The 142,644-nt window shown below is 49.4% G+C and overlaps 4 protein-coding genes and 1 pseudogene across 6 annotated transcripts; 2 read left to right on the forward strand and 3 right to left on the reverse strand.

Moving 5' to 3' along the window:
• Nucleotides 1-5,301: 5,301 nt before the first annotated feature.
• Nucleotides 5,302-39,822, reverse strand: entpd4 (ectonucleoside triphosphate diphosphohydrolase 4). Of its 2 annotated transcripts, none has more exons than XM_072553943.1 (13): nt 39,665-39,822; nt 34,488-34,588; nt 33,073-33,267; nt 31,275-31,480; nt 24,515-24,665; nt 22,122-22,225; nt 19,538-19,597; nt 18,669-18,799; nt 15,223-15,389; nt 13,095-13,419; nt 11,803-11,888; nt 7,097-7,258; nt 5,302-6,147 (listed from the first exon to the last, which is right to left on the reverse strand). In XM_072553943.1, the coding sequence occupies exons 2-13, from the start codon at nt 34,493-34,495 to the stop codon at nt 5,937-5,939; spliced, it is 1,806 nt and encodes a 601-aa protein (XP_072410044.1). In that variant the 5' UTR covers nt 34,496-34,588; nt 39,665-39,822; the 3' UTR covers nt 5,302-5,936. The 2 variants fall into 2 exon arrangements, with proteins under 2 accessions (XP_072410044.1, XP_072410043.1); XM_072553942.1 differs by having other exon boundaries at nt 18,645-18,799.
• Nucleotides 39,823-43,661: 3,839 nt separating this feature from the next.
• LOC140459556 (R3H and coiled-coil domain-containing protein 1-like) lies at nt 43,662-81,549 on the reverse strand. The gene is made up of 11 exons (XM_072553802.1): nt 81,522-81,549; nt 77,460-77,486; nt 74,942-75,068; nt 66,738-66,875; nt 55,186-56,104; nt 53,770-53,948; nt 52,358-52,428; nt 51,470-51,565; nt 49,937-50,077; nt 46,640-46,683; nt 43,662-43,835 (listed from the first exon to the last, which is right to left on the reverse strand). Exons 1-11 carry the CDS (start codon nt 81,547-81,549, stop codon nt 43,815-43,817), a joined length of 1,791 nt encoding a protein of 596 aa, XP_072409903.1. The 3' UTR covers nt 43,662-43,814.
• A 3,895-nt stretch (nt 81,550-85,444) lies between these two features.
• On the forward strand, nt 85,445-92,381 carry LOC140459636 (8-oxo-dGDP phosphatase NUDT18-like; annotated as a pseudogene).
• Nucleotides 92,382-99,920: 7,539 nt separating this feature from the next.
• On the reverse strand, nt 99,921-127,887 carry rassf2a (Ras association domain family member 2a). Of its 2 annotated transcripts, none has more exons than XM_072553946.1 (11): nt 127,777-127,887; nt 122,498-122,574; nt 115,010-115,085; nt 113,293-113,444; nt 112,646-112,740; nt 111,584-111,738; nt 109,777-109,878; nt 107,567-107,618; nt 106,550-106,671; nt 102,537-102,634; nt 99,921-102,055 (listed from the first exon to the last, which is right to left on the reverse strand). In XM_072553946.1, the coding sequence occupies exons 2-11, from the start codon at nt 122,557-122,559 to the stop codon at nt 101,986-101,988; spliced, it is 984 nt and encodes a 327-aa protein (XP_072410047.1). In that variant the 5' UTR covers nt 122,560-122,574; nt 127,777-127,887; the 3' UTR covers nt 99,921-101,985. The 2 variants fall into 2 exon arrangements, with proteins under 2 accessions (XP_072410047.1, XP_072410045.1); XM_072553944.1 differs by having other exon boundaries at nt 122,498-122,571; nt 127,777-127,882.
• Nucleotides 127,888-134,620: 6,733 nt separating this feature from the next.
• On the forward strand, nt 134,621-142,064 carry LOC140459557 (uncharacterized). The gene is made up of 6 exons (XM_072553803.1): nt 134,621-135,007; nt 135,910-135,991; nt 138,188-138,299; nt 138,412-138,490; nt 139,352-139,527; nt 141,318-142,064. The coding sequence occupies exons 1-6, from the start codon at nt 135,005-135,007 to the stop codon at nt 141,439-141,441; spliced, it is 576 nt and encodes a 191-aa protein (XP_072409904.1). The 5' UTR covers nt 134,621-135,004; the 3' UTR covers nt 141,442-142,064.
• Nucleotides 142,065-142,644: the final 580 nt, after the last annotated feature.

The raw sequence follows: 142,644 nt of genomic DNA on the forward strand, positions 1-142,644 counted from the left end.
GAAATTAACCTTGGTGCCAAGCCACATTTGGTGATATTCAGTCAGATGGCTTTGGCCACAGAAGGAGGGTTTAAAGATGTGTGTTAAAGCAGCAAAAGGGGAGGTGCAAAGAAGGATGGAATTTCAGAACTTGTGCCTTCACAATGCCAGCAGTGGTGCACCAACTGAAAGCAGGTATATTCAATAGGCAGGGACTTAAGCGACAGAGGCATGTGCGAGAAAGGACACAGATAATGAGGGATGAGACCGAGACAAATTTAAAAACACAGTACCAGATGAACAGGGATTGGTGTGCATTGGGCCATGGGTGACAAGAGTTTTGGAAAGATGAGAAATATCCAGTAATGCATGAAAATGCTTTCAAATCTCAGAAAACACAATGCTGTTGTACTTGGCTTGGTGCTCATTTTGCATTGACAGAAAATATGATGGCTTCACATTTTCCACTCTGGAACTGGCAGGGTCACAGACACTGATGTTTCCAGAGCAAGCTGTCCTAGCTCAGCCAGACAGAGGAACTGTGAAAAAGAAAAACATTCACCCAGAGCTCCAAGCTCACAGGTTCAAAGCCCAGCACAGGGATACTGACAGACGCAAAGAGAATGCAGCACCACAGCTTAGCAATGAGATGCCAAACTATTCATGTATGTAAAGAAGATCAGGGTTGGATTTATCCATGACTATCTGAAATGAATAACAGCCTTCCAAGTGGAAACATGTTCTCTCCATCTTGCTGACTGACCTTCAGAGGTTTCAGCTTCCCCACGTTCCCTTTGCTATCCTGATACCAAACACTGACAGACAAGTCAATCGTCCTGGAAGAAATCCCATCCTGCTTCCCAATACAAATCATTATGTCAGCGCTGCGCTCATCACAACTGCGAGGGGACAATTCTCACTTTGTCTCCCCATTCAGATCACAATGCCAGAAAAAAACAGCAAGCAGTCCCTACTCTCACAGCACCTTCCAAATCCAACTCCACCACCACCTATTAAAATAGGAAGTGCCGGAGACACCCAGCAGGTCTGACAACACCCGCACAGAGAGAAACAGGGTTCATGGTTCAAATCCGGTGTGACACTTCTTCAAAGAGTCTTCTTCCTCTGAAGGATGTTCAATTTGGAAGATTTACTCTGCTTCCCACTCTCTGTGGACCTTCTGAGTTTCTCCGGCACTAAACAATCATAGAGATGTACAGCACAGAAACAGACCCTTTGGTCCAACTCGTCCATGCCAAACAGTTATCCTCACCTACTCTAGTCCCATTTGACTTGCTGATTTTATTTCAGATTTCCAGCATCTGCCATCTTTTGCTGTTTGCTTTTGCATCCTGTGGGATAACAGAAGCAACTGCAGGGGAAAGACCAACACTGTTAAGTTCACCTCCAAATCACACACCATCCCGAGTTCATAGAATTCCTATTGTGTGGATATTCCTATCACATTCACACCACCCCTATGAAGAGCATCCCATCCAGACCCAGCACCCGACCTGACCCCTGCATTTCCCAAGGCCAATCCACATCACGTGCACATCCCTGGACACTATGGGGAATTTCCTGTGGCTAGTCCACCTCACCCACAAACTGAAGCTTCTGGGAGGAAACCCACACAGGCACGGGCAGCATGTGCAAACTCCACACAGACAGTTGCCCGATTCTGTATTCAAACCAGAGTCCCTGGCGCTGTGAGGCAGCAGTGCTTACCACTGTACTGATACAACTAGTTCAGAGCTCGACTTGCGAGTGGACTGGTCTTTCCTTCCTGACTGCTGGGTCAAAACCCGAAGCCCACATCCTTGCAGTCCTGTAGGTGTACCTACACCTACACAGACTGTAGGACTTCAAGAAAGCAGCTCACCCCATCACCTTCCCTTGTGATCATTCCCTTACTGGTCTTGTCAGGGACACTCACATCCCATGATTAACTTAAAAGAAAACACACAGCAGAGTGCATCTGGACGACCCTGATAGACAAGATCCTCCCCCCCCCATCACCCTGACAAACCGCCTTGTTGCTGTGTTATTTTACAATGACTTGGCTGTGAAGGATTTGGCGATCCACAAATATGCAAGCAGAACAAGTATGGAATAACCAGATGCAACAGTGAAGCATGAAAGCTGTCACGTAGCAACCTCTCGCAGAAGCACCAGCTCAAGCACAAACCCAGGCCTATAAAAGTTGCACATAAAATGGGCTGGAGATACATAAGATGATGACAGCTATCTTGGAGTCAGCTTCAGAAACTGCGAGTTTGAACAATGTCCAATTCTTCACTGAGCCAAAGAATGACTCCAAATTCTTTTTCTTAAAACAGAAAATGAAAAATAAATAGTGCTGAGCAGACAGAGTACAGACAGCGAAATGCCACAGTGCAATTGCTGGAAAGTGACAAAATACTAATTGCTGCACTTGAGTAGGTGCAAAATGGCACATAACGTTTTGGTTGGAAGCAGCATGGATAGATTTCACATCATTCAGATTGGGAACTTCATTTTTGCTTTGCAAATACTTCCTCCCTTCTCCTGTGCCTCATTCCCCTGGCCAATTGCCTGAGCTTGCGATTAAAGTACGAGAGTTTTATTGTGGCAGTGCTCATGACCTTAAACTGGTCCCAAGTGCTTCACAGCCTGCAGCCTAACTATCAAGCACCCTCACTGGGGGAGCAATCAATTTGCACACAGCAAGCTCACAGGAGCGCACGCAAACATAAGCGGGCAGATGATTTGCTTTGGTTGTCAAGAGATGCAAGGGGCTGGTGTGGGCTCGGTGGCACTACCGTGAGACTTTACACCAGAAGCTCTTGGCTTCAAACAGCAAGAGCTGGAGAAACGCAGGTCTGACAGCATCTGTGGAGAAAGAAACAGCATTAATGTGTCCAGTCGGGTATAATTCTTCCTCAGAACAGACTCTCACAACACTCTCAGTGCAGTGCTGAGGTAGCACTGTGCTGTCGGATGTTAGAACAATGAAACATATCCAACCAAGAGGGCAGAGGGGATATTAAGGACCCTGCCCATCTCAACATTTTCTCATCAACCCGTTCAGAGATGTTATTACACCCCTCTAGAACATGTGGGGCTTGAACCTGGGCCTCCTGGCTCAGAGGGAGGGACACTACTACAACACCATAAGGACCCTCAGCTAAGTGCACCTCCCTGATACCCTCAGGCGGTGATCCAAGGCCTGAATCTGCTGAGCCTCCAAAATCGCACAGGGTTGTTACACAAGATCGGGAATTTTCAGACATAAACTCACAGGCTCTGCGGCTCTAATTCAAAGAAGAAAAACCAATAGTACCTGCATTAACAGTCAGGCAGGGGCACAACAGCAGGTACAGCTTTCAATGCCATTATTCACGGGCAAGAACCAGAATGACCCACTGTCTCCCTCCTACAGAGTTAGCCCTTGTTACCCCTCACTGAGACACTGATGGGATCTTTGGATGGGGAATTCATTGCTGCAATATTGCAAGCCACTGAGCTGCTCTTGTAGCCACTGTACTGATACAACTAGTTCAGATGAGAGCTTCTGGTCAATGGGTACCCCCCCAAGGATGCTGACAGTGGGGGATTCAGTGCTGGTGATGCCAGCAGATGATGGTGATGTGGACTTGCCATTTTGGGACGCGGCCACTGTCCCAAAGCACTTGAATTACTTGAATATTACTTGCTACTAGTCAGCTCAAACCATATTGTCCAAGCATTTCTGCATCAGGGGGCAGACTGCTTCAGCGTCAGGGTGGTCTTAAAGTAGTCCTGAATGTAATCAGATAACCTCCCCACTTCCCACCCTTGATGAAGATGGGGAGAGATGAAGCAGCTGAAGATGGTTAGGCTGAGGACACTAACCTGAGGAAGAGCTGCAGCGAAGGCCTTGAGCTGAGATGACTGACCTCCAACAACCATGACCACCTTCCTGTGTGCTCGGGGAAAATCCAGGCCACAGCCCCGTCATCTCTACCAAGGGTATGTGAAGCAGGCAGGTCTGAAATGCTTACTCCGAGGCAGAATAGGCATTGAACCTCGGAGACAGTTGCTGTGGTTACAAACACACGTCCATGCGTATTTGTGGTCAGGGGGCTATGGATAGGGCTGATCAAAGCTCCCATGGCCTTTCCATGTGGGAGGAAACTAGAGCATCTGGCAGAAACCCACACAGACACGGGGAGAATGTGCATCGTCGATACAGACAGTCAGGCGTAAGTGAAGACTGCAGATGCTGGAGATCAGAGTTGGCAGTGTGGTGCTGGAAAAGCACAGCAGGTCAGGCTGCATCCGAGGAAAAGGAGAATCAACGTTTCGGGCAAAAGCCCTTCATCAGAATATAGACACTCACCCGAGGTGGAATCAAACCCAGCTCTCTGGTGCTGTGAAGTAGCATTGTAAACCACTGAGCCACCGTGCCATCTAAGAGAGGTAAACAGGACAAAATGCAAACCATTCAACACCCTGCAATTAAAGAACACCTCCATCGTAATAAAACATGTCAAAATGCTTTACCGGAGAGCTCACAAACAACATTTGAGACCAAGTCACTATGCAAGTATTCAGGCAGGTAACTAAAGGTTTCAGTCTACATGGTAGGTTTGAACAAGTTTCTTGAAGGAAAGGAGGAAGAGAGAGAGAGAGTGAGAGTGAGACAGACAGACAGACAGACAGAGATAGTGAAAGACAGCAAGTGTGAGAGAGAAAGTGAGAGATAAAGACATAGAGAGTGTGAGAGAGACATAGAGAGATAGTGAGAGTGAGTGAGACAGGCAGAAAGAGAGTGGTTGCAGACGCTCGAGCCCATGCAGGTGAAGACACAGCCATTGGGGTAAGCTGAAGAGGTCAGAGAGACAAGAATGCAGAGACCTTGGAGTATCCGGAGGCTGGAGGACATTACAGTGTGACAGGAGGAGTGATACCACATAGCAATTTGATAATAAGGATGAGAGCTTTAAAGATGAGGTTCCCCATCAGTGAGGGGTGCCAATGCAGGTCAGCAAGCCATCAGATAATCGTTCAGTGGGATTTTGTCCAAGTTTGGGTGGATGCAGAGGTGTTCTGAATGAGGTCATACTTATGGAAAAGGCCAGTCAGCAGAGCACTGGAATAAGTGAATCTCCAGGCAGTAAAGGCTGGGCTGAGGGATTCAGCAGCAGATGAGTAAAGAGATGGGTTTGGATCGAGAGGTTTAACTAAGTGGTTTCGGTGATGCAGAGAATATTCACCATCATCCTTATAACTCATGTAGTTCCATAGAAGCTGAACAAGTCAATTTTCGCACTGACAATATACAATGACAAAGACAAAACGCATTTTATAAATACATTTATTGTAAGACATATCACCAATTTCAACATAACATCTCCACTTATTGCAGCTGTAAATAAATATAATTTGGAGTTTCTGATTGTCAAAATCAGCCCAGCAGCTCTTGTACCCCAATGCATTTCTACTCGGCTCCCCATTGACCCTCTTCCTCTTGGCCCCTGCAGTCATTCAGACAACACCCAGTTCAAATTTCACAAGCTTTTCTCCCAGAGTTGCCAGACAATTCGGACTGAAAGCTCTTCGTGTCACCCATGTGAATGACTGCAGCTCTTCGGTTTTTGAGGTTGTTTCTCTGAAATGAGAAGATGGAGTTTCCTGGCTTTTCTCGAGCAGGGTCATGCAATTTCCAACCCCAGCACTCGAGTACTGCACTGCAGCTTGGAGAATCAGCTTTGCCTATGCTTCTGCCACATGCGCAGTGTCCAAAACAAGAACACCTCAGGTGGGTGTTCGTGATGTGAACAAACGTCAGCCTGCACCCCTTTCCTTTTCCACCACCCACCGTCTGCTTGCTGCCCTTCCTGGTTTTGGTTTTCGAAGATTGCACTTGGCCCCACCGCTCCAAGTGGTAGCCCAGCCCATTCCCCCCACCCCACCCCGGCCCGGATCACCAGCTTTCAGGCAACGTCTGGCATCGGAGGGAGGCCGGCTTCCCCTTTCCGCCCATGGTGTTGCGTCCTGCGGTGGATCCGCCTCAGTCGCAGCAGGTAGAGGAGGATGGACAGGAGGACAACCAGGAAACAGCCAAAAAATACATAGTGGTTGTTGACGAAGGAGGAGCCCCTCCAGTGTGCGTGGTTCCCTTTGAAGTTGTCCAGTGGAATGTCCCTGTTGGCATGAAGGCAAATAGCGTGAGAATGCCAGCCAGTGCAACACCATCAAGCAGGGGAGCAGACAGGGCCTTGGGGAGAGGCTGCTGCAGCGTCTAAAGGCCCATGTCACACTCCCGGTTTGTAGGGTCTTGGTTGGGAAGGGTTGAGCAAGAGGTCCTCAATTAAATGGGGACAGAGACCTTCTGGCTTGTCAATTTCAAAGATGGTAGCGCCCCTGCACTGACAGGAAGAACTTCCCCAACTTCAGGACAAGCCCAAAGTGCTGTGCAGCCAATGAGGTACTTCTGAAGAGTAGTCACTATGGCGACTATTCGCATATACAACAAAGGCCCACAAACAGCAAGTTGGTCACGCTCAGGTAATTCTCCTGCATCCTGACACTGCTGAAGGAACAGGACTCTGGACAGTGGGGAAGAACTTCAGACAGTGCCGTGACCATCCGACAGGGGAAAGCAGGGCCTGTTTGGATTCACATCTCAGCCCAAAGATGGCACGAGTGCTCACTCTGTCCTCAGCCAGCACTGGATGTTTTAAATGAGACTTCATCCTCAAAGTCTGAAGACTGGGTTTTGACTCTGCGGCGGGTCGGTTCCCCACTGGGGTCACGGCTGATTGGCCAGCCAACCAGACCAGGAGGAAAACAATACCTTCACTTGGAGGCCTGGCATTTGGGAAAAGGCTGGGGTGCACCCCAAGAGCTGCTTGGGGTGCAAACAGATCACATCAGAAGGGGCTGGCTTTAAAATCTACACAGATTCAATTCTCATCTTTTAACTTCCTTAGTGCAAGAGCAGATAATCAGAACGACAATAAAGGAAGGTCAGTCCGAGCTCAGTGTGGAATTGTGACGGGGAAGACATGCCATCATATTATACCCATGGCTTTGATAGAAACACAGCTATTACAGGCAGGACGTAGATGGGCGAATTGGCTATCAGTCTCACCTCAGGGGTAAATACCGTGTCCTGTAGAGAATTGCCCCCAGTGTCCACTGAACCTCCTTGTCATAAACCAGCTGAGCAGTTTTCAAGTTGGTGTAGTTGACGGGGAAGGAAAATCCGCTGTGCAGAACCTCATACATCCAGGCGGACTTAAAACACTGATACCTAGAGCAAACAACAGCATTTTCACACAGGGAAGGAGGACACAAGCATCAGCTCAGAATGTCAGCCAGGCTGTACTGCGCTTTTCCAGCTCTGATCTCCAGCATCTGCAGTCCTCACTTTCTCCTGTACTACTTCATACAAAGGCAAGTGGAAATCAGCAACTCGACCTCCCCATCCATTCAAGGGGTTCACTCAAACCTTCAAGACTGTGACTGATATTTGGTGAATTCAAGCCAAGTGAAAAAGGTAGGGAAACGGAGCTGATGTGAAACGTTGTGATATATTTTTATTTGGAGTCTTGGATACAGAATTAGCAATAAATGGGACCTCAGTGTTCAGCTCCATGAAGATCTGATCTGCTTTTTTAACCATAAAGCCATTTCAGACAGTGAACTAAAGACAAAAGTCATGTTACTGCAGATCAGCGTCTCAACAAGTGACCTTGTGAAATAGTTCCTGCTTCTTGCTGACCTGAGTTTTGGAGGCCTATAGAAACTCAGGTGACTGGGGCAATATGCAGGTTCAGTCCAGAAGCCAAGAGCCTCACCTACACAAGGGCAGGTGAGTTTGTGGCAGTCTCCACAGCAAGAGGGTTGGAAAGAAGTGCCAAGCTGTTTGAGCAAGTCAAGTCAACGGGGCTGGGAAAGCCCTTAGCTTTTCTGAGGGTTCAGTCAGTGAGTTCGCCTGGGTGTCTCAGGGAAACGGAATCACATCTAGTGTACATGCAGAACGTCACTGAGAGGAAATGCTTGCCATCTCATCAGCTGTAGTGAAAACAGGAGTGATCCTTCACTGAAATGAGATTTTGTCAAGGATCTTGCTGGGAAAAGGACTGGATCTCTTTGGTGTTCATGCTAAGCTCCTCCTACCGTGAGAAATTTCTGTTACATCGTGAACAGTTATTGACAAACCACTGAGGTAACCAAGTTGCAAAAATTAAACTTATGGTCCAGCAAGCTGGGTTTCACACAAGATCTGGCTCATTCAGAAAGCTCATAACTGGGATCACAACAAAATCAAGAACAACCATGACTTAACTGAAGTATGGAAGGGGCGCACAGCCCCAAGATACATTCCACTATTCCTGAAGGGATCATCTTCACCTGGAACTCATTCGTTACCTCCAATGGTAAACAGAAAAACGGCAGCAAGGGAATTGATGGCCAACTGGCAAGCACATTAGGCAGAGTTGAGTGTGTGGTGCTGGAAAAGCACAGCAGGTCAGGCAGCATCCGAGGAGCTGGAGAATCGACATTTTGGGCCAGGGCCCTTCATCAGGACTGAGGCTTTTTAGCCGATGGGGTGGAGAGATACATGAGAGGTGGGTGGGCCTGGGTTGGAAGGGGGTGGGGGTGCAGGAGGTAGCTGAGAGTGCAATTGGTGGACAGAGGTGGGGGTAATGGTGATAGGTTGGAGAGGAGGGTGGAGCGGATTAGATGTGAAGGAAGATGAACAGGTCATGAGGGCGGTGCCAAGTAGGAAGGTTGGAACTAGAATAAGATGGGGGGGTGGCGGGGTGGAAATAAGGAAACTGGTGAAATCCACATTGATGCAGTGTGGTTGGAGGGTCTCAAGGCAAAAGATGAGGCGTTCATCCTCTAGGCATTGCATGGTGTGGCGATGGAGGAGGCCCAGGACCTACATGTTCTTGACAGAGTGGAAGGGGGAGTTGAAATGTTTGGCCATAGGGCGATGGGGTTGGTTTGTGCAGTTGTCCCGGAAATGTTCTCTGAAGCACTCTGAAAGCAACCAACCCCACTGCCCCATGGTTGAACACTTCAATTCCCCCTCCCAGTCCGCCAAGGACATGCAGGTCCTGGGCCTCCTCCATTGCCACACCCTCACCACCCAACGCCTGGAGGAAGAACACCTTATCTTCCACCTTCAACCAGTTTCACCAGTTTCCTCATTTCCCCTCCCCCTGACCTTCTCCCAGTTCCAACCTTCCATCTCAGCACTGCCCTCATGACCTGTCCATCTTCCTTCCTACCTATCCACTCCACCCTCCTCTCCAACCTATCACCAATACCCACACCTCAGTCTATCTGTCGCACTCTTAGCTACCATTCCCCCCCCCCACCCCAGTCCCAACCCGCTCTCATTTATCTTTCCACACCCTTGGCTCACAAGCCTCAGTCCTGATGAAGGACTCTTGCCTGAAACGTCAATTTTCCTTCTCCTCAGATGCTGCCTGATGTGCTGTGCATTTCCAGCACCACACTCTCGACTCTGATCTCCAGCCTCTGCAGTCCTCACTTCCTCCAAGTAAATTAGGCATCCAAATGTTGATAATCACCAACACGAACAAACCAACACACCCCAACGATTTTCAACATCATTACCTTCTTTGAATGGCCCCCCTGTCGAAATCAGGCCACTTTCATCATTCCTTCCCTGCCCAACCAGCCACAGTGTGTTTTATCTACAAGAAGCACCCACCAATTATCCTTCAACTCGTCCATAACCTCAACCCTTTCTTTCCTCCATCAAGGTTTTCGTCATCTGATGTTCCCTGCACTCATCAAGGCTTCAGCCTGTGCAAGCTGTTTCTCCATCTCAAGCCTTCACACCCACACCAAATGCCCTCTTAGCCTTTACAGAGAACATTCAGAGCTAATGCATACTGTCCACACATTGGCAATCTTTGTGAATTTCAGTGAACTGTATCATTACACTGGCAAAGCCTAAGAACTCATTGGTGTAAAGATTCACTTGTCAGCACAAAGTTCATATTTGGGAGATGGACAGGGAGGCAGATGTATAGAGACACCACCATATGTGAAGATCCCTCCAAGTCACCCACCATCCCTAATTGTAGCAAAAGCACCATGCCTTGACTGTTACTGGACCAAAATCCTGCAAATCCCTCCTCAGAGCACTTGTGGTTATACCCACACCACATGGACTACAGAAGCAGCTCACTATCACGGTCTGAACAGTAACAGTCAACCAGCTTCAGACTTGGCAGAGAAGTCTCATGAGTAATTTAACCAATGTACATGGATTTTAGTAAGGCATTTGATAAGGTTCCCCATGGTAGGCTTATGCGGAAAGTCAGGAGGCATGGGATAGAGGGAAATTTGGCCAATTGGATAGAAAACTGGCTAACCGGTCGAAGGCAGAGAGTGGTGGTAGATGGTAAATATTCAGCCTGGAGCCCAGTTACAAGTGGAGTTCCGCAGGGATCAGTTCTGGGTCCTCTGCTGTTTGTAATTTTTATTATTGACTTAGATGAGGGAGTCGAAGGCTGGGTCAGTAAATTTGCAGATGATACGAAGATAGGTGGAGTTGTGGACAGTGAGGAGGGCTGTTGTCGGCTGCAGAGGGACTTAGATATGATGCAGAGCTGGGCTAAGGAGTGGCAGATGGAGTTCAACCCTGCCAAGTGTGAGGTTGTCCATTTTGGAAGAACAAATAAGAATGCGGAATACAGGGTTAATGGTAGGGTTCTTAGTCAGGTGGAGGAACAGAGGGATCTTGGGGTCTATGTACATAGATCTTTGAAGGTTGCCACTCAGGTGGATAGAGTTTGTAAGAAGGACTATGGAGTATTATCGTTCATTAGCAGAGGGATTGAATTCAAGAGTCGTGAAGTGATGTTGCAGCTGTACAGGACTTTGGTTAGGCCACAGTTGGAGTACTGTGTGCAGTTCTGGTCGCCTCACTTTAGGAAAGATGTGGAAGCTTTGGAGAGGGTGCAGAGAAGATTTACCAGGATGTTGCCTGAAATGGAGAGTAGGTCGTACGAGGATAGGTTGAGAGTTCTCGGCCTTTTCTCGTTGGAACGGCGAAGGATGAGGGGTGACTTGATAGAGGTTTATAAGATGATCAGAGGAATAGATAGAGTAGACAGTCAGAAACTTTTTCCCCGGGTACAACAGAGTGTTACAAGGGGACATAAATTTAAGGTGAAGGGTGGAAGGTATAGGGGAGATGTCAGGGATGGGTTCTTTACCCAGAGAGTGGTGGGGGCATGGAATGTGCTGCCCGTGGGAGTGGTAGAGTCAGAATCATTGGTGACCTTTAAGCGGCATTTGGATAGGTACATGGATGGGTGCTTAATCTAGGTTAGAAGTTCGGCACAACATCGTGGGCCGAAGGGCCTGTTCTGTGCTGTATTGTTCTATGTTCTATGTTCTATGAAACTGCCACAGAAATGTTTAGAGTGAAACTGGTTCCCGTTCTCAATGCATTTGGTGCAGAGATTGGACAACAAGGGTAAACTGAAACCCTGGAACAGCACTTCCTAACCTAGAGATGATCAAATTCATTACATCTTGATCGTCTGGCTGAAGACTGATGTAAAGAACAGATGTGATGATTGACCATTCTGCCCTCCTGTCTCATTCCACCACAAGTCAGGTTGCTCACCATTCTCTTGGTTGGACAGTCAACAGTCAATTGGTAGGAGCCGTGTCAGTTGACAAATGGAACAGTAAGGGGCTTGTGCACAAGGGAGATCGTCTGTAAGCACTCAGGAAAAGTGCCACCCTGGATGAGTTTGACATGCAGCCACTTCATGATCATAGAGGACATATACTTACTTGAGTCTGTGGAGGTCCGCATGCCTGGAGTACAAGCCCCGCTCAAAACGGTCCTTCAGAACTGCCCACTTGGTTACACAATAATCCTGCAGAGTCAACACAACCTTATATAGTGCAGCACAGTCCAGGCCATTCAGTCTATCTTGTCTGTGCAGGACTCCCCAAGAGCAAGCCAGTTTGTCCCACTGCACTGCCCAGTCTCACTGATTCTTTCTCTTCATCAAGTTTTTAATCATATGATGGTCCCTCCACTTATCGAACTTCAGCTACTGAAAACAGTTTCTCCATCTAAACCCTTCATCCCTACATCCTTTTGGGGCAGCACGGGTGGCTCAATGGTTAGCATTACAGTCTCACAGCGCCAGAGACCTGGGTTCAATTCCAGCCTCGGGTGACTGTCTGTGTGGAGTTTGCACATTCTCCCTGTGTCTGCATGGGTTTCCTCCAGGTGCTCCAGTTTCCTCCCACAATCCAAAAAGGTGCATGTTGGGCGAGTTGACCATACTAAATTACCCATAGTGTTCAGGGATGTGTAGCTTAGGTGCATTAGTCAGGGGGGAATGGGTCTGAGTGGGTTACTCTTCGGAGGGTGTCAGTGTGGACTGGTTGGGCCAAAGGACCTGTTTCCACACTGTAGGGAATCTAGTCTAATCTACACCAAATGCCTTCTCACCTTCTTGATTCTGTCCAGACATGTGCAAGGTTTGTGGATCTCAGTGAACTGGATCATTACAATGGCAAAGTCTTGGACTTGCTTGACAAAAACATTCACTTGGCAGTGGGAAGCTCACATCTGGGAGTGACACTGAACCCAAGTGACCAGTGGACACAACCTTCCAAAATCACGAGCTAGTCAGTGTGGAACTGAACAGATCTGTGGGGATGTTATTCACGGGCCTGTACTATCCCAGCTGCTCCTGATGAACTTAACTCAGAGCAAGGGTCTGAGCCCTGCTCCACAAAGCTCAAGTTAAACACTCTTCACAGAGGATGGTGGTTAACAGTCTGACGCATTTCCAATGGACATCAATCGGCTCACAACGTGGCCCATTCAAGACAGATACATGACGATTGGGGGACAGTTCATGAGGGGGGTGACAGGCATCACCCTTTGCTCCACATCAAGCAGGAGTGAAGGCTTCGACACAACCCTCCATGAGCTACTACAGCCAGTGTGGGGATCGAATCAGTGCGATCACACTGCACACCACTCTGGCCAATGTCCCCAGCACTCTCTGACTGAGCAATAAACCACAGAGCTCACATTTGTAAAACAAGATACAGCTCAGTACCTTAGCAGCCTTAGTGAATTTAGCAACATCGTAGTCACCACCCATGCGCAAGACATCTTCAGTGCAGTAATAGAATTCGGAGAAACCGTAAAATTCACTGTTCAAATAGTCTACCGGAGGCTGGTACACCCCATTGAGCGATGTTGAAGTCTCATTGGTTTTGTTTAAGAATGGACGAATGATTTGCCGACACCAATCAAAATCTCCCAGTCCTCGCAAATACAGAGTGCGTCCGCCTTGATGAATTTCATCCTTGCTGTCAGCTGGCAAACAGGGATCCAGGTATGGGATTTCTTCTGTCAGGCCAGTCTTCTGGCCCAGTAACCTGCAGGAGAGACACGACACGTGACTTTCTAACCCTCTCATGATTGTATCTTTGCCGTCAGCTCGGCCAAAGCTTCCAGCTCTTTCTGAACCCTCATTTCATGGGATACTCGCATGGGCCAGTGCTTGGTTTGTAATCCAATATGTAATGAGTCACACCAGCTGTACCAGTGAAATCATGCCCCCCTCACTTACCCTCTTCTCAGACTTGCTGTCAAAACGGAGATCACCAAACTGGGTGACAAACAACAAGGTGGCCCTCTCACAAGATCAGGGAGTGGGCAACTGCATGGCACACCCAGTTTAGATTAGATTAGATTCCCTACAGTGTGGAAACAGGCCCTTCAGCCCAACCAGTCCACACCGACCCTCCGAAAAGTAACCCACCCAGACCCATTTCCCTCTGACTAATGCACCTAACACTATGAGCAATTTCCCATAGCCAATCCACCCTAACCTGCACATCTTTGGACTGTGGGAGGAAACCGGAGCATCCGGAGGAAACCCACGCAGACACGGGGAGAATGCCTGTGTGGAGTTTGCACAGTCACCCAAGGCTGGAATCCGAAGCTGGGACTTTGGCGCTATGAGGCAGCAGTGCTAACCACTGAGCCACTGTGCTGCCCTTTAATGTGGATAAATGTGAGCTTATCTGCTTGGGTAGCGATGACAGAAAAATGGACTCTTACCTGAGTGTCAATGGATTGGGAAAGGGGAGGTGCAAGGAGACATGGGTGTCCTTGTATTCGAGTGACTAAAACTCAGCACGCAGCAGAAAGAAAATGGTACAGAAACAAAAGAATTGCTAGCTAAACTCAGCAAGTCTGGTAGCAACCTTGGGAAGAAAGCAGAGTTAAAGCTCTGAGTCCAGTGACTCTTCATCAAATGGTATATTAGCCTTCATAGTGAGAGGATTCTCATCTTCCTGCAGTTGTACAGGGCCTTACTGAGACTGTGTATAATTTTGGTCCCCTTACCTGAGGAAGACTGTTTGAACAGAATAAAGGATTGCTTCTTGCGATGGCAGGACTGAGGAATGAAGACAGACTGGATCAGATGGGAAAAAACTTCACTGGGGCTTGGAAGAAGCCTATACTTGACAGGATAAGAACGGGAATGATGTTCCTGATGTGTGGGGAGTACAGAGCCAAGGATCACAATCTAAGGTTACGAGGGCAGGCCACTGAGAGTGGTGAGCCGATGGAATTCTTTGCCACAGAAAGTGGTTGTGGTTAAAACATGAACTGTTTTTGAGAAGCAGCTTGATGTGTGTCTTCTGGCTAAAGGGATCAAAGGGTGTTGGGAGGAAGTGGGAATAAGGCTCAGAGTTGGATGATCAGCCGTGATCATCCTGAATGTCACAGCAGGCTGGAAGGGCCGACTCCAGCTCTTCACCATGTCTCGAAGCAGTGCCTTAAACACCAGAGCTCCGGTCTCACAATCCAAACTCAAGACTTGATGTACGGGTCACATCACACACGATGGTCTAGTGTTTCAGACACACAGGCATAGGAGTGGCAGTGCAAAAATAGGCCACTTGGCCCGACTGGCCGTGCTATCATTCTGTTGGTTATGTGGCTGCAAAGCACACTAGGGTAGCCTGATCTTAACTAAGATGCTATATAAATCCAAACTTTATTCTCTCTTCACAGGATGAGAATGGGTTCAGCTGGAAGGAAGCCTGGTGGAAAATGGAGCACAGGTCTGGAGAAGTGACTGGCCTATTTCCATGCTGGAAAATGGGAGGCGATTCTCAGTCGTTTCAAATGAAAAGTCAAACCTTGCCCACATGTGGCTCAAGTACCTGTTGGTCAGCGTGATCTTGTGGACAATGTGCTCCTCATAGCGCTTTCTAGCAGCGTTCCCACCGAAGCCCAGGAAGGTGGTGACATAGACACGGTATATGTGCTCCGTGTGATGGGCATCACAGCCCAGGTTGAACTCTGCCAGCAGGTTCTTGGCCAACTCTTCCTGCACAAAAGGAACCAAGTTCATTGATAAAGCTTCCAAGATCTGCTGTCCATCACAAGCTGTGTTCAGGACAGTTACAGCACAAACACAACATTCAATCAGCAAACAGCAGGCGACAGGTTTTAAGCAGGAATTCAGCCAAGCAGCTCTTTCCTGGAGCAGGAGGAATTACACAGCAGATAAAATGTTCAAGGACGAATTAAAACTCTGATGAATTTCATTTGAGGTAATGAAAATGAGACAAATTTCACTTGAGCAAGATCCTGTAGCAACATCATAATTTTTTTCTTCCTGAAGCCTCCAGTGCAAATATCCTGCATATATAACCTGCTAGGAATGTGCACCAATAGTGGCATGATGGACACTACAGTTTATCTCTGTCAGCAACGACATTTAAAGATTCAGAAAGGAACAAAGGAGGAGGAAATAGGGTGTCAAGTCTGTGAGGGGAAGAGAATGAAAGATTGGACCAAGTGGGAGACAAGGAAGACAAGGAATTTTAAATCCCAGAGATGGAACAGTTTTAACTTGCTGCTTCTGCACCCAGAATGGTTGTCTGTCATCTGCCGTTACAAGCATATTGTCATTAACAAGGTCCTTGCACTTCTCGTCATGAGCCCTAACGTTCTGAGATAGGCTGACAGGGCAATTAATCCACAAACCCAGCAAGTCTTCAAAACTGACAGGACATTTGAGGATGACATTCCATTAAATGAAGAAAAGGGATTAATTGAAAAACTTAATGACAAAGGCATAAAGCACAGAAACAGACATTTCGGTTCAACCAGCCTAAGCCAACCATAATCCCAAACTAAGCTAGTCCCACTTGCCTGCACCTGCCCCATATCACTCCAAACATTTCCAATTCACGGACTTACCTCAATGTCTTTTAAATGTTCTAACTGTACCCACATCCACACTGACCTTTCCGATACCCATAATTATATTATAAACCCCTACAAGGTCAACTCTCAATCTCCAATGTTCCAGCGAAGAAAAATCCCAGCTTCTCCAAATAACTCTAATCCTCCAATTCTGACAATATCCTGGGAAATCTCTTCTGAACTCTACCCAGCTTACTAATATCTTCCGATAACAGAATTGGACACAATACAGATGGTTCTGCTATAATACGTGTTTCTTCAGCGTGAATTGGCTCTAATGCGATTGAAGAATTTAGACTTACTTGGAGAATGCAAACCTTCCTGACGTTTACTGGTTGTAACACCATCCCAGCCCCATTAGTTTAAATGGTATGGCAATTGTACGATTTTCTGATAATGCGAGATTGCACAACAACAGAACGATCATGTTATATCAGAACTGACTGTAGTCCAGAACAGGTCTCACCAATGCCCTGTACAACATTCCAGCTCTCATACTCAAAGGTTTGAGCAATGAAAGCAAGTGTGCTAGACACCTTCTTCACCACTCAATCCATACATGACATAGACTTACAGTCATAGAGATGTACAGCAAGGAAACAGACCCTTCGGTCCAACCTGTCCATGCTGACCAGATATCCCAACCCAATCGATTCCCACCTGCCAGCACCCAGCCCACATCCCTCCAAACCCTTCCTATTCATATACCCATCCAGATGCCTCTTAAATGTTGCAACTGTACCAACCTCCACCACATCCTCTGGCAGCTCATTCCATACACGTACCACCCTCTGCGTGAAAAAGTTGCCCCTTAGGTCTCTTTAATGTCATTCCCCTCTCACCCTGAACCTATACCATCTGGTTCTGGACTCCCCGACCCCAGGGAAAAGACTTTGTCTATTTACCCTATCCATGCCCCTCATGATTTTATAAACCTCTATAAGGTCACCCTTCAGCCTCCGACACTGTAGGGATTACAGCCCTTGAGAGAACGCTCTAGGTTTACAGCTCATGGTGCTATGTCTTTGTTCCCTTATGCAGCCAATTTGGGCATTAAAAAGTGTGCCTGCTTTATAAGTCACTTCCAAGGGGATTAAAGAACGTATCAGGCCCACAGCATTTGGGCAGGGGGCTTCGCATGGTTTGAAAACAGAGCTTCCAACAGAGACTATTCCAAGTTCGCTTAAACAAAAGCCACTGGCCTCTCTTATTCATCAGTGAACGATTTTTCCTTCCACTTGTGAGTTTGCAGAGAGCAACTGGGTCTCATGGGTTAGCTCATGAAGAGAGATTCCACAAAGTGGCCTTGCATTTCTCACAACCTCCACCATCTGAAAAGAACTGATAAAGGAACGTGAGAGAATCTGTTTCAACGAGTGGATGGGTTACAGTCGGACAAAAAGGACAGAACATTCATCGCAGAGTCAAGCAATTTTGAAGAGAAGTTAATTGACATTCCTGATGCTAAACTTGAAACTCGACTTCAGAAAGAGCAGATGCCAGCTCAATGAGTCAACTTCCTCCCTGGTGGATTGCTCAAGCAATCATTCTTCCTGCGTGAGTTGAGACAGGGAATGCTTCAGGATTATGAACCATGTCAGGGATTATTGCATCACTGGGAAACATTTTTTTTTGCATGCACAAGTGCTGGTTCATGCCTCACTCTGGCTCCCTGCTTGAAGCTGAAGCCCACTGTGCTGCCCCACTTCAAGCAGCAGAATGGGAACTCAATGCCTCCCATTCACACCCAGTGGGCTGATACACTCTCAGCTTGGATGGCTCCGTGGGGCCTTGTAATGTTCAAGTTTGGCTCACTCGGCAGCTTCACGCTTGACAACCCGTCATGTTTGGCCTCTGTCTTCCACACTGCTTTCAAACACACATATGTGCACGCACGCACACACCCACCCACCCACCCACAGACACAGGCTCATGTTAACGTTTCCATTCCATTCTCCACTTCCAGCCCCTGAGCTGCAGCCAGCTCCCTTCCTGACAGTTTACTGGGATCAGCTGGAAAGGGCTTCTCATCAAAAACTCATTCATCATTGATACTGTCTCAAGGAAGGCTTTCTGCTGCTGAGTACATTGAAAACAAATCAGCTACTGCAAAAGGACATTGCATCAGAGGGATCAATTAACTTCGAGACGGCAAAGCGCTCACTTCAAGGATGAGAGCGCAGGCAACAAAAGACAACAAGGAGCGAGGGCATGTCAGTTTCCAGAGAGCAGGAACTTACTGCATGAAATCGACACTCAGGAACTCCCATGCAAGGGACCCAATGACCAGGCTAAATGTTACAGAACATGGATTATAAAGGATAAAGCTCAAAATCAAAGACAAACCAAAAAAAGAAGGACAGATAATAACCTGCTGTGAAGAGGCAAAGCTTACAGTTTTGGGAACTTCATAGGCTATCTGAGTAGATACCCCTCCCATGTCCAGGACACCAGTTGTCCTCTTCCGGACAACAGCTGCCTGAGTCTCCGTACCAGGAACCTTGACTTCCACAACCGAGTCCTCACCTGTGCAAATTCATCAGAGGAAAACACGTTAGTTGCATACATTTGCTGTTTACACCTCTTTACAAACTTGGCATCCACTGTCCAATTCGAAAACCAACGGCTGGATTATACCCAGATCTCCAGTGAATTGCAGGAGCAGTTTTCTTGCAGCCAGCAGGCTAACACCACGATAAAGACCAGCACACTGCACTGCCTCTCAACCAGAAGGTGGTGCACTCAAGTCCTGCTCCATAGACTCAGGTCCAGGACCACGGGCAACACTCCAAGTGCAGTACTCGAGGGGTACTACATGGTCCAAAGAGCCATTTTCAAAAAGATCTTCAAGAGAAATCATGTCTGTTCTCTCAGGCTGAAGTAAACGATTCTGGAGCAGCTTTTGAAAGGGCACCAAGGGAGAAGCTCTCCTTGCTCTGGCTGTTCTTTATCTCTCAAACAACAAATATAAAATGGTAATAGACACATTGTTGGTGCTGGCTGTATAAACTGGCACAGATACCCATGCATCAAACATGCTCAGCAATGGGTCCAGCCCTATTCTGCGAAAACGTCATCCCCATTGTCAGATGAGTCACTGCATCCTATTGTTCAAAAGGTCAGTCAAAGATTAAATTATTAATTGTGACGTTACAGCCACAACAGCATTGTTTCACGTACATGTGAAACAGACCCCAGTTAGGAAGGTGTTAAAACATATCAGGTGGATCCCACTCTTTACAAAGCACAGATGCAAAGTTTTACCATTGCTGATGTGGTCAAATCGTCCCAGGACAAAGTTGATTCCAATCCAAGCGTAAACTCCTGAAATCATGGAAATAAAAGAAATCTCAGATTACTGCGTCAGGTTTACAAACTGCAATTATGAAAGAGAAAACCTTTACTGCTGCAATAAGTCAGTGCTAGTTATTTGGGACTGTGCGTTTTATGAAATCATTATAGAGCGAGTGCTGCTCACAGGAGGAGAGTTATCTGAAACAATTAAGAAAGTGCGTTTCTACATGTTGTTTTCAATTTGAAAACCACCAGCTGTTGGTTCCGTAAGATAAGAACTAGAGACAGCAGAAGATCATTCAGCCCCTAAGGTCTGCTCCACCATTTAATACAATCACAACTGATCTCAGCCTCAACTCCATCGTCCTTCCTGCACCCCCCAAGAACCCTTTCACCCGTTATTAATTAAAAATCTGTCCACTCCCCCACTTCTGAAATCTATTCAGTGCACATTCTTTGATGGCCTGTCACATATTTTTAAAACTATGTTGGTCACTTTGAGCATTAATTGACATGTGTCAAAAGGTTAAGAATAATGTTTTCCAAACTTCAAAATGGAGCTCATAACTCCGTGACTGCATCAGAGTATCATGAGCAGGCAATACTGCACTTGTTTTTGAAAACTCATTTTGTCTCTTTGTGCAATCAATCCACTTGCACTCCAAGTATTCTGTGTTCTTCCATGGGGGTTAGAGAGCCACTTTCAAGGCTGGCATTTATTTGCTCTTCCCAATTGTGCTTGAACTGACTGGTACACATGGCTATTTCAGAGGGCAGTTAAGAGTCACATGCAGACCTGATGAGAAAACTGTGGCAGATTTCCTTCCCTGAAAGGACATGAGTGAACCAGATGGGCCTTTCCAACAAATAACAATGGGTATATGGCCAACACTCCGCTGGGATTTTAATTGCAATTAAAATTTCACCATCTACTAGATTAGGATTCAAACACATGTCCCCACGATCTTAGCCCAGGGCTCTGGGATTACCAGAGTACTGGTTGCACAGCACTGACCATTACACCAATGACTGCCCATTGCATGCACTGCCAAATGATTAATCCCTGTGTTATGGACGAGCTCAAATCCCCACAAAATATAAGATGATGATAGACAAGACCGCAACTTCTATTTATTTTAAAGGTAAATCTAAGGCACTGTATTCCAGATGCAATTCAATTGGTCAAACTTCTCAACTTTTAAGCAAAACAGACTTTATTTTTACAGCACAGTTAAAATACAGACAAAACAAATAGAAAAGAAAGGAGATGGCTTATCTATAACTCTATCAAAATGCTGAAATAAATAGTAGCTATATTCATTCCTACTAATTACTGTTCCAATATGGTAACATCCCATAAACACACTCTTGGCAAAGACAAATTCAGGAAAACAGACTGTCTCACATGCAATTCTCGCAGCAGGAAGAGAACCCCAGGTTTTAGCTGCTGTAGTTTCAAGACACCAGCAACTGCAGAAATCCTGGTTCTGTGGGAGCTTGATCCCACCCATTCCGGCTGCTTCCATTGTTCCAACTTGATAAAAAAAACCCAAAGCCTCACAAGCTGTTTACATTATTGGCTATCAGCAGACCAGTTTCCATCTTTGTCTCCAACTTTATTCACAGAAAAACCAGGTCAAAGTACAACTCTTAAAGCAACAGCATCACCACACTGATAAATTAAGGAATCTTCGTGATGTAAAAAGGTTGTCCGATAAAAAGACCGACACTCTGAAATGGTGCCCAATTGTGTTGGCATATTTCACATTTGGTGATGGGTGAATTAACTTGAACAGAAGTTACGATAATAAAAAGCTTGCCAAAACAGGCTCAATTTCAAACTGTCCCAAAGCTTAAGCTCCGTCCAACCAAACCTCAGGCACCAAATCTCAGACCGTTTGGGTGTGTGAGTTACAAACAAACATTCACCTTGTCTTGATGCACAGGTATCATGGTCAAACAGGCCCAGGAGCTTCAACTTGCTTTATCAGACCACATTCTGTGCCAGACCGATTCTGACTGCACAGTGGCAAATGCAGGCTACTCAATAACATGATTAAGTATCATTAAGTATCTTAAGTATCAGAATGCTGTTGGAGTGAGTAATTCTCCCAGACCTGGAGAGCACAATGCTTTAAAGTCTGCAATTGACGACATGTACACATTACCAAACTATCCTCTACTCAGGGAATTTTACAAGTGGAACAATTCTGCTTCAACTAGAAGACTTTGTTGTGCTTTTGGTCATAAACTCTATTTGCTTCGTTCGCCTGACTCAATTTAAACAGGATCTACTTCCTGAGTCAATGGACTATCTGCTTGGATAGTACACATGTTCAATACACATCTTCTAATGACACAGTAACGTCCCATAGCATATCCTGTGTGAATAACACACTGGACTGAATAAAATGGAACAAGCTGACTGCTACTGCTGCAGACTCCCCTGTTAACATTTCACCAAATGTCTCGTGCATTTGCTCAACAATTCACTTCAAGCCTCAGAACTGCTCGCCCAATCTCCCCAACAGTACTGTCATTGCTGAGTACATACCTTCTTGCTTGCCTGAAATGACTTCTGCATGTGAGTCTGCGAAGAGGAAATCAAAGTTCAGTGGAATATCTGTCCGGAGATCTTCAAGGATGGCATTTTGCTGGCTGAAAGAGCAAAATTAACTGTGGTCAACACTTGGAAAGACACTGTGTGCAACAACCACCAGAGTATGCTCTCTAATCCCCTTTCTTGAAGTGACTCAGGTGAGGCAATGTTTTGATGGGCCTCTGTTGAACATGTCTCTGTGATTAATCACTCAGTGATCTCCTGACAGTCAGGGTGTGACAGTTGAGGCTAGGTTTCTGCTGAACAGACTTCTGAAGGGGAAAATGTCCAACAGGCACCGCCAGAGCACACCTCAAAGTGGATTTCTTTTGCCACCAACCCAGCAGGAGTAATGGAGACCTCGTGTGCTGTCTCCACCATGACCCAAACTGAAATCAGCTAACTCACTGCACACCCAACACTGTGGGAAACTGCGCATGTCCTGTCGACAAAAGTCAGGGCAAACTCCTCTCAGCCAATCCCTGCCCAATCAGTCTGGGGTCCATCACAAGGAAGTACTAGAAGGGATCACTGACAGTGCTGTCTCGAGGCACCTGCAAAGGAATAAGCTGCTCACTGATGCACAGTTTGGGTTCCACAAGAGCCATCGAGCTCCTGACCTCATCACGGTCTTGGTTGGAATATGGATAAAAGAGCTGAACTCCAGAGGTGATGGTAATGCAGCATCTGACTGTGGCGGCAAGGTACCTGAGCAAAATTGGAGTCGATGGGTGTTGGAGGCAAGCTCTCGATCGGCTGGAATCACAACTAGCACAAGGGAAAATGGTCTTGGCTGCTGGAGGTCAATCAGTTCAGTTTCAAGGTATCTCTGCAGAACTTCTGCCGGGGTGTGCCCTTGGCCCAGCAACCTTCAGCAGCTTCGTTCACAATGACTCAGGTACTGAAGCAGTCTATATCTAAATGCAACAAGACCTGGACAGTAGCCAGGCATGGGATGATAAGTGCTATGTAACATTTGTGTCACACAATTGCTGGGCAATGTCCATCTCCAACAAGAAAGAATCTAAACACCTTTCCTTGACATTCAATGGCATGACCATCACTGAATCCCTTATGATCAACATCCTGGGGGTGAGGTGGTGGTCATTGACCACAAACTGAATTGGAGTAGTCATATGAATACAGTGGCTGCAAGACCAGGTCAGGGGGTTGGCACACTGCAACACGTAATTCACCTCCTGTCTGTCCAATACCTGTGCACCATCTACAAGACACAAGTCAGGAGTGTGATGAATATTCTCCATTTACCTGGATAGGTGCAGTCCAACGACACTCAAGAAGCTGACTTGATTGAGGAATGAAGGTCAAGGGCAGGAAGAACGTTTTTCACCCAGACAGTATCCTAGAGCTCACTGCCTGGCAAGGTGGTACAAGTGGGAACCACCATAACGTTTAACCAGAACTATTTAAATTAATATTTAGTGGGCCATAGTATACAAGGCGACAGACCAAGTACATGAAAAAAGGACCTCAGTAGATTGGTGCTTGATGACCAATATAAACATAATAGGCTGAAGGGCTTTTCTGTGCTGAGGAAACTCGAGGTCCCTTGAACACAATCGCTGACGTGGTTAGCACCCCATCACCACCAACACATGGCAGCTCCGGTATGTAACATCAAGATGCAATGTAGTCAATCATCAAGGTTGCTCTGACAACACCTTCTAAACCCACAAGGTCGACCACATGGAAGGACAAGGACAACAGAAACATGGGAAACCCCACCAGCTGCAAGCCCCCTACAAGCCACATGTCACCCTGCCTTGGAATAATACAGGTCATTCTGCTGTATCACCACAGTTGCGTTCCTCTGCAACCTCAGGCTATAGAAACTCGCGCTGTGGGAAACTGCTAGAGAAATCGTACTGGAGAAAATCACACTATGGAAAACCCGATATAACCATTCAGCAGAAAGTTTATGTTATGCAAAAAACATCCACAATTCACCAATCATGTTTTGGCCAATTCACACTGACGAAATGTGCGTTATAGAAGAACCGGCTGTATTGCCGTTGCTTTAGTGTCACTCAGTCAAAATCCTGGAATTACCTCCCGAGGAGCACCATGTCCATATTCAGACAATGCCTGACATGGTTAAAGGCAGCAGCTCAATGCCATTTCCTTAAAAACAACTCGGGGTGGGTCATAAATGCTGTCCCTCACAGAGACATTTGCTTCCCAATTCTGCTCTGTTACACATCTTGCTAGAGTATCAAACCAGTGCAGCAGAGGGAATGGGCCAAAGTCCCTGAGTATGGGGGAGGTTGAGGGGCTCTGGGTGCGTAAGGAGCTGAGTTTTTTTTAATGAAATAACAGAAAACCATTACTTTTCAGGTAAAACCCTCATCCCAGCCGTACACAGGATATAAAGAGGAGTCTCTCGGTGCTTCGCGTGAGGAATGTGATCTGCTGCAAAATTCAGAAGGGGTGCCAGGTAATCACTGGATTTCTCCGGTGTGGCTGCCAGCTCTGAAATTCCTGTGGAAAAAAGAAACACAACAAGAGACAATGAAGCAAAACGATTCCTTCCAAAGCAATAAATTGAGCACAGGACATGTGCTGTCATTAGAGCACTCACTGCAAGTGTTGCTATAATCCTGCTCCCTCGCTCCAGCTCAATGGCTGTCACATGACCAATTTGCATCAGTGGACCTGGACTCTTGTTAAAAGATATGACCACATCCAGGTGGACTGGTGAGTACATGATGCAGGTGGAATTTTCAAATAAAGATGAACACTGATGTTGCATCAGAGTATAATTCTCAGTCGACTGAGATCTTGTAGCCGGGAGAAATCTGACACGGGATAGTCAACACCAATACGCCAGGAACATGATTTTAACACTTCTCAGTTTGTGACTGATGACCATGCACTGTGCTCTATCAGTCCACAATGATTCAGTGCTCGGGAAAGAACGAAGGCATGAATTGCGATGAAAGTGCTGCTAAATACCCAACTTTCATGGAGGGAAAGTACAGTTAAAAGTTTGGTCCAGTGAACCCTTCCTCAGAACTGATGGTAGCCAGGAAAAGGTGTTTTTTTTTCAATGCAGAAGACAGGAAGGGATACGGAGTAAGTGATAGATGGGGATAGAACCCAAAGAGGGAACAGTTGGACAAAGGAGTGGATAACGGTCAGCTTAGGAGGGTGAATAGCTGCTAATGGGGACTATGAGTGCTTACCAATGGGTTGTGTGTAATAGCAGACCATGTGATAACAGGGCCTGGTGTGTGGGGGTTAGGATAAGGACATGGGAGAAGGTGCTTCAAGCCCTAAAATAGTTGAACTCGGTATTGAGTCCAAAAGCTCTAGCATCCCCAAACAGAAAAGAAGGTGTTGTTCTTCCAGCTTGCACTGAGCTGTGCTGGAGCACTACAGCAAGCCTGAGACAGAGATGTTGGCCAGGGAACAGGGTGCTGTGTTAAAGTGGTTGGCAACTGGACAGAGTATAGGTGTTCTGCAAAGTGGTCACCTAGTGTTACAACATGGGGTAAACTCTCCTTCTTAATTTAAAACCAGTGACACAGCAAAGATTTACCCTGTTCAGTAATCTGTGAAAATTCGAGAGGCCAAGAACTAGTTAAAGGAAAAATTAACAACCTAATTTCTTAAAGTATAATAGAGAATAACAAACTAACAACTATTTTTAAGTCCTTCCTCCAACCTGTCTTTTACCTTCCCTTCAATAATACTAGTCCGATAAAATTCCCAATTATGATTTCCAAAACCAAACTTCTAATCTCAAAACCAGGCAGCTTTCGTTTTCTCTGTAATCCTGTCTTCTTTTCTTCTCCTTAGGGCTTTCAGCTTCAGAGGTTACTGATCAATAATGGTACTTTTAAGAGAGCTATTTTTCAGGTAGTCTTTTTACATAGAACATAGAACATAGAACAATACAGCACAGAACAGGCCCTTCGGCCCACGATGTTGTGCCAAACTTCTAACCTAGATTAAGCACCCATCCATGTACCTATCCAAATGCCGCTTAAAGGTCGCCAATGATTCTGACTCTACCACTCCCACAGGCAGCGCATTCCATGCCCCCACCACTCTCTGGGTAAAGAACCCACCCCTGACATCTCCCCTATACCTTCCACCCTTCACCTTAAATTTATGTCCCCTTGTAACACTCTGTTGTACCCGGGGAAAAAGTTTCTGACTGTCTACTCTATCTATTCCTCTGATCATCTTATAAACCTCTATCAAGTCACCCCTCATCCTTCGCCGTTCCAACGAGAAAAGGCCGAGAACTCTCAACCTATCCTCGTACGACCTACTCTCCATTCCAGGCAACATCCTGGTAAATCTTCTCTGCACCCTCTCCAAAGCTTCCACATCTTTCCTAAAGTGAGGCGACCAGAACTGCACACAGTACTCCAACTGTGGCCTAACCAAAGTCCTGTACAGCTGCAACATCACTTCACGACTCTTGAATTCAATCCCTCTGTTAATGAACGATAATACTCCATAGGCCTTCTTACAAACTCTATCCACCTGAGTGGCAACCTTCAAAGATCTATGTACATAGACCCCAAGATCCCTCTGTTCCTCCACCTGACTAAGAACCCTACCATTAACCCTGTATTCCGCATTCTTATTTGTTCTTCCAAAATGGACAACCTCACACTTGGCAGGGTTGAACTCCATCTGCCACTCCTCAGCCCAGCTCTGCATCATATCTAAGTCCCTCTGCAGCCGACAACAGCCCTCCTCACTGTCCACAACTCCACCTATCTTCGTATCGTCTGCAAATTTACTGACCCACCCTTCGACTCCCTCATCTAAGTCAATAATAAAAATTACAAACAGCAGAGGACCCAGAACTGATCCCTGCGGAACTCCACTTGTAACTGGGCTCCAGGCTGAATATTTACCATCTACCACCACTCTCTGCCTTCGACCGGTTAGCCAGTTTTCTATCCAATTGGCCAAATTTCCCTCTATCCCATGCCTCCTGACTTTCCGCATAAGCCTACTATGGGGAACCTTATCAAATGCCTTACTAAAATCCATGTACACTACATCCACTGCTCTACCCTCATCCACATGCTTGGTCACCTCCTCGAAGAATTCAATAAGACTTGTAAGGCAAGACCTTCACAAATCCGTGCTGGCTGTCCCTAATCAAGCAGTGTCTTTCCAGATACTCGTAAATCCTATCCCTCAGTACCCTTTCCATTACTTTGCCTACCACAGAAGTAAGACTAACTGGCCTGTAATTCCCGGGGTTATCCCTATTCCCTTTTTTGAACAGGGGCACAACATTCGCTACTCTCCAGTCCCCTGGTACCACCCCCGTTGCCAATGAAGACGAGAAGATCATTGCCAACGGTACTGCAATTTCCTCTCTTGCTTCCCACATAATCCTAGGATATATCCCGTCAGGCCCGGGGGACTTGTCTATCCGCAAGTTGTTCAAAATGTCCAACACATCTTCCTTCCTAACAGGTATCTCTTCTAGCTTAACAGTCCGTTTCACACTCTCCTCTTCAACAATACGGTCCCTCTCGTTCGTAAATACTGAAGAGAAGTACTTGTTCAAGACCTCTCCTATCTCTTCCGACTCAATACACAATCTTCCACTACTGTCCTTGATCGGACCTACCCTCGTTCTCGTCATTCTCAGGTTTCTCACATACACATAGAATGCCTTGGGGTTATCCTTGATCCTATCCGCCAAGGACTTTTCATGCCCTCTCTTAGCTCTCCTAATCCCTTTCTTCAGGTCCCTTCTGGCTATCCTGTATCCCTCCACTGCTCTGTCTGAACCTTGTTTCCTCAACCTTATGTAAGCCTCCTTCTTCCTCTTTACTAGACATTCAACCTCCCTCGTCAACCAAGGCTCCCTCACACGACCATTTCTTTCCTGCCTGATAGGTACATACATATCAAGGACACGTCGTATCTGCTCCTTGAAAAAGTTCCACATTTCCACCACATCCTTCCCTGACAGCCTATGCTCCCAACGTATGCTCCTCAAATCCTGTCTTACAGCATCGTAATTTCCCTTCCCCCAATTGTCAAATCTTCCTTGTTGTGCGCACCTATCTCTCTCCATAACCAAGGTGAAAGTCACAGAATTGTGGTCACCATCACCAAAATGTTCACCCACTAACAAGCCCACCACTTGTCCCGGTTCATTACCGAGTACCAAATCCAATATGGCCTCCCCTCTGGTTGGACATTCTACATACTGCGTTAGAAATGCTTCCTGGACACACTGCACAAACACCGCCCCATCCAATCTACTTGATCTAAAGAGCTTCCAATCGATATTTGGGAAGTTGAAGTCGCCCATGACTACGACCCTGTGGCTTCTGCACCTTTCCAAAATCTGTTTCCCAATCTGTTTCTCCACATCTCTGCTGCTATTGGGGGGCCTATAATAAACACCCAACAAGGTGACTGCACCTTTCCTATTTCTGACTTCAGCCCATACTACCTCCAGAGGCAGATCCCCCTCAAACTTCCTTTCTGCAGCCGTTATACCATTTCTAATTAGCAATGCCACACCCCCTCCTTTTTTACCACCCTCCCTAATCTTACTGAAACATCTGTAACCAGGAACCTCCAACAGCCATTCCTGTCCCTCATCTATCCACGTTTCCGTGATGGCCACAACATCGTAGTCCCAGGTACCGATCCACGCCTTAAGTTCACCCACCTTATTTCTGATACTCCTTGCGTTGAAGTATACGCACTTGAGCCCATCTCTGTGTCCGCAAGTAGTCCCTGTCAGTGCTACCTTCTCCACAGCCTCCCTACAGTCTTGGGCATCCTGACACACAGCTAGCTTACGTGCTGGACTACAAGTCCGGATCCCATCCCCCTGCCAAATTAGTTTAAACCCCCCCGAAGAGTGCTCCCACTCCCACTCCCACTGCCCAACTACATGCCGGTAGTTGGGCAGTTCTCCTCTCAACTGTTCAATTTTCTCAAAGCATTGGCTTTTAAGATTGTCAAAAGACTAAATTCAAACTGGATTGGAGTTTGGTATTTTTCGGGGTATAATTTAAACCGAGTGGCCTAACTCGAATCTGTGTTGCTGTTTCCAGGCAACCAGCTAATTTAGCTTTCGACCAAGTGTTACATTGTTACCTTATTGAGAACACTTGGTGCTGTCAGGTAGCTCTACCAGAGTTTAACTCTCTTAAAAGGTACAGTACACCCACATCTTCATAACACCTCGCTTACATTTTGTTTCCCCCTGTACAGGAAACCACATGGTGATAGAACTGCCTGAGCTTTTCATGCAATTTCAGATTTCCAGCATTCCCAGTTCTTTTGGATTTTTGTTTCACCTAAGTTTCATGCGATTGACAGCCCATTTCAGGCCATGTTCTTTTAGAATACTAGAAAGCAGAGTTTTCTTTGCAGACATCACAGCTCTCAATACCCACTGATAGTGACTTTGAAACACAGCCGAGTTTCACAACAGCAAACACACCATTCAATCTGTTGGTGCTTCGACTCCACACCAAATCATTCCCCTTGATTTGGGACATGTCACCCGTCCATTTTCGTATCTTTCTATTCCTTTCAACCTCCAATGTTTATCTAACTTTCTCTTAAATGAATCAATGTTCAATTAGTGCTAGTCACCCACTGAAATGGTACTAAGTTTCACATTCTGACCAACAGAGAGTACAAGAGAAAACTAGTCAGAAGTATAAAAAAAGTTGGAAAGATTTTCTGTACAAAGAACCCGTTGTGTGCATAAATATTTGTAATACACAGACATAAGTTCTGATTCTTTACAAAGCCAGGCTGGAGAATTAATAATTAAGGAACTGGCAGATGTATTGAAGAGGTGTTTTGTACCAGTCTCGGATACAAGTAACATCCCAGTAGTAGCTATAAATCAGCAAGTCAAACAGAGGGAGGAACTCTGGAAATTCACAATTTCCAGGGATGTGGTGCTGCAAATTGTTGGCACTGTGAGCTGACAAATACCCGAGTCCTAATGGACTTCATTCTGAAATCTTAAAAGGAGGGGGCGAATGAGATAGCTGCTCTGTTGGTTTTAATTTTCCAATGGAAATGATGAAGAAGCAGTCTCTGGAGTGAGCCTGGGAGTTATGCTGCCATTCTGTGTTACACTCAGAATGCAGAACCCACTCCATGGTGGCAGTGACTGAGCTGATGGAAAGTGAAGCACCAGCCAACAGCAGGAGTTGAGGCAAGGCAAAGAACAGCACAACAGAATACCCCATACTGTCCCTCAGTACTATGGCTGGGATAGGGCTCAACTTCTCTATAGTCCCTACAAACAAATCATCTGCCAATATTCACGCAAACAATATTCACTGCAAAACCCCAGCAGAAATCAACACATCTAACAGAGAAAAAGGGGTCATCTAAGTGCCTTACGCTTGGACAGTCTGACTGTTATTTAACATACAGAATGCTCCTGTCTCTCTCTCGCCTTTCCTACATGCTTGCTGAAAACAAAAACTCTTTGAACCAGACAGGAGGTTGCCTTCAGCTCAATCTGCCTGTGCTGTTGCTCTGAACATTTCCTACCTTTTGTTCGCCTCGCTGTACCTTCCTCGTCCTGAATTACCTTTCCAACATCCTTTTAACAAAAACGATGGAATTGGCTTCCCCTGCCTATTTGGGTGAAACATTCCAGATAGGAACAACGCTGATCCCAAAACATTCTCATCTCCCCTTGAGACTCTTGTCAGTGATTTTACGTTTCTGATATCATCCAATTGAAGCAATCGCTTCCACCTACTCCACCATAACAGTGGACCATTTAAAACAGTGTACAGGTAGTTCTTCTGTAACACAATGGTTGTGTTCTTACGCAACCCCACATTATCGAAAAATCGTGCCTCAGAAACATCGTTTAAAGTGTTGCCAACACATCTTAAACGTTTGAGCTTTACAAACAATGCCCCCGCTTTGTCAACTGCGTTCCAGAAAATTTATGTTAATGAAATGCACGTTATAGCAGAACGACCTGTACAAGATTTTAAGTCGATCCAGATGTGGATGAGACACCCAATGTATTTTCCTTTGCTGAAAGAAAGGGCCCTCAGTTTAAACGAGTTGGTGACAACACCTATTCTCACAGTGATTAACCTGGTTTGATCTTCATCACGACAGGTTGCCTGTTCCTGCCCCTCATCTGTTTGATATCCAGCAGATCGTGTGGATTGCCATTGTGCCTTGGCCAACAGTACACAAAGAGTCTCGAGCCACTGCTTCCACAGTCTATCACGATGCCGTAGTTTAAATAAGGGTTCTTAATATCGGTAGCTTCCATGTCCAACAATTTGGTAAAATACCTGTGAGGAGGAGGACAAGAAGGAAGAAGGTGAAACAGCACAAAGTACTTGCATTTGCCTTTAACACAGGTGACTCTTCAAGATGCTTTGCCGTTCTATTCCAAGTCAAAAGGTGACAGTCATCTATGGGAAGGGATATTAAGGCTGGTGATAAAATGTCTAGTCAAATACCTTGCATTCAGGAACACGGTAAAACTAGAAAGTGGTTACCAATTTGAAAAGTTGCTGAAGGCAGAAACAAAGGCAGCTGAAGGAGTTGCGACCAACAGTGGAGTAATTGAAGCTGGAGATGGTGAGAGTTAAGAGAATCACAGAGATCTCAGAAGGATGACAGGCTGGAAAAAGATGCAGAGATAGTGAAGAGTCTGTGGTCACCATGCTACAGGAAGGACGTGGAGGCCTTAGAGAAAGGGCAAAGAGATTTACCTGGATTGGAGAGTATTAGCTATCAGGAAAGGTCGGACAAACCTGGATTTCTTTTGCTAGAGCATTGGAGCTGAGGGGCGACCTAACCAAAAGTATATAAAATGATGAAATGCATGGATAGGGGAAATAGTCAAGAGTCTTTTTCCCAGGATGGAAATGTCAAATACTAGGGGGCACAGATTTCAGGAAACAAGGGAAAAATTTCAAGGAGATGTGCAAGGAAAGTTTTGTTTTACACAGAGGGTAGTTGGTGCCTGGAATATGCTGCCAGGGAGGTGGCAGAAGCAGAGACAATAGCAAAGTCTAAGAGGCACTTAGACAACCACATGTACATGAAGGGAATAGAGGGATGTGTACCATGTGCAGCCAGATGGGATTACTTTAGAACAGCATAATGGCCACACAGACATGATGGGCCGAAGAGCCTGTTCCTGTGCTCTCCTGTCCCAGGTTCTATGTGACTGGGGACCATTGAAGTACTTGTGACCAGAGGTTACAAAAGTACAGTTCAGGAGCTCAGGTTACATTGAATAAATTCCAACCACATGTCTCATGGGAGCACTAGCGGTAAAAATGAAATCAGGAGAAATTCTCGAGTTCCAAAGAGTAAGCTGCCGTTTCCTTTCCCAAGCGTATCCTTGCATTTCTCCACCATCCTGGGTACGAACCGTTCTCTTGAATTCAGAAACAAATGTTACCGAGAAGGAGGAGCAATTTCATTTTTGCCATCAACTTGAGAAAAACACATGTTGCTGCACAACCCCCTCTTGTGTACTCGAGCAGCTGGCATGCTGGGCTCAAGTCTCGGTTTACAATAATGAATAAACTGCAGCTGTACTTCTTGGCTATATACTGTGCTTTGCAATAGCCTGAGGTTGAGTCAGGTGCTACAGTAATGAAAATCTAACTTACATTCAAGATTAGGTTTAAAGTCTTGGAGATGGACCTGGAAGGGGTCATCGTTGGAAAGTGTAAGAGGTGAATGCAGGGGAAGGAATGATGGTGGAACGGGATTTCCAGCGTTCAAAGGACCTGTTTTCGAGCTGGACAGTATTCACAGAGTGCTGACAGTTTTGGATCTACAACTAAAAAAGCTCACTGAAGCAAGTTCAGACGTTCGGCAATGCTCACCGACGCAGAGACAGAATCAACACCTCATACATTACCTATCTCCTTTGTCCTGGTATAACCGCCCCCATCCATTCTTATCCAAAACGAGCAGAACATACAGTAAAGTTAAGATGACAACAACCAACGCGAGAGCTGTCAACTGACGGAAAGTGGTGTTGAATGGACGTGGGCAGGTGAAAGCAGAGAAGCTGAAATGCCACGAAGCCGGGAATAAACAAGAGATGTAGAACCTAATGAAGAGAAAAGTCCTTGGTCAAAAAAATGTCACAATACTTCAACAGAGATCACAACCTGGCAAAACTGCTACTTTTCCACATGGGAATTAATCTCAGTTTGCAATTTCAAAACTGGCTCTTCAGTTCACTCCATACCAATGAGCAATTTCAGGACTATCATCCGAGAGTTTACTGACGGAGCAGATTCATGTATTTTATCTTGCAAGGTTATACAGAAATCAATATTGCTTATCAGCTGCCTGCCCTCAAAGCTCCGACACAGAAGGCTGCAGCTTCAAGAGCCAAACCAATTAAGGCAGACATGCAGTGATCAGGAGGTGCTGCACTATTACAGGAGATGTCTTTCAGATCAGAGGGTAAACGGGGGCTCCCATTCAGGCAAAGATCATAGAATCCCGACAGCTTGGAAGCAAGACATTCAGCTCATTGAGTCCACACCAACTCTCTGAAAAGCATCACACTCAAAACAAACACCTATCCCTGTAACCCTGCATTTCCCATAGGTAACCCACCTAGCCTGCACATCCCTGGACACTATGGGGCAGTTTAGCATGGCCAATCCACCTAAGCTGGGAGGAATTTGGAGCACCTGGAGGAAATCCATGCAGATAGTCACCCGAGGGTGGAATCAAACCCGGGTCCCAGACGCTGTGAGGCAGCAGTGCTAACCATTGAGCCATCGTGCCCACCCCAGACCATGTCCCGGCAAACAGTCCTCTCTTAACCAAGATCACAAAAGCTGATGATCTGCTCATGACCCATCACGTTGTAGTTTGTGATAAGTTGCTGCATGTAAATGGGTTGCTACTGCTTCTGCTGTTCCTACACTGTAAATTCACTCATTCAATGTTTGCATTCATTCACTTTTTCATTACAAAACCTTCAGTGGCTGGAGGACATTCGGAGATGGTCAAGGGTATGTGCAAAAGCTAGTCTTTATTTCTCAATGTACTCTGACCACCATTATTCCTGCCGCAAACTGCCTCGTATGAGGATCTCTTTGACTTTCCAGAATTTTGATTGAAATTCAAACATGCTCCACCAGCAAGAGCAAAATAAGAACCAAGGCACAGTCCTGAGCAAATGAAATGTGACCATCCTGACAGCTGAAGCTGATCGATATAAGCAGAGGTGTCTGGAGTACAGCAAGATTTCCCATTCCCACCAACCGTTTGGACATACTGCAGAGTTACTGCCCACAACCTGGGACTTACCTTCCCATGGCAAAAGGAGGGGAAGAAGCAATGATCAGCTGTCAACAAATCCAAGTTGGGTCAAGCACAGCATACAGTTCTCCCCGGGAGGAATTGAAGTCCTGAAGCAGTGAAGATAAAAGCGAGGTGGGTTAGCAGGCAATACTCCTCTGCCTTACAACTATTCTGTACCACTTTCACACAGGTTCCCAAAATACTCACATCAACTGGAGTGAGCACAATCTGGGTGTGAGGGTCACAGAAAGCTGCCCCAGCTCTCCAGCAAACTGTACTAACCAAGTTACTCTGTTCTCACGCTGTCCAGGGTTGAACAATCCAGTATCATTGTGGTAACAAATGAAGTCCATCGAACCATCCATTTCATGCTCGCTCTCTACACAGGAATCAAATCATTTCAATTGCTTTCAGTCTGCAAGTTTACTTCCCTCAAGTGTTCATCTAATTATTCTCTAATTTGTTCCTGTCTCCACTTCCACCATACATCAAGTTCCACATGACCGGTGGATGCTTAAAAATCTTCTTCCTCACATCTTGCCACAATCTCTTCCCTAAATCCTTAAAGCAGCACCACCAGCTCGAAGGAGCGGCTTTTGTCTAACCTGTCATAATCTTGTATATTTCTGTTAAATCTCCCCTCAACCTTGTTTGCTCCAAGCAGAACAACCCCAGCTTCTCCAATATAACCATGTAGCTAATGTCCCCCAGCTAATCAATCTCCTCTTCATTGATCATTCTGATCAATCTCCTCTTCAGGAGCCTCACATCTTCCCAAAATATGCCAATCAGAATCTCACTCTCTGCAGCCATAACACTGTATTCTCTGCTCTGTTCTATTCCCCTCATGCACTCCATAACCTATGACCTGCCTGCTACTGCATGCAAAACAAAACCTTTCACAGTACCTCGTGACATGTGACAATAATATATCAAAACAAATCATTTTCCAGCACTCTCATGCTTCAAAAGCTCATCAAAAGATTTGATGAACATTGTGATGGTTCCCACTTCTACCACTGTTTGAGGCAGTGAATTCCAGGTACCCCACCACACTCTGGTTGAAGCATGTTTTCCTTACATCCCTTCCATGAAGGGGAAAGGCGTCTTCCTATTGATAGCCTTCAACTGCATGCACCTCAAGCAGGTCCCCTCCCTCAGTCTTCTCTCTTCTGAGGAGAGGTCCAGACAGTCATTCTTGGTCACTGAATTGCTCCAGCACAGGGTAACATCCTGGTAAATCTCCACTGCACCCTCTCTCATAAAGTCCTTGCTGTACTGTGGTGACCAGAACTGCACACGTCACTTCAACTGTGACCAAACTAACATTAACAACTGCACTGCTGAAACCTCTCTCATCTTGTTTTCAATGAGTGACCTGTTAGGTTCTTTCCCTGCGGTTTCACATACGAGATGCAATTCGCACACACCAACTTGTGCAAACAGTTAAACTTTAATAAAGTTTGTACAAGCTGGGTGACCCCTTTGAGCCTCTTTGCAGGTGTTTGAGGTTGAGTCAAAAGAGGCCCGGAATAAAGAAAACACATCCCCTTGATACAGGTCAGTCGGTCATGCTCACAGATACTCTGGCCACTCCCCCACAGTCACATGTTACCCCAGGTACAATGGTAGGATGAGAACATCCTCAGAGGTAATGTAAATGTATATGCCCTATATACATTCCTGGGGAATCATTATGCAGACGATTTCCTGACTCAGTGATTCCCCAAGACAATGCAGGTGCGACATACCAAGCTTCGAGGGATGGTTATGAAAGCATTTCTGAATGGGAGGCACTGAACAATAGTTTAATCTGATAATAGTAGGGGGAGTAGCAGCAAATGACTGTCTAACTGGAGTGGGAATCATTTGCATTCTTGCCTGACTGTCGTCCCTACCCACTTCCAGAATGTTCACTCAGTGCAATTTAACCCTTTAATATTACATTAATATCCAGAGAGATGTTTCCATTTAATCTTTTAACATCACAGACCAATGAAGGCCAGTATCTCATCCACCTGATAAAGAATCTTATCCGTTTATCTTGTTGCCTTCAAGGATCTCTGGATGTGAACACCAAGGTCCCTCTGATCTTCTGTAATTCCTTGAATCTGACTTTTCATTGCCTTCTGAGCCGTCCCAAAATGCAGCAACTCTCACTTTTCAAGATTAAGTTCCATTTTCCACTGTTCAGCCTGTCCATATCATCCCACTGTCAAAGGTCTGCCCCCTCACTGCTTACCACACCACTAATTCTCGTGTCAACTGTGAACTAACTGACCATACTTTCCACATCCACATTGCAGTCATTAATGCACAATGCAGACAGCAAGAGACAGGATGGAAACCCTGCAGCACATCAGCAGCCACTGGGCTTTCCCCTCTACTCCCAACACCTACTCACAGTGTGCTCCCTCACCTTGCTCGTACTCTCAGAACTGCAACCCCTCTGCACTTCAACAGGGAAAGACAGATAAACTATTTCTGCTGATTGAAAATTCTAGAACCAGGAGGCAACAGATGAAGAATTAGGGCCAGGCCATTCAGGAGAGATGTTCAGAAGTAAGTTGATACATATAGGGGTTCCTGTAGTATAGCTATAGTGTCTCTATCCCTGACCCAGGGACCTGGGTACGAGTCCCACCTGCTCCAGAAGTGTGGAATAACATCTTTGAACAGGTTGACCTGCAGAAAAAACAAATACACACAAAGAGGTGTGGAGGTGTACCTCCAATGGTGGTGGCTGCTGGATTCAGTTGTGAAGTTTGAATCGGAGACAGATATTTTCATTTAAACTATTTTTCTGAGCAGATACATTATTACATGTACGTGCAGCCGGTGGGACTTGAACCAGGGCCTCTCGGTCCGGAGCAGAGACATGACTGTCATAAGAGGGTACAGTGTTTGGTTTTAAAACTGCATCACCACCCGGACTCTTCTTTCTTTTCGGGAAGTTTAGGGGAGAAGAGCAAGGAAATGTTTTCACACAGAGGGTGATGGGTGCCTGGAATGCACTGCCAGTGGTGGTGTTGGAAGCGGGCACATTAGCAAGATATAAGGCGTATCTTGACAGACACATCAATGGGAGGCGAACAGAAGGATAGAAGGTCCAGATCAGCATGAGACTCAGCACAGGCTTCGTGGGTCAAAGGGCCCCATTCCTGTGCTGTACTGAATTATATTGTATTGTCCCACTGCACCACAAGAGGGCACAGCATTAACACTAACTTAAATGAATCTGAAAACGATGCTATCCTGAGCTAGTTGCCCCAAAGGAGGCAGCTGTGTCGCATCATGACATAGTTTTTACTGTCCTCCTGAACTTTTGTACTTCAGTACATGTGACAATAAAAATCTGAATCAAAAACAGAAATTTTAATGTTTTTTAATCAAGGGACATGGACCAAGACAGGCATATGGAATTCAGTCACAAATCAGCTTGAGGGGCTGTATAACCTACTCCTGTTGTTTCTCTACAAAATCAGAATTTGCTGAAAAAGCTCAGCAGATCTGGCAGCATCAGTGGACAGATGTCAGCACTAACATTTTGGCTTGAGCAACCCTTCCTCAAAACCAACAGGAGCAAAGAAAACGTTGGATTATACGCAGAAGATAGGGCAGGAGGTAAGGAGTGACCGTTAGTTGGGGATAGAGCCCAAAAGAACAATCTGGCTTCCTATGTTCCCTTCCCCTAAACCCCGCCCCTGCCAAGAACTACCCAAGGTCTTGTCCCCAGGGTGAGGGAGTCCAAACCTGGAGGTCATAGGCTTAAGATGACAGGAGAAAAATTTGAAAGAGACTTGAGGGGCAACTTTTTCATGCAGAGGGTGATATTTGTACGGAATGAGCTGCCAGAGGAAGTGGTGAAACCTAACACACTTACAGTCAAAAGACATCTGGATGGTATATGAATAGGGTGGGTTTAGAGGGATATGGGCCAAATACTAGCAAGTAAGACTAGATTTATCCAGTGCATTTGGTCAACGTGGATGAGTTGGACCAAAGGGTCTGCTTCCTTGCTGTACATCTCAATTACTCCACAAGCAGGTTTTCTATAACGTGATCACTGCGTTCTTGTGCAACCCTGCACAAGAAGGCATTATAGAAGGATCACGCTTTATAAAGAGAGAGTTTGAAATGTTGGCGATGCAATCATATTACAGGCCACACATTTCAAATGTTCGTGCTTTAAAAACAGTGCCCCCAATTCGTCAATCATGTTACTGCCAAATTGTGTTGCAAAACGCACATTTATAGCAGAAGGACCTGTTTATCCAATTTGGAGGGATGCAGATTTGGAGATGTGCTGCTCATGCACCAGCTCCTTTTGCCTTGCGCATTACCTGCTAGGACCTTGCCGACATTGGTCAGAGCATCAAGAATAGGAGTAGGGAGGTCATGTGGCAGCTGTACAGGACATTGGTTAGGCCCCTTTTCGAATACTGTGTGCAATTCTGGTCTCCCTCCCATTGGAAGGATATTATGAAACTCAAAAGAGTTCAGAAAAGATTGACAAGGATGTTGCCAGGGTTGGAGAGTTTGAGCTATCGGGAGACGCTGAACAGGCTGGGGCTATTTTCCATTGTGCGTTAGAGGTTGATTGAGGTCTATAAAATCATGAGGGGCATGGATAGGGTAAATATACAAGGTGGTTGGGAGGGGGAGTCCAAAACTGGAGGGCATAGGTTTAGGGTGAGAGGGGCAAGATTTAAAAGAGACCTAAGGGGCAACTTTTTCACGCAGAGGGTGGTACGTGTGTGGAATGAGCTGCCAGAGGATGTGGTGGAGGCTGGTAAAATTGCAACATTTAAAAGACATCTGGATGGGTATATGAATAGGAAGGGTTTGGAGGAATTTGGGCCAAATGCTGGCAAATGGGACGAGATTAATTTAGGATGTCTCGACCAAAGCCTTTGTTTCCATGCTGCCCAGCTCTCTGACTCTTTCTCTCTGAGCCCACTTACCTGGGAATGCACTGTCACACCTGTCACCTGCTAGACCCGCCCACTGGCTCCCAGGCCAGCTGCCGCCAGCCGATTGGATGTCGGCGGCCGTCAATCATTCACAACCGCCCACCACGTCACACCCGAAGACGCATGCGCGCTGAGAGAAAGCTGCTGATGACGGGCCGTCCGTTAAACCCCGAGATCGCCATTTCCCGTTTTTCTAAAATCGGCGCTTACCCGTTCATATTTCTTGCTCGTTTGAACTGAAGCTACGACGCAAAGAGAAATGACAGGGAGAAAGAGTTTAAAAAAAAACGAAAAGCCGCCGGCTGGGAAACGCAGCCACCATCGCCACCTCTGTCCCGTCACCGCGGCAACTGTCATCCTTTCCGGCACTTTACGACACTGATGTCTTTTGTGGGGGCAAGAGTGCGCATGCGCTCCGCCGTAGCCTGTGGCCTGCTGGGTAGTGTAGTCCCTTTGCTTCTTCCAGCTTGGACTCACTGCTTGTCATGGTTGACCATTCTCAAACATTCCTGTTCTCCAGCTTTATTTATCAGAGAGATATACAGCAGAAAAACAGAGCCTTTGGTCCAACTCATCTATCCCAAATTAATCTAGTACCATTTACCAGCATTTGGCCCCTATCCCTCTAAACCCTTTCTGTTTATATTCCCATTCTGATGCCTTTTAAATGTTGGAATTGTAGCAGCCTCCACTATCTCCTTTGGCAGTTTATTCCATACATGCACTTCCCTCTGCATAAGGTTTCCCCTCCCTCCCTAAACCTAAACCTGCCTGGACTGGAGGGCATGTCTTATGAAGATAGGTTGAGGAAGCGAGGGTTTTTCTCATTGAAGTGAAGAAGGATGAGAGGTGACTTGATAGAGGTGTACAAGATGATCAGAGGTATGGATAGAGTGGATAGCCAGCCATTTCTCCCATGGCGGAAATATATTTCACACATGGGCATCATTTTAAGGAATTTGGAGGAGGGTTTCAGGGAAATGACAGAGGTCAGTTCTTTACACCGAGGGTGGTGGGTGTGTGGAATGCGCTGCCAACAGTGGTAGTAGAGTCAAATATGTTTGGGACATTTCAGTGACTCTTGCTTAGGCACATGGAACATAGTGCAATGAACAGTAAGTAGGTAGTCTGATTTTAGGATAGAATGCTAGCACAACAACGAGGGCCAAAGGGCCTGTACCATGCTGTACTTTTCTATATTCTATGCCCTCTAGTTCTGGACTCTCCCACCCCAAGGAAAAGACCTTGTCTATTTACCTTATCCATGACCTTCATGATTTTATCAACCTTTAAAAGGTCACCTCTCAACCTCTGAAGCACCAGGGAATAAAACCCCAACTTATTCAGTCTCTGCCTGCAGCACAAACCCTCTAATCTGAACAATAGCCTTGTAAATCTTTTCTGAACCCTTTTATATTTAACAATATCTTCCTCATATCTACATTGGTTATGGACCAGACCAAATTCCCTCAAAATATTTTAAGAAAATTGTCCAGACCCTAACTATTTCTTATTTTTACAAAGGCTGAGTGTGTGGTGTTGTGTTCCAGATACAATTTGATTGGTCAAATGAATAGACTTCCAGCGAAACACCCTTCATTCTTACCCTTTAGTTAAAATACAAACAAAACAAATTCTATTAGAAAACTTAACAGATTAAGAGATTATTTGACTACTAACCAGCAACTGTTCCAATCTCACAACATACCACAAATACACCCTTAGCAAAGGCAAATTCAGAAAAATAAACTGTCTCACATGCAATTCTGGCAGCAGGAAGAGAACCCCAGCTTTTAGCCATAACAGAGGGAGGAATAAGAACTTCCTCAACCAGCTTCAAGACCCCAGTAACTGTTCCTGAAGATTAAATTAAAAATCCTGGTGCAGTGGTAGCTTGACCTCTCCAACCCCGAATCAGGCTGCTTCTATTAATATTTTTTTTAAATTCCCCACACTACCATTGTACCCAAAGGGAGCCCAGCAGTAGTGCTTATGTTTTCTCCAAGTCATCCATTGCTGTGTGCATCTGTCTTGTGACACAGTAAAAAGACACCATTGTGCAAAAACTTTAATTCAGTATTTTCAGTCACCACAAAAACACCCATGTGGTTCGTGAAACATGAACAAGCAAAGCCTGATTAGGACAAATGTTTGAGTCAAAAATGTGAAGGGGAGGGGGAATGCAAGGAGAGAAGTGGGGAGGAACTAAATCAAAACAGATAAATGGGGAAATAAAGCACTCCATCCCCCATGAAGCCCCTCTCTCCATAAAAGCAGTGAGAGAATTGGTCAGGCTCCTTCTATTGTTCTAACTTTAAAATAAAATCAAGACTCACCCCAAGCTGCTTACTTAATTGGCTTGAACAGACTGCTCGTCCATCTGTCCCAACTTTTCTTCATTAAAAAAAAATAACAAAATACACCTCAAAAAGCCATTATATTTCTGAGGATATCTTTATGCCTGACTTTGTGACTTTCTCCACCTCATACACAGACTCCAGTCTCGGCCCTGCTTCTCTGGATGCCCCCTTGAACGTGAAACCCTGTCTGCAGCATCCCCAAGGATTAAACAATTTGACATGGAGTCATACAACTGGGAAGGAAGAAATGAGCTACCTTCTGAGTTAAGGACCGAAGGGACAGGCAGGCAGGCCACAGTAACGGTCAAGTCGGTGAGAGACATTTCGTATTGTTATCAGCACCTCAGGTCTGTGGCCATGAAAATAAAACTAAAAAGTGCAGCCACTGAAGGTCTCAAACATAATCAGAAAGGGCTGGAGAAACTCAGCAGGTCACCCAGCGTCTGTGAAGAGAAAGAGAAAAAGCACAGTGATCCTTCAGAACGCTGGTCTGAAGAAGGGTCACTGGATTCCAAATGTGAACTCTGTTTCTGTCTCCACAGATGCTCTTAAACGTGATAATATTTGGGCAACTGTGTCCGAGTGCTCACATTTCCTCCCACAGTCCAACGATCCGCAGGTTAGGTGGATTGACCATGCTCGATTGTGCATACTGTCCAGGGATATGAAAGCTAAGTGGATGAGGCATGGTAACTGCTGGGTTACAGGGAAACGGATATGTCTGGATGGGATGCTGTTCAGAGGGTCAGTGTGGACTTGATGCAATGAATGGCCTGCTTCCATACTGTCGGCATTCCATGATTCTCCAGCCTTTTCTGTCTTAGTTCTATGTGCACAGTGGCCGCCTAGTACCCAGCAGTTCTAAACAACAGTGACATTTCAGTATTCCTGATACGCTGACTGGAGCTTGTTTGAATACATGCTCAGAACAGGCAAAGTCTCACGGAATGATGGGCTCAGTCCCTCCCTGACTGAGTTTGTGTCACTCACTGGCCCTCTTGCCTCCAAAGGGCTGAGATATGAAAAAGTAAATCCCTGGCCTTAAACTGCCTTCACAACTGCCCTGAGGTTGTGAAAGCTCCAGAAGAAATGCAAATCATTTATCTGATGCGGCCGTTTGACTTGGCATAAGACTCCTACAGTGCCCTTGCAGCATCTGGGAGATTTTAACATCATGGGTAGCTCAATCTGTGTTTGGAACCACGTTGCTGGAGCCCAGGGTGAAATGGATGAAGACAATCCCTGAGGATTAATTTCCCCTCCCCATTTCAGTGCTGACTCAAGCTGATATTTTAGCAGCACAGCACTCACTCCAGACAATGTGCCAAAGGGGAACTGGTTTGCATGTTCATGGACAAGCCCAAGATGAGGCCATTTGGCCCATCGTACCTGCACCTAGCTGTATGCTAGAGTGGAAACTCATTTTCTCTCCTGCAAATTTCTTATTCTGATGCTGTCTCTGAGCCTACAAACCTAAACAGAGTCTGGCAATATCAGACAGCTTCTCAGGCAGTGTTTTGCTGTCATGACTCCAGACTTTTGGGGGCAACTGTCTTCAGCATTTCAAAACGTCTCTGCAACATAGCCTTAGTGAGAAATTAATACAATCTACTTTCTCCTGAGGGCTGTGTTTCACAGAGTCAGCAGCAGCGAGCTGACCTCAAAGAACTGTCCACCAACTGAGGGAAAAACAACACACAGGTGTGAAAGGGGCACACGGTGCTCAGTCCGAGCTTAGCTTGCGATCCGAGTGGGGGTTAGGACCCGCCGTCTGGGAATCCCTTTCCGAGACATGAGTGCAGGATTAGCAGAAAATGGAGGAAAAAAACCAGGCAGAATGCATCAACGTGACTCCAGGCTACAGGTAGCTTTAATGCTGCATCAAAGTGCACAGGTCTCTTTTACAAAGGGGTTGGCAGTCTGTCTGCTGTGAACCCACAGTCTGTGTCACCTTTGCCAGGCCGGGGGGGGGGGGATTCTTCAGTTCCTCTGTCTGACGGTCATTCCCGAACAGCGGAATCCTGCAATTCCAGAACACAATGGACAAAGTCAAGTGAGTCACACTGGCTCATCAAATTCTGTTTCCGCATCAGCAAAATACAGAGGAGTGGGACAGGACTGAGCAATGCTGCCCACCTCTCCAGCTTATAGCCATGTGTGGCCTATCACTTCTCTCGCGTTCAGATGGTCGAGGGGTTCAAGTCCCACTCCTGAGGCTTGCACACCCCAGTCTCGGCTGGCGCTGGCACTGCCACTGCAGTCCTGATGGAGGGCAAGACCTGCCCAAAGGCCTGGCAATGGGCTGAGGCATGAAACAGAGGCCCAGTCAGCCTCATCAGATGGACACTCACATCACCGTGGTGCAACCATAGAAAGGGTTCTCCCAGATTTGCTGGCCAGCCTTTGTCCTTCAATAAAAGAGACAGAAAGAAACAAGATGATTTGGTCATGGCTGCTTGTGGGAGCTTCCTGTGCACAAATTGTCCCTAGTACCAACCTCACAACATGGACTCCACTCCGAGTGAATCGGCTGGAGGTGTCTTGCATTCCTGAAAAGCACATGTTAAGCCCTTGCTACTGTTTCTTTCCATTTTTATCCCTCATCCAACATCCGTTAGAACATAGCATCCACTCATTTTTTTTTTTCCTCTGCTGTTGTGGGATCTTGCTGTGCACAAATCTGAGCGTAACAGGCCAATACAAAGTATTCTCCCAATCTGAAAAAATATCCATCGGAAAACCAGGCAGCATGGACAAGTTAGGCTGAAGGGCCTGTTTCCATGCTGCAAACCTCCTGAAGAAGGGTTAGGCCCGAAACATTGACTGTCCTGCTCCTCGGATGCTGCCTGACCTGCCGTGCTTTTCCAACGCCACATGTGACCAACTCTGACTCTCTAGCATCCCACAGTCCTCACTTTCTCCCAGTAAACCTCTTAGGAGTCAATGCTACCCTCCTTTGCTTCCTGTCACTGAGCCAAGTTGCTATCTAGATTCAAATTCAGAAGTCTGAATGCAAAGAGACGTGGGAGTTCCAGTCCAGGATTATCTCAAGGTAAACTTGTAGGTTGAGTCAGTAGTTAGGAAGGCAATTGTAATGCTGGCATTTATTTGGAGAGGACTTGAATTTAAAAGCAGGATGTACTTCTGAGGCTCAGTAAGGCTCTGGTCAGACCACATTTGGAGGATTGTGTGCAGTTTTGGGCCCCATATCTCAGGAAGGATGGACTGGCCCTGGAGCTTGTTCAGAGGAAAATGGTCCCAGGAATGAAAAGCTTAATATATAAGGAATGTTTGAGGACTCTGGGTCTATACTCGATGGTGTTTAGAAGGATGAGGGGGGGGATCTGATTGAAACTTACAGAATACGGAATGGCCTGGAGAGGGTGGATGTTGGGAAGGTGAGACTAGGACCCGAGGGTACAGTCTTAGAGTAAAGGGAAGACCTTTCAGAATGGAGATAAGGAGAAACTTCTTCAGCCAGAGAGTGGGGAATCTGTGGAATTCTCTGCCACGGAAGGCTGTGGGGGCCAGGTCATTGAGTATATTTAAAACTGAGATCGATAGGTTCTTGAATAACAAGGGGATCAAGCTTTTTGGGGAGAAAGGAGGAGAATGGGGTGAGAAACTTATCAGCCATGATTGAATGGCGGAGCAGACGCGATGGGCTGAATGGCCTAATTGCTGCTCCAATGTCTATGGGCCTCAGTGCTGCTCATTTTTGGAATATTGCCCCAGTCTGCCTTCTGATTCTTCCTGCCAAAGTGCATGACCTCACACTTCCCAAAATTAAACTCTAGGTGCCAAGTTTTTAACCCCCCCGACAAGGTATCATTAACCCCTTGCCGATTCCTACTGCCCTCCCATGTATTTTTGTATCAGGGACACATTACACTCTGCTCATCCTCCAATTCATGAATATAGACAGTGAATAGCTGGTGCTCGAACTTATCCTTGTAGCACTTTCCTCACTCTTCCAGTTGATAATCCCAATTTTCTGCCTGCTCACCAATCCTCACTCCATCCTCTTGCATTACCCCCAATAGTGTGAGCTCCTGTCTTCTGCAATGACCCTTTTTCTGACTGCTTACTGAAGGCATTCTGGACATCCAACTACACCACATCGACCACCTCCCCTTTGTCAATGCTGCTTCTCTTGTATTGAAAGAACTCCAGCAAATTTGACAAAGATGAGTTCCCTTCCACAGAATGTCCTGCTCTCGAAATTGGCGACAGCATTTCCCAATGACAGATGTGAGGCTAAGTGGCCTATTGTTTCCTGCTTGCCGTCTCCCTTCCCTCTTGAACAGGAGCATCACATGGACCACATCCCAGTCTGCTGGAACCCTGCCAGAATCCAGTCAGTTCTGGAATATTTCGGCAAAGCCTCCAAACCCACTTCCTTCAGCACTCTTGGATACAGGCTAAAAGGCAACCGAACAGCCTATGATCCCAGTAGATTCTCAGTAGATTTGTTTTTCTCTTATCTTAAGGATGCAAATGATGGACTACATTATAAAGACCAATGCAAAACATGGGTTCAAATTACCTGTGACTTCCCCATTCCCAATCTTGCTCTTGGCTGTTTATGTTAGGATCTATTCTCATACATATATAGTTTTGGGTTTTTTCCCTTCTGAATCATAAACCTGTGTTCTTTGTTAGCACATCAGCAGCCACATGTAAACATCTTTAGTCACCACCTATCACAATAAGAAAACTGCAGAAATGAAACAGATTGTCTATGAAGGCAGGTTTCACTCTGGGAGTGGGCAGAGTCCAGTATTACCACCAGCTGGGGTTACAAGAACAGCGTGGAAATACATACCACTGTGTCAACAGTACCGTCTTCAGGCTCCTTGTCTGGCTCAACTGAAAGAACAAAGTGGAAAGACAGAGTGAGAAACAGACTCATTGGTAAGGTCTGCCAAAATACCTACTGGTACTCACACATGCCAAAGACCCAGAACATTCATCAAGCCTCATACACTGGACATCCCAAAGTGCTCCACAGCCAATGAAGTGCTTCCCAAATTTGGCAGGAGAAAGTGAGGACTGCAGATGCTGGAGATCAGAGCTTAAAAATGTGTTGCTGGAAAAGCGCAGCAGGTCAGGCAGCATCAAAGGAGCAGGAGAATCGATGTTTTGGGCATAAACCCTTCAGGAAGAAGGGCTTATGCCTGAAATGTCGATTCTCCTGCTCCTTTGATGCTGCCTGACCTGCTGTGCTTTTCCAGCAACACATTTTTAAGTTCCCAAATATGGTGCCATCTTAGGGGGAGGTGACAGCCAATTTGCACTAAGTAAGATCCCAGAGACAGCCAAGACCTGTCTTTTATCTGTTTGTGCCAGGACATGGGTTGAAAGGATAAATATCAGCTGGGAAATCAAGGAGAATGCCGCATCTCTGACAGGACACAATATTCAACAACCAAGACAGCAGGCGAGCCCCAAACTTTAACATAAACTGCCAAAGGAAGGAGCTCAGGGCTAACATAATCTGTCAGCAGAAACAACGCAAACAGCTCTTGGAATGGCTGGTGACCAGTCAATACTGACAAGCCCATTTCAAACAAATAACACATCCAACTTATAATCAATACAACATCACAATTGCTTTCACGAAAAGCCAGTTCCATTTGTAACCAACCGCCTCGAGTTTCCCCTTTTCAACAAAACAAATACAGGCAAATGGAAGTTAGACTGCAAGAGAGCAACAGTTCGTGAAGAAGGCGTTTGGTATGCTTTCCTTTATTGGTCAGAGTATTGAGTACAGGAGTCAGGAGGTCATGTTGCAGCTGTACAGGACACTGGTTCGGCTACTGTTGGAATATTGTGTGCAATTCTGGTCTCCTTCCTATCGGGAAGATGTTGTGAAACTTGAAAGGGTTCAGAAAAGGTTTGCAAGGATGTTGGCAGGGTTGGAGGATTTGAGCTGCAGGGAGAGGCTGAACAAGCTGGGGCTGTTTTCCCTGGAGTGTCAGAGGCTGAGGGGTGACCTTATAGAGGTTTACAAAATTATGAGGGGCGTGGATAGGGTAAATAGACAAAGTCTTTTCCCTGGGGTCGGGGAGTCCAGAACAAGAGGGCATAGGTTTAGGGTGAGAGGGGAAAGATATAAGAGACCTAAGAGGCAACTTTTTCACGCAGAGGGTGGTATGTGTATGGAATGAGCTGCCAGAGGAAGTGGTGGAGGCTGGTACAATTGCAACATTTAAGAGGCATTTGGATGGGTATATGAATAGGAAGGGGTTTGGAGGGATATGGGCCGGGTGCTGGCAGGTGGGACTAGATTGGGTTGGGATATCTGGTCGGCATGGACGGGTTGGAGCGAAGGGTCTGTTTCCATGCTGTACATCTCTATGACTCTATGACTTGATAAGTACCAGGAGGGGTTTTGCAACTTGTAGATCAGGTGGTACCGCATGGTTTTCACTTCATGCTACACATCATTATGTCACTTCCTGGAGCAGGAGGTGGTTATTTCTGAAACACAGTGACAACCAGGAGCCTTTGATTTCAAAAAAACACCCAACAGCCTTTGGATTGAGCCAGCTTCAGTTTGTGACAGACCTCTGAGGAAGTGCACTCAGAGACATCCAGAAGGCTCCAAACGAAAAGCATTAACTGCCTCCCTCCGACAGTCAGACAGAAAAGTCTCAAGGCTCCAAAATGAGATAATGAGGACAAGAAAACACCAGGTCACCTACTGAATCAGAGATCAACTCATCGTCTACAGACAACAATGTGTTAACAACACTTAGAAACAGTTGACAGGACTGTCAGAAATAACTCATCCTATCTGATGATAGGTGCAGTGTGGATTGACCTAACTTGTTTCTCCCCATCCATACTTTTCCAACCATAATGTGTGAGACAAACAATCTGTTTTTGTTGGTCTGATTTCTGAACGAATATGAGCATTTGGGGCTTATCAGAGCGAGTTGAAGTGACATAGTGATCAGTGATCTTTGACACCCTATCACTGGTTCAAGTCTAAGCATCGAAAAATGTGGTGCTGGAAAAGCACAGCAGGTCAGGCAGCATCCGAGAAACAGGAGAGCTGATATTTCAGGCAGACGTCCATTCCTGATGAAGAATTCATGCCTGAAACATCGATTCTCCTGCTCCTTGGATGCTGCCTGACCTGCTGTGCTTTTTCAGCTCCAAACATTTCAGCTCTGACCTCCAGCATCTGCGGTCCTCACTTTCTCCTTCAGGAATAAGCATCTTTACTGCAGCTGATGAACCAACTCCCATTTCTTCCCTTTGTTCGAGGTTTACGTTTTACCACATCCTCTCTCCCCTCCGCCCACTCCAGTGGGACATCTATTTTTTTTCCAGTCTGGCAGTTAAACCCACGACTGTTCTGCCATTCTCACATTCCGATCACGATCTGGACTATCAACATCCTTTCTCCTCCAGCACTCCCTGTCCAACTCACATCAGCTCTGCTGAAGAATCATCTCGACTCGAAATGTTAGCTGTGAACCTCTGATCTCCAGCATTTGTTGTTCTCTGTCGAGATTCCAGCATCTGCAGCAATTTGCTCCTATATTATGTTTACAATGGAGTTAGTCTTCTATTAATGACAAATTCCGCTGTCAAATAATTTTGACCAAAACAGAAGTCTGTCTGGCACCATCGTCGTTTATCTTTTTTTGAAATACATTCACAGGATGTGGATAGCCCAATATTTATTGCGCAGAGGTCAGTCCAGGGTCAAGCACATTGTTGTGGAACAGATCTCAGATCAGGACAGCAGAGCCTCTCCCAACAATTGTGGTCACGAGGAGGGCCTGATTTCCACATTGACATAACTTTTACAAGGCTTCAAATGCCACCACCTGCAAAGAAGCTGAATGCCCAGAACATGACCTGGGTGTCTGCATGAATAGCCTCAGGTTCAGACCAGAGGGTCATCACCTCTCCATGTCTGACACCCAGTGAGAATGGCCAACAGTGGACGAATAGATTGGACAACTATTGGAACAGTGGGGCCTGATTATCGACACACTGTGCCCGACTCAGCTGCAGCTCACTAGGGAAGCTATCTTCCCAGCCTCTCTCTCTCTCTCGCCGTGTCCTAATCCGGGTGTTTTGAAGCTGTCAGGTAGGCACTCACCCTTCCTGTGACCCCGATTCTTGAACCTGGGCTCTCGCTGCTCCTTGCAGTCACTCAATCGCAGTCCCAGAGCTCTGAACACCAACCTCTTGGCGATCACGGTGCTGGTCTGGGCTCTCTCTTTAACTGGCTGCAGGAACTCTGGAATCAAGCAAACGTATGACCACAAGTGCTTTTCAAAGATGCGCGTACTCCGGCACCAACCGACAAGGGTAAAGGCATGATACACTGACTCTAAAGCAGAGCAGTCGCTCAGAACATCCTCCCAAAGGGCTTCATGCAATCAACATTCTGGGGCATCATGGAACAGTTCATGTACACATCGGAGCAGGCCACGGTCAGCAATCAAAAGACCGGGAATTCTGCTTGCGATTTTCCAGCACTTGTAATAGTGCATCAGGAGCCGAACAAATAGACACAGTCCTCATTGAGGGGCTAGGCCCTCAGACAATGCAGCAACCCCTCAGCACTGCACGGAAATACCATGTGGTCACATCCTGAACGGGAGCTCCCAATGCACCCACACACTGAACGTGGCTCTCAGGAAATCCCAGTTGAGGATCCCATCGGCAAATATCAACTCCTGCTTCATATATCAACAACGGAAGAATGGTGAAAATTGCAGTGCAGCGTGGAAACTGCAAAGAAGAAGGGTGCTCCAAAATGCATTAATGCAGTGTTGAGATTGGAACGATGTCAGCCAGGTAGATCTCACAGAATCTGAGTTCCCTGGTTGGGGCTGTGAACCGGGTCCGATCGTGGAGCCCTGGCTGACTGACAGAAACAGGAGTGTCTGAGGTTCTGTTCACTCTGAGTGCTGGCTCTGAGGGAGCTGGGTCACTATCAGGGACTCTCCATGTGTAAATGAGGGGGGAACTTGGTGACAGAATACTACTGGCCTCTGTGGAGTTACTTCACGCAGCATCTTACATCATGGGTCATCTCACAGTAAATCAAGTCTATCCAAAGGCAACACAGCACCCAATTTGGTCACAGTGAGCTGTCGCAAAACAACCAGGTGAGACTGAGGCCATCAGGAGGTCACCTTAACAATCCCTGATGAGGCAGAGGAAAAAGTATTGGCTAGAATGGGAAGGATGACTCCTCGATTCAATGATAAAACAATAACTCTTGGGATCTCGGACATCTGGCTGGGATGAAGTTGGTCAAAGATGGATGGACACCACAAGGGACCTGCCAACTGATCACATGCTCTGACACCAAATGGATTACCTGAGCTCCGAATGGATTAACTAAGGTCCGAGTGGATTACCTGAGCTCCGAATGGATTAACTAAGGTCCGAGTGGATTACCTGAGCTCCGAATGGATTAACTAAGCTCCGAGTGGATTACCTGAGCTCCGAATGGATTAACTAAACTCCGAGTGGATTACCTGAGCTCCGAATGGATTACCTGAGCTCCGAGTGGATTAACTAAGCTCCGAGTGGATTAACTAAGCTCCGAGTGGATTAACTAAGCTCCGAATGGATTAACTAAGCTCTGAATGGATTAACTAAGCTCCGAGTGGATTACCTGAGCTCCTGGCGACCTTGAGCTTTGACTGCTTGGTTGCTTGAGCTAACGGGCATGTCTTTAGCTCGGAATGACTGAGGGACAGAGCCTCAGAGGCTGAAAACAATACAAAAGGTAAAAAGAATCACTTGTTACATTCATTGCAACTTTTGAAACCTGAGCAGGCCATTCAGCCCACTCTGTCCTTCTAGATCCTGGCTGTTCTGCTCCCTCAATACCATTTTCTGCACTATGCCTTGGTCAGTTTCCTGTCCAGCCAGTCAGACTTTGTCACCTGAACACATTGCTTTTTACATTTCAAACCCCCGCACCTAGATTATTGACTGTCCCTCTGGTCTCTTTATCTGACGATGTTCTGGTTACTTGGGTGTGCAGTGCACTGATGGGAGGACTGACATATGGATCCATTAGGATTGCACTCACTGGAGTTTGGAAAAATGGGGGCGAGACAGTGGTAAATGCAGAAAGGATATTCCTGATGACCAGGGTATCAGTAGGAATCCATTTGGAATGGAGATGACGTGGAGTGTCTTCCTGCTGACAGCGGGGAGCCTGTGGAATTCCCAGTTTTGGGAAGCGCTGAATCCAAAAACAGAACTGTTTTCACAGAGATAGCCTTTTAAGGTTAAAGGGATCTAAGGGTCTGGAGAGAGAGTGGGAGCAGAGGGACTGAGTTGGATGATTAGCCATGATCAGAGTGAATGGAGGAACAGGTTTGAAGGCCCTTTGTTTGTCAGAATTCTTAGCGTGTTTCCTTGGACACTGGTGACGTTGCCTCTCCCCCAAAAAGAAGGGTCATTTATTTCGTCACACTCCCTCTCTCATACATGTCAAACATGGGCCGAAAGTCCTGGGGAAATGGAGATCTGTGATAAAGGAGCACCGTACCTGAACCCGGGCAGGAGAAGATTCCCAAAGCGTGCGTACTGTCCACCCATTTTATCCGGAAGCCTTTATCACTGGGAACAAAGAGCAAAAGCAACATTTCAGAAAAGGATTGCACATCCAGGCCAGATGGCCTACCTGGTTCAGAGCAGAGTCAATTATTTTGAAACGCAGCGACCAATTCCAGTAAAGCCCATGATGGAACAGCTAGCTTCCCAAAGGGCTCACCCCCATCCCAGGGCGTCGTGGGATCTGCAATGCATAGGGGACACAGACCGATAACCCAGTCCCCAGGGAGTTGTCTCCCCGCCCCCCCCCCCCCGCAGCATTCGGAGCAGGCCAACACTGGCAGTGCCAGTCTCTGTTTATCTCACACTACCTTGGTGCCAGTCTCATGGACTCTCAAGGCTGCTTGATTCTCACCTCCTGTCTCCCCAAAGCCCGTCTAAGGTGCACTTGTCCACCTGAGAGGACTCAAGGCACGGTCTCTCAATTTGCAGTTGAAACCAAGCAAAGTCAGGAGGCAGCTTGTGAAGAGGATGTGGACCGATGTGGGTCAGCTGAGTGACTGGGTGACTTTATGGCGGATGGAAGCATAATGGGGGAACAACACCAAGTTAAACAGTGACGGCATTGGATTTGTTAACTCCGTTTCTCTCTCCACTGATGCTGCCAGACCTGCTGAGTCTCTACAGCCATTTCTGTTTCAGACAGAAAGGACAGGAGGTGGTCAATTTTTCATGGGGAGTCTGGGGAAATCTATCAGCTTGAAGGGAAACTGGGCATTGCCATTACCAGCCCTCAGAAACCAGAGCTCTGATCAATTACCTTAATCACAGGAGGGTAATTTCTTTCACTGTCTGGAATTATATAACTGATTTACAATGGATGTTTGAATTTGTTTCTTCCATCTGTTTATTACCCATCCCTAGTTTCCCCATGAGAAGGTGGGGGTGAGCTGCCTTCTAGAACCGCTGCAGTCCATGTGCTGTGGGAAGACCCACAATGCCCTTAGGGAGGGAATTCCAGGATTGTGACCCAGTGACAGTGAAGGAATGCCGATATACTTCCAAGTCAGGATGGTGAGTGGCTTGGAGGGGAATTTGCAGGGGGTGGTGTTCCAGTGTATCTGCTGCTCTTGTTCTTCAAGATGGTAGAGGTTGTAGGTTTGGAAGGAGTGGGTGAGCAGGAGGGAGAGGGTGAGGGGGGGGGGGGGAAACGGGTGAGAGGGGGAGGGAGTGGGTAAGAAGGGGAGGGTGAAGGAACGGGTGAGGGTGGTGGGGGGAGGGAATGGATGAGAGAGTGAGAGAGACAGAGAAGAGATGTTTTATCGAGAGAGATTCCAGAGGTTGATGTGAGGCAGGAACTGGTGTTTCTGGGAAGGAAGTCTATCCAGACGGCAGGCAGACCCTTACTGAAAGGTGGCAAACGCCTGCTGTAGATCTTCGGTCGTCAGCTGTGGCGAAAAGTCATAGATTTCGATGATGTGCCTCAACTCTAGGCACGCTGTATGGTCTTTCTGTGGCAGGCAGGTGGAATAGTCACAGTTAGGCTGCTCAATCGTGATGCTGATCTCCCCCATGCAAGCTGAAAGCTGTGGGCAACCACAAAGCAAGGTTAGGGAAATGTTAGAGAGAACAGCAAACTATCGGGTCAACCACAATATTCACCAAATGTCAAAATAGTGTGGTGGCACAGATCTGGAATGAAGATAGTGAATTGCTGGAGAAACTCACTGAGTCTGGAAGGGGAGAGAGAGAGAGCGCACGAGAGAGAGTGAAAAACAAGCTTCCAAGTGTCCAGTCTGTTGAGATTCCTCCTCAGATGCTTCTTCCTGATCTGAAGAAGCCGTCAAGTGGCCTTGGAAGATTAACTTCTGTTTCCATTACCAGCACCACTGAGTTTCTCCAGCAACTCTCTGTGTTTGTAATGGTTTCCAGCATCCACAAGATTTTGATTTCAGAGATATCGTTGTTTGACCAACATCAAAAGCTTCATTGAAATAACACCCCAAGGAGCACGTGGGCTTTTCAAATACATTCACAATGTGAAAGGTCTTTGGGTGAAGCTATTCATTTGTTTAATTTATCCTTTTGAGAAACACAGCTAGTAAATGCAATGATCTGAAGCTCAAACCCAAACATGACTGGGCAAAAGTGAGGACGACAGATCAGGGTAGAGACTGTGGTTCTGGAAAAGCATGGGAAGTCAGGCAGCTTCCAAGGAGCAGGAAAGCTCCTGATGAAGGGCTTTTGCCCAAAACATTGATTTTCCTACTCCTTGGATGCTGCCTGACCTGCTGTGCTTTTCCAGCAACACACTCTTCAGGCAAACAGGACAAGCAGCTTCAGCAGAAATGTCTCACATCAGGGGGAAGGGAACAGCCCAGTGATTTTATCACTAGACAATTGATCCAGAGGTTCAGAATGTTCAGGGGATGCAGGTTCAAATCCCACCACAGCAGATGGTGGAATGTGAATTCAATAATAATTTCTGAGTTGTTTTAAGAGTCTCATGAGGACGATGAATCCATTGTCAATGGGGATAAAAAAAATAACCTGGTTCACTCATGTCCTTTATGGAAGAAAACCACCATCCTTCCCTGGTCTGGCCTACATGTGACTCCAGACCCACAACAAGGTGGTTGGCTCTTAAATTCGGTTGGTAAGAAATGCTGGCCCCAGGTAGCACATCCCCCATCCCATACATGATCAAAAACAAGATGCTGCCCTGTCTGACTCTCACACACTGTGAGACACATTTCCCTCCGCACGCGTTTTGGAGCGGGTTTTGATACAGAGCCGTGAATTCAGATTGGACCAGGGGGTTACCTCTCTGAGAAGCTCGGCTGTGTCGTCGGGAGGACATGCAGAAGACCCACAGGCTGTCTCATCGCCTTCAGCGGCCACCTCAGCAGCACCCTGTTCTCTGACAGTCAGCTCTCCGACGTGCAGCAAGTCTGTACAGCTACCACTGGCATCCTGCTCAGCCAGCACTGGGTCCTCCATCCCCTGAGGCAGCTGGCAGTGCTGCAGACCAGCCACGGTGTTGGCACTGCTTGGCTGCTGAGGTGCCTCTGATCCTGGACTCTGTGCCAATGACTGAACCCCGGGCTCTGGAACAACGGGCTCCGACAATGGCATCACATCTTCCAGCGCGCACCCCGATGCTGGACAGCTGATGCCCGCTCCTGGTCCAGCAGCCCAGCGCTCCCTCTCCTCCGCCAGTCTGGGATCCTGCTGTGCCATCGGCTCCTCTGCTGCAGAGGCTTCACCCAGCCTCCCCTTTTGGAAAGGGCTTGGGGATTCCAGTGGCTGGATCGGGGATCCTCCTCCTTCCTTTACAGCGACATTCCCAGAGGACGTGGCACACTGTGGGATTACGTCCTGAACAGCCTGGCCACTCGGTCCATCTCCCACCTCCTCAGCAGCAGCAATAGTCACAGTGCTGCAACCAATCATGTCTTCTCTTGCAGCTCCTTTTCCTTCCGTGACCGTGACCTCCCTTTCGGAATGAGAGCGGACCTCTCTGTTTTGATCCCCATGATACTGGTGATAGGGCCTGGGAGTGTACAGGGTTCTCTCTGGCCTCTTCCTTGTCTTACTGTTACCAGGAGGCAGCCTCTGGGATCTCAAAGGCCTGTCACGGAGGGCTGCTGATCCCTCTGTCTGCCTCTCCCTGCCATTGCGTTCTGCCCAGTGAGACAGAACCTCAGTGCAGGCCTGCCTCTCATCTGGAGTTGGGTGTGATCTGGGAAGAACAGGGAATTGAAAACAGACAATTACAATACAACAAGATCACCAGGGAGCCCATACTTTCATTACTGGCCTGCTTCCCTCAGTCAGTCAAAGGGTTCTCCAGCCTGAGACTCCCAATGCAGGGGGCAAACTCATGGGAGACCCATTGGGAGAACAACAACAACAACCACCATGTTCATTGATATAGCACCTCAAATATCAGGCACCTCCACACACCACTTAACGGGAGGGTGAGAGAGCACACTGAGCCACATAAGGAGATAACAGGTTGGCTTTGATGATACCAGGGCTTTAAGAGGTGTATTTTATACTTTTTAAAATAGAGGTTTGAGCCACACATAATGACGTGCCTGTTCCAAGCCTATAAAGTGAGGCCTTGGGATTTTTTTAAAATATGAAGTTGGAGTAATAGAAGCAGCCTGAATGGGTGGGGTCGGGCTCCCACAGAACCAGGATTTTGAGTTTAGCTTTCAGTACTTATTGGGGTTTTGGAAGCTGGCTGTGAAAGGTGTTACATCAGAAAGCTGGAATTCTCTCGGTCTCGTGCAATTCTGACAACAATCTAATTTACTGCATTTGCCTTTGCCAAGGGTCTGTCAACGGGAATGGTTGTTCTTTAGTCGTTAAATAATCTATTATTCTGTTATGCTTTCCTATAAAGTGATACAAATTCTTCTTTTCTTTTGTTTCTGTTTTAACTGCAGGTTAATAATAAAGTGTGTTTGCATAAAGCAGAGAAGCTGCACCAATCGAATTACATCTGGACCACAGCACCTTACACCAGATAAAGGATTGGGTCTTGGTGATCTCCTTGGGAGATTCAGAAGCAGTTTCCTCTGGTTAATGATAGGGATGTGGGATCTGAAAGAGGTTATAGAGAGAGCAAGGGGTGTAGGGGCTGGAGGGGGCACAGTGTTGGAGGAGGTGAGAGAAATGGGGAGAGGGTGTAGGGGCTGGAGGGGGTTACAGAGATAGGGAGGGGGTACAGAGATAGGGAGGGGGTTACAGAGATAGGGAGGGGGTGTAGGAGCTGGAGGGAGTTACACACATCGGGAGGGGGCACAGTGTTGGAGGAGGTGAGAGAAATGGGGAGAGGGTGTAGGGGCTGGAGGGGGTTACAGAGATAGGGAGGGGGTACAGAGATAGGGAGGGGGTTACAGAGATAGGGAGGGGGTGTAGGAGCTGGAGGGAGTTACACACATCGGGAGGGGGCACAGTGCTGGAGGGGGTTACAGAGATGGGGAGAGGGTGTCGGGGTTACAGAGATAGGGAGAGGGTGTAGGGGCTGGAGGGGGTTACAGAGATAGGGAGGGGATGAACGGGCTGGAGGAGGTTACAGAGATAGGGAGGGGGTGTAGGGGCTGTAGGGGGTTACAGAGATAGGGAGGGGATGAACGGGCTGGAGGAGGTTACAGAGATAGGGAGGGGGTTACAGAGATTGGGAGGGGGCGTAGAGGCTGAAGGGGGTTACAGAGATAGGGAGGGGGTTACAGAGATAGAGAGGGGTGTAGAGGCAGGAGGAGGTTACAGAGATAGGGAGGGGATGGAGGGGGTTACAGAGATAGGGAGAGGGTGGAGGGTACTGGAGGGGGGTTACAGAGATAGGGAGGGGGTGTAGGGGTTAGAGGGGGTTACAGAGATAGGGAGGGGGTGTAGAGGCTGGAGGGGGTTACAGAGGTGGGGGGTGTAGAGGCTGGAGGAGGTTACAGAGATAGGAAGGGGTGTAGGGCTGGAGGAGGTTACAGAAATAGGGAGGGGTGTAGGGGCTGGAAGAGGTTACAGAGATAGGGAGGGGTTGAAGGGGGTAACAGAGATAGGGAGGGTGTGTAGGGGCCGGAGGGGGTTACAGAGATAGGGAGGGGGTGGAGGGGGTTACAGAAATAGGGAGGGTGTGTAGGGGCTAGAGGAGGTTACAGAGATAGGGAGGGGGTGTAGGGGCTAGAGGAGGTTACAGAGATAGGGAGGGGGTGGAGGGGGTTACAGAGATATGGAGGGGGTGGAGGGGGTTACAGAGATAGGGAGGGGATGAACGGGCTGGAGGAGGTTACAGAGATAGGGAGGGGGTTACAGAGATTGGGAGGGGGCGTAGAGGCTGAAGGGGGTTACAGAGATAGGGAGGGGGTTACAGAGATAGAGAGGGGTGTAGAGGCAGGAGGAGGTTACAGAGATAGGGAGGGGATGGAGGGGGTTACAGAGATAGGGAGAGGGTGGAGGGTACTGGAGGGGGGTTACAGAGATAGGGAGGGGGTGTAGGGGTTAGGGGGGTTACAGAGATAGGGAGGGGGTGTAGAGGCTGGAGGGGGTTACAGAGGTGGGGGGTGTAGAGGCTGGAGGAGGTTACAGAGATAGGAAGGGGTGTAGGGCTGGAGGAGGTTACAGAAATAGGGAGGGGTGTAGGGGCTGGAAGAGGTTACAGAGATAGGGAGGGGTTGAAGGGGGTAACAGAGATAGGGAGGGTGTGTAGGGGCCGGAGGGGGTTACAGAGATAGGGAGGGGGTGGAGGGGCTGGAGGGGGTTACAGAGATAGGGAGGGGGTGGAGGGGGTTACAGAGATATGGAGGGGGTTACAGAGATAGGGAGGGGGTGTAGGGGCTAGAGGAGGTTACAGAGATAGGGAGGGGGTGGAGGGGGTTACAGAGATATGGAGGGGGTGGAGGGGGTTACAGAGATATGGAGGGGGTTACAGAGATAGGGAGGGGGTGTAGGGGCTGGAGGGGGTTACAGAGATATGGAGGGGGTGTAGAGGGTTACAGAGATAGGGTGGGGGTGGACGGAGTTACAGAGATAAGGTGGGGGTGTAGGGGGTTACAGAGATAGGGAGGGGGTGTAGGGACTGGAGGGGGTTACAGAGATAGGGAGGGGGTGGAGGGGGTTAAAGAGATAGGGAGGGGTTGGAGGGGCTGGAGGGGGTTAAAGAGATAGGAAGGGTGTTTAGGGGCCGGTGGGGGTTACAGAGATAGGGAGGGGGTGTAGGGGGTTACAGAGATAGGGTGCGTGTGGAGGGGATTACAGAGATAGGGAGGGGGTGTAGAGGGTTACAGAGATAGGGTGGGGCTGGAGGGGGTTACAGAGATAGGGTGGGGGTGGAGGGGGTTACAGAGATAGGGTGGTGGTTACAGAGATGGGGTGGGGGTGGAGGGGGTTACAGAGATAGGGTGGGGGTGGAGGGGGTTACAGAGATAGGGTGGGGGTGGAGGGGTTTACAGAGTTAGGGAGGGGGTGGAGGGGGTTACAGAGATAGGGTGGGGGTGGAGGGGGTTACAGAGTTAGGGAGGGGGTGGAGGGGGTTACAGAGATAGGGTGGGGGTGGAGGGGGTTACAGAGATAGGGTGGGGGTGGAGGGGGTTACAGAGATAGGGTGGGGTTGGAGGGGGTTACAGAGATAGGGAGGGGGTGGAGGGGGTTACAGAGATAGGGTGGGGCTGGAGGGGGTTACAGAGATAGGGAGGGGGTGTAGGGGGTTACAGAGTTAGGGAGGGGGTGGAGGGGGTTACAGAGATAGGGTGGGGGTGTAGGGGGTTACAGAGATAGGGTGGGGGTGGAGGGGGTTACAGAGATAGGGTGGGGGTGTAGGAGGTTACAGAAATAGGGAGGGGTGTAGGGGCTGGAAGAGGTTAAAGAGATAGGGAGGGGTTGAATGGGGTGACAGAGATAGGGAGGGTGTGTAGGGGCCGGAGGGGGTTACAGAGATAGGGAGGGGGTGGAGGGGGTTACAGAGATAGGGAGGGGGTTACAGAGATAGGGAGGGTGTGTAGGGGCTAGAGGAGGTTACAGAGATAGGGAGGGGGTGTAGGGGCTGGAGGGGGTTAGAGAGATAGGGAGAGGGTGTCGGGGCCGGAGGGGGTTACAGAGATAGGGAGGGGATGAACGGGCTGGAGGAGGTTACAGAGATAGGGAGGGGGTTACAGAGATTGGGAGGGGGCGTAGAGGCTGAAGGGGGTTACAGAGATAGGGAGGGGGTTACAGAGATAGAGAGGGGTGTAGAGGCAGGAGGAGGTTACAGAGATAGGGAGGGGATGGAGGGGGTTACAGAGATAGGGAGAGGGTGGAGGGTACTGGAGGGGGGTTACAGAGATAGGGAGGGGGTGTAGGGGTTAGGGGGGTTACAGAGATAGGGAGGGGGTGTAGAGGCTGGAGGGGGTTACAGAGGTGGGGGGTGTAGAGGCTGGAGGAGGTTACAGAGATAGGAAGGGGTGTAGGGCTGGAGGAGGTTACAGAAATTGGGAGGGGTGTAGGGGCTGGAAGAGGTTACAGAGATAGGGAGGGGTTGAAGGGGGTAACAGAGATAGGGAGGGTGTGTAGGGGCCGGAGGGGGTTACAGAGATAGGGAGGGGGTGGAGGGGGTTACAGAGATAGGGAGGGTGTGTAGGGGCTAGAGGAGGTTACAGAGATAGGGAGGGGGTGTAGGGGCTGGAGGGGGTTACAGAGATAGGGAGGGGGTGGAGGGGGTTACAGAGATATGGAGGGGGTTACAGAGATAGGGAGGGGGTGTAGGGGCTGGAGGGGGTTACAGAGATATGGAGGGGGTGTAGAGGGTTACAGAGATAGGGTGGGGGTGGACGGAGTTACAGAGATAAGGTGGGGGTGTAGGGGGTTACAGAGATAGGGAGGGGGTGTAGGGACTGGAGGGGGTTACAGAGATAGGGAGGGGGTGGAGGGGGTTAAAGAGATAGGGAGGGTGTGGAGGGGGTTAAAGAGATAGGGAGGGGTTGGAGGGGCTGGAGGGGGTTAAAGAGATAGGAAGGGTGTTTAGGGGCCGGTGGGGGTTACAGAGATAGGGAGGGGGTGTAGGGGGTTACAGAGATAGGGTGCGTGTGGAGGGGATTACAGAGATAGGGAGGGGGTGTAGAGGGTTACAGAGATAGGGTGGGGCTGGAGGGGGTTACAGAGATAGGGTGGGGCTGGAGGGGGTTACAGAGATAGGGTGGGGGTGTAGGGGTTAGGGGGGTTACAGAGATAGGGAGGGGGTGTAGAGGCTGGAGGGGGTTACAGAGGTGGGGGGTGTAGAGGCTGGAGGAGGTTACAGAGATAGGAAGGGGTGTAGGGCTGGAGGAGGTTACAGAAATTGGGAGGGGTGTAGGGGCTGGAAGAGGTTACAGAGATAGGGAGGGGTTGAAGGGGGTAACAGAGATAGGGAGGGTGTGTAGGGGCCGGAGGGGGTTACAGAGATAGGGAGGGGGTGGAGGGGGTTACAGAGATAGGGAGGGTGTGTAGGGGCTAGAGGAGGTTACAGAGATAGGGAGGGGGTGTAGGGGCTGGAGGGGGTTACAGAGATAGGGAGGGGGTGGAGGGGGTTACAGAGATATGGAGGGGGTTACAGAGATAGGGAGGGGGTGTAGGGGCTGGAGGGGGTTACAGAGATATGGAGGGGGTGTAGAGGGTTACAGAGATAGGGTGGGGGTGGACGGAGTTACAGAGATAAGGTGGGGGTGTAGGGGGTTACAGAGATAGGGAGGGGGTGTAGGGACTGGAGGGGGTTACAGAGATAGGGAGGGGGTGGAGGGGGTTAAAGAGATAGGGAGGGTGTGGAGGGGGTTAAAGAGATAGGGAGGGGGTGGAGGGGGTTACAGAGATAGGGAGGGGGTGGAGGGGGTTACAGAGATAGGGAGGGGGTGGAGGGGGTTAAAGAGATAGGGAGGGGGTGGAGGGGGTTACAGAGATAGGGAGGGGGTGGAGGGGGTTACAGAGATAGGGTGGGGGTTACAGAGATGGGGTGGGGGTGGAGGGGGTTACAGAGATAGGGTGGGGGTGGAGGGGGTTACAGAGATAGGGTGGGGGTGGAGGGGGTTACAGAGATAGGGTGGGGGTGGAGGGGGTTACAGAGATAGGGTGGGGCTGGAGGGGGTTACAGAGATAGGGTGGGGGTGGAGGGGGTTACAGAGATAGGGAGGGGGTGGAGGGGTTTACAGAGATAGGGTGGGGGTGGAGGGGGTTACAGAGATAGGGTGGGGCTGGAGGGGGTTACAGAGATAGGGTGGGGCTGGAGGGGGTTACAGAGATAGGGAGGGGGTGGAGGGGGTTACAGAGATAGGGAGGGGGTGGAGGGGTTTACAGAGATAGGGTGGGGGTGGAGGGGGTTACAGAGATAGGGTGGGGCTGGAGGGGGTTACAGAGATAGGGTGGGGCTGGAGGGGGTTACAGAGATAGGGAGGGGGTGGAGGGGGTTACAGAGATAGGGAGGGGGTGTAGGGGGTTACAGAGATAGGGTGGGGGTGGAGGGGTTTACAGAGTTAGGGAGGGGGTGGAGGGGGTTACAGAGATAGGGTGGGGGTGTAGGGGGTTACAGAGATAGGGTGGGGGTGGAGGGGGTTACAGAGATAGGGTGGGGGTGTAGGAGGTTACAGAAATAGGGAGGGGTGTAGGGGCTGGAAGAGGTTAAAGAGATAGGGAGGGGTTGAAGGGGGTGACAGAGATAGGGAGGGTGTGTAGGGGCCGGAGGGGGTTACAGAGATAGGGAGGGGGTGGAGGGGGTTACAGAGATAGGGAGGGGGTTACAGAGATAGGGAGGGTGTGTAGGGGCTAGAGGAGGTTACAGAGATAGGGAGGGGGTGTAGGGGCTGGAGGGGGTTAGAGAGATAGGGAGAGGGTGTCGGGGCCGGAGGGGGTTACAGAGATAGGGAGGGGATGAACGGGCTGGAGGAGGTTACAGAGATAGGGAGGGGGTTACAGAGATTGGGAGGGGGCGTAGAGGCTGAAGGGGGTTACAGAGATAGGGAGGGGGTTACAGAGATAGAGAGGGGTGTAGAGGCAGGAGGAGGTTACAGAGATAGGGAGGGGATGGAGGGGGTTACAGAGATAGGGAGAGGGTGGAGGGTACTGGAGGGGGGTTACAGAGATAGGGAGGGGGTGTAGGGGTTAGAGGGGGTTACAGAGATAGGGAGGGGGTGTAGAGGCTGGAGGGGGTTACAGAGGTGGGGGGTGTAGAGGCTGGAGGAGGTTACAGAGATAGGAAGGGGTGTAGGGCTGGAGGAGGTTACAGAAATAGGGAGGGGTGTAGGGGCTGGAAGAGGTTACAGAGATAGGGAGGGGTTGAAGGGGGTAACAGAGATAGGGAGGGTGTGTAGGGGCCGGAGGGGGTTACAGAGATAGGGAGGGGGTGGAGGGGGTTACAGAGATAGGGAGGGCGTGTAGGGGCTAGAGGAGGTTACAGAGATAGGGAGGGGGTGTAGGGGCTGGAGGGGGTTAAAGAGATAGGGAGAGGGTGTCGGGGCCGGAGGGGGTTACAGAGATAGGGAGGTGATGTCGGGGGTTACAGAGATAGGGAGGGGCTGTCGGGGCTGGAGGAGGTTACAGAGATAGGGAGGGGTTGGAGGGGGTTACACAGATAGGGAGGGTGTGTACGGGCTGGAGGGGGTTACAGAGATAGGGAGGGGGTGTAGGCACTGGAGGGGGTTACAGAGATAGGGAGAGGGTGTAGGGGCTGGCGGGGGTTACAGAGATGGGGGGGTGAAGGGGGTTACAGAGATAGGGAGGGGATGTATGCGCTGGAGGGGGTCACAGAGATAGGGAGGGGGTGTAGGGGGTTACACGGATAGGGAGGGGGTTACAGAGATAGGGAGGCGTTGTAGGGGCTGGAAGGGGTTACAGAGATAGGGAGGGAATGCAGGTGCTAGTGGAGGTTACAGAGAGAGGGAGGGGGTGTCGGGGCAGGAGGGGATTACAGAGATAGGGAGGGGGCGTAGGGGCTGGAGGGGGTTACAGAGATAGGGAGGAGTTGGAGGGATTACAGCGATAGGGAGGGGTTGGAGGGACTGGTGGGGTTAAAGAGATAGGAAGGGTGTTTAGGGGCCGGTGGGGTTTACAGAGATAGGGAGGGGGTGTAGGGGCTGGAGGGGGTTACAGAGATAGGGAGGGGGTGGAGGGGGTTACAGAGATAGGGAGGGGGTGTAGGGGCTGGAGGGGGTTACAGAGATAGGGAGGGGGTGGAGGGGGTTACAGAGATATGGAGGGGGTTACAGAGATAGGGAGGGGGTGTAGGGGCTGGAGGGGGTTACAGAGATATGGAGGGGGTGTAGAGGGTTACAGACATAGTGTGGGGGTGGACGGAGTTACAGAGATAAGGTGGGGGTGTAGGGGGTTACAGAGATAGGGAGGGGGTGTAGGGACTGGAGGGGGTTACAGAGATAGGGAGGGGGTGGAGGGGGTTAAAGAGATAGGGAGGGGGTGGAGGGGGTTAAAGAGATAGGGAGGGGGTGGAGGGGGTTAAAGAGATAGGGAGGGTGTGGAGGGGGTTAAAGAGATAGGGAGGGGTTGGAGGGGCTGGAGGGGGTTAAAGAGATAGGAAGGGTGTTTAGGGGCCGGTGGGGGTTACAGAGATAGGGAGGGGGTGTAGGGGCTGGAGGGGGTTACAGAGATAGGGAGGGGGTGGAGGGGGTTACAGAGATAGGGAGGGGGTGTAGGGGCTGGAGGGGGTTACAGAGATAGGGAGGGGGTGGAGGGGGTTACAGAGATATGGAGGGGGTTACAGAGATAGGGAGGGGGTGTAGGGGCTGGAGGGGGTTACAGAGATATGGAGGGGGTGTAGAGGGTTACAGACATAGTGTGGGGGTGGACGGAGTTACAGAGATAAGGTGGGGGTGTAGGGGGTTACAGAGATAGGGAGGGGGTGTAGGGACTGGAGGGGGTTACAGAGATAGGGAGGGGGTGGAGGGGGTTAAAGAGATAGGGAGGGGGTGGAGGGGGTTAAAGAGATAGGGAGGGGGTGGAGGGGGTTAAAGAGATAGGGAGGGTGTGGAGGGGGTTAAAGAGATAGGGAGGGGTTGGAGGGGCTGGAGGGGGTTAAAGAGATAGGAAGGGTGTTTAGGGGCCGGTGGGGGTTACAGAGATAGGGAGGGGGTGTAGGGGGTTACAGACATAGGGTGCGTGTGGAGGGGATTACAGAGATAGGGAGGGGGTGTAGAGGGTTACAGAGATAGGGTGGGGCTGGAGGGGGTTACAGAGATAGGGTGGGGGTTACAGAGATAGGGTGGGGGTGTAGGGGGTTACAGAGATAGGGTGGGGGTGGAGGGGGTTACAGAGATAGGGTGGGGGTGGAGGGGGTTACAGAGATAGGGTGGGGCTGGAGGGGTTTACAGAGATAGGGTGGGGGTGGAGGGGGTTACAGAGATAGGGTGGGGGTGGAGGGGTTTACAGAGTTAGGGAGGGGGTGGAGGGGGTTACAGAGATAGGGAGGGGGTTACAGAGATAGGGTGGGGGTGTAGGGGGTTACAGAGATAGGGTGGGGGTGGAGGGGGTTACAGAGATAGGGAGGGGGTTACAGAGATAGGGTGGGGGTGTAGGGGGTTACAGAGATAGGGTGGGGGTGGAGGGGGTTACAGAGATAGGGAGGGGGTTACAGAGATAGGGTGGGGGTGTAGGGGGTTACAGAGATAGGGTGGGGGTGTAGGGGGTTACAGAGATAGGGTGGGGGTGTAGGGGGTTACAGAGATAGGGTGGGGGTGGAGGGGGTTACAGAGATAGGGAGGGGGTTACAGAGATAGGGTGGGGGTGTAGGGGGTTACAGAGATAGGGTGGGGGTGGAGGGGGTTACAGAGATAGGGAGGGGGTTACAGAGATAGGGTGGGGGTGTAGGGGGTTACAGAGTTAGGGAGGGGGTGGAGGGGGTTACAGAGATAGGGAGGGGGTTACAGAGATAGGGTGGGGGTGTAGGGGGTTACAGAGATAGGGTGGGGGTGGAGGGGGTTACAGAGATAGGGAGGGGGTTACAGAGATAGGGTGGGGGTGTAGGGGGTTACAGAGATAGGGTGGGGGTGGAGGGGGTTACAGAGATAGGGAGGGGGTTACAGAGATAGGGTGGGGGTGTAGGGGGTTACAGAGATAGGGTGGGGGTGGAGGGGGTTACAGAGATAGGGTGGGGGTGGAGGGGTTTACAGAGATAGGGAGGGGGTGCAGGGAGTTACAGAGATAGGGTGGGGGTGGAGGGGGTTACAGAGATAGGGTGGGGCTGGAGGGGGTTACAGAGATAGGGAGGGGGTTACAGAGATAGGGAGGGGGTGTAGGGGCTGGAGGGGGTTACAGAGATATGGAGGGGGTGTAGAGGGTTACAGACATAGTGTGGGGGTGGACGGAGTTACAGAGATAAGGTGGGGGTGTAGGGACTGGAGGGGGTTACAGAGATAGGGAGGGGGTGGAGGGGGTTACAGAGATAGGGAGGGGGTGGAGGGGGTTACAGAGATAGGGAGGGGGTGGAGGGGGTTACAGAGATAGGGTGGGGGTGGAGGGGGTTAGAGAGAAAGGGAGGGGGTGGAGGGGGTTACAGAGATAGGGTGGGGGTGGAGGGGGTTACAGAGATAGGGTGGGGCTGGAGGGGGTTACAGAGATAGGGAGGGGGTGGAGGGGGTTACAGAGATAGGGAGGGGGTGGAGGGGGTTACAGAGATAGGGAGGGGGTGGAGGGGGTTACAGAGATAGGGTGGGGGTGGAGGGGGTTAGAGAGAAAGGGAGGGGGTGGAGGGGGTTACAGAGATAGGGAGGGGGTGTATAGGCTGCTGTCGTGCCCGAGTTTGCTGCTCAGACCCTTGCCCAAACCACAGGGTACGGGAGTTGGTGGGCTGCTGCTGCTGGTGGTGGTGGTGGTGGTGGTGGGCGTGGAGCGAAGTGATTTGGCCTTCAGATGAACACACTCACCTCTTGCCAGCAAGGCAAACAGCAGTCCTCCGAGCTGCTCCCTCCCCCACTGAGAAACTGTCCAGATGGGGAAAAGTCTCCACGGTGCGATGGGTCAGGTAACGCAAACGGCTCGGCAGCGGTGGCAACAGCAACACTCTGCAAACACAGAGAGAAAGGGCTGAGTGAGCCAACAACAACAACGGCCTGCATTTACCTAGCACATTCACAGTAACTCTTCATCCCTGGGTCCTTGTGACAGGACGAGGGAACTGGGCATCATCGTGAGCCACCTACCCAGACTGGGGAACAGTCGCTTGATGAGCGAGGAGCAGTTAGAAGGAAGCAGCTGAGGTATGCAGGTTGGGGAATGGCATCGTAGAACAGAGGGCCCAGACACCTGAACGGTGACCAGCGTGTCCATCTCCACACCCCCACTTTCACAGGGACACCCAGCACATGCCCTTAAACAGAGTGGGTCACGGGGCCCTTTCAGTGTAACCCACACTGCTGTGTGTCTGGAGTCACATGTGGGCCATATCAGCCAAGGACTGCAGATGTCCCTCCCTGAAGCACGAGTGAAACAGATGGGATTTTACAGCAACAGATCTTGGCCACAGTGGTTCCGATCCAATAGATCCACTTCATAAATCACATTGATCAAATGGAGAGCACCTTGCAACCTCATCGATCTGGAAGGCCAAGGGTAGCAGACACATGGGAAGACCATCCCCTGCAAGCTTCCCCTCTAAGCCACTCACCATCCTGAGTTGGAAATACTGTTCCTTCAGTGTTGTTGGGTCCCTCCAATCCCAAGGAATGCAAGACATAGAGAGGAGCCCCACCCTGATCAGCTTAAAAGGTTGGTAGAATCATACAATCCCATCAGTGTGCAAACAGGCCATTCAGCCCATCAAATCCACACCGACGCTCTGAGGAGGATCCAGTTTGGAGGATAGGGAAAAACTGTGGCTGTTTAAGAGCTGCTCATCGTTTTCAGGTATGTTTAGGTGTTGGAGGTAATCCCCTCGCATTCCAAGAGCAACAATGACTCTTTGAGAAGCTTTGGAACTCTGGATCAAAACAATGGCACTTTAAAAAGGAGGAAGAGCCACAATAGCAGAGACCACACGGTCAGAGAAAGAAACCAACACTGCTGTCTGACACAGCAAGGAATCTGCACAGCTACTGCCTTTGCTAATTGAGTTCAAGTATCTCTGGACATCGGAGCGTGACCAGGAAAAATGACCAAACAGTAAAATTCACAGCTAACCTTGGAAGAACCTGTATGGGAGAGCTCACAGCACAGGAACAGATCAGGGCATACTTTTTAAGCCTAACCTTACTGTAAATCTATAATAATGGGTAGAGTGATATCTTTTTTGATAGTATTTTTATCAGCATCTGTCTCTTGATTACATTTTAAAAACATAAAACATAAGGAATAAGTTAACCAGTAAGACGGTGCTATTTTCTGGGTCTGTAGATTGTGAAGGAGCAAAGATGGCCTTCAGTAGAGTGATATGCTCTTCCTGTCAGATGTGGGAAGAGTTTCCATATTACTGACAATTAAGTCAACACTAAGAGTGTTTGGTTGTGAATCATATCAGATCTCATGGATCAGTTGGAGCACTAGTTGGAGGCAATAAGGAATTTACTGGAGCAAGGGGGTACGATGGATGGCAGTTACAGGAAAGAAGAAAAGCCGCAGATCCAGTTAGGTAGGTGGGTTACCACCATGAAAGGCAGGAGGGGGTAGGCAGGTAGTAGTGCAGAAGTCTTCTGTGGCTATCCCCATCTCAAACTAGTATGCCGTTTTGGAAAATGTACTGGGTGATGGACTCTCTGGGGAATGTAACATGAACAGCCAAGTTTCTGTTATCGGGACTGGTTCTCATGTCATGAAGGGTATGTCAGGTTCTGAGCAATCGATTGTGACAGGGGATTCTCTCGTCAGGGGCACTGACAGACTTTTTTGTGGCCGATAGTGAGAAATCAGAATGATGCATGGTGCCAGGATCAAGGATGTCTCAGAGAGAGTGCAGAATGTTCTCAAAGGGGAAAGCGACCGGCAGGAGGTCATTGTACACATTGGGACCAATGACATAGGTAGGGAAAAGGATGAGATTCTGAAGGGAGAATATAGAAAGTTAGGCAGGAACTTTAAAAAGGAGGTCCTCGAGAATAGTAATATCTGGATTACTCCTGGTGCTATGAGCTAGTGAGGGCAGGAATAGGAAAATAGAGCAGATGAATGCATGGCTGAGGAGCTGGTGTATGGGAGAAGGATTCACATTTTTGGATCATTGGAATCTCTTTTGGGGTAGAAGTGACCTGTACAAGAAGGACGGATTGCACCTAAATTGGAAGGGGACTAATATACTGGCAGGGAGATTTGCGAGAGCTGCTCAGGAGGATTGAAACTAGTAGGGGGGGGGGGGGGGGGGGGGAGTGGTGAGACCCAGGGAGATAGTGAGGAAAGAGATCAATCGGAGATGGGTACAGTTGGGAAAAGAAGTGAGTCAAACAGTCAGGGCAGACAGGGACACAGCAAAGAATGAGGTAGGACTGATAAATTAAACTGCAGGTGAACTCAGGGCATGGTTAGGAACATGGGACAGGGATATCATAACAATTACAGAAACATGGCTCAGGGATGGACAGGACTGGCAGCTGAATGTTCCAGGATACAAATGTTACAGGAAAGGTAAAAAGGGAGGCAAGAGAGGAGGGGGAGTGGCATTTTTGATAAGGGATAGCATTACAGCTGTGCTGAGGGAGGGTATTCCCGGAAATACATCCAGGGAAGTTATTTGGGTGGAACTGAGAAATAAGAAAGGGATGATCACCTTATTGGGATTGTATTATAGACGCCCGAATAGTCAGAGGGAAATTGAGAAACAAACTTGTCTGGAGATCTCAGCTGTCTTCAAGAATAATAGGGTGGTTATGGTCGGGAATTTTAACTTTCCAAACATCAACTGGGACTTCCATAGTGTTAAAAGTTTAGATGGAGAGGAATTTCTTAAGTGTGTACAAGACAATTTTCTGATTCAGTATGTGGATGTACCTACTGGAGAAGCTGCAAAACTGACTTACTCTTCAGAAATAAGGCAGGGCAGGTGACTGAGGTGTCAGTGGGGGGCACTTTGGGGCTAGCGACCATAATTCTATTAGATTTAAAATAGTGATGGAAAAGTATAGACCAGATTTAAAAGTTGAAGTTCTAAATTGGAGAAAGGCCAATTTTGACGGTATGATTGGGGGCAAATGTTCACAGGTAAAGGGACGGCTGGAAAGTGGGAAGCTTTCAGAAATGAGGTAAGGAGAATCCAGAGAAAGTATATTCCTGCCAGGGTGAAAGGGAATGCTGGCTGGCAAAAGAAATTGAAGAGAAAAAGAAGGAAGTATATATCAGGTATAGACAGTAGAGATTGAGTGAATGCTTAGAGTATAAAGGCAGGAGGATTATACTTAAGAGGGAAATCAGGAGGGCAAAACGGGTACATGAGATAGTTTTAGTAAACAAGATGACAGAGAATCCCAAAGGATTTTATAAAGACAGGGCAACCCCCGTATCCACAGAATCGTTTTCCTTGGTTTACTGCAGCCAGAACATATTATAGGGAACATTCCAGAACCAGGGACTAGGAGGTTGCTGAGAATGGGTTTGCTCCTATCCCATTTTTGAACTTCTGCAGGAGGTTCTGGAACATATCCTCCCTGGGTACAGTGGGAGGTGGGGAGAACTACTGTACAGTAAGGACAAAAGGATAAGTAGGAAGGGAATAGGGCCCCGTAAAAACCAGCAAGGCAGCCGATATGTGAAACCACAGAAGATGCTAAACGGTTATTTTGCATCAGTGTTTACTGTGATATAGAATGTGGGGAAATAGATGGTGACATCTTGAAAAATGTCCATAGAATCTAAGACGGGGAGGTATATTTTTAAGGTGAGAGGAGTTGATTTAACAAAGATACAGGATTCTTGTGCACAGAATGTCTAGTAAAGAGGAAGAAGGAGGCTTACATAAGGTTGAGGAAACAAGGTTCAGACAGAGCAGTGGAGGGATACAGGATAGCCAGAAGGGACCTGAAGAAAGGGATTAGGAGAGCTAAGAGAGGGCATGAAAAATCCCTGGCGGATAGGATCAAGGATAACCCCAAGGCATTCTATGCGTATGTGAGAAACCTGAGAATGACGAGAACGAGGGTAGGTCCGATCAAGGACAGTGGTGGGAGACTGTGTATTGAGTCGGAAGAGATAGGAGAGGTCTTGAACAAGTACTTCTCTTCAGTATTTACGAACGAGAGGGACTGTATTGTTGAAGAGGAGAGTGTGAAACGGACTGATAAGCTAGAAGAGATATCTGTTAGGAAGGAAGATGTGTTGGACATTTTGAACAACTTGAGGATAGACAAGTCCCCCGGGCCTGACGGGATATATCCTAGGATTATGTGGGAAGCAAGAGAGGAAATTGCAGTACCGTTGGCAATGATCTTCTCGTCTTCACTGGCAACGGGGGTGGTACCAGGGGACTGGAGAGTAGCGAATGTTGTGCCCCTGTTCAAAAAAGGGAATAGGGATAACCCCGGGAATTACAGGCCAGTTAGTCTTACTTCTGTGGTAGGCAAAGTAATGGAAAGGGTACTGAGGGATAGGATTTACGAGTATCTGGAACGGCACTGCTTGATTAGGGACAGCCAGCACGGATTTGTGAAGGGTAGGTCTTGCCTTACAAGTCTTATTGAATTCTTCGAGGAGGTGACCAAGCATGTGGATGAGGGTAGAGCAGTGGATGTAGTGTACATGGATTTTAGTAAGGCATTTGATAAGGTTCCCCATGGTAGGCTTATGCGGAAAGTCAGGAGGCATGGGATAGAGGGAAATTTGGCCAATTGGATAGAAAACTGGCTAACCGGTCGAAGTCAGAGAGTGGTGGTAGATGGTAAATATTCAGCATGGAGTCCAGTTACAAGTGGAGTTCCGCAGGGATCAGTTCTGGGCCCTCTGCTGTTTGTAATTTTTATTAATGACTTAGATGAGGGAGTCGAAGGGTGGGTCAGTAAATTTGCAGATGATACAAAGATAGGTGGAGTTGTGGACAGTGAGGAGGGCTGTTGTCGGCTGCAGAGGGACTTAGATATGATGCAGAGCTGGGCTGAGGAGTGGCAGATGGAGTTCAACCCTGCCAAGTGTGAAGTTGTCCATTTTGGAAGAACAAATAAGAATGCGGAATACAGGGTTAATGGTAGGGTTCTTGGTCAGGTGGAGGAACAGAGGGATCTTGGGGTCTATGTACATAGATCTTTGAAGGTTGCCACTCAGGTGGATAGAGTTTGTAAGAAGGCCTATGGAGTATTATCGTTCATTAGCAGAGGGATTGAATTCAAGAGTCGTGAGGTGATGTTGCAGCTGTACAGGACTTTGGTTAGGCCACATTTGGAGTACTGTGTGCAGTTCTGGTCGCCTCACTTTAGGAAAGATGTGGAAGCTTTGGAGAGGGTGCAGAGAAGATTTACCAGGATGTTGCCTGGAATGGAGAGTAGGTCATACGAGGATAGGTTGAGAGTTCTCGGCCTTTTCTCGTTGGAACGGCGAAGGATGAGGGGTGACTTGATAGAGGTTTATAAGATGATCAGAGGAATAGATAGAGTAGACAGTCAGAAACTTTTTCCCCGGGTACAACAGAGTGTTACAAGGGGACATAAATTTAAGGTGAAGGGTGGAAGGTATAGGGGAGATGTCAGGGGTGGGTTCTTCACCCAGAGAGTGGTGGGGGCATGGAATGCGCTGCCCGTGGGAGTGGTAGAGTCAGATTCATTGGCGACCTTTAAGCGGCATTTGGATAGGTACATGGATGGGTGCTTAATCTAGGATAGAAGTTCGGCACAACATCGTGGGCCGAAGGGCCTGTTCTGTGCTGTATTGTTCTATGTTCTAGAGGGTGGTTCATGTGTGGAATGAACTGCCTAAGGAAAGGGTGGATGTGGGTAGAGTTACATTTAAAAGACATTTGGATACATTCATGAATAGCAAAGGTTTGGAGGGGCATGAGGCCAGCACAGGCAGGTGGGACCCATTTAGTTTGGGGATTAGGGTTGGCATGGACTAGTTGGACCGAAGGGTCTGTTTCCGTCCTGTATGACAGTATGATGTTTACAGAGGTGGTGGTCCTGAATGTCTTAAAATATCGAACAGTGGATATATCCCCCAGGACCTGATCAGGTGTATCCTAGGGCTCTGTGGGAAGCTAGAGAAGTGATTGCTGGGCCCCTCATCAATAGTCACAGGTGAGGTGCCGGAAGACTGGAGGTTGGCTAACATGGTGCTAGTGTTTGAGAAAGGTGGTGAGGACAAGCCAGAGAGCTATAGACCAGTGAGCCTGACCTTGGTGATGGGCAAGTTGTTGGAGGGAATCCTGAGGGACAGGATATACACGTATTTGGAAAGGCAAGGATTGATTAGGGATAGTCAGCATGGCTTTGTGCGTGGGAAATCATGTCTCACAAACTTGATTTGAGTTTTTTGAAGTAATAAACAGGATTGATGAGGACAGAGCAGTAGATGTGATCTATATGGACTTCATTAAGGCGTTCGACAAGGTTCCTCATGGGAGACTGGTGAGCAATGTTAGATCACATGTAATACAGGAGAACTAGCCATTTGGATACAGAACTGGCTCAAAGGTAGAAGACAGAGGGTGGTGGTAGAAGGTTGCTTTTCAGACTGGAGGCCTGTGACCAGTTGAGTGCCACAAGGATCAGTGCTGGGTCCTCTACTTTTCGTCATTTATATAAATGATTTGGATGTGAGCATAAGTGGTGTAGTTAGTAAGTTTGCAGATGACACCATAATTGGAGGTGTAGTGGACAGAAAAGAAGGTTACCTCAGATTACAACAGGATCTGGACCAGATGGGTCAATGGGCTGAGAAGTGGCAGATGGAGTTTAATTCAGATAAATGCGAGGTACTGCATTTTGGAAAGACAAATCAGGGCAGGACTTATACACTTAATGGTAAGGTCCTAGGGAGTGTTGCTGAACAAAGAGACCTTGGAGTGCAGGTTCATAGCTCCTTGAAGGTGGAGTTGCAGGTAGATAGTTGCAGGTAGTGAAGATGATGTTTGGTATGCTTTGCTTTATTGGTCAGAGTATTGAGTACAGGAGTTGGGAGGTCATGTTGTGGCTGCACAGGACAATGGTTAGGCCACTGTTGGAATATTGTGTGCAATTCTGGTCTCCCTGCTGTAGGAAAGATGTTGTGAAACTTGAAAGGGTTCAGAAAAGATTTACAAGGATGTTGCCACGGTTGGAGGATCTTAGTTATAGGGAAAAGTTGAATAGGCTGGGGCTGTTTTCCCTGGAGCAGAGGCTGAGGGGTGACCTTGTAGAGGTTTATAAAATCATGAGAGGCATGGATATGGTAAAGAGACAAAGTCTTTTCCCTGGGGTCGGGGAGTCCAGAACTAGAGGGCATAGGTTGAGGGTGAGAGGGGAAAGATATAAAAGAGACCTAAGGAGCAACTTCTTCACACAGAGGGTGGTGCGTGTAAGGAATGAGCTGCCAGAGGAAGTGGTGGAGGCTGGTACAATGATAACACTTAAAAGGCATTTGGATGGGTATATGAATAGGAAGGGATTGGAGGGATATGGGCCAAGTGCCGACAAATGGGGCTAGATTAGTTTAGGATATCTAAATGGATGAGTTGGACCGAAAGATCTGTTTCCGTGCTCTACATCTCTGACTTTGACAGCATCCCATCCAGACCTATCCCCCAGCCCGACCTTCTCCCTGTAACCCTGGATTTCATCCCTGAACACTATGGGCAGTTTAGCACGGCCAATTCACCTGACCTGCACATCTTTGAACTGTGGGAGAAAACCAGAACATCTGGAGAAAATCCATGCAGACACGGGGAGAATATACAAACTCCCACAGAGACAGTCACCCGAGAGTGGAATTGAACCCAGGCCCCTGGCACTGGGGAGGCAGCAGTGCTAACCACTGAGCCAACATGCTGGGTTGTGACATCTTGGCCTGAACATGCAGACAGGGCCTTGGGTTGACATCTTGTCTGAAAGATGCACATAACTCTCTCCATGCTTTCTTGTTGTGATCAAGCTCTGAAGCAGGTCCCATACCAAAAAACCTCGCGAATCCAGGGCAGGAGGTGCTGCCAACCGGAAAGCAACACGCCCATACTCCCAGTCCCCCTGCTTACTTGTTTGCATCGTCGGAAGTTTTTCTCAGGAAACTTTCCAGCTCCTGGGTGATTTTCTCCACAAATTCATCTTCCTCTTTGGAGAGATAGACACCATCCAAATGGAGCAAAGCCAGGATGAGACAGACTCACAAGGAACAGTCTAAAAAGGAAAAACAGAGAGACTTTACACAGCATCAACATGCAAAAGCACTGACCAGAAACGGTATAGCTAACTATGACCTGATCACTTCCACCGCACAACTGCACATCCTCACTGAAATAAGTCTGAACCCTTGTACAACAGTGTGCAACTTGCTAAATCTAACTCCACATGGCACACTGACTCACAGAGAAACCAGAGGGCCATTTAAACAATCAATCTGTTCACATTCATCACTTAAGGGAGGTTGTTCTGTGAGCGAGTATCTGAGCTCAGAGTTGTACAGAATGGAAATAGACCCTTCCATCTAACCAGTCCATGCTGACCATGTTCCCAAACTAAACCACTCCCACCTGCCTGCATTTGGCCTGTATCCTTCCAAAACCTTACCTTTTCATGGATTTTTCCAAATGTCTATGAAATGTTGGAACTGGACCTCCACTACTTCCTCTGGAAGGTCACTCCACATGTGAACTACTCTCTGTGCAGAGAAGTTCTCCCTCATGTCCATTATAAACCTTTCTCCTCTCACCTTAAAAATATGCCCCCTCGTTTTGAACTCCCCCCCCCCGCCCCCGCCCCCGCCCCCCCCCCCCCCATAACAGCCTAACCAGAACTGAACATATTACTCCAGAAGAGACCTCACCAACATAGTGTACAATCTCAATATAACGTCCCATCTCCTGTATTCAAAGGTCTGAGCAATGAAGGCAAGCTTGCTAAACGCCCTATTCACCATCCTGGCTACACAGTCACAGAGACACAGAGATGTACAGCATGGAAAAAGACCCTTCGGTCCAACTCATCCATCCTGATCAGATATCCATTTGCCAGCACCCAACCCATATCCCTCCAAACCCTTCCTATTCATATACCCATCCAAATGCCTTTTAAATGTTGTAATTGTACCAGCCTCCACCATTTCGTCTGGCAGCCCATTCCATACACGTACCACCCTCTGCGTGAAAAAGTTGCCCCTTAGGTCCCTTTTATCTCTTTCCCCTCTCACCCTAAACCTATGCCCTCTAGTTCTGGAATCCCCAACTCCAGGGAAAAGACTTTGTATATTTACCCTATCCATGCCCCTCATAATTTTGTAAACCTCTATAAGGTCACCCCTCAGCCTCCGACGCTCCAGGGAAAACAGCCCCAGCCTGTTCAGCCTCTCCCTGTAGTTCAGATCCTCCAACCCTGGTAACATCCTTATAAATCTTTTCTGAACCCTTTCAAGTTTCACAGCATCTTTCTGATAGGAAGGAGACCAGAATTACACACAATATTCCAAAAGTGGCCTAACCAACATCCTGTACAGTTGCAACATGACCTCCCAACTCCGATACTGACCGATGAAGGCAAGCATACTAAACCAGCCTTCTTCACCATCCTATCTACCTGCAACTCTACTTTCAAGGAGCTATGAACCTGCACTCCAAGGTCTCTTTGTTCAGCAACACTCCCCAGGACCTTTTCATTAAGTGTATAAGTCCTGCTAAGATTTGCTTTTCCAAAATGCAGCACCTCGCATTTATCTAAATTAAACACCATCTGCCACTCCTCAGCCCATTGGCCCATCTGATCAAGATCCTGTTGTAATCTGAGGTAACCTTCTTTGCTGTCCACTACACCTCCAATTTTGGTGTAATCTGCAAACTTACTAACTATACCTCTTATGTTCAACCTATGAGGCAAATTTCAATCAATTATGTACCACGCTGAATGATAGCACCTCTTCACTGTGGCATTATTTCTTCATCTTATTGGTTCATGTGCATCGTACCCAATGTCACAATGTTTATGTTTTACAAGAGGGAAATGTGTGCCAAGTGGATATGAACCAATATTCTATACCTGCCCAGCATCACTTCTCTGGTATTCAATTGAATAACTGCACAAGTGAGCCTCCAGCCACTATATATATATATATCTGCGTGTGTGTATTTTTGCAAGTTCTTATTAGAGCTGTACGAATTTCCTTCAGGGTGTCACTAGCAGGACAAACCTGCCTACCTGTTCTGAAGATGGGGCAGGGAGCTGTTCTCCTGAACCAATGCAGTCCATTGGGTTCAGATCCGTGACTGTTAGGAAGGTGGGAATTCCAAGATAGTGACCCAGCCCCATAGAAGCGGAGACCTCCCGAGGCTGGCAAACCCCGCGTTCAGCACAGACTGCAAACCCAGACACAGCAACGGTGGCCATGGGACGTGTTGCTGCAGAAAACAAAACCTGCACACGGACCCAACAAAGTGCAAAGGTCAGGGAAGCAAAACTCAAGAGAGGCAAGTCTTGACTGCTGCTGTGTACTCGAGCTGAAGAAGCCATCTCTTTCCAGGGAGAGAGAGGGAGGGAGATGTCAGCAGAGAGAGCAATCTAACTCACCAATCTCCTTCAGGCTTTCGGTTTCTTCTGCAAATAAAAACAGAAAAGAAAGGAAACCAACCCCAAGCACTCTCTCGATGTTACTTACCAACTGCTGAGTGACGGTGGGAATTGTCCAGGCGTGGGAAAGCCCTGTGTTTGACTGAAACGAGAGAGAGTTAAAATGAGCCAAACTGCAGCTTTGATACACTCAGCAGAATGGTTACATTTCAGGCCGCACGCATGCGCACACGGAGATGGGATGGAGCTGAGAATGAATTGCCTGTTGGGGAACTGATGTGTGCGCCCAGCGTGAAGCTTACTACCCTCCTCAGGCTAGTGCCTGGTTCCTCTCTCTCTCTCTCTCCCCGCTTCAGCACCACAACCCCCTCCCGCCACGGCCACTCTACCCGCTTGCAGCAAGTTCCTGTCCTGCAAACCACAAATGCTGGAGACCCCAGAGGCTCAGGCACCATCCGAACAGCGGGAGGAAGCTGAAGTTTCCAGTCTCTGCACCCCAACCCCAAACTCTGGCAGCATCCGAGGAGCAGGAGAATCGATGTTTCGGGCAAGGAAACGTTAGCCCCTCCACCCCCTCCCTATCCCTGTAACCGCCTACACCCCCTCCCTATCTCTGTAACCCCTCCAGCCCATCCACCCCCTCCCTATCCCTGTAACCGCCTACACCCCCTCCCTATCTCTGTAAACCCCTCCAGCCCATCCACCCCCTCCCTATCCCTGTAACCGCCTACACCCCCTCCCTATCTCTGTAAACCCCTCCAGCCCATCCACCCCCTCCCTATCCCTGTAACCACCTACACCCCCTCCCTATCTCTGTAAACCCCTCCAGCCCATCCACCCCCTCCCTATCCCTGTAACCCCCTCCAGCCCCGACACCTTCTCTCCATCTCTGTAACCCCCTCTCTATGCACCTCCATTCTGAGGAAGGGCCATAGGCTGTGAAACATGAACACTGCTTTCTCTCTCCACACATGCTGAGTTTCTGCAGCCCTTCCTGTTTTTGTTTTAGATTCCCACCAGCCCATGGGGAATGGTGTTTTATCTCACTGTCTACTAATTCCTGTGGGGATGGTCAGAGCTCTCCTGAACAACCACGGGCCTGTCTCAGGGTGAAACTCATCAGCCTGGTCAATCTTAATAAGGCAAAAACAAAAACAGAAATTGCTGGAAAAGCTCAGCAGGTCTGGCGGCATCTGGGGAGAGAAATCAAAGTTTGTGTTTCGGGGGAAGTGAACCCTTCCTCCTCCCGAAAGATAGGTGGAGACTGGCTCTTGATCAGCCCTGGGTCGCTCCTGGTAGGTACTGTCCAATCTCCTTCACATTTCCATAATTTCAGACTGTTCTCTGAACATTGCGGTACATGTTGTGGGTGTGTGGAATGCATTGCCAGCCGTGGGAGTAGAGTCCGATACGTTAGGGACATTTAAGCGACTCTTGGATAAGCACAGGGATGATAATACAATGAAGGGTAAGCAGGTTGATTTGATCTTAGACTAGGAGAAAAGGTCAGCACAACATCAAGGGCCGAAGGGCCTGTCCTGTACTGACCTATGTTCTTCAGGAGAACAGTGAGGAACGCTGATTATTTGCCACCGGTGGAAATTTGAAACAGACACTCTTGGTTTGTATTGAGTGTCAGAATGAGGGAAAGTTAGCAGCACCATGGAAGGAGTGACCCAGAGGAGGAGGGCAGTGAATTATACCAATCATTGGGAAGTGATATTTTATATTTCAGCTCCTTTCCTGCATCCCATACAGGTATCTGTTCAAACAGGGACAGCAGCATGGTGACTCAGGACTTAGCATTGCTGCCTGACAGTGCCAGGGACCTGCAGTTGGTTCAGCCTTGGGCTCCTCCTGGCTGGTTTGATGACAATGTTCCAATTGGTTTTGAGAGCATTGCATTGTGCTTGAGTGATGTTGTGTGCTACCTTGTGAGTGTAGCTGATGAATCTGATGTTAATGTATCTCCTGATGGTTTGAGCATACGTAGGATCACAGAGATGTATAGGTCCATGTCCCTCATTATAAAATCATGAGGGGCATGGACAGGATAAATAGACAAGGTCTGTTCCATGTGCTGGGGGATTCCTGAACTAGAGGGCATAGGTTTAGGGTGAGAGGGGAAAGATATAAAAGAGACCTAAGGGGCAACTTTTTCACACAGCGGGTGGTGTGTGTATGGAAAGAGCTGCCAGAGGATGTGGTGGAGGCTGGTACAATTACAGCATTTTAAAAGGCATCTTGATGGGTATATGAATAGGAAGTGTTGAGAGGGATATGGGAGTGGCAAGTGGGACAAGATTGATTCTGGATGTCTGTCCAGAAGTGTCAAGGCCAGTACTCTGTCTCTGTTCAATCAACCCAAGGAGGAAAATTGGGAACTCTGTTTCTCTCTCCCTGGATGTTGCGAGACTTATAGAATATCTCCAGCATTTTCTGTTTTTATTTCAGACTTAAACAGTGTTGTATTTCAATCAGAAGAAACAACGATTTGGTTTAATGTTCACACTGCTGCTGCTGCTTGTGGTGTTCCTGCAGGAAGAGCTGCTGTCACACTCTGACACACTCACGTGCCCTGTGCCACCTTCACACATCCACCAACCAGCTGTGATATCCGTCCTCCAACAGTGTGTGTGGGTCTGGCCTCGCTGCTGCTTCCCATCCTGCCCATGAAAGGAGCTCTGTAACTTTTCAGCTGGAGCCAGATGGCTGAAATAATGACATTTTCTCTGTAAATACAATCTTTTAGATTCATTTTGATCTATCAATTTCAAGTATTTCTACATTTATCCAATGATCTGTGATTGAAATTTTAACACATGTTTTTGCACTTATATTTCAAAGGCTTCTATTTTATCCATGAGGTCACTCTCAATCATTTTCATGAATTACATCTCTCTTTCTGAATAAACAGGGTCTGCAGATGGGATCTACATCCATTGTTCTCCCCTCTGGTCCTTTTAAAAATCATTTTAAAAGAGATAAACTAGACTGTAGTCAATGTGCCTAAATGAACAGTCAGCTCGAGCTTGGAGATGATAATGTAGCTCTGGTCGGATATAATTTGGGAAGTTACACTGACTGACTTGCCACTTCCAGTCTTCTCACTGGCCAGGCTGGCATCATTGGTCACCTGACATGTCCATCCTCATGATGTATTGCCCTCTTTCACCAGTGGGAAAGCTAACAAACTCTTCTGTGTGTGACTGGACAACTCTCATCTGTCTGGGCAAAAGAAATCTCTCATACCTCCGACACATTTGTGATTTACACACAAACATATTCAAAAGAAACAAAGCAGATGTATTTTTTTTTAAAATGCCCGTGCATTCTTTCATCCAAGTTGTTTAGAATTCATATGCATTGGCTTGTTCTGTTTAAACCAGCAAATGAACAAGAACGTGGGTTTAAACCTGAAGTGTAGGTCAAGGCCCCATTGTGCACGTCAGTGAGGCTCAGGAGATCTCAACTGGAATCTTCCCTCTTAAGGACTGTCCTCAAGCAAAACCATTCTGTTAACCCATCTATCTGCATTTTGTTGCTTTTTATCTGTATCAAAGCAAACTGGTCTTCTGCATTCCAACTCTTTCTGCTTTGACATTTTCATTATAAATTTTCTTTGTATCCTTATTGGTAAGAACATTGGGTTTTCATGAGCTCCATAGAAATAAAGGTTTGTGTTTACAATAGGCACTTTCCAGACCTCAAAACCAGTTTTATGAGGGTGTAATGGGTACTGTACCTTTTAAGAGAGTGGAAAAGCTCGCAAGGACTTAGAGAAGCACACAGAGTACTGGAAAATTTAAAATGTAACATTTGGTCGAACAGCTAGATTAGCTGGATTACAGAAACAAATTCAAATTCGGCCAATCAGTTTAAATTATGCCCCAAGATACCAAATTCCAATCAAGTTTCAATTTAGTATTTTGACAATATTAACACCAATGAAACAATCCAATGCTTTTGGGTATAAGACCGGGAAAAATTGAACAGTTGGGGGAGAACTGCCAAGCCATCAACATACACAGACCACCCGCAGAATAGCTGTCTTAAAGGTACCTTTGTCTATCAGCGACCTGTGAAACATAATCCCTTAGAAGAAAAGACAGAGGAAGGTACAAAGAAACAACTCAACAGCTGACTGGTTGAGGACAGTCCTTTAGAAGGAAGATGTCCAGTTGAGATCTCCTGAGCCTCACTGACGTGCACAATGGGGCCTTGACCTACACTTCAGTTTTAAACCCACATTCTTGTTCATTTGCTGGTTTAAACAGAACAAGCCAATGCATATGAATTCTGTTTATTTTTTTTTTCTTTTGCAGGGATTCCTGCTACATTTTTTTTAGCTCTTTGATTTTTTTTCCTTTTTTTCCTTTTTTTTAATCCCCACACTACCGCTAACTGAGTGACTCTATTTAATTTATAATTGTGTGCTCAGCACATGGAGAAAGTCACCCATCCCGAAATAGAACTAAAGGTGAGAAGGGCCTTCTTTAGCGTAGTTAGTCAATAAAATGGAAACAAAATGAAAAAGGACCAACCATTTTCATCCTCCGTACGAGTGGGTGACATTGGCTCTTGAGATTTGCCTTGAAATGTCAGTGAAATTTGAACACTCTTTTCACCCCCTGTCTCAACCCATTCACTCGAAACCCTTCAAAATTGGAACACTTCAATCAAATTGCCTCTTATCGTTCACTGCTCTGAGGAAAATTATCTCATTTCTTCATTCTCTCTGTGGAACTGAACTCCCTTCAATCTGTTACCATTCCAGCTTTTCTATTTATTAAATAAGCTCGCTGAGTCCTGGGGTTTGCTTTCTCCTGTTATCATAATTGTCCATTACCAGCCTGGGTCCAGTTTCTGTAAAAGGTTTGCACCATAGGGAGAGGTTGAATAGGCGAGGGCTATTTTCCCCAGAGTGTCAGAGGTTGAGGGGTGACCTTAGAGGAAGTTTATAGAATCATGAGGGGGATGTAAAAGGTCTTTTTCCCTGGGGAGGGGAGTCCAAAATCAGAAGATATAAGTCGAAGATGAGAGGGAAAAGATTTTAAAAGGGACCTAAGGGGAAACTTTTTCACTCAGAGGATGGTACATGTTTGGAATGAGCTGCCAGAGGAAGTGATGGAGGCTGGTACAATTACAACATTTAGGTAGATAACAAAAATGTAACTGAAGAAGCTGTACCGAGGTAACTTTGCATCTAAGATGGAGCTGTAAGTGGCAACTGATAAACTTTTCACTGTATTCATTTGCATACACGTGACAACTGTTATAACACTGGGTAAACCCCTCTGCTAATTTAAACCTGACACACAGATGCTCACCACGCGCCGTAATGTGTTAAATTTCGACAGGCAAAGAACTATCCCAGAGGTCACGATTTAAAGTAAAAATGAACTATTTTATTCTTTACGTCCAACAGAGAACATTAAACCATAACTATTTACAACTCCTTCTTCTTAAACCTATTTTTGCCTCCCACTCAACAATACTGGTCCAATTTTTAAAAAACGCAGAATAAAATTTACAAACAAAATAAAATCACATTTGAAAACCAGTTAGCTTTGTTGATTCTCCTTTGTAGATTTTCCTTTGGAGACTATTCTCTGGGTCGGTGTTCTGCTGCACAAATTTCTTATGGACAGGTACCTTTCAGAGAGCTCTTCGGCTAATAGTCGATACTTGTTGGTGTTCTTGGCAGCTCTCCCCCTAACTGTTCAAAATGTCCGGGTTTATACCCCAAAAAAATTGGGTTATTTCATTGCTTTCATGTCACCAATTCAAATTTGATTAGAGTTTCCTACCCTTGGTTTCCTGCGGGTGCTCTGGTTTCCTCCCACAGTGCAAAGATGTGCAGGTTAGGTCAATTGGCCGTGCTAAGTTGTCCTTACTGTTGAGGGATGTGTAGGTTAGGTGTATTAGTCAGGAGAAATGTTGAGTAACAGGGTTAGGGGAATGGGTCTGGGTGGGTTACTCTTCGAAGGGTCGGTGTGGACTTGTTGGGTCGAAGGGCCTGTTTCCACATTGTGGGCATTCTAGAATTCGACAATTTAAACTGATTGGCCAGGTTCGAATTTGTTGTGTACCACAGCAACTGAGCTGCACCTTTGGGTTCGCAGTCAAATATTACACTTTAGATTCTTTCAACCCACTCTATTTCAGCTTTCAGTCTCTCTAACAGGTACATTACACACCCCTACCTTTGTAACACAATAAAGCTAATTCAATTCATTTCAATTCAATAAATAGGAAGGGTGGAGAGGGATATGGGTCAAATGCTGGCATATGGGACTAGAGTAGGTGAGAATATCTGGTGGCCATGGGCAAGTTGGATCGAAGGATCTGCCTCTGTGCTGTACATCTCTACGATTCCCATATCTTTTGCCCAACCTCACAAACACAATGCTTTATAATCCCATGGTCTGCTATTACACATTGGAGAAAGTGTCAAAGTCAAGGGTGTGATGCTGGAAAAGCACTGCCAGGTCAGGCAGCATCCTGCCAATCAGCATGCAGCAATTAGCCCCGCCCACCGACACCAGGCCCCGCCCCATCGACTTTGGACACGCCCCTGTCCCAAGATCCATGGTCTTGGCCGTGGTCCCGCCCCGCGGGAGTGACGGGCAGCCGGCCGGACCAATCAACGAGCGACGGCGGAATGGTCACGCGGACGGGGTGACGTCACGAACGAGGAGACGGTTGTGGGAAGGGGCGGGGCCGGGAGCCCCCGCGGCGTCGTCAAGGCGACGCGGCCTAGTCGGGCTGGCGCTGGCCGGGATGGTCAGTCAGGGGGAGGAGAGCGGGGTGCAGCAGGGACACTGGATTATAACCTGTGGAGGGTTTCCCGGGGAGGGTCTGTGCTGGTCCTGGTCCTGGTCCTGTCACTGCGCTCAGACCCATCACCATCAGGAAGATAGGGGCAGGCGGAGGCCGTTCAGCCCATCGAGTTCCAGAGCTGATCACCCTCCACTCCCAGCCTTTGCTCTGGATCCACTTTCCAGATCATAAATCTATCTCTCTATCTCTCAGCCTTCTGTATAGCAGTAGTCAGCCCTCTGCAGGGAGCAATCCCACTGGTTCACCACCCTCTGACAGAAAGAAATTCCTCCTCATGGATACTAGATTAGATGAGGTTAGATTCCCTACAGTGTGGAGACAGGCCCTTCGGCCCAACAAGTCCACACCGACCCTCCGAAGAGAAACCCACCCAGACCCATTCCCCTCCATTTACCCCGTCACCTAACACTATGAGCAGTTCAGCGTGGCCAATTCACCCTGACCTGAACATCTTTGGACTGTGGGAGGAAACCCACGCAGACACGGGGAGAATGTACAAACTCCACACAGACAGTCGCCCAAGGCTGGGATCAAACCCGGGTCCCTGGCGCTGTGAGGCAGCAGTGGTAACCACTGAGACACCGGGCCGCCTCATATCTTGAATGTGTGACCCCCCCATTCACCCCTCCATCCATTTGCTCTGAGGTGACGGCTCTCTGGTCTAAGACTCTTCCACCAGGGGAAGGGGCGTCCGTTGGAATTCGCCTCATCCGACCTCCATGTGACTGCAGACTGACAGCCATGTGCTTGACCCAGAACGCCTGGAGAAAGCAACAACAGAGGAGTTATGGAGTATAGAGTGTTGAAACAGACCAGCCTGTCCATGCCAGCCAGACGTCCCAATCTGATCTAGTCCCACTTGCCAGCACTTGGCCCATACCCTTTGAAGTGGAGAGTGTGGCGCTGGAAAAGCATAGCAGGCCAGGCAACATCCGAGGAGCAGGAGAATGGATGTATCGGGGCAAAAGCCCTTTATCAGGAATGAGGCTGGAAGCCTCACGGATGGAGAGATAAATGTGAGGGGGTTGGGGTTTGGGCTGGGGGGAAGGTAGCTGAGAGTGCAAGAGATGAATGGAGATTGGGGTAATGGTGATAGGTCGGAGGGGAGGGTGGAACGGATAGGTGGAAAGGAAGACGGACAGGTCCTGAGTGCGGTGCTGAGATGGAAGGTTGGAACTGGGATAAGCTGGAGGGAGGGGAAATGAGGAAACTGGTGAAGTCCACATTGATGCCATGGGGGTTGGAGGGTCCCGAGGTGGAAGATAAGGCGTTCTTCATCTGGGCGTCAGGTGGTTAGGGTTTGGCAATGGAGGAGTCCCAGGACCTGCGGAGTGGGGGGTGGGGTTGTGGGGGTGGGGTTGAAGTGTTCGGCCACAGGACAGTGGGGTTGGGAGGTGCAGGTGTCCCAGAGATGTTCCCTAATGCCCATATCCCTTGAAACCCTTCCTGTTCATTTACCCATTCAGATGCCTTTTAAATATTGTCATTGTACCAACCTCCACCACATCCTCTGGCAGTTAGTTCCACGCATGCTTCACCATCTTCATGAAAAATGTTCTCCTTTTGGTCCCTTTTAACTTTTTCCCCTCTCATCTTAAACCTATTTCCTCTAGTTTTGGACTCCCATACCCTGCGGAAAAGACCTTGGCAATTTACCCTATCTGTGCCCCTCATGATTTTATAAACCCCTATAAAGTCAGCCCTCAGCCTCCGACATTCCAGGGAAAATAGCCTCAGCCTATTCAGCCTCTTCCTAAAGCTCAAATGTCGAAGGCGGGCAACATCCTTGTAAATTTTTCCTGTTCAGCCACATCTTTCCTATATCAGGGAGACCAACATTGAACACAGTACGCTACAAGTGGCTGAAGCAATGTCCTGTACAGCTGCAACATGACATCCCAAGTTGTATACTTAATGTACTGACCAATGAAGGCAAGTCTGCCAAATGCCTTCTTCACCATCCTGCCTACCTGTGACTCCACTTTCAACAAAGTATGAACCTACACCCCTTGGTTTCTTTGTTTGGCAACACTCCCAGAGCCCTGCCATGCCTTGATTTGCCTTACCAAAATGTAATACCTCATATTTATGGAAATTAAACTCCATCATTCACTCCTTGGCCCATTGGCCTCCATGTCCCTTGAGTAGATGCCTATGTATTACTCATTCTATGTATTATTCCTTCTGCACGATAACACTTCTGTGATATCCTGTGTGGTATTGCTTGAAGTGGTGGTGACAGTTTCCCTGCTACGCCTCAAACTTGATGCGAGACTCAGTCAGGGTCTCTCTGTGTTAATGTCTCTTCAGGATGACAGTGCATCTGACAGTGTCATGTTTCAACTGAAGGTCTCAGTTCGACCTTGGTGTGATGGAATTGTTTGACCTGCTGGCAGTTGCTGGGCTGGGCCATTGCAGGTTTGGCTTTAGCATTGACACTGGTCTCAAGAGCCTTTGAGCAGTTAGCAATGAAGCAGGAGAGTCTCTCTGGCACTTGGTCTGTGAGTGTCACTCAGTGGTTTGGGCCAATTAAGCTGCTGATTGTTTACTGGGTATGTGATACCTCTTCTTCTGAATTCTCTCCTCTTAAAGACACTAACTGTTATGGGACAGCCATTGGCAGCAGTAGTCCTAGTGGATCCTTCACTTTGCTGTGTCGGATTGTCTCAGCATGCCACGCTGATGCCCTGATTGAGATCAGGTAATCTGGTTCCCTCTGACTCTGTCTGGCTTTGTGGAGGCTCAGTGGGGGATGAGGGTGGTTCTGGATGTGACAGGCTCGTGTTTTTAACAGGCCTTTTCTGTCTTTCCATTCCAATTAGTTTGCTAAAGCTCACAGCACGACTGTTCGTATGTTTTCAGGCGGTGAGCTGCTGCTTCTCGAGGGTGACTTTATTGAAGAATGCCCCTTTTCCTCCCAGAAACGTGGACTCACTTGAAGATCAGCTGGAGCTGCTTCTGAAGGGAGAGGGCATTGGGGTGCAGGGCTACATCTCTCCCCTGGAAGAAGTGGGGCCACTAACTGTGCAGAAGACAGTCTGCTACATCCTCGCTGCAGTCATACTGAATGAGCAGGTAAGAGGAGAGTTCCTCACTGACCTGCAGCCCTGTTAGCATTGGGCCTGACAGGAACACAGTCCTGATCTGTATGTGCCATGGTATCCCACTGCTGGCACTGTGGCTGCTCTCCTTGAAACTTCGACACAGTGTGCCTGGACCTGTGTGCACAGGGCACAATGTCAGTATTTGTCAGCAACACAAGAAGTATTGTGAACTGACAGGAGGACAGTAATACACTTGGAGAGGTTGGAGAAATGGGCAGACTGGTGGCAGATACAGATGAATGCAGAGAAGTGTGAGGTGGTCCTGCTGCCTTTCACTCTTCCAAATGAAAAGCTCCACTTGTAAATGGGTGATACTGGAGGAGGGGGGAGAGAACGTTGACAGGGCACATTGAGAAGGCGGTGACTGAGGCAGACAGGACCTTGCAAAGAGGGACATTGGGTACAAAACACACAGTATCAAACCAAAACACTGTGGATGCTGAAAGTCTGAAATAAAAACAGAAAAAGACTGGAAAAACCAAGCAGCTCAGGCAGCATCTGTGGAGAGACAAACAGAGATAATGTTTTTAAGTCCAGTGTGTCTTGTTCAGAACTTAGTGATCCTTTCAAAAAAAAGCCATACTTGTTTGGCTGAGTGGTTAACACTGTTGCCTCACAGCAGCAGGGACCTGGGTTCGATTCCTACCTTGGGCGAGTGTCTATGTGGAGTCTGCACATTCTCCCTGTATCTGCGTGGGTTTCCTTCGGGTGCTCCAGTTTCCTCCCACACTCCAAAGATGTGCAGGTTAGGTGAATTGACAATGCTAGATTGTCCATCGTATTCAAGAATGTGAAGGTTAGAGGCATTAGTCAGGGGTAAATGTAGCGTGATAGGGTAAGGGAGTGGGTCTGGGTGAGTTACTCTTCAGAGGGTCAGTGTAGACTTGTTGGGCCGAAGGGCCTGTTTCCGTACTGTAGGGATTCTATGAATTGTTCTCAACTGGAGTATCTACTATTTTGGACAGAATGCTTCCAGACTGGCTGGGAGGGAATTCCGTTCTGCTGGATAGAGTGGATTGTTCTCCCTGGAGAAGAGAAGGCTGAGTGATGACCCCCACCCCCACCCCACACACTGTGCCCACTGAAGCTTGTGTCTCTCCTACAGCTTTGCAGACTGTGTGAGTGAGAGTTGGTGAATATGCAAGAGGTGAAGCCGGAATGCTACAGCAAGTGGTATCTACCAGCAGGAAGGATGGTACAAAATGAACCCATTGTCCGGGCCATTGAGAGAGAGGTCCCAGAGGAAACCGGCCTGGATTGGGACCTGTAAACCCTGTTGAGTGTGGAGGAGAGGGCTCCCCACTGGGCCCACATTGTCTTCATGGTCAGAGTCACAGGTTTGCATTTCTCCGTTAGTGCCAAGGGATTGGGAAGGCTGGGGCTGGCTGATACTGAGTGCAAGTCACTGTCAGGTTATTAATGTGACGAGGTGGCAGACTGGGTGGATGAGGTTCAGTGAGTGTGAGCTGCTGCATTTTGATCAGAAAGATACTGAAATAGGGACATACAATTCAAAAGTTGCTCCAGGAGCAGAGGGACCTGGATGTGTATGTGCACAGATCACTGAAGGTGGTAGGAGAGGTGAAGACAGCAGTGAATAAAACACACAGTGTCCTCAGCTTTATTAATAGGGGCATAGAGTACAAAGTGATGTGGAACATGTACAAGACCCTTACTCAACACCAGCTGAGGTCATGTGTCCAGTTCTGTTCAGAAAGATGTGAACACTTTGGAGGGAGAGGACAGAAGAGATTAACAAGGCCAGTTCCAGGGATGAGAAACTTCAGTTGTGAGGATGGGTTGATGAAGGTGGGTCAGTTCGCCCTGGAGGGAAGATGGCTGAGAGGGAGATCTGATCAAGGTTTCCAACATCATGGGTGGGCTGGAGATAGAGAGGGAGGGGTTGTTCCTGTTTGGAAACGAAGCAGGAATAAGCAGTGCAAAGGGTGATGGGAGGGAATTGTTTTCACCCAGAGAGTGGTTCGGGTGTAGAATACACTGCCTGGAAATATGCAGAAGGCAGGGTCAATTGGGGCATTGCAGGGTTATTGTGATAGAAATACTGAGCAGGGATATGGAGAAAAGGTACAAGATTGACATGAGATAGTATAGACACAATGGGCCAAATGGCCTTCTCCTATGCCACATGCATTCTGTGATTCTGAGCAGTGCTGAGGTGGGGTTGGGGCTTTGAGCGTCAAACAGTATAGCACAGGAACAAGCCCTTCGGCCCGTGATGTGCCAAATTAAACTGATCCCTTCTACCTGCCCTTGGCCCATATCCCTCCATCTCTTGCCTGTTCATGTGCCTATCCGAAAGTCTCTTAAATGCACCTGCCAGTCTGCACTCCCACCCCTGGCAGCACGTTCCCCACTCCTACCATACTCTGTGTAACAAACTCACCCCCTCACATCTCCTTTGAACACTTCCCCCCCCCCCCCCCCCCCTCACCTTACATGCATGCCCCTCTCTGATTGGACATTTCAACTCTCGGAAAATGATTCTGACCCCCCTGTCAATGCATCTCATAACTTTATGGACTTCTATCAAGTCTCCCCTCGGCCTCCACCACTTCAGAGAAAACAACCTGAGTTTTTCTAGCCTTTCCTTCTAGCTCCAACCCTCTAATCCAGGCAGCATCCTGGTCAACCTCTTCTGCACTCTTTCCAAAGCTTCCACATCCTTCCTGTAATGTGGTGACCAGCCTTATAAAGCAGCAGGATGTAGTCATGTGCTCTTATACTCAGTTCCCTGACCAATCAAGGCAAGCAAGCCATACTCCTCCTTTACCACCCTGTCTACTTCCATGGGCACTTTCATGGAGTTATGTACTTATTAGAATCCCTACCGTGTGGTAACAGGCCCTTCAGCCCAACAAGTCCACACCGACCCTCTGAAGAGTAACCCACCCAAACCCACTCCCATCCCCTATATTTGCCCTTGAGCTACACATCCCTGAATACTATGGACAATGTAGCATCGCCAGTTCACCGAACCTGCACATCTTTGGATTGTGGAAGGAAACCGGAGCACCCAGAAGAAACCCACGCGGACACGGGGAGAATGTGCAAACTCCCACACAGACAGTCGTCCAAGGTTGGGATTGAACCTGGGTCCCTGACGTTGTGGGGCAGCAGTACTAACCACTGAGCTACTATGCCACATAACTTGAACCCCAAGATCCCTGTGTACGTTAGTGCTATTCAGAGTCCTGCTCTTAACTGTATATATTGCCTTAACATTTGGACAAATTAAACTCCATTTGCCATTTCTCTCCTCATGTCTGCAACTGATCTGTATCCTGCTACACTATCCCCAACTTCACCGATCTTTGTGTCGTCTGCAAACTTACGAACCCACCCATCGATCTTTTCATCCAAGTCATTTATGTTTCACAAACAGCAGATGTCCCAGTTTCAATCCCTGCTGAACATCATGAGTCACGGATCTCCAGCCTGAAAAACAACCTTTCACCACGACCTTCTCTGGGCAAACCAGCTCTGAATCCATGTGGCCACAACACCGTGGATCCCATGCCTCTTAATCTTCACAATGAGCTTACCATGAAGGACCTTGTTGAAAGTCTTAACAAAACCCATTTAAACAACATCACCTTTGTCACCTCTTCAAAAAATCCAATCAAGTGAGTGAGACCTGACCTGGCCTGCACAAAGCCATGCTGACTGTCCCTAATGAAGCCATCCTTTTCCAAATGTACAGACGTCCTATCCCTAAGAATTCTTCCCAATGGTTTCCCAATGACCGATGTGAGAATCACCGGTCTCTCGTTTCCTGGATTATCCCTAGTTCCCTCCTTGAACAGAGGGACAACATCAGTTACTCACCAGTCGTCCGGGACCTCTCCAGTGACTAGTGAGGACTCAAAGACTTTGATGAAGGCCCCAGTGATCTCCTATCTTGCCTGTCTCAGTCACCTGGGGGAGATACCATTGGGCCCTGGGGACTTTCCATTTTTATGTTCTTCAAGAGACCCGACATCACTGCTGTCGAGATCTCAAAATGCTGTAGGATATTAGGATGCTCCACGCTGATCTCACTAACTTCCATATCCTTTGAGGTGACTACTGAAGCAAAGTATTTATTTTGGGTCACACGCACATCATCTGCCTCCAAGCACAAGTTCCCTCCTTTATCCTTGAGTGGTCCCACCTTTACCCGCACTGTCCTCTTGTTTTTAATGTCTGTACAAAATGCCTTGGCTTTTGTGCCTTAGCTTATTGACTTGAAACGGAGACAGTTTTCATCATTCAGCTTACTTTGGAGATAAGCATCATTCACAATGAGAATTTTTAGCTGTTAAACGGGGTGGGGTGCAATTGTCGTGTCTGAGTGTGAAATTACTGACGCGATTGTGTTTGCAGGAGGAACTCTGAAGAGCATGCCAGAGAGCGATGTCAAATCCTTGCAGGTGAAGTGGTGGGATAGAGTGTCGCCCTATCCCCTCTGAGCCAGGGACACCTTAAATCTCATCTCCATTGCTGTGAAGTACAAGGAGAAGTGACTGTGCCCATTGAGATGTCCTGCTCGCTTGTCTGTCACAGGGTCTTGGTGGCCTTTCTCAACAACAGCAACAACTTCTGGCAGCTGGCCAACAACCAGGAGTGGCCTTACTTCACCGTGACGGCTTGCGGCTTGTCCTCTGCCGAGCTCTCGTGCAGCGTCAATGTGGAGCAGGGAATGTCTGAAGGAATCGCAGCTCAGGCTGAAAACACACAGCATTCTGAGTTTGCAGCACACTGGTGCGGTCTCTGGGAAGACCAACAGGGTCTGCTTCAATGTCCTGGTCACCATCGCCCCACTGGAAGGCACATACAGCCAGTTCCCTCTCGACATCAGCAGTGTGACATATGCCTGGCACCGAGTCCACAATGACCATTTAAAACTTCAGTTGCTGGAGAGGTTCTCCTTCTGTTTTGTTGTGCCATTCTTGAATTAAAATCTGGTGGGAAATGACGGAGGAGCAACCACTTTCATTGTGTCGATAGACTTTCATCAAGCAACTGGATACTCCGAACAGGAATATTGATACCGGGGTGGTGTCATTCCCTTGACCGAAAACACCGAGACGAGAGCACAAAATGCAGCCCAAGTGTTGGTTGCAGGGATGTCAGCATCGTCTTTCGATTGGCCGCAACACAAGGCCACACACTCTTTAACCAAATCGACTTGAATGGATGCATTGGCTGGCTCATAACTCCATCTGAGGGCAGGCAAAAGCTTGCCAGAGCAAATGAGTGAATGTGTGTGTGTGTGAGGGGAGTGAGTGAACAGGTCCTGGCTGAACAGATGCGACGCCAACGTGGAGTTTGAATGTACTGATGCAGTGTGTGGTTTGTTGTGGACAGACTTGAGAAATTTGTGTCAGGTCTCTCCCTCTCTTCACGACCTGACCAGAAGCAGATTGTTCTTTCATTTCCTCTTTATTTTTTAGTCAAAGATACAAACACCAGATCAATTTGTCCCCTCCCTGTATTAATGGACCCCTGCCTTCACAAGGACTACAGTACCAGTGCAGTGAAGTTCATCAGTCAGTTCAGACTTAAAGATTCAACTAAGGGACACCAGATGGCCATGGCCTGGGTGTAAAAGGCCCATGATGTGTTAAATCAGCCATGTCCACATTGGCAGAGGCAGTCTCGCTTGGATACGTTGACTTGGACGCAAGTGGGAACACAGTACACTGGAGGATAAAATGGCTGTTTGTAAGTGTGAGTGAATGTTCCCATATTAGCTCTTTGGTATTAAAATGGGATCTTGTTTGCAAGTTGAACATTCAGAAATTGAGTACTGCCTGCAGTTACCATTGAGTCATTTTGGTCCATTGCAGAGGTAAACTCACATGGTCTTCTCAGGTTGGTCTGGCCAGCAATTTGGTAGCATTGGGTTTTCTGTTCTTGGATATAATCACTTCTATCACAGCTTAGAGTACAATAATTAGTATTCCAGTCTCATCAGGAGATAGAGGAGCATTGACAGTGTCAGATAATTATCCAGTTACAAATAGATGCCACACACAGATGGTGTGAAATTGATGAATACTGGTTTATATCTCACAATATGGAGGAAGAGAAATTGACAGGGACTGGTACAGAACAGACACTGTGTACAGGAAGTCAAGGGTTCTCCTGCCTGAGCTGCAGGTACAGATCGTTTTATAGTGTTACAGTCGTGTAGTGTTAATTACAAGACAAATGAATTAAATTACATTCAATTTAAAACAATCAGTTATCTGGTAGTATCAATCATGTAATAATTGTAACAGGAGGTTCTGCTAGAGCAGGGGCCCATAGCCCCACTCCCTCCCATTTATCTCTCCAACCTGAGGCTCCCAGCCTCATTCCTGATGAAGGGCTTTTGCCCGCAATGTTGACTCTCCTGCTCCTCAGATGCTGCCTGACTTGCTGTGCTTTTCCAGCACCACACACTTGACACTAATCTCCAGTATCCTGGTTTCAATGGGTCTGCAGGGTAGTGTGAGTTCTTGTCAGATATCTAGGTGCTACTCAGTTGAGGTAGGCTTTGTGGGGTTTCAGTACCTGAGGAGGCTGGGGATGCCCTCAGGGCTGCTGGAGCAGTGATATTGTTGTGAGGAAGGAAGTCTGTTATCAGATCATCGAAGGAGTGTATTCCTTTTCTCTGGAAGCTGTTTCGGTAATGTCTTGTTTTGCTGTTTAGTTCCTGAGCTGATTGTGGTCAAGTTGAGGAATTCTGGGTATGCTCTGTTTAGCTGAGAACGGATATGGTTTCTGTGAACAAGTCGTGGGCAGGCAGAGTAGTTTATTTTTCTCCCACAGAGAGTCTGACTGATGTTGACATCTGAGAAACTTCGGGAGGGCTACAGTGCAGTCCCTGTTATGATTAAATGTGCCTTCAAAATAGTTAATGGACCATGTATCTGTGCCTTAAATTGGTTTTTACTCCACTTGTGAGAATGCATGTGTCCCCAGCAGTGAACAGGTCAGTTTTTAAACTTTATCTCTAATTCCCATAACCGTGAGGTGATGCTGGGAAGGCTGATTAGCAAGATTATGAATGTTCCTTCTGTGACCTTGACCTTCGGGGCCTGAACCCAGACCTCTGCACCGCCCCCTGGACGTGCCATTAACATGTGGGACTTGAATCTGTGATTCTCAGACAGTCACAGTAATGAGTAACTGAGTGAACCAGCTCCAATCCTATGGTCCAGGACCGTACCCTAATCCCATCCCACAGAACAAGACTTCTGTGGGAGTCCACCTCCATCTCAGCCATGCTTCTTTCAGACTGGAGAGATATACCGAAGTGTCATTGAGTGTGTGAATGTATGCTTAACAGAGTGTATGATTGAATCTATACTTGGATGTGTGAGTGAATAAATGTAGGCACAGACAGCTGAGGAAATGAGTAGATGTGAGCTTGTGTTGAGTGAATATATCTAACAGGGAAAGCATGCCTGTGAACAAGCATGAGTGGCTGGGCTCGCTCAACCTGCCCAAGCTTTATCGAGGCCGACTGCATCTTCTGACAAGGTCCTGTCAGAATGGAATTCAGTAAATGTAACTCCGCTATTCCAGAACAGAAGGGCTGAGAAAGCAGTGAACTATGGGGCAGTGAGTTCAATGTCTCTTCTGTGGGAAGTGCTACTCTCTATTCCTCAGGCCTTAGCAGGAAATCAGAATGGGATCAGGCAGTCGGCATGGTTTAGTGAAAGAGAGATCATGTTTGATTGAATCTGTTGGAGGTTTTTCAGGATAAAGGGGAGCCTGTACTGAGATAATCAGAAGGCATTTGACAAGGGGCTTCATTCAAGGTTACCATGCACAGAAAGAGTCACAGTGCAGGGATGGGATCGTATGAGAATAGACAGAGGACAGATGGGCTGGCCATGAAGGACCAGCGAGACAACTCAGGGAAATACATATTGATGTTTTGAAAACAAGTCCGATTGCAGAAGAGGAAGTGCTGGAGGTTTTAGAAAAGATCAAGGTGGATAAATCTCTCAGACCTGATCAGGTGGAAATGTTGTGGGAAGTTATGGAAGAAATTTTAGGGCCCCTGCAGAAATATTTATATCATCTCTAAACATGGGTGAGATGCCGAAGCACAGGACGGTGGCTAATGTTGTGCCTTTGCTTCACCTCCATTTCCCGTTCCACTACTCTAAACCCCCCTCCTCCCAATGCAATAATGACAGAGTCCCCCTTGACCACACCTACCACCCCCACAGTCTTTGCATCCAATGCATCATCCTGAAACACTTCCACCAACTAGACCCCACCACCAAGAACATGTTCCCTATCCCACTCCTCCCTGCCTTCCACAAGGACTGTTCCCTTCAACAGTCCTTGGTTTGTGTCACTCTTTCCAGCTCCCCCCTCCCCCCCCCCCCCCCCCCTCTCCCCCCACCACCCCACCACCGAACCCCCAGGAACCTTTCTTTGCAACCGGAAAGGATGCAAAGCCTGACAGTACACCCCTCCCCCCTTCACCTCCATCCAGCGCCCCAAACAGTCCATCCAGGTGAGACAGAGGTTCACCTGCCTCCCCCCCCCTCCCCCCTCCCTCCCCCCTCCCTCCCCCCCTCCCTCCCCCCCTCCCCTCCCTCCCCCTCCCCCCCCCTCCCTCCCCCCTCCCCCCCCCTTCCCCCCCCCCCCCCCTCCCCCTCCCCCCCCCTTCCCCCCCCCCCCCCCCCCTCCCCCTCCCCCCCCCTTCCCCCCCCCCCTCTGATAGAGTTTATCAGTAAGAAGTGATGGATAATCGAGGAGGGAGAACATAGACAAAGATGAAATAGAAAATCAGGACTTGGGATTCACAGATCGAATATTATGTTATTAAGTCTTTCTCTAGAGTTAAAATGATGCCAACTCTTCTTTTTTTGCTTGTATTGGTTGGAATATAAAAGCAGCGATGTGCTTCTGAGACTTTCCAAAGCTCTTGTCAGGCCCCATTTCGAATACTGTGGCCAGTTTTGGGCCCCACACTTCAGGAAGGACATACTGGCCCTGGAGTATGTTCAGCAGAGACATGATCCCTGGAATGGTCGGCCAAACAGATGATGATCTGCTAAGGATCCTGGGATTGTATTTATTCAAGTTCAGATAGTTGAGGAAAGATCTAATAGAAATTTGCAAGATAATGTCTAGCTGAGAAAGGGTGGATGCTGGGAAGTTGTTTCCATAAGGCGGGGAGACTCGGACCTGTGGGTATAGTCTTAAAATTAGAGGGAGTCAATTTAGAACGGAAATGAGGAGATATTTCTCCAGCCAGAGAGTGATGGGCCTGTGGAATTCATTGCCATGAAGTCCAGTGGAGGCCGGGACGTTCAATGTCTTCAAGGCAGAGATTGATAAATTCTTGATCTCGCAAGGAATTAAGGGCTACGGAGAGAATGTGGGGCAGTGGGATTGAAACACCCATCACCCATGATTAAATGGCAGACTGGACTCAATGAGCCGAATGGCCTTGCTTCTACTCCAACGTCTTATGGTCTGCAATCTTTACAACCAAGCTTCAGGGGAGCTGGATCACTGAGATGAACATAAGATCTTTGATGAAAGAGACTGAACATAGAAGTACTTCCCGAAAACAATACCTTTCAGGCATGTGTCTGGTGGCCATGCAGTTAGAGCGTTTGGATGAGATCTGAAAGGTGTTGAGTTCAAGTCTGAGGTAGTGCCTTAGAAATAGCCGAAGGTAGGAAAGGTTAGCTGTAATTTAATTCAGGGTGTTAGTGAACTGATTGCTGAGTAAGATCAAGTGCAAACTCCATGATAACTGTAGGGAGTGCCACCAGGGGCTGCTGGCTTTTACAGCTCAAAACAAAACAAAACCCCAAAAATATAAACAACCTTCTACATCTGTGGTGGGATTTGAACCCAAACCTCTGTCTATTCACAAGCCCATTACTTTTCCTCTGTGCTATCAGGGCTTTCACACTCACAAAGCTTTGGGGAGTAAACTTATCATTTGATTGAGTAACACAACTCTCGACATGAGATATATAAATTCAGAGACACACCCAAACCTCCAGGGTACACCTGGACACACCTGGTAAGAGTAAGGTACTTGGGAGAATATATACTGAGAGACACCGGTTCAAAACTAGACTACACTTTTTACCAATTTAATTGTTTCCAACAACCAGAATTACTCTGAGAATAAAGCAGTTGCAAGTTCACCATCTTCAGTCTTCGTGCATTGACAACCCTCCTGCCAGAGGAATCCTATCACACAGAGTGTCATTCCTCAGTACCCATCTCACCTAATGCAACAACTGGGAAGGGACTTCTCATTTCTTGGGCACACACTCTCCACTGCAACATCTCTCTCTCTCTCTCTCACTGGTCCAATTCAGGATCATTTTGAATCTCCACGTGCTGAGCAGCAACTCATTGTGTTCTCCAAGCCTCTCCATTATAGATTGAATAAAGCACCATCCTGTGTTTAATGTGTATCGCCACTTAATTAATTCCACCCCCACCTTCCTCCACACTGACCTTCATATCACATGACAACTTCTGTGCCCCCTGTTTGTTCCACTTTCCCAATTGAAACATTTGACAAAACTTGCCTCATACAATTTTCGAAATGGCCAGCTACTCCCTCCTCAACAATCAATTCCAGTGTTTTCCCATGGCTTCGCATCTCCTGCTTTCTTGACCAGAGAAAGTGTCACATTAGACTTGTCAGAATCTGAGGAGTTCTAGAAGCTGATTACTCATGCAGCCAATCTTCAGAGCCATGTCTGCCCATTCTGGGGGGAGCTGCAGATAAAGGAGGGGGATGGGTTTAGGTGGGGAGTGGGGTGGAATGATGAGCTAGTGATAGGTGAATACAGATACTGGGTCCGACCTGATTGGTCAATGGGAGGGATGAATCAGTAGCTACCCCCACCCCCACCCCCAGTCCTGAAGAAAGGTGACTTCTGAAACGTTGACTTCTCCAGCTTCTGCTGCTGCCTGGCTTGCTGTGTTCTTCCAGCCTCGTGCCTGGCTTGCTGTGTTCTTCCAGCCTCGTGCCTGGCTTGCTGTGTTCTTCCAGCCTCGTGCCTGGCTTGCTGTGTTCTTCCAGCCTCGTGCCTGGCTTGCTGTGTTCTTCCAGCCTCGTGCCTGTTTACTCTTTATGTTCGATCCTCTACTTTTATCCTGAAACTCTCCCACAGGCAAACATGATCTCCCCTAGTCTCTTGGAGATTCAGTCTGGAACCTGCACTGACAGTCTGGTCTGCAGAGTCTACTCAGTTTAAGTGAATTATATTTTGATGGGGCATGTCAGAGTAGGTGCAGGAAGGCTGTTTTCCCCTGGCAGACCAGTCTGGGACCAGGGTCACTTTCTCCACATAGCAACAAGCCGTTTGGCACGGAGAGGGGGAGAAACTCTTCACTAAGACAGCTGAATCATGGGAAGTGTCTGTCCCAGGGAGTTGTGGGAGCTGTGCCATTGACAGAATGTTCGACAGGAAACAACACTGGTCAACCCTTGTAAAAACACCAAGGACTTAAGGAGAGAGTACAGGAAACTGCACTGAGGGAGAAGATCAGCCAAGTGTTGGGATAGCAGAATGGTAGAGGGTGCGAATAGTCTTCACCTTTCCCTACCTTCCTGAAAAACAGCTGATGGGTCATATTCCCTTCTGCTTCCACAGACGTCTCTGGGAAATAGGGCAGGTCACGAGAGAACCAAAATACTGTCTTTCTTTCTCTCTCTCTCTCTCTCTCTCTCTCTCTATCTCTCTTCCCACTCAAACCTGAAGCTCAGCTATCAATGGTTGTCTTCCTTTCTGAACACAAAACCTACCCAGTAGTGATATCGCCCAGGGGTCAGGAAAAGAAGAAACAAATCCAAGTTCTTCTGAAGCCCGTGACATCGCGAGAGACAAGGGAAGTCAGTGCATGGAACATACTACCTTGTCAGATGACAAGTTCCCCTCCAAGACATTAACCATGCTGATGAAAAATTACAATTGTCATTGTTTCACTGTCACTGAGTCAAAACTACATTCCTAACTGCATCGTTTGTCCACCTCCAGTATGTAGACTGTGCTGATTCAAGAAGGCAGCTCACCCCCCCCCCCCTCCCCCCACCTTCTCAAGGGGCAACTAGTGACAGGCAATAAATGCTGGGCTCAGCCAGCAATGCACACGTCCCATGAGGGATTTTATTTAAAAAGGTCTCGTCTTAAAGGATTTAGACTTCCCCTTGTTCTTTTGTGGTTCCAAACCAACAAGTCCCTCCCCTGGAGCATTGTGGGCCTGCAAACGCACACACACGTTTGCATCAGAACATCAACCGTGCTATCAGCTTGTCGAATGAAATGTTGCTGCTATTTTTCAAATCCTTGTTCTAAGCTGGGTGTGAACAAGTTAGTCTGTGTGCAGGGCAGGGACTCTGTAATCTGGTGACAAAACTGGAGACAAATTGATGCTCAAAATCACAAAACTGTACAGACTGGGCAGTTTCACATTTCAGTCTCACTCCAACACACACAGCAAATGAAAACACCAAGGCAGCACATTTGTTAGACTCGGTTTAATTCCATCTTTCTTTTAAAAAATAGCTGAGATGTTTTAAAACTATCCGAATGTATGTTAGGTCATGAAATATTGCGACAGAAAAATATATCTATTTCTTACAGTCTGCTTCAAGTTCGGGTTGAACACTGATGGGAAGGTGATGCTGTGTCATGGGAAGCAGGGTGGTGCTCACAAAAGGGGATTTGCCAGGCGTTAGGAAGGAAGGGATCAAGCACCTGGGAACTGTGGGCATCTTGCAGGAACCTTGTCAGGATGGGTAAGGAGTCAGGGGGTGGTGGGGTGCACACTTCCTTGGGCCAGCTGAACTGTGATGCTGAGTCTGTTGGCAGATTGCCTGGAGCTCTGATTCCACAACCTCAGGGAATAAGTTCATACACCACAGTACCCCCACCTTTCCCCGCTAAACAATAGGATCATGGCTGATCTGACAGACTGATCGAGAATCTCTCTACCCAGTCTTAAATATACACCAGAAGCCAAATTTTCATCAAATCAGAAATATCAACAATTGAAAGGAGAACACAGCAAAAAAAAAACTTTTTTTGTACTCAAGATGAGGTCATTTTTTGATTACACGGCATTCACTGAGAAATACAGAAGCAGGTATGGACCATTCAGCCCTTTGGACCAGTGATGGCCAAATGGGTGGAATTTTGGAGCAATGAGATCTGACTGACTGGGAATACGGAGTGCAGTCAGCCATTGTGGAGAATGGGAGTTATCCCTAACCTATTCCAAACCTCCTCCATGGAATTCCATCACATGAACACATGCTTCCTGAATGACAGCACTGTTCTGGCCCTGTCCAGTCTCCCTTCCAGATCACCAACTCAGCTCCCAACTACATAGAGACTGCCTTCAGTTACATCCTGTCCCTCAGGCACAAAATGGTCAGTCAGGTGAGGGGACCAATGGGACACTGCAAAAGCTGCACAGGACCTCAGTCATGTGCAGGATTCCCTCTGTTCATTAATGTTACTCTCACACACCTCTCCCACTGCCTCCGTCCACTCCACCCCAGCCTACACAGGGAGGAGGGGCGCTCAGTTGGCTGGATGGCTGGTTTCCAATGCAGAGTGACACCAACAGCCTGAGTTTGATTCCCACCTCAGCTGAAGTTATCACGGAGATCGCTGATTCTTAATCTACACCTTCCTCCCAGAGGCATTGTGATCCCTAGGTTAAACCTCCACCAGTTTCCCCTCTCTCTGAGAGCAGCCCCATGCTAACAGGATGGAGACTTCACCTTGTTGCAAGTGTAGCATCACTTCTGTGCTGTGACTGAAGAGGATTCTACCTCCTGCCCCACACCAGGATCACTACCACCATGTACATTTTCAATCCTTGTGTGTCAGGGTTTGAGTATGACATTAGGCATCTGTGAGTGGAGATGTGTTGGAATATTCCGGGACTCCCATTCCCAGTCTGCTCCAGTTCACCGATCCGGCAAAAATGGGAGAGCTCGACAATAGGAGGTACCAACATGGAGGCGAGAGGAGGAGGAGTTCTGCTCTCCTGAACCTCAACCTTGACTGGGAAATGCCGAAGGGGTGGGGACGAACCTGCCAGGGCCCATCAGTGGGGACTGGTTGTTTGTAGACAGGACCAACAGGCTGAGAGGGAACAGTGCAAAGCTGGTCTAGACTCTATGTGACTCCAGGCACCAGGTTCCTGGTTCAACTTGCCTCCCCACCCACTCCAACCTCTGCAAATGTTCACAGGACAGAACAAAGGGCTGTGGGGTGAGTGGGAGAAGGAGGAGGATTTGGTTCATCTCCCAACTACATTGGCTGGATTTATTGGAGTGTTTCTGAAGATAAAGCATCCCTTCCCAAAGACCACAGGACAACCCCCATTTAGGAACCTCCACACCCACCCACCCACCTTACAGCTCCTGACAGCTGACAGTTTGGGAGGTGCCAAGGTCACACTCCACAGGAGCTTGACAAGTGCATAGTCTTGGCATTGTCACCCAATACCAACATCCGAGAGAGTGCCCACATCTAAACGTCTTGTGCCATTTGTTCTACCCGCTGTGCCAGGCTTCAAATCTGTGCCCAGGACTCTGTTAGCTCTTGTACTCGGGTCTCCAGAACAGCACGCATGACTGAATACCTGCAGAGACAAACACCATCATGTCTTATTGTCCATCGTCAATGACAGTGTGGCACTCCCTCAGTCCCGCCCCAGGGAAGGGGGGTTCAGCAGTGGGATATAATACAGTTATCAGCATCAGGGACAGTGTGGCACTCCCTCAGTACCGCCCCAGGGAAGGGGGGTTCAGCAGTGGGATATAATACAGTTATCAGCGTCAGGGACAGTGTGGCACTCCCTCAGTACTGCATTACAATTTCCTATGTAAACGAGTCTTGCTGTTGTTACAAACACATTCAAAGAAGTAACATCAAGGAGATGTATTACAAATTACCGAGTAATTCTCTCAATTAACCCAACGTTCAGAGCTCTGACCAAAGTTCAAATCGTCGTGGTTCAGGTGTTAGTTCTCTGACCTGGACTCCCTTAGTGTCCCACTCTTCCCTCGGCCCAACAATTGAAACTACCAAAAAACGTGAAACAGACTGGGACAAGAACTCACTTGCGTGTTAATTTCTTCACCTCTCGATCTTCCTCTTCCTTCAGTTTGACAATGAAACTCTGCAGCACTGGCATTTCAAACTTGATATACTGGGCAACCTGGCCAAAGGAGAGAGAGAGAGAAATACCTGAAGCATCAGTTGTCCTGAAGCAAGCCAGTGATTTCACTCTGAAACCACTGGGGACAGAAGCAAGGGAGAGCCATTAGAACAACTGTTTGGCCCTGCACGAGACACACCTATTCCCCTCCTTACATCCGGCACTTTCAGCTCGGATCCAATACGGAAGATGGATCACGTTTTCATCAATCTTAGACGTGTTGATGTGCACATTTCCGATTAGAATGGAAAATTCCCATGTAAACATGTCACATTGTAATGATACCCTCCTGCCTGTGGTGGCATTGCAGCACCTTAGCTATGCCTTTCCTTGCCCATTCTCCTGCCTCCAATTCTCCACTTGATGTCAGTTCTTCCCAGTTAACTATAGTATGGTTCCAACACCAAAGGAAGGGCTTCAACCCTGGATCCCCAGAACATGACCTGTGTTTAAGGATTAATAGTCTAGCGACAATATTACACAGCCATCATCTCCCCTTATTGGGACTTAGACATGTCTTGTTTCCTTCATTCATCAGGAGTCTCCCACAGTCCCTGTCAATTGGTTAAACGGGTGGCATGCTGGCTAACACTGCTGCCTCACAGCACCAGAGACCCGGGTTCAATTCCCGCCTCAGGCAACTGTCTGTGTGGAGTTTGCACATTCCCCCCGTGTCTGCGTGGGTTTCCTCCCACAGTCCAAAGATGTGTAGGTTAGGTAAATTGGCCATGCTAAATTGCCCGTAGTGTTAGGTAAAGGGGTAAATGTAGTGGAATGGATCTGGGTAGGTTGCTTTTCGGCGGGTCGGTGTGGACTTGTTGGGCCGAAGGGCCTGTTTCCACACTGTAAATAATCTAATCTAAACCCATGAAACTGCAGAGGATTCCTAATTGCAAGCAGACTCACCCAGAACCCTTCACAGGCAGTGAGATCACTGAGCCAACATGAAACAGTTCGGGGTTTTTTGAAAAGATTTGTAACTCAGGTTGAGGTTCTGGATGTAAGTCTGCTCGCTGAGCTGGAGGGTTTGTTTTAGACGTGTCATCACTTTACGAGGTAACATCATCAGTGAGCCTCTGGTGAAGTGCTGGTGGTATGGCTCACTTTCTATTTACATGTCTTGGTCTCTAAAGGTGGGTGACATCATTTCCTGTTCTATTTTTCAGAGGGTGGTAAATGGGGTCCAGATCAATTTGTTTATTGATGGAATTCCCAGTGGAATGCCAAGCTTCTGGGAATTCCCATGTGTGTCTCTGTCTAGCCTGCCCCAGATGGATGTGTTATTCCAGTCAAAGTGGTGTCCTTCCTCATCTGTATGTAAGGATACTAGTGGGTCATGTTGTTTGGTGGCGAGTTGATGCTCATGAATCCTGATGGCTAGTTTTCTGCCTGTTTGTCCAATGTCATGTTTGTTACAGTCCTTGCATGGTATTTTGTAAATGACATTAGTTTTGCTTGTTGTCTGTATGGGGTCTTTCAAGTTCATTAGCTGCTGTTTTGGTGTGTTCGTGAGTTTATGGGCTACCATGATGCCAAGGGGTCTGAGTAGTCTGGCAGTCATTTCCAAGATGTCTTTCATGTAAGGGAGAGTGGCTCGGGTCTCTGGGCGTCATTTTAAACAGGAACGATGACTATGAGAAAGCGAATGCACTGATTGCAGATGTGGACAGTTACCAACAGGTATCTACATCCGACATCACAATGAGAGAACTTAATTGCAGCCCTACTCCAAAAAACTTCAGAAATCTGGAGAACTAAACAAGACCAACTTCCAGAAAATGAAACTAGATGGGTCCAACACACCACACTTCTATGGATTACCTAAACTTCACAAGCCAGGAGCCCTCCTCAGACCCATAGTCTCACAACCTGGAACACCAATGTACAGATCGGCCAAGGAGCTACACCAAAGACTAAAACACTTAGTAAAAGCCTCACACCACTCCATCCACTCCACCCAAGAATTCCTGAAGACCAAAAACACCAAGGTAGAAGAGGATGAAATAATGGTCTCCTATAATGTAACAGCCCTGTTCACACCTATCAACATCAACCCAGCCAAGGAAACACTGACTGCATTATCAGACGACCCAAAGACACATACACCAAACATCAACAACTTCATCAACAAGGACAGTATCGTCAAGCTTGTGGACCTATGCCCTACCACCCAGTGCACCTTCAACAACAAAACCTACAAACAAACCAACGGAACACCCATGGGATCTCAGATATCAGGGTTCTTAGCAGAGGCAGTAATGCAGAGACTCAAACAAACAGCTCTGCCAACCATCCAACCCAAATTGGTACGTGGATGACACCTTTCTCATCACTGAACAAAACCAATTTGAGAAAACTTACAACACCATCAATACCACCCTTACTGGCATTAAATTCACTTAAGAAAACAACGACAAATTGCTATTCCGAGGTATTGCTATGTATGAGGCCAGACCCCTCAAGACATTTTAAGCAGGTCGCCCAGACCATAACTTTGCTATTTGTTTCTGCTACGTGTACAGTGGATATCCCTGGAGTAAATTAGCTAGTTTTAAACAAAGAGAATTTACAAACTTATGGACTCAAACACAAAGAACAGAAAATAGAATTGTGGATAACTTATCCGGTCTAAGCCCAATTTCAAATGATGCTGTTCCGAAAATACTTGCAACAGTCCCTGTCCACACGTCCCTCAGCACAAAGAGTAAAAATGACACAGATAGCTGACAGTTTGTGATATCAGAAGGGCAGAAGGAGAGAGAGAAGAGCCCACACCCTTTCCACACACAGCTGCTACCACTGAACTTGAAGCTCTCAACTGAATCTAAAAAAGCTCTATTCTAAACAAAGGCTAGCTACATAGTGAGCTGGCCACTCCCCTTGGATTATTCCAGTTTCTTTTAAGACATCGAAGTCTTAGGCTCGAGGCATTATCTGTTAGGGTAAACAAAAGGGTCCCAATAAACTTTGGAACCTTGGGTCTTTGGAACTTCTCGAGAAAGAAAAATCAAGGCCATAACAACGTCATGTTACAACGTCACAGTCGGGCGAACAGCCAATGGGGAACTTGAAACCAGCATCTACATGAAAACAACCCACACAGACCAAATACTGAACTCCAGAAGCATTCACCCCAACACCCACAAACAAAGCTGCATCAGAACATGATTTCAATGAGCCACCACACACTGCAGCATGGAGGAACTACACAGAGCAGAAGAGAAATATCTTTCCAGCCTATTCAAAAAGAACACGTACCCACACAGTCCACCAATTTCTCAGCAACAAACCCAAACTAGCAGACACAGCACACATCGAAACACTCGGCACATTACCTTACATCAAACACATCTTGGAAATGACTGCTAAGACTACTCAGACCCCTTGGCATCGTGGTAACCCACAAACCCACCAACAGACTAAATCAGCAGCTAATGAACTTCAAAGACCTTTCAGACAACAAGCAAAAGTAACGTCATTTACAAAATACCGTTCAAGGACTGTAACAAACACTACATTGGACAAACAGGCAGAAAACTAGCCCCCAGGATACATGAACACCAAATTGTCACAAAACGACATGGCCCTCTCTCACGAGTATCCTTCCATTCAGATGAGGAAGGACACCGCTTTGACTGGGACGACACATCCATCTTGGGGCAGGCTAGACAGAGACACACACGGGAATTCCATCAATAAACACATTGGTTTGGACCCCATTTACCGCCCTCTGAGAAATAGAACAGGAAATGATGTCACCCACCCAACGAACCTAAACACAAACAGAAAGTGGGCCATACCACCAAGGCTTCACCAGAGACTCACTGATGATGCTCCCTGGCATGGTGACGACACGTCTGAAACCAAACCTTCCAGCTCAGCCAGCAAACCTACATTCATCAAACAGTTACTCACATCGTAGGTGACCTCTTCCCCAAGATCCTTCTCCATCAGAAAGATTTTCGCTATGGCTTCACAAGGTCCCTGCAGGATGCGGGCAATCAGAGGATAGTCGGAATCCTTTAACTTGGTCCTCTCTGGGAAGACAGAGAGAGAGTGAGTGACAGAAAGAAAAAGAGACAGACAGACAGACAGACAGACAGACCATAATGAGAGAAAGTGTCTGTCCCTGAGTGAACATGTAGGAGGTGTACAGTGTGCCCCATTCTCTGTGAGGACATGGCAAACTGAGCAGGAAGTGGCCATTCAGCCCCTCCAGATGGATGGGAGTTAACTGCCAGGCCCACCCCCACATCTCTCACTCCTCCCTCCCCCCCCCGAGAAATATTCATCAGCTTGAATAACCTTGGCGATGAATCAGGCACAATCCTCGAGGCTCGGAAATTCCAAACAGGAAGATAACTTCTTCTCGATTGGGGGATAATCAGCCCAGCTGGGGGTTGCTGGGTCTGGGTGGGATGCTCTTCAGTGGGCCAGTGCAGACTCAATGGGCTGACTGGCCTCCTTCCACACTACAGGGATTCCATGATGAATAGCTCTGGTCTCAGTATGACTGTGTTATTCCCGTCCTTGACCAATAAAGCCTAACGTGACATTCACCCCAACTGCTCTCCTCTTGCTGAGATCTCGGAATCTCCCCAAGGCTCTGAGTGTTTTATTGAGATTCTGGGTTGCTCCATGTGCTGTGGTGTCTCTGTGTCTCTCTGTGAATGACACACATTCACATCACCTTGGAGAATGCTTGTGTCCAATGGTGCTCTCTCATCCACTCACTCCATGCTCCTACTGATGATACCCAACCTTCACTCGGGATGCTCTTGACCCTCCTCTTGGCAAATGAATGCCAAGGCAAGGACCCGGTCTGTGCCAGTGTTTTGGACGTGACATTGGATGACAGCCATTGCTGTCTCCTCACTCGAAAACTTGGACAAGCTCTCAAGATGGATGAGTCTTCATTAGCCACGGACTCACCTCCGCTGGTGTGGACAATATAAAGTGCAAACTCGTCGGAACTGTTCTCGATCTGAAAGAAGAGGAGAAAGACACATCGCTCAATCCTTCTCTTCGCCTTCCACCCTCTCGGAGTTTCATGGTGGGGTTTTGCCAAATGCCCACACTCTGCTGCCAGCTGCCACCACCCAGTCTCCTCTCCTCTCCTCTCTTCCTGCAGGTGCTGGGTAAACTCCATCAGCCCAAGAAACGGGCAGGGAGGGGGAGGGGGTTTTGGCCAGTCATGTTGTGGATGATGCAATAATTGCTGGATCAAACTGGAGACCATGAAGGGTTTCTCTGTCACAAAGCCAGGGCTAACAATGGTGGGCCAGAGGGGGCAGTGCACTTGAAGATGAGAAGCAAAGGAAAGGGACATTTGTTGAAATGGATTTGGCGGGGCACTAACATGGGCTCCCAGGGATAAAGGAAGTGACTGATCAGGAAAGGATTTCAAATGTCAGGAAGAGGTTCCAAGGCTAAAGAGGGGCACCAATGCAGTGCAGTGAGACTCGAGGTGCTGGGTGAAGGGGACTCAGTCTGACAGTACCAGGCAATAACAACAGTAGGGAAGGGGCAATATTGCAGGAATGGAGACAGCGAGCAATTCCAGTATCGGTCAGAGCAGGTAACAGCAGGAGGCCATTCAGCCCATCCACTCTGCTCTGACATTCAATTCGTAGCTGACCTGATCACCCACAACTTCCCTTTCCTGCCTGTTCCCCATTGCCCTTCATCCCTCCCTGATTAAAAATCTCTCTGTCTCAGCCTTTAGTGACCCAGCCTCGCCATCCCTCTGTGGGAGAGAATCCCACAGCTTCACTCCCCTCAGACATAAGAAATTCCTCCACATCACTCCCTTTCTCTGAGATGACACTCTCTGGTCCCAGTCTCTCCACATCTCCCTGATTCCATTCCTGACCAATCATCTGTTTTCAATCAAGTCAGTCCTCATCTTTGTTCCTGTCAGTGAGTCCAGGCCTCCTGTTGAGACGGCCTGTCCATCTCTGGGACCAGCCTCGCATACCTTCTCTGGACTGCCTCCAAGGCCAATGTACCTTTTCTCAGATAATGGCGTCCCCAGTGCTAACCCCTATGGCCACTCCAGGCGTTAACAGGATTCCAGCATCAAACTGCTACCTTGCCATCACTGTCTACTTTAATTAGTTAGCCAATCCTCTACCCATGTTCATATCCAATCCCAGACACCAGGGGCTCTTCTCCCATTACGTAACCTGACATGTTATACCTTGTTGAATGTTCCTTTTTGGAAATCTGATTCACAAGGATGTTGCCAGGGTTGGAGGGTTTAAGCTATAAGGAGAGGCTGAACAGGTTGGGGCTGTTTTCCCTGGAGCATCGGAGGCTGAGGGGTGACCTTATTGAGATCTTATAAAATCATGAGGGGCATGGCGAGAGTAAACAGAGATGGTCTTTTCCCTGGGGTGGGGGAGTTCAGAACTAGAGGGCATCGGTTTTGGGTGAAAGGGGAACGATATAAAAGAGACCTAAGGGGCAACTTTTTCACACAGTGGGTGGTACGTGGATGGAATGAGCTGCCAGAGGATGTGGTGGAGGCTGGTACAAAGACAACATTTCAGAGGCATCTGAATGGGTATATGAATAGGAAGGGTTTGGAGGGATATGGGCCGGGTGCTGACAAAGGGGACAAGATTAATTGAGGATATCTGGTCAGCAGGGACGGGTTGGACCAAAGGGTCTGTTTCCGTGTTGTACATCTTTCTGAGTGTATGACATCCAGTTTTTCCCCTTCACCTGCTTGTTGACACCTCCAACAGCTGGAATACATTGCTCAGGCGTTTCTTTCTCCTGTATGAGGCCACGCTGACTCTGCCTGATCCTCCTCCCTATCTGGGAATGTGGCACACTTTCATGTACTCTGATGGACTCAGATATTTTCCCCAGGAACAGGCCTGGGAGTGGAGTGAACCGGATACTGTCTGAGAGAAGCTGATGAGGATTCCCAAAGGCAGGAAAAGACCTGGTCAAATGTCACAGCTTCAGTCAGGTCCCACAGCAGCTCAGAACCAGGTCCATAAAGGACAAAACGATGGTGTGTTTGGAACAAATCACCCTTCACCCCCCCCCCCCCCCCCCCACCCCCAAGCACTGTCACGGTGCAGCACCCCCTCCTTCACCCAGCCCCGTACCCAGCCAATGGAACCACTGACCTTAAACTTGTTCAGAAGCAAGTTGAGAACCTGCAGAGAGCTCATGGTGCTGTTGACACGAACATTAGTCACGGAACCGAACGCTGGTGTGAAGACAGATGTCTGCGGGAAAGGAAGAGAGGGTTTCACTCCAGACGGTGAGGGGAGGGAAGTGATGCACAATGGAACACCAGCTCTCACACAGACAGAGAGCAAGGAGCACGGAGAAATACACAGGGTGAGGCCAGCAAACTGCCTGACACACACGTCCCACTTCTCCCTCCCTCCCTCTCAGCATCTCCAGAACACGGTCTGTTCTCAGCTCCCATCTCCAACATCCACTGGGCTGGCATTGTCAAGGACTGGCGCATGTCTTTGCCAGTAGGGACACACACGCTCAGTGTCTGGGACAGTGACTGGGAGCAGGAACCCAGCAGGGACACACATGCTCAGTGTCTGGGACAGTGACTGGGAGCAGGAACCCAGCAGGGACACACATGCTCAGTGTCTGGGACAGTGACTGGGAGCAGGAACCCAGCAGGGACACACATGCTCAGTGTCTGGGACAGTGACTGGGAGCAGGAACCCAGCAGGGACACACATGCTCAGTGTCTGGGACAGTGACTGGGAGCAGGAACCCAGCAGGGACACACATGCTCAGTGTCTGGGACAGTGACTGGGAGCAGGAACCCAGCAGGGACACACACGCTCAGTATCTGGGACAGTGACTGGGAGCAGGAACCCAGCAGGGACACACACGCTCAGTGTCTGGGACAGTGACTGGGAGCAGGAACCCAGCAGGGACACACACGCTCAGTATCTGGGACAGTGACTGGGAGCAGGAACCCAGCAGGGACACACACGCTCAGTATCTGGGACAGTGACTGGGAGCAGGAACCCAGCAGGGACACACACGCTCAGTATCTGGGACAGTGACTGGGAGCAGGAACCCAGCAGGGACACACACGCTCAGTATCTGGGACAGTGACTGGGAGCAGGAACCCAGCAGGGACACACACGCTCAGTGTCTGGGACAGTGACTGGGAGCAGGAACCCAGCAGGGACACACACGCTCAGTATCTGGGACAGTGACTGGGAGCAGGAACCCAGCAGGGACACACACGCTCAGTATCTGGGACAGTGACTGGGAGCAGGAACCCAGCAGGGACTGCCTTTAACGGTGACCCCTGCTCTCTGACACTGAGGCCCGATGGAGCTGAGATCCCAGCACTGAGCTGGAGTGTACCAGCTCCACCTGAACAGATTCCTCACTCCACAGGAAATCAGACAGACAGGGGGTTCGCCACCCCACAGTCCCTGCGGTTATAGATCAAGGCAGGACCTCGGGTTCCCCATCCCCACAGTCCCTGCGGTTACATATCAATGCAGGACCTCGGGTTCCCCTTCCCCACAGACCTGGGAGTGCTATGCCCTTGCTGGGAGCAGTGTGAAGGGAGTGGATTGGGCAGGGTGTATCTATGCCCACTCCTGTGACCATGTGTGGGCAGTAACTTGCAGCAGTGGGTACCTGACCAAACAGGCAGCCACTGGGTGGAACGCAGAGTTGGAGAGTGGAAGGGCAGTGCAGCCATTGCTGCAGCTCCATGACTGAGACAGCCAGACAGTGATGGGCAAAAGGCAGGCCTAGGCAGCAGACAGAGTCTCAGTCACCTGTCTGATTCATCCACACAAGCTGTAGCTCTCACACGCTGCAGGCTGCACCATCACCATAGCTACTGCTCTCACCTCCTGGCTCCAGGACAGCTGGTGGTACAGAGCCCCTGCCTCTCCCTCAGGGATTGGAGCTGCTGGCTGAGTGGTCGTTTACCTTGTGGTTGTAGAAGTGACCGTTGATGGAGAAGCGCTGGCGGCGGATCCTGCGCTTGTCGCTGGGTGAGCGGAGGTTGGCACGGCGAACGATCAGTGCCCCCGCGTCACTCTTGGTCCTCATCAGCTGGGAGCTGGCAGCCTCTCCCTGGGAATCTGCCAACACAGGGGGGGGCACAGCACACAGTCACTGCCCCACTCTTCACCCCCCCCACTGACCCCCGCTTCCAGGCTGGCACGCAATACTCAGCAGGAGCTGACCCTCACCCACCCCCCTTCGCCAGGGGCATTGAGACAGAGAGAGAGAGAGAGAGATGTTCCATCCCACCAACACACGCAGGGCAGGCGATGAAAGCACTATGCCAGCCGGGCAAGGCAGCAGGGAGAGGCCCGGATCCATCCCTTCCATAGTTGGGACATCACTTTCCCCAGTCGCTCTATCCTCACACCTTGTTCATGCTAACAAGCACGGCCCCAGAGCTGTTCGACCAGGACAATCGGATCCAAATCCTCAAAATCAGAGTCACGACCTCTTCGTAACAATCCATCTTGGACGTGGCAGGGTGGGTGGGGGGGGCATGGGTTAGCCATCAGGAACTGCCCTTGAGCTGAGTGCCTGGATCACACCATTGCAGAGGGCAGGTACATTGCTGTGGGTCAGGAGTCACACGTCGGCCAGAGCAGGTCAAGGAGGGCTGTTTCCTTCCCTGCACGACCCAGACTGGGACCCCATCTGCCATGGAGTGTCTGGGTCCCACAGAGGCCTGGGATAACTAACTGAGTGCCACCACCCCAGTACCAACACCTCCCAGCGCCAGGCGGAGCAGTGAGGAACATTCCCCACAAGGCAGGAGGCTCAGACGGCCCCCCGACCAAGACAAACTCAATTCCTCATTTTCCATCCGAGACGAAGAGGTGGAGGTGGAAAAGAGGGGGGGGGGGGGGGAAGGCAGAGGCAGCACATCCCACTGGCCAGCATTGCAGCCTCCGAGGGGCTGAATGGCCTCTATCGCAGGTGGAAAAGGATTGGGCAGCAGCACCATAGGGCGGATGATGGTCTTACCGTTGTCAGTGCGTGGGCCAGGCTCCTTCTCCTCAGACAGACTCTCGGCATCGTCCACTTTCACATCTGGGATGAGAAACGTGGTCTTGGGGAGCCTGAGGGAACAGACAGAGAGAGTGACAGAGACGTGGGGGATAGGGAGTCACTGGAATGCGGGGGAGGGAGAGATGTGGACATGGGGGGGGGGGGGGGGGAGGAAAAAGGGAGCAGAGCTTCAACCTGGCCCAGAGGGGAAGGAACCATTCAATCTGAATTGGATTGGATTTGAATTTGATTTAAATTGAATTGGGATTGAATTGAATTTATTGTCACGTGCACAGAGGCGCAGTGAAAAGCTTTATCTTGCGAGCAATGCAGGCAGATCACAGAGTTAAGTAGCATAGGGAAGTAAATAATAGGTCAACACCAGCAAACACAAAAACACAGGTACAGGTGAGTGTTAAGAGTTTGTGAGGCCGTTCAGTATTCTGAATTCGAATTCAAATTCCAATCACCCTGCCATCATTATCCCTCCCTCCCTCCCCCTGTTCACCTCCCCATTCCCCCCAGCCCATCCCGGGCCCTGGATTAGGGGTGGTGCCAGAGTGGTGGAGGGGTGATATAGAGGGGCAGTCCACGGGGTATAGGGAGGCGGGCTGTGTCCTTACCTCTCGGGTTGGAGGCTGCAGCCAGAGTGCCAGGAGGTGGAGGACGGAGGGGGTCGGATTCGCTCGTTATCATCCTGCATCTGTAATCGGATCGGACGCCGCAGACCCCAGGAGATGTTCAGCAGCCCCTCGATGATCAACTCACTCTCCTCCTGCAGGGAGGGAGCGGGGAGAGAGAGGAGGGGGAGAGAGAGAGGGCGGGGGGGGGCAGAGGGAGGAACAACAGTTCAGGAATTAGTTGCCAGCAATTGCCCCCCTCCCCAGCTACCAAGGGGGGAGTGAGAGTGGGAGAGGCTGGGGAGGTGGGGTGAGGTGAACCACCGACTGCAGCCTGACCTAGATGGGTCGAATGGCGCATTTCCCCACTCTCACCTTTCCCTCAGAGTGCACCCTGCCATTCCCCAGGGGATACAGCTGGAACCTCATCTAGGGGAATGACAAGGGCCCACCTGAACGCCCCTTCAAATTCCCAAACCATTCCCTTCCACAATCCCTGGTTCGGATTCCATCCTCCTTCAGATCATGTCAGTGTCACACTGCAGGAGGCCATTCGGCCCACAATCATGATCTTGTGCTCACCCCCAGTCCCCTACAGCCAACCTCTCCCTCAAATACCCACCCCGTGCCCCTCTTGAATGCCTGCACTGAAGCTGCCTCCAGCCCATTACCAGACAGTGCCCTCCACACCCTAACTCCTCACTGGGTGAGAAAGGGTCTATCTCCCATCACCCTCACTTTGGTTCCACCTCACTTTAAATCCATTCCCCTCCCATTCTTGTTCCTTTTCCAAGTGGGAACAGTCTCTCCCTGTGTACTCTGTCCAGCCCGCTCCTGATTGTGAAAACCACAATCAGATCTCTCTCTCAGCCTTCCCCTCTCCCAGGAGAACATTCCCAACCTCTTCAATCTATCCTCGTCGCTGGAGTTTCTCATCCCTGGAACGGTCCGTGTGAATCGTTTTCGCCCCCTCTCCAACATATTCCCAATCCCTGATAATGGCGGTGCTCCCAAAGTACCCAGTACTCCAGCTGAGACCTGACAGGTATCTTGTACATGGTCACCATCACCTCCCTGCTCTGGGACTCTGGGACCCTGTGGATAAAGCTGAGAACAAGTGGACACTGTATTCCCTGCTCTCCCCACCAGCCCGACCACTCCAGTATGTACCATGTACATCCCCACCCAGACCCATCGACTCCCGTGTCCCCTTTCGAACTGTAGCCCCTCTTTAAAATGATCTGCCCATGTTCTTACAAAGAGAATCACCTCAGACCTCTCTGCGTGGAACCTCACCTGCTGCCTTTCTGCCCTCCCCACCAACTGGTCAATGTCCCTTAGGAGTTTGAATTCAATCTGATTTGACTTTGCTGCCTGCTCTGGGTCTGAGTCTGCACGGAGGACCCCTGTGCCATCAGTCAGACTGCCTGTCCCTCTCTCAGAGGGACAGAGATCTCTCCCCACGGGCTGCATGTCCAAATCCACGACAGTGTGGAGATGGATCGTGGTCACATCTGTCACACAGCCCAGGGACACTGTCACCTCGCCTTTTCCAGCAAACCCCCCAACACCTGCGCACTTGGTGAACCACCAGGCGGGAGGGAGGTGCAGGGGGAACAAGCTTTCATAGCAGGATATCACAGGGTGGAGTCAGGGCTCCCAAATGCAGGGGGCATTCAGTCCAAACTCCATGCTGCCCATCACATGGGTCCAAGCTTACCTCGCGATGCCGGAGTTGAGCTGTCTGGCCTTCATAGTAATAGTTATAGGTCTTCACATGTCCCAGGAGCTCCTTCCTACACCATCAAAACAAGGAAAGAAACCTTCAGTGCTGCCTGAGCCTCTGTTTTGGCAGATATACATATCACATCCTTGCTCATTGACCCAGGCCGGTGAGGGGAGGGCACCATGCACAGATTTACTTGGCTTTGTGGGTATAAGCCACACCAAAGGACAGTGCTGAGGGAGAGTTGCACTGTCAAAAGGTCGGTGATGAGGGAGTGGGCACTGTCAAAAGGTCAGTGCTGAGGGAGTGGGCACTGTCAAAAGGTCAGTGATGAGGGAGTGGGCACTGTCGGAGGGTCAGTGCTGAGGGAGTGGGCACTGTCGGATGGTCAGTGCTGAAGGAGTGCCGCACTGTCAGAGGGTCAGTACTGAGGGAGTGCCGCACTGTCAGAGGGTCAGTGCTGAGGGAGTGCCGCACTGTCGGAGGGTCAGTACTGAGGGAGTGCCGCACTGTCGGAGGGTCAGTACTGAGGGAGTGCCGCACTGTCGGAGGGTCAGTGCTAAGGAAGTGCTGCACTGTCGGAGGGTCAGTGCTGAGGGAGTGCTGCACTGTCGGAGGTCAGTGATGTGAGAGTGGGCACTGTCGGAGGGCCAGTGCTGAAGGAGTGGGCACTGTCGGAGGGTCAGTACTGAGAGAGTGGGCACTGTCAGAGGGTCAGTACTGAGAGAGTGGGCACTGTCAGAGGGTCAGTAATGAGGGAGTGGGCACTGTCAGAGGGTCAGTGCAGAAGGAGTGGGCACTGTCAGAGGGTCAGTGCTGAGGGTGTGTGCACTGTCGGATGGTCAGCGCTGAAGGAGTGGGCATTGTCGGAGGGTCAGTACTGAGGGAGTGGGCACTGTCAGAGGGTCAGTACTGAGGGAGTGGGCACTGTCAGAGGGTCAGTAATGAGGGAGTGGGCACTGTCAGAGGGTCAGTACTGCAGGAGTGCCGCACTGTCTGAGGTCAGTGCTGTGGGAGTGGGCACGTCAGAGGGTCAGTGCTGAGGGAGTGGGCACTGTCCGTGGGTCAGTACTGAGGGAGCAGGTGCTGTCAGAGGGTCAGTGCTGAGGGAGTGCTGCACTGTCAGAGGGTCAATACTGAGGGAGTGCTACACAGTCGGAGGGTCAGTGCTGAAAGAGTGGGCACTGTCCATGGGTCAGTACTGAAGGAGCAGGCGCTGTCAGAGGGTCAGTGCTGAGGGAGTGCTGCACTGTCAGAGGGTCAGTGCTGAGGGAGTGCTGCACTGTCAGAGGGTCAGTACTGAGGGAGTGGGCACTGTCAGAGGGTCAGTAATGAGGGAGTGGGCACTGTCAGAGGGTCAGTGCTAAAGGAGTGCTGCACTGTCGGAGGGTCAGTACTGAGGGAGTGGGCACTGTCAGAGGGTCAGTATTGAGGGAGTGCTGCACTGTCGGAGGGTCAGTGCTGTGGGAGTAGGCGCTGTCAGAGGGTCAGTACTAGGGAGTGGGCACTGTCGGAGGGTCAGTACTGAGGGAGTGGGCACTGTCAGAGGGTCAGTACTGAGGGAGCAGGCGCTGTCAGAGGGTCAGTACTAGGGAGTGCCGCACTGTCGAAGGGTCAGTACTGAGGGAGTGCCGCACTGTCGGAGAGTCAGTACTGAGGGAGTGCTGCACTGTCAGAGGGTCAGTGCTGAGGGAGTGCTGCACTGTCAGAGGGTCAGTACTGAGGGAGTGGGCACTGTCGGAGGGCCAGTGCTGAGGGAGTACCGCACTGTCGGAGGGTCAGTACTGAGGGAGTGCTCCACTGTCGGAGGGTCAGTACTGAGGGAGTGGGCACTGTCAGAGGGTCAGTACTGAGGGAGCGCTGCACTGTCGGAGGGTCAGTGCTGAGGGAGTGCTGCACTGTCGGAGGGTCAGTACTGAGGGAGTGCCGCACTGTCAGAGGGTCAGTGCTGAGGGAGTGCCGCACTGTCAGAGGGTCAGTGCTGAGGGAGTGCCGCACTGTCAGAGGGTCAGTGCTGAGGGAGTGCCGCACTGTCAGAGGGTCAGTACTGAGGGAGTGCCGCACTGTCGGAGGGTCAGTGCTGAGGGAGTGCCGCACTGTCGGAGGGTCAGTGCTGAGGGAGTGCCGCACTGTCGGAGGGTCAGTGCTGAGGGAGTGCCGCACTGTCAGAGGGTCAGTGCTGAGGGAGTGCTGCACTGTCAGAGGGTCAGTACTGAGGGAGTGGGCACTGTCAGAGGGTCAGTACTGAGGGAGTGCTGCACTGTCGGAGGGTCAGTGCTGTGGGAGCGGGCGCTGTCAGAGGGTCAGTACTAGGGAGTGGGCACTGTCGGAGGGTCAGTACTGAGGGAGTGGGCACTGTCAGAGGGTCAGTACTGAGGGAGCGGGCACTGTCAGAGGGTCAGTACTAGGGAGTGCCGCACTGTCGAAGGGTCAGTACTGAGGGAGTGCCGCACTGTCAGAGAGTCAGTACTGAGGGAGTGCTGCACTGTCGGAGGGTCAGTGCTGAGGGAGTGCCGCACTGTCGGGGGGTCAGTGCTGAGGGAGTGCTGCACTGTCGGAGAGTCATTGCTGAGGGAGTGCTGCACTGTCGGAGGGTCAGTGCTGAGGAAGAGCTGCACTGTCGGAGGGTCAGTGCTGAGGGAGTGCTGCACTGTCGGAGGGTCAGTACTGAGGGAGTGCTGCACTGTCGGAGGGTCAGTGCTGAGGGAGTGCCGCACTGTCAGAGGGTCAGTGGTGAGGGAGTGCTGCACTTTCAGAGGGTCAGTACTGAGGGAGTGCTGCACTTTCAGAGGTCAGTGCTGAGGAAGTGCTGCACTGTCGGAGGGTCAGTGCTGAGGGAGTGCTGCACTGTCGGAGGGTCAGTACTGAGGGAGTGCTGCACTTTCAGAGGGTCAGTACTGAGGGAGTGCTGCACTTTCAGAGGGTCAGTGCTGAGGGAGTGCCGCACTGTCAGAGGGTCAGTACTGAGGGTGTGCTGCACTGTCGGAGGGTCAGTACTGAGGGAGTGCTGCACTGTCGGAGGGTCAGTGCTGAGGGAGTGCCGCACTGTCGGAGGGTCAGTGCTGAGGGAGTGCCGCACTGTCGGAGGGTCAGTACTGAGGGAGTGCTGCACTGTCGGAGGGTCAGTGATGTGAGAGTGGGCACTGTCAGAGGGTCAGTACTGAGGGAGTGGGCACTGTCAGAGGGTCAGTAATGAGGGAGTGGGCACTGTCAGAGGGTCAGTACTGAGGGAGTGGGCACTGTCAGAGGGTCAGTACTGAGGGAGTGGGCACTGTCAGAGGGTCAGTACTGCAGGAGTGCCGCACTGTCTGAGGTCAGTGTTGTGGGAGTGGGCACGTCGGAAGGTCAGTGCTGAGGGAGTGGGCACTGTCCGTGGGTCAGTACTGAGGGAGCAGGTGCTGTCAGAGGGTCAGTGCTGAGGGAGTGCTGCACTGTCAGAGGGTCAGTGCTGAGGGAGTGCTACACAGTCGGAGGGTCAGTGCTGAAGGAGCGGGCACTGTCCATGGGTCAGTACTGAGGGAGCAGGCGCTGTCAGAGGGTCAGTGCTGAGGGAGTGCTGCACTGTCGGAGGGTCAGTGCTGAGGGAGTGCTCCACTGTCGGAGGGTCAGTACTGAGGGAGTGGGCACTGTCAGAGGGTCAGTGCTGAGGGAGCGCTGCACTGTCGGAGGGTCAGTGCTGAGGGGGTGCCGCACTGTCGGAGGGTCAGTACTGAGGGAGTGCCGCACTGTCAGAGGGTCAGTGCTGAGGGAGTGCTGCACTGTCAGAGGGTCAGTGCTGAGGGAGTGCCGCTCTGTCGGAGGGTCAGTACTGAGGGAGTGCCGCACTGTCGGAGGGTCAGTACTGAGGGAGTGCCGCACTGTCGGAGGGTCAGTACTGAGGGAGTGCCGCACTGTCGGAGGGTCAGTACTGAGGGAGTGCCGCACTGTCGGAGGGTCAGTACTGAGGGAGTGCCGCACTGTCGGAGGGTCAGTGCTGAGGGAGTGCCGCACTGTCGGAGAGTCAGTGCTGAGGGAGTGCCGCACTGTTGGAGGGTCAGTGCTGAGGGAGGGCTGCACTGTCAGAGGGTCAGTGCTGAGGGAGGGCTGCACTGTCAGAGGGTCAGTGCTGAGGGAGAGCCGCACTGTCGGAGGGTCAGTGCTGAGGGAGTGGGCACTGTCGGAGAGTCAGTGCTGAGGGAGTGCCGCACTGTCGGAGGGTCAGTGCTGAGGAAGTGCTGCACTGTCGGGGGGTCAGTGCTGAGGGAGTGCTGCACTGTCGGGGGGTCAGTGCTGAGGGAGTGCTGCACTGTCGGGGGGTCAGTGCTGAGGGAGTGCTGCTCTGTCGGAGGTCAGTGATGTGAGAGTGGGCACTGTCGGAGGGCCAGTGCTGAAGGAGTGGGCACTGTCAGAGGGTCAGTAATGAGGGAGTGGGCACTGTCAGAGGGTCAGTACTGAGGGAGTGGGCACTGTCAGAGGGTCAGTACTGAGGGAGTGGGCACTTTCAGAGGGTCAGTACTGCAGGAGTGCCGCACTGTCTGAGGTCAGTGTTGTGGGAGTGGGCACGTCGGAAGGTCAGTGCTGAGGGAGTGGGCACTGTCCGTGGGTCAGTGCTGAAGGAGTGGGCACTGTCAGAGGGTCAGTGCTGAGGGAGTGCTGCACTGTCAGAGGGTCAGTACTGAGGGAGTGCCGCACTGTCGGAGGGTCAGTACTGAGGGAGTGCTGCACTGTCGGAGGGTCAGTGCTAAAGGAGTGGGCACTGTCAGAGGGTCAGTGCTGAGGGAGTGCTGCACTGTCAGAGGGTCAGTACTGAGGGAGTGCTGCACTGTCGGAGGGTCAGTGCTAAAGGAGTGGGCACTGTCAGAGGGTCAGTACTGAGGGAGTGCCGCACTGTCAGAGGGTCAGTACTGAGGGAGTGCTGCACTGTCAGAGGGTCAGTACTGAGGGAGTGGGCACTGTCGGAGGGTCAGTGCTGAGGGAGTGCTGCACTGTCAGAGGGTCAGTACTGAGGGAGTGCCGCACTGTCAGAGGGTCAGTACTGAGGGAGTGCCGCACTGTCAGAGGGTCAGTACTGAGGGAGTGCTGCACTGTCAGAGGGTCAGTACTGAGGGAGTGGGCACTGTCAGAGAGTCAGTGCTAAGGGAGTGCTGCACTGTCGAAGGGTCAGTACTGAGGGAGTGGGCACTGTCAGAGGGTCAGTAATGAGGGAGTGGGCACTGTCAGAGGGTCAGTACTGAGGGAGCAGGCGCTGTCAGAGGGTCAGTACTAGGGAGTGGGCACTGTCGGAGGGTCAGTGCTGAGGGAGTGGGCACTGTCGGAGGGTCAGTGCTGAAGGAGTGGGCACTGTCCGAGGGTCAGTATTGAGGCAGCAGGCGCTGTCAGAGAGTCAGTGCTGAGCAGAGGGTGCTCAGGACTGAGAGACTCAGACAGAGTCTAATGGTGACCCGTGCTGCTGAAGCACTGGCTAATCAGTGCAGGACCTCACCCATAACCCAGGCCCAATTGTGGGTGAGGGGACTGACTGTGGGATGTTATGTTGCTCAGTGCTTGGATCCAGGAGTCTGCTACAATACAGGCTCTCTGTGCCTGACTGATGTTCTCTCATCTTCTGGGGGTGAGAACACGTGTTTGTACATATGTGTGAGAGAGAGAACGTGCACATGTGTGTGGGTGTGTCAGAGTGTGCGAGTGAGAGAGAGAGAGAGTGTGTGTGTGTGAGTGTGAGAAAGAGCATATGTGAGTACACGCACAGAGGAGGAGAGGAGAAGACAGTGTGAATATTGAACGGCTGTTTGGTTTCTGAGCACCCCAGCACAATAGATGTGGATGGATCTTGGATGGAAATGGTTGCTATGGAACCGGGCAGCTCTGAAGCCAATGGCTCAGTTTGCAGTCTTCACTTAGCCTGGATTTCCCACAGCTCATGTGACAAGACGATTCAGAGTCATGAGAGAGGAACACAGATCGGCCAAGTGACTCTGTCCCTTCAGGCTTCATTTTGGAAGCTGTCTGCCCGAGGGCCTTAGCAGGCTGAACAGCTAACACAAGCTCACTCCCACTTTCCCCTTCTTCCTGACCAGTCTCTCCTTCCTCCTCAGGTCTGCTTCCAACCAGCCTTTGTGAAGCACTCTCCACAGGCCAGGAAGTGTCACTGGGCTCTTCCACTACAAGAAGCATCACACACCAAATCCAACCCTGTTCCCTGCTCAGTATCTATGTGATCAAAGCTCTGCAGGCCATTCAGCCCTCAGTGTGAATTGCAGCACATCACCAGCCAGCTCTAACCAACACACCCAAATGCAATAAACCTTGTTTAACAAAATCCTTCTCTGATACTGTTTTCCAATGACTGCACGATGCCTGGGGGGTAGGGGGGGTGTCGAGAATACACTGCCAGGAACAGTGGGGGTGGAGAAGACGAGCAGAATGAGAAATCTCCCCATCTTTCACAGGGACCATTTCAAATGTCCTATCAAGGCCAAGTTCTGGAAAGTGGGGTGCTGAGGTCAGCACAGACCCAATGGGCTGAAGGGCCTCACCTGGGCCAGCTTCTGGCTCAGACACACTCAGAGAGGCTCCTGACTTCAGCTGTGGGCACGGTGCCCTGTGCCCAGAGCTCATCCTGCCTCTCCCAGCACAGCTCTGGGGATTCAGAGCTAGCATCTGTTCCAACACCCCAGCGGCTGTCTGTCAATCCAAACTCAATTCCGGTCAATCAGAATGGCCCATCACTTCAATAGATTCCCACCAGGCAGGGGGCAGCAGGAATGGAATGTCCAAACTTTCCCAAGGGTCTGGATGAGGGAGCAGGGGGGTGGAGAAACTGGGAGATGTTTGCTAGCAGCCAGTGCAATGGGCTGAACTGCCTCATGCTGGGAGGAAGGTCACTGGGAGAGGCTGGAGCTGTAACCATGGGCAAGTCGAGGAACAAGAGGCAATCTCCCTGGAAAGACAGGAGAATGGCAGTGGCTGTATTCAAGGGCCAGGGCACCTGTATTTCAGTGTTGCTGTCATGGGCCTGGGAGGGAAGGCTTTCAGAGGAGATGGACAGTCAACATCAGCATTGAGCTAATGGAATGCTAGGGCAGGCTAGAGGGACCGAATGGCCTCACGCTGTTTCCAAGTGCCACGTTCCTATTTGCTGGACAGGTCTGTGATTATGGTTCAGTCAAGTGGTGTCTGCTGGTCCATCTCAACATCACTTCCCCTCAAATCTCCCCATGTCATCTCAATTCCCATCACCCATTGTTGACCCAACACATGACTGTCCACTCCTCTCTGGGGGTACACCACTCCCAGCCCTCTGTACCCAGCTCCCACACCCACCTCTCCAGCCCAAGGCCAGGGGAGATAGAGAGAGCTCCTCGACAGCACTGACCCACAACTTGCCATCTGCCAAGTGCCCCCCCCCCCCTCGATCTCAGCTCTGAGCACCCAGTGGGCATCAGCCGGTACCCACTGGGAATAATTGCACCGAGGAACCGCACAGCAAGCTCACTCACTCACTTGGGAATGTATTTATCTTCCCCAACACGTATGGGATCCTCCATTACGGCTGGCACTGTCATAGCTGGCACGCCCTGCTGAGAGAAGACAAACACGTTGGCATTGAGTGGTGAAGAGGTGGACCAGTCTGTGCCAAACACTCCGAGCTCTTGCCCACCAGGAGAACTCCGTCCTCTGGTATAACAGTGGAGCCCGTCCCCTTCCGGACTGTGCTGTGTATTGAGATCTGAGCAGGATCACTAACAGTGCACAGTGATCTCCCAGCAAGTGCTGACTGGGGTTCCCATCTCCGATAGTGCTGCACTCCCAGGTCTGGATTTTGTGTGGCTTTGAGCCAATGACCAGCTGACCGTGAGAGACCAGGGCCTAGGCACTGGACCCCTGCAAATCCCTGAGCTTTCACCAGAGTGCCCCTTCAATCAGCGCTGAAGTGGCTGCAGGAGAATTGCAACACTCCCACCCCATCCCACCCTCAAACACATCTCAACACAAGCTGCAGTCAACCAGATAGTCCCTCGTGACACACTGTGAACATGGACTGTATCACAGTGGAGGGGCTGGCTAACCACATCGTGCCTGTTCAGCCAGACAGGACAGACCTGCCCTTTAAATGGGAAACAACTTGATTGGTCAGTGGAGAAACAAAACAAACCCCAAACGATGCTGGAAATCTGAAACAAGAGTGCTGGAACTTGCTGGGAAAGCTCAGCAGGTCTGGCAGCATCTGTGCAGAGAAACACGGTGGCACAGTGGTTAGCACTGCTGCCTCACAGCGCCAGAGACCTGGGTTCAATTCCCACCTCAGGTGACTGACTGTGTGGAGTTTGCACATTCTCCCCGTGTCTGCGTGGGTTTCCTCCGGGTGCTCCGGTTTCCTCCCACAGTCCAAAGATGTGCAGGTCAGGTGAATTAGCCATGCTAAGTTGCCCATAGTGTTAGGTGAAGGGGTAAATATAGGGGTATGGATGGGTTGCGGGTCGGTGTGGACTTGTTGGGCCGAAGGGCCTGTTTCCACACTGTAAATAATCTAAAAAAAAAAAAATAATCTAAAAAAAAAAAAAATCTAAAATCTAATCTAAAAAAAAAATCCATGTGACCATTTCGGGTGCAGTGCCCTGTCCTCTGAGCTCATGGTCGCTTGACCCAGTGGTGCCTGGTTGAGAGTGTGAGCTGCTGTCCAGGGTGAGGACTGGCTGGATGCTGACAGCAGAAACACAGCTGTTTCCCCCATGGAGCAACACAACCCACTTTCACATCCCCATTTCATCCTGACGTTTCACTCCCTGTTTGATCAGACTCCCCCTCACTCTGTCCTTGAAGTCTCTCACCACACTGCTGAGTCAGGGCCCCATGGAACTGAGCTGACTTAGCAGAAAAACACTCCTCCTCTTGCTCAATCAGTTCAACGTGACCAGTTTTTAAACTGCACACTGCTCATCTAGGAGTCAAGGAGGAGACACAGTGGTAAACACACTTATTGCTGGTTCCCATCGATCAGCTCTATCCCGTCACTGAGCAACCTCCCACTGTAACCTCAAGACACACTCCCTGGGAACCATCGTGCTCATGGTCTCCTTCTGTCGGTGTGTATTGGTGTTAAATACTCCAAAGAGTTTTCGATTCCCCCCAACCCATCCCTGTGACCTGTATTTCCCACGGCCAACCCACCCTAACCTGCACATCTTTAGACTGTGGGAGGAAACCGGAGCACCCGGAGGAAACCCACACAGATACAGGGAGAATGTGTAAACTCCACACAGACAGTCGCCCAAGGCTGGAATTGAACCCAGGTCCCTGGTGCAGTGAGGCAGCAGTGCTAACCACTGAGCCACGGCACCACCCCACATACCCCAACTCTTCTCGAACCAACAGAGGAGTCCTTTGGAGCCATTACTCACAGCACTGGGTTTAAATCACATCCATTTCATCTCTATTGCTGCAGACTAAGCACTAAAAAGGTGAAAGAGGGGGAGAAAAAGAGAGAAGGAAAGAGAGAGAGAGAGAGAGAAAAAACGGGAGGGAGAAAGTGGAAGAAAACAAGACACAGTGAGAGGTTGAGGGAGGGCAAGAGAGGGAGGGTGAAAGTGGGAATAAAAATAGAGAATGAGCAAGAGAAAGAAACAACGAGAGAAAGGAGACAGAGGACATGAGACAAGGTGAGAGTGAGAGGTTGGGGGTGAAAAAGACAGTGAGAAACAGGTTTGACATCAGTACAATGATTGTTTTACCTTCCAGGAGTCCAATGGGTACTTGGACTGAGCCAAATAGAAGGCTGTGCAAGGACCATGTGAAGAGACACCCACATTCCTGCTTTTCCAATGTACCATCACATATTTTAAAATAGTCATGCAGACTCGATACAGCCCAGCCTACAGGGGCTGACCCTGTGAGATGGAGGCACAGCACCGAATCCATCACCAAAAGTGATTCTAACATCGAAGGCTGATGGAGAAATCCTGGTCTTGATTATAAACTGCTCCAAATTCCCTCTCAACATCTGGATGTTGGTGAACAACACTCAGGTGAGCATCTCCAATGAGGGAGAAGCTGATGATCAGCCCTTGGATATTGAAAAGCATTACCCTCACGGAGTCTCTCACTCTCAACAGTCTGTGGGGTATATCCATTCAGTGGAAACTCAGCCAGATTCACCATATAAATACAGTGGCTCAAACAGCAGGTCAGAGACTGGGAATACTGTGGTGAGGAACTTCCCTCCTGACTCCCCAAACCCTGTCCACCATCTACAAGGCCGAAGTCCGGAGTGGGATGGAAAACTCCCCACTTGTCTTTATGGGGGCAGCTCCAACAACACTCAAGAAGCTTGACACCATCCAGGACAAAGCAGCCTGCTCGATTGGCACCACATCCACAAGCATCCCCTCCCCTCCACCCACCGACACTCAGTAGCAGCAGTGTGTACCATCTACAAGGTACACTGCAGTAATTCACCAAAGATCCTCAGACAGCACATTCCAGATCCACGATCACTTCCATCTGAAAAGGCATAGAAGTCTATAAAATCAACAGGGTCATGGATAGGGTGTACTGCCACAGTTCTTTTCCCTGGGGTGGGGGATTATACAACTCGAGAGCATAGGTTTAAGGTGAGAGAGTTAAAAGGGACCTAAGGGGCAACTTTTTCACACAGAGGGTGGTGCATGTATGGAATGAGCTGCCAGAGGTGGAGGCTGGTACAGCTAAAGGCATCTGGACGCATACATGGATAGGAAGGGTTTAGAGGGACATGGGCCAAGTGCTGGCAAATGGGACTCGGTACAGATTGTGATGCCTGGATAAGTTGGACTGAAGGATCTGTTTCTGTGCTGTATGACTCTGAGGGCAGCAGGTATATGGGAACACCACCCCCCCTGCAAGTTCCCCTCTGAACACCTCACCATCCTGACTTGGAAATATGACACCATTCCTTCAACGTCACTGGATGAAAATCCTGGAATTCCCTCGCGAAGGGCAGTGTGGGTGTGTCTACAGCAGCGGTTCAAGAAGGCCGCTCACCCCAACCCTCTCAAGGGGGAACCGGGGGTGGGTAACAAGGGAGTCAGGTGCTGGAAAAAGTGTACTTCATCCTGACGGTCCCAAGTGGAGTCTTCCTTCTTTCCAATAGGAACCCTGGGTCTTCTCTCCCCTCCATTCACTGACCCCTTGTCAGATTTCACCCAGAGTTGACAGAACATGAACTCTGGGAGGGTGATGCACTATGTTGGCATAGGTTTCTGTCCTGAGTTTCAGATATCCTGACCTTCCCTGTGCTGTTGCTGTGATAGCGCTCAGGGGGTAGCAGCCTGGTGTGGGTCAGAAGCACAGACGTCCTTCATCATTGTCACCAGATCTCAGGCCCTGGAGTGTCAGTAAACCTGCCATATGGACTCGTGATGGATTTCAGACCCTGCGTACAGTGAGGACCATCAACGATGCTGCATTCCCTTGGGCAACCCCCTCCAGCATCTGGCTGGGTACTGTCAGAAACCAAAAGCCTCACTCACTGAAGGCACTGCAGCCATCATCTCGGACTGACTGATCGAGGTTTGGGGCGGGGAGGGGGGGGGGGAAGAGAGGGACACAGAAAAGCAGCCTGCAGTCATCACACAGGAACTGGCTGGCATAGAAGCTGAGCCAGGAAGTCAGAGACTGACAGACTCACTGCAGCGAGGAGCTCTGTGAGCAACAGGCAGTTTGGAGGAAGTTGGAAAATGAACCATACCATGAAAAGCATGGGGGAAGTCACTGACACAGGGGGAGTATGTGACTCTTGCAGGGGTGGAAGGTGCGGTGTTTTCCTCACCAGGCAGACAGAGACACAGAGCTCCATCTGGTTCCCATTAACATGCTGCTGAGAGTGACAGCAGCCACTGTCTTCCAGCCTCCTGAAGTGAGCACTGAGGTCTGAGCTGAAACCAGAACTCAGACTGACTGCCCGGAGTATTTCCACACAGAGCTGCTCGCTGCCTCTGGGAAATAAGGAACCGGGGAAGGGGGTACAAAAACCCAGTGAACATCTCAGCTCACAGCCTGGAGCCGTGATCACACCGAGGGGGTGTTTCCAGGGACTGTCCTGACTGGAATCGTTTCCACCGACTGACAGCACTCAGCAGAGTGTTTTCTGGTACTTTCCGGATTACCATTCTGACCTCTCCCTCTTTCTTTCTTTCTTTGAGTTCAATCCGTCCCTACAAAAGATCCTGGGGTTGGGGGAAGGGGTCTGGGGAGGGGGGATGGAGAACAGACAGCTTTCCCAAGCCTCAGTGTTGCTTCAATGAGAGATCCCAGCCTTCATCAGAGGCATGCCATCCCCCATCTCCATGCTAACCACTGCTTATCCCAACACCCACTGCCCAAACACCACGGTGCTGATGAATGACTCCGTTGAAAGCCAATTGTTCCCTGAATGGAGGCCGGTCAATAGGAGGTAAGCCCCGCTCCCTCCCCCAGCCAGACGGCGGACAGCAAAGAGGCAAGTCCTCCAGAGTTCCCAAAGCTTCATGCAAGCTCCCCCTCCACACCCAGACCCATACACTCTCTCTCCCTGTGTGCTGTTCTCAACAGCCTGCTTTAGACGGCAGGGGGTAAACTCCCTGCAAAAAGCTGTCCTCCAAAAAGGGGAAGGCAAGCTGCGCCTGGGTGTTGCATCTGTCGCCTTGCTCTGTTGGCTCTGTGTGTGTGTGTGTGTGTGCGTGCGCGTCTCGGAGGGAGGCTGCAGGAGGCACAAGCAAGGCAGGGACAGGCGGTCTCCCCTCCCTGCCACCCCACCAATAGCTCACCTTCTCGGTTCCATGGGTGTGACAGTGCCCGGGCACCAGCTCCTGTCCCGGGCGAGCAGCTCTGCGACCCACTGGGGCAAAGACGCTGTAGCAATCCCGGCTGATGGACAGGCCGGTCCGGCCAATCAGGGGCCGCGCTGCATTGGCAACATGCTAGGGGGCGGGGCGGGGCTGGGGGCAGCCAATGGGAGGCGAGGAGGTCGCGTTCTCCCGCCCCCACCCCCCCTTTATGTCCCAGACAATGACAGAGTGGCCTGAGGGACACAGACACAGACAGACATATTTATATATATACACACACACACACACACACAGAGCAGGCTGTGTCTGCAACAGCCCCAACCCACACACACAGAGACCCACCCAGGCAAGGTTCTCCCTCTCCCCACATACACACACACAGCCCCCCTACCTCCCCATGGCCTGTCTTCACCCTGGAGATAAGGACACACACAGACTGGGGCAATTGTTTGTGGTGTGTGCCTGCCTGTGAGGGGTTTGCCGGGTGGAGGGGTGAGTGGATGTGTGAGCTATTCTACCGCCTCTCCCTAGTTCCTCCGGATGCTGCCTTGCAAACCACAATTGCTCACATCCATCACATGTCTGCAGAGTGCAGTGAGAGTGCACACAGAATTGCAGAAATGAACACTCTAGGTTCTGCAGAACCCTCTCTTCCTGTCAGTTCCAGGAGGGTGGAGCGCCTCAAACAGAAACTGACTGTCCAACGCCAGGGGCTATGTTCGTTCCCCACCCTCCCAGGACAGCGGGGGAGGGTGTGGGGGGACTTTGTCTATCTGTGCCCCTCAGGAACTGGGACACAAGTCACCCAGACTGGGTTCAGTAAGGCATCTTGGTGTCTGACTGGTAAATCTCAGACATTCCCTTTTGAACTTGTATGTTTCCACAGGCCAGTGCCAAAACCAAGGGAACATCAGGTTGAGAACTCTCCCCTGACTTACACCCAGCACTGAGAAACAGCCTGGATAGAGAGAGAGAGACACACACACACACACCCAGACACAGGGAGAAGGCAAGAGAGAGATTGAGGGGCCTCACTGAGGTGACACTGGATAACACCTGATAGCTGAGACCAGAGACTGGTGAAAAGCCTGGGAGGTACAGGTTAGGCCCACATGTTCCAGGCTGTCCCGATCAGTCTGGGGAGATTGCCTGAGAAAAGGTCAGTCAGGCCAACTGCACATCATATTTTCCAACAGCACTCCACAAACAGAGATGAGATTGCTCCCTCTGGGATCCACACTTTGCTCTGGGACACAATCTGGAATTCCTGACTGGGAAGTCTGGGCAGGCTCCTTCCCTCTCCAACTCTGCACTCGCTCCTCCAGACTTGAACACCAAGTGCCAACAGCTCCAGGCACACTCCCCGGGCACCATTCCCCCCCCTCCCACTCCCCCCCCACACACACACACAGACACATACTCACAACCCCTATCCACACACATCATCCACATCTGGCAAAAGTCATCCACTGTGTCCATTGCTCTCTACATCGGGGAGAGAGGACACCAACTCGCGGATCATTTCGAAGAACATCTCTGGGACACCCGCACTAACTAACCCCACTGCACATGGCTGAACACCTCAACCCCATCTCCCCCAAGAACATGCAGATCCTGGGCCTCCTCCATCGCCACTCCCTAACCACCCATTGCTTGAAGGAAGAACACCCCATTTTCCACCTCAGGACCCTCCAACCACACAGGATCAGTGTGGATTTCACCAGTTTCCTCATTTCCCCTCCCCCAACCTTATCCTAGTCCCAACCCCCCCCAAACTCAGTACTGCCCTCTTGACCTGTCCTAGCTGTCCATCTTCCTTCCCACTGATCTGCTTCACCCATCGTTCTGGCCTATCACCTTTACTCCCAGGTTCATCTACCGATCGCATTCCCAGCTACCTTCCCCCCAGCCCCTTCCCCTCCCATTTATCTTTCAGCCTCCCCAAATCCACAAGTCTCATTCCTGATGAAGGGGTTATGCCTGAAACGTTGATTCGCCTGCTCCTCAGATGCTGCCTGACCTGCTGTGCTTTTCCAGCACCACACTCTTCAATCCACATCCATGGTGCCCACATGTCCCAGTCTCGAAGAATACTGTGTCATGGTACATATCTGACCCACTGAAGGGATGTCTCTGTGATTTGTTGAACCACAGAGAGCAGCAGCTGTGGTGGGAATGAGGAGCACAGAGGTAGCTCATGGATTGGAGCAGGCTAGATGATCAGGTCATTCCCTTCGCTGGTTAGGCAGCAGGTGAAGGTGCTCAGAAACTGCTTCAACCCTCCACACATCCCAAAGCCAGGCTGTTTGTGGTGGTGTGGATTAGACCCTATGCTACTGCACTATGTGGCACCAGCCTCTGCAGCAGACACACATTGCGTGGGCAGCAAGCAAACAGCCTTCTCTCCAAAACCCAGGCCAACAGGACCTCCTGGTACACCCAAGTCAGGACTAGACTCTGATCACAGCCCAGGGGACTGGGCAGAGCCAGCTACCTACTCCAGCCCAGGATATGGACCAGGAGCAGTCCTGTGGCTCCAGTCCAGAGAGGGTCAGACAGAGAGCAGTCAGGGCTGTGGTCACTCACTGGGTTCCCACTGCAGGGGGATGTAGTGGGTAGCAGGGATCTGTTCACTGACTGACAAGGCGGTCATTCTCAGGGGGTTGCTGTGTGGACTGGAGTCACGTTGCTGGGATACAGAGTCAATCACTGTTGGCTGTCACGTGGTGCAGCTGAATGGATGGAGGCTGACTCTCAGAGACAGGTTGGATGGACTCCTGGGGATGTGCCAGGTCTATGGGGTCATGGGGGATGAGGTGATGGGGAGAGGTAACCAACATGGGGCAGGGGGAGTGGGAGTCTTTCTCACTTTCCCAGAGTTTCCCTTCCATCATGGTGCTTATCAGAAGGAGACTGTGGGGATGAATGTGGCAGCACCCACTCTGGCACTGGGAGGGGTCATCACTTCATTCGGGGAGGATGGGAGTGTGGCAGGTCGACATGGGCTAAGGTCCTCACCATTAGACACACCCCACCCTCTCCCCACCCAGAGACTGGGGGTGAGACACAGCACTGCCTTCCTCATGACCCTCTGGGCATTAACCCATTGTGTACTGTCCAACTCTTTCTCCAAGCAACACTGACCATCACAGTCAGGGTGATGGCCAGAGCTCAGTAATGCTGGAAAAATAGAGCATGCCTGGGATTTACCCAGTGCCTGGAGATGGGACAGGAGGTGCTCCCTTCACCCCTTGGTCCATGGGATATCGTGGAAGGAGAAGGATGGGTGCCTTCACTCCATGACCAGACAGAGCCTCATGTGCACAGAGGATGGTGAGACCACAACACAGATTCCCCAAAGTCAGAACTTAGTGACCGTGAGGTTTCCATGGTGTCACTAATCAGGAAGTCCTCCTCTATCTCTCCTTTCACTTTGGATTGGTGTGTTCCCTGCCCTCCAATGGAGCCCACCTACATACAGAACCATCCCCACCTCCCCACCACCCCCCCAACCCCCCCCACCCCCAGCCCATTGTCAATGGCCCGAGCTGCTTCAAGGGACATGGTACATGGACTATGATAGGGTTCTCCCAACACAGCGATCAGCACACACCAATCACCCTCAGTCTCTGTGCTCTTCATTAATGCTAACAGGTTCTCCTTCTCTGCTTGATCTCAAGCCTCTGTCCTTTTGGATTTCAATTCAAGTCTCTCTTGACTTGATCACCAATGTCATTGATCTGAAAGATTCACTCTTTCTCACACAGACACTGAAATGCTGAGCACCTCTTTGACTTTCAGTTCTGATCTGAGATTTGCAGTATCCACAGCCCTTCATTTCCAGTTGAATATTTGAGAGCTGTGACCAGGCAGGATGTAGGGATACCTCTGTTGGCTTGCAGTTTGCTGCCCACATGTTGAAGCAGGACCTGAACTTGACATTGTGGACAACCTCCAGGAACGTTTGAGAGAGAGAGAGAGAGTCTCGTATGGACATGGGAAGGTGATGTGAGGGTCACATAATTATCACGGGTCAAGGGGACAGAAGCTGGAGCCCAGTGTGGAGAGGATTTGGGAGTGAGGAGGTCACACTGTCAATCTTTCTGAAGGCAAGTCCACCGACTCCAGAGAGGTCACTTTGGATCTTCACTCTGCTTCATTTCCCAAACACACAATGAAAGACACAGAGGGACAAAAACAATGCATCAGAAACCTCAAGCCAGACTTTCAGGGAGAGCACCCACGTACACCTTTCAGAGTCAGATGACACAGAGAGCTTCAATCCCCCTCACAGCCCCAGGTACTGCACAATAGAGAGACAAACTGCATGGCCTTTAACATTGAACTCCACAACATCTGAAATAACCCAAAGCTGACCCAGAAATCAGGCTGTTCAAGGGGCCTAGCTAAAAATGAACATCACCAGAGGGAATTCCTCTGGGGGGGTAGTGAATTCAGGCCATGTTTCCATTCAGCAGCTACTCTTCCTCACCGAGGAGACTGCTTTCCAAAATTAACAACGCGTCTGTTTGCCCCCTCAACCAATTGGAAGGGTGTTTCATTTTCTGGCAATCTCAGTCCTCACTGCACAGGAAGAGCAACCTTTCACGTGTCATGGACCAGGCCAGACCCTCTCAAAACATTGTAAGGAGGGAACCCAGACCCAAACCTTTTCTTATTGTAAAGGTAGGTGTAAATTGGATATTCCAGGAGTGATGCAGCTGGTCAAACCACTTGGCTTTAAGCAAAACAGAATTTATTTATACACTCCATTTGAAACACAGAGAAAAGAAAACAATTTAGAATAAATTAGCTTGGTTGATAACTCAACTGACATGAGGTCACAATGTAACGAAGCAGTTGCCATCTCTGTCACATCCAAAAACGTAGCCCTTGGCAAACGGTAAATTCAAACACAGGTCATTACAGGTAGGAGAGATCTCAGAGAGACAGGTCAGGCAAGAAACATCTGTTGAAGCATGGAACCTGTTGTTTCCACTGGAGCTGCTTCTCTAGGTCCCCAGCAGTTTTTGACTCCCTGCTAAAACTAAACCAAACTCGAACAAATCCCTGAACTGGAAGAACTGACCCTCCCCTTCCGTTACACAACCATGTTAAAGAATCTGAAAGGTCTCCTCTGACTGTTGATTCAGACAGTGTCTGTTAGCCATTTCATCACCACTGACTTGACAACCCCTCTTGGAAAAAATCCCAAAGGATGGAATAATCTTGCTTAAGGGGCAGCATGGTCACACACGCCTCTCTGTCAGTTCCTGCTTCAGTAATGCAGGAGTTACACATGTCCAGATCCTCCTCATATTCCTGTTAACTCCTTCTCAAAAACATTCAATGTTTCAGCCTCAACCACATCCAGTGAATCGAAGAGGCAGACCCAAGAGGCCATTCAGCCCTGTCAGGGTCCCTGTCCACTGTCTTTGATTCAGGATGCCTTACAGTGCTCAGTGAGCAATGATACCTTTGCAATGCCATCGCTACTGTCATGTCATAAATGTGGCAGGTGCACAGGAAGTTCAAGTCTGCAGTCTTTAATGATGTTAGTCCAGCGCTAAATATTCCTCAGGACACCAAGGGGATCGGAAACAAACATGAAGAATTGCTGGAGAAACTCAGCAAGTCTGGCAGTGTCCGTACAGAGGGAGAGGGAGGGAGAGGGAGGGAGAGGGAGGGAGAGGGAAGGAGAGGGAAGGAGAGGGAGGGAGAGGGAGGGAGAGGGAGGGAGAGGGAGGGAGAGGGAAGGAGAGGGAAGGAGAGGGAGGGAGAGGGAGGGAGGGAGGGAGAGGGAGGGGGAGGGAGGGAGGGAGGGAGAGGGAGGGAGAGGGAGGGAGAGGGAGGGAGAGGGAAGGAGAGGGAAGGAGAGGGAGGGAGAGGGAGGGAGAGGGAGGGAGAGGGGGGATGGCACAGATAAGGTTGTGAATTGGTTATAACTGGACTTCAGAGCAGGGCGAGATCTTCACAGAGTCATCGAGTTTGAGAGCATGGAACAGGCCCTTTGGTCTAACGTTCCCATACTGCCCACTTTCCCACAATTAAACATAGCTTCATCTTGGATTCACTGCCAGGTGACCTGGAAGAACAGGCCAGGCCTTATTTGAAGCTGGGCTCTGGAAAGGCAGCATTCCTGGCAGTGCTGCACTCCCTCAGTGCGTGCTCAAGTCTGGGAAAGGCAGGAATGCCACCACAGAAAGGGCTGACATGAGGGAAGATGAGAACTGAACATGAGTCCTGTGCGGTTCCCTTCCCTGGTGTCTGTGAGGGGGCATCAGGACCACTCTGCAGAATGGTGCTGATAGTAATTGCCAAGAGATCACCAGCTTTACCCAAGTCATCACTCTCAGACCTGAACACCTTTCTCCTTATCCTGAAAGACTCTCCCATCTGTCCAAACCACAGCCCAGGCTCTGCCTTTCTCACCTCCTCTTTGTTCCCATAAGCAGCTTTGTTTGCTCCCAGTGTTACTGTCAAACCCTCTGTTATCTTCCTGCCTGTCTTTGTCCCTCTGGGCTCCTGCTCTTCCAATCTGCTTTACCCCCTGGCCCTGTCTTCAGCCTAAAACCCCACTTTTCCTGAGCTGCTCTCTGTTTGGTTCTACCCCACCTCCTACAGTTCCTCCACTGCTTTGTGTTTTGGTTAAACTCTGTTCCCTTATCGTGGCACATGAAGGTCACAGAGTGCCAACGCGATACACAAACTCTGAAACCTCCTACTCCCGCTGTGTGAACAAAGGCAGGAACTGCATCCAAAACCATTCATCAATGCCAACTGGGCAGTTAATGATGTGTTCTCACAGATGGCCAGCTTCCCTATCTGAGCAGCTTTTGTTTCATTCTCAGTTCCCCCTTTCTGTCTCGGCTGACTGAGTACCCAGAAAGCACCAGCACCTTCAGAACACCTGCAGCCCTCAGCACGTGCTCAGTCCCCCGCAGGGAGGGAGGTGGGCTCTGGGATCACCTCTGGCCCAGGAGTCTGTCTGTGACTGAGTGCCACACTTGCTGACGTGGCCAACCCCAGCTGGAAGCAGGGCTCCAGCAACTGTATCCTCTTGGCAGTCCCTTCACACTCCACTCAGACACCAACGCCCTGCTGCACAGCTCAGTCAGAGAGACTGAAGGACAAAGCTGAGAGGACAGGACAGAAGCCCAGTCAGTCAGACACTGTGTTCCCGACTGTCTGGCTGAACACCAGCCATATGGTAGGCCGCTGCATTTCCGCACCCTGGTCTGATGGGAGCCACCGACCCTGTCAGCATCTTCAAGTGTCCCACAGCAAAATCCTGGACGTTTCTCTTAAAGTCGCACTTACCCAGTGATGTACAAAGTGCTTGGTCATCTCTGGGGAGATCTCGCAAAGATTTTTAGCCCAAGGCCGGGGAACGAGTGTCCAATTCATCGCTCAAGCCCGGTTCTAACATTCACTTTGAAGGTGACAGCTGCCCAGGGTTTGGGGGACTTCTGCAACTTCAGCCTGGCCTCTCCCAGGCTGGTCGACAGTCCACCCGAACTGGCCCAGGCATTGCAATAGGGAGCCACTGATGTAAGTGCATGTCTGTGGGGGTTTACTGTCACTGAGACATTGGCTTGGTTCCTGCTATCGGGCAGCACTGGCTGAACAATGCTGTGTGTGTGCTCCATGTCACAGTGAGTACCCAGTTCCCATCTGTGGGTACACTGGTCACAGGGCTCGGGCACACATGCTGAAAACCACCCAGGGGCACGATCTCAGGTGAAAACCTGAAGCCACGTTGGGAAACCTTGCTCCGTTTCCCAAGGCTCCCCCAGAGTGTCGGGAGCGTGCAGTTCCCCAAGGCTTCCTCTGTCCATTTATCAGATAGTATTCCACTCCTCTGTGTGAGAAATGAAGCCTTCTTGTGCCTGCTCATGATGATAGCCAGGTAAGAAACCTCCACCAGGTTCCAGAGATTGAAGCTTCCCGGAGAGGTCTCTGTTGGGGAGAAACCAGGGGTGGAAAGGGGGAAGCAGTCCAGGGGGTTGGCCAACCTGTCTGCAGTATGCCTCTGCCTCAGTGGGTTAGACAGGGCTTCCATCCATGTGTCTGACTCAGGCCCGTTTACATTCAGTCTGTTTCCTTAATCAGGAGCTGTGCGTGCGTCTGGTCTGGCTGCTCATAGCCTTTCCGCTCTTGGAATCTGCCCTCATGATTTACTCCAAAAACTCTGGTAGGTGGGTTCGGGAGTGGAGGGGTACACACACACAGACATGCGCGCGCACACACAGAGACACAGACACACAAGGAGGGAGGGAGGCAGAGGTTGTAGCTCAGGGCTGCCTCCCACCTTGGTTTACAAGGCCAACACAGGATATCAGCTCAGTCCTGCCTCAGCCATGGCACTCTGTGGGGAGCTGGACTGGACAGAACATGTCCCACCTTCCCACACTGCAGCAAGGACAAGGAGGATTGATTAGCTTAGGACACCGAGGGGACTGTGGGAGGGAGAAGGATTCAGTCGGGTCAGATTCTGTTCTCCAGCAATATGTCCACAAAGGCAATGCAGCAACTGCAGACCATTCCAATCCTCTGCAGGGACCTGAGAGGGACAGATGTGGGAGGGACCGTGACCAGCAACCATCCAGTATCAGAGTCTGAAGGAATTCTGCAGAATCCTCTTCACCCAGAGAGAGTAGAGCTCAGCCCCAGAGGGAGCACACAGGCAGAGTGGCGATGGGTTTGGGAGGGAGGTGGGAAACTAGGAAGGGGTTGGTGTAGTCAGCCACCACTAGGTCCAGTCATTCATTGGCAGGCTGTCATTGGAGAAGATAGACACACAGGGTTTACTGAAGAAACTCAGCAGGTCCAGCAGCATCTGTAAAGAGTGTGCAGTGACCCTTCCTCAGAACTGCAAGTGGTATTTATGATGATGGGTGTGGAGGTGGGGGAGGAGGTGGTGAATAGATCATTTGACTGAGAAGGCAGACAGAGAGAGAGAGAGAGAGCCCTGCGAGAGAGAGAGAGAGAGAGAGCCCTGAGAGAGAGAGAGAGCCCTGTGAGAGAGAGAGAGCGAGAGAGAGAGAGCCCTGCGAGAGAGAGAGAGAGAGCCCTGCGAGAGAGAGAGAGAGAGAGCCCTGCGAGAGAGAGAGAGAGAGAGAGAGCCCTGAGAGAGAGAGAGAGAGAGAGAGAGAGCCCTGAGAGAGAGAGAGAGAGAGAGAGCCCTGAGAGAGAGAGAGCCCTGCGAGAGAGAGAGAGCGAGAGAGAGAGCCCTGTGAGAGAGAGAGAGAGAGAGAGAGAGAGGCCTGCAAGAGAGAGAGAGAGCCCTGCGAGAGAGAGAGAGAGAGAGAGAGAGAGAGAGAGAGAGGCCTGCAAGAGAGAGAGAGAGAGAGAGAGCCCTGCGAGAGAGAGAGAGAGCCCTGCGAGAGAGAGAGAGAGAGAGAGAGCCCTGCGAGAGAGAGAGAGAGCCCTGCGAGAGAGAGAGAGAGAGAGAGAGAGGCCTGCAAGAGAGAGAGAGCGAGAGAGAGCCCTGCGAGAGAGAGAGAGAGCCCTGCGAGAGAGAGAGAGAGAGAGAGAGCCCTGCGAGAGAGAGAGAGAGAGCCCTGCGAGAGAGAGAGAGAGAGAGAGCCCTGCGAGAGAGAGAGAGCCCTGCGAGAGAGAGAGAGAGAGCCCTGCGAGAGAGAGAGAGAGAGCCCTGCGAGAGAGAGAGAGAGAGAGAGCCCTGCGAGAGAGAGAGAGAGCCCTGCGAGAGAGAGAGAGAGCCCTGCGAGAGAGAGAGAGAGCCCTGCGAGAGAGAGAGAGAGAGCCCTGCGAGAGAGAGAGAGAGAGAGAGCCCTGCGAGAGAGAGAGAGAGCCCTGTGAGAGAGAGAGAGACCATATGGATTGTTGACAGTAAACTGGGGAAGAAGAGAAGCTCCATAAACAATCAAACAAAGGCCTAAGTGTGCTCAAAGTCTGAAACAAAGACAGAAATAACTGGAGAAACTCAGCAGGTAGCATCTGGCAGCATCTATGGAGAGAAAGCAGAGGTAATAGATCGGGTCGAGTGACCCTTCTTCAGAAGTTCCAAACAGCAGGTAGAAATTGGTAAAAATGGGACTGTGTTTAAAGCAATCTCAAAATGATGTTCTGAAAAAACAAGTCTCTCAATCAAAGGTTGGCTGAGGAATTCTGAAGGTACACAGAGGGACTGAGAGCAAGAGACAGAGAGAGAAAGAGACTGGGGGAGAAAGAGACAAGTGTGAGAGAGGGAGAATGAGACAGAGAGAATGAGACATACAGAGAGGGGGAGAGGGGGACAGAAAAGTTGATGGTTGAAGATTAACCAGGCACACAGCTTGATAATATATACATACACAGACAGACACACATCTCCCCATTGGTCTCAGAGCCTGTGGAACTGTCTGAAGTGAGTTTTCTGTGGGTTTAGGTCACTGTGTAGACCACGCAGACAGAACAGTGCACCGTCTCGGCTCCAGATGGAGGAATTCGGACTGCCAAATCTGTCAGTGCCTCCACACTATGGTGGCCTGTCGCAACAGGTGAGTGACGACAACTTTCTGTACTGGTCAGACTGCAGCACTACACACCCAAGGCAGAGGGCATGGTGGCATCAGTGCCCAGCACAAGCCTGTCCTCCTTCTGAACCCCCAGGGGAAAGAACAACTTACCCATGCTGACCCTGCAGCTCAGAGCACTTGCAAACCTCCTGGCTGCTGCCGAGAGAGGACCTGTACTCTGCCCAGTGCAGAGAATGCATGTGGGGTCTTCTGGAGTTGGACAGAGAAATGCAGCAACCGGGAGTAGGCCATTCGGCCCTTCAAACCTGCTTCATGGCTGATCATCCAACTGCACACCCAGTTCTCCCTATCATCCTTTCAGCCCTGAATACTGGACCCAAGTCACCCATGATAACATTCCACATCCTGCAGCTCAGTCACTCACCGTCTGGCCCACCCCCCACCCCCCACCATGACTTGCAAAGCAAAGCCCATTGGTGGACTGACCATTGGTGAGGCCACCATTTCTTCCCAATGAATGGACTGTGAGCTGCTACTTGGGATAGCACAGAGAGTGGCCCACATCCCAGTGTTTCTGGGATCACAGGGGGAAGCTGATTCAGGCCCACTCCCTCAACCAGGGGCTACACATGCAGATTGCTTCTCACCCCCTCTGCCCACTCCCAGACTCCCATTCCAAAACCCAGGGCTGACTCAGGTCTCAGGAGTACACATGCAGAAGATACACAGACCAGTCGGCTGGTTACAAGGGAGGAGGGTGACAGGAAGATATCGATGGGTTGGTGAGATGGTCAGGCCAGTGGCAGCTGGTATTTAACCCTGAGAAGATATACTTTGGAAGAAGAGAGTAGATCAGGGAGTATTTAACGAATGGCAGGTCCCTGGGTAGCTAAGAGGAACAAGGGGATCTTGGGGTAATTATTGACGGATTCCTGAATTCAACCCAGCACATGACTAGGACAGCAGATGGGAGAGTTGTTTTCATCAGTCGATTAGATTCCCTACAGTATGGAAACAGGCCCTTCGGCCCAACAAGTCCAAAGTGACCCTCCGAAAAGTAACCCATCCAGACCCATTCCCCTATCTTGTACTTACCCCTGACTAATGCCCCTAACACTGTGGGCAATTTAGCATGGCCAATTCACCTGATCTACACATCTTTGGCCTGTGGGAGGAAACCGGAGCACCAAGAGGAAACCCACGCAGACACGGGGAGGATGTGTAAACTCCACACAGACAGTTGCCTGAGGTGAGAATCAAACCTGGGTCCCTGACGCTGTGAGGCAGCAGTGTTAACCCTCTATACCAGCTGTAATATACAGTATAAGGAGGTAATGTTGGAGTTGTACAAAGTGTTGGTGAGGCCACAGCTGGAGTACTGTGTGCAGTTCTAGTCACCTCACTACGGGAAGGATGTGACAGCACTGGAGGGGATTCACCAGAATCGTTCCTGGGATGGAGACACTGAGCTGTAAGGAGAAACGAGATGGGCTGTGATTGTCTTCTTCAGATGATGGTGAGGTGGTGGGGGGAGGCAGTGAGATCTATAGGATTATGAGGGTCGAGAGAGAGAGAGAGAGGGAGAGAGCAGCTGCTCCCCTTGGTTGAGGGGTCAATCACGAGGGGGTGACATTTAATGGTAATGGGCAGGAGATTCAGAGAGGATTCAGGAAAAAGCTTTCCCACTCAGCGGGTGCTGGGAATCTGGAAAACACTGCCCGGGAAGGTAGTGGAGGCTGGAGACCTTAGAGCCTTCAAACAACACTTCAAATATCATCTCATTGGAGGATGTGGGACAAATGCAGAACATTGAGGTCAGGAACCTCAATGGGCCAACGGGCCTTTTCCACACTGTATGATCCATGAAAACAGGACCAACAGTGTCGAACCACGGGGAAGAAACTTCACTTCAGATCTCTCTGCCCATGGGTTATGGCTGCTCCCTGACAGAATCCAGATTGCTGCATTTGACCCAGAGAGAGTGGCTCAGACTGGGCTGTTCCAAGGCAGACATCCACCAGAATCCTCCTGCACCACAAACCAAGGTCCAGAAACCCCTGCCTCAAGGCTCAGAGACCAGCTTTCTCCCATTCTCTGTGGCTTGTTACTCAGGAAGCAAGCAGGGCAATGGAAGGGTAGAGACACAGAGGAGAGAGTATTCCCAATGGATCTCCATTAACGTGCGAGAGTTCCAGGGGACCTTGTCCTTACAAACCTACCCAGCACACACTGGAGTCACAGGGAAGGGGAACAGATTGCTCGCCTTTATTTCACAGGGAATGGAGGAGAATTGTAAGGGAGGTTTTAACAAAACTGTCCAAGGCAGACGTCAGACCCCAGCTGGGATACAGTAACCAAGGGCCAGCCCCTGATCAAAGCAAAAAGACACTGGCCCCTGGAGGTAGACTATAGAAACTCCACTCAGTTGATCCCAGGGATGGTGGAGCTGTCATGTGAGGAGAGCTTGTATAGGGTAGGCAAGTACACACTGGAGTCAAGTGTGGGGTGCTGGAAAAGCACAGCAGATCAGGCAGCATCTGAGGAGCAGGAGAATCGATGTTTTGGGCAAAAGCCCTTCATCAGGAATGAGGAATCTCTGATCCCCACCATCTGCAGCCCTCACTTTCCCCTGAACTGATTTGAGTTCAGAACAGTGAGAGGAAACCTTGCTGAAACATACAAGATGCTTCGGGATCTTGGTGGGGTACATGTGGAGAGATTGTTTCCCCTTGTGGGGGAGTTTCAGATCAGATGGAGTTGTCTCCCATTGAAGATAGAGATAGGAGGAATTTGTTAGTGGGGGCTGTTGAGGCTGGGTCATTAAATACCGCCAAAGCTGAGATAGACAGATGTTTAATCAATGAGGGAATCAAGGGCTGTGGGGAAAAGGTGGACAAGTGGAATGGAGGGTGATTACATCAGCCACAATCTCATTGAATGATGGAGCAGACTGGAGGGGCTGAATGGCCTCCTGTTGCTACCGTGTCCTATGCTGTTATGGTCGAATTCTGACTTTGGTTTTGTGCTTTGTGTGTCCAGTTACTCCACTCCACAGGTCTATCCAGATGACTGCATCGCAGTGTTTGAGAGGGACAATTGTCGCTACAGGTTACAGAAGAAGAGCAACCCAATGGTGGAATGTCAGAAATGGAGAGGGACATGACAGACATGGAACAGCAGCATTGCAGTGGGGGAAGGGGCTGCTTCATCAGACACCAGCACATTGCCAAGATTGCCAGATGCCATTGTGACAATGCTGTTCCTTTCACACTGTTATATCGTCCTTGGGATTTTTTCAAAAAGGGGGTTGTAAAAGGCAGAGGTTCAGATTTGTCTGGGTATGGCCACTTTGATTATAGCGAAGAGATACTGCATCAGGCACAATCAGGGTAAAGGCTTTTTGGGTTTAGTTTATGTAACAACACCTGTACAATGGAAGGGGAGTGGCCAGTGCTCCTTGTTCAGGATTTATTTTCTAGATTGCTTTAGTGTTCGCTCGGGACCCCGAGAAACTGGTGGAAACAATGAGATGCCATGTTTCAGCCAATGATCCTTGGCTGATCCTCTCTGACAAATCTCTCTCTCTCTCTCTCTCTCCTGTAAGAATCTGTGTTTGAATTGACCTTTTTGCCATGGGGTGCACTTTTATGGGATGTTGCAGGAAATCAGAACAGCTCTTTGTTAAGTTGCTTGGTCAGGTTTTCAAATTGTTGTTATTCTAAATTCTGTTTTCTTTTGTTTGTGTTCCATCCATTAGTCTGTAAATAAATTCTGTTTTGTTTGTAACTGAGTGGTTGGGCCAGCTGTATCCCTCCTGGAATCTCCACTCTAGACCTGCTTAAAACAACCAGCAAACTTAGGGTCTGGGCTACTTTCTGAATATGTTTTGAGGGGGTCTGGCCTGGTCCATAACAACATCTTCACCCAGAACAGACTAAGACAATAACGTGAAGCCACAGTGACCAGCTGCAAACCATGTTCATCACTGATCTTCGCTTTGTGCTCTCAGACCACTCGGCCCTGCAATGGGCCAGTATTTTGGAGTGATCGTCAGGGGCCTGGGTACCTCTCATCTTGGGTGAGACAGTCAAGCCGGTCAAGTGAGTGGACCAAAGTTGGATCTGTGCACAGACAAGAAAGGGAAAGGAGATGGGGGGGGGGTGGGTGGGTGGGAAACAAAGAGGGGCCGCTGCTGCTGGAAGGAGGCTTGAGGAGAACCTCCTTGTGAAGACGGTGGATTGCAGGCTGGGGAAAATGAGGATGACAGTTGTGAAGGATGGGTGAAGAACAGTTGGGAACAGGGTAATGTGGGAACCAGGATCACCTACGGTCAGGAGTACCCTGGCTTCTGTGTCTGACTACACCT

The sequence above is a fragment of the Chiloscyllium punctatum genome, chromosome 35, assembly GCF_047496795.1.
Source record: "Chiloscyllium punctatum isolate Juve2018m chromosome 35, sChiPun1.3, whole genome shotgun sequence".
Lineage (NCBI taxonomy): Eukaryota > Metazoa > Chordata > Chondrichthyes > Orectolobiformes > Hemiscylliidae > Chiloscyllium > Chiloscyllium punctatum.

Bases quoted from the DNA above. Each gene is read 5' to 3' on its own strand.
- entpd4 (XM_072553942.1), bottom strand. The intron at 18,800-19,537 runs GTAAAACTTTGC...GAATTTGCACAG, and splicing joins ATTTGACCACATCAGCAATG to GTGAGGACTCGGTTGTGGAA. The intron at 15,390-18,644 runs GTTATTATCTGT...CCTTTTGTGCAG, and splicing joins GCTTTGCCTCTTCACAGCAG to GAAGAGTTGGCCAAGAACCT.
- LOC140459556 (XM_072553802.1), bottom strand. From the start codon at position 81,549: ATGTTTCACAGGTCGCTGATAGACAAAG. The intron at 53,949-55,185 runs GTAACCCCCTGG...GGTTGCCCACAG, and splicing joins CAGCCGAGCTTCTCAGAGAG to CTTTCAGCTTGCATGGGGGA. The intron at 43,836-46,639 runs GTATGTATTTCC...CTGGAATTGCAG, and splicing joins ACGGTACTGTTGACACAGTG to GATTCCGCTGTTCGGGAATG.
- rassf2a (XM_072553946.1), bottom strand. From the start codon at position 122,559: ATGACAGTGCCAGCCGTAATGGAGGATCCCATACGTGTTGGGGAAGAT. The intron at 112,741-113,292 runs GTAAGGACACAG...CTGTTCCCTCAG, and splicing joins TGCAGCCTCCAACCCGAGAG to GCTCCCCAAGACCACGTTTC. The intron at 111,739-112,645 runs GTAAGACCATCA...CTGTGTTGGCAG, and splicing joins TGGCCCACGCACTGACAACG to ATTCCCAGGGAGAGGCTGCC.
- LOC140459557 (XM_072553803.1), top strand. The intron at 135,992-138,187 runs GTAGGTGGGTTC...CTGTGGGTTTAG, and splicing joins GATTTACTCCAAAAACTCTG to GTCACTGTGTAGACCACGCA. The intron at 138,491-139,351 runs GTACTCTGCCCA...CCCATCCAGACC, and splicing joins CTGCTGCCGAGAGAGGACCT to CATTCCCCTATCTTGTACTT.